At 39.3% G+C, this 125,900-nt stretch overlaps 2 protein-coding genes and 1 long non-coding RNA gene across 8 annotated transcripts; 2 read left to right on the forward strand and 1 right to left on the reverse strand.

Moving 5' to 3' along the window:
* The first annotated feature begins 11,401 nt into the window (after positions 1-11,401).
* Positions 11,402-22,340, forward strand: RBM24 (RNA binding motif protein 24). Of its 3 annotated transcripts, none has more exons than XM_027676149.1 (4): positions 11,402-11,983; positions 12,503-12,626; positions 13,718-13,772; positions 20,223-22,340. In XM_027676149.1, the coding sequence occupies exons 1-4, from the start codon at positions 11,816-11,818 to the stop codon at positions 20,551-20,553; spliced, it is 678 nt and encodes a 225-aa protein (XP_027531950.1). In that variant the 5' UTR covers positions 11,402-11,815; the 3' UTR covers positions 20,554-22,340. The 3 variants fall into 3 exon arrangements, 2 of the variants coding, with proteins under 2 accessions (XP_027531950.1, XP_027531951.1); XM_027676150.1 differs by having other exon boundaries at positions 11,660-11,960; XR_003533107.1 differs by lacking the exons at positions 11,402-11,983; positions 12,503-12,626; positions 20,223-22,340 and adding an exon at positions 14,136-20,216 and having other exon boundaries at positions 12,634-13,772.
* A 1,738-nt stretch (positions 22,341-24,078) lies between these two features.
* On the reverse strand, positions 24,079-44,692 carry LOC113964218. The gene is made up of 3 exons (XR_003533108.1): positions 43,996-44,692; positions 26,104-26,153; positions 24,079-24,308 (listed from the first exon to the last, which is right to left on the reverse strand). It is a non-coding gene; the product is annotated as an uncharacterized LOC113964218 (long non-coding RNA).
* Positions 44,693-50,161: 5,469 nt separating this feature from the next.
* On the forward strand, positions 50,162-120,020 carry CAP2 (cyclase associated actin cytoskeleton regulatory protein 2). 4 transcript variants are annotated; one of them, XM_027676146.1, is made up of 14 exons: positions 50,262-50,279; positions 56,052-56,159; positions 62,048-62,172; positions 65,697-65,797; positions 84,687-84,764; positions 96,895-97,038; positions 97,265-97,350; positions 99,006-99,111; positions 111,620-111,806; positions 112,667-112,842; positions 114,000-114,123; positions 114,348-114,430; positions 116,779-116,919; positions 118,478-120,020. In XM_027676146.1, the coding sequence occupies exons 3-14, from the start codon at positions 62,049-62,051 to the stop codon at positions 118,559-118,561; spliced, it is 1,434 nt and encodes a 477-aa protein (XP_027531947.1). In that variant the 5' UTR covers positions 50,262-50,279; positions 56,052-56,159; position 62,048; the 3' UTR covers positions 118,562-120,020. The 4 variants fall into 4 exon arrangements, with proteins under 4 accessions (XP_027531945.1, XP_027531947.1, XP_027531949.1 ...); XM_027676144.1 differs by lacking the exon at positions 56,052-56,159 and having other exon boundaries at positions 50,162-50,279; XM_027676147.1 differs by lacking the exons at positions 50,262-50,279; positions 56,052-56,159 and adding an exon at positions 60,532-60,538 and having other exon boundaries at positions 62,056-62,172.
* The last annotated feature ends 5,880 nt before the right edge of the window (positions 120,021-125,900 follow it).

Consider the following 125,900-nt stretch of genomic DNA (forward strand, 5'->3'; position numbering starts at 1 on the left):
CAATCAAAGAAATTAGGCCGTACATGTGGTACATGGTGGAAATGTCCAAGTCATGTCTATGTATAAGCACTGGACTTGCCAAACATGACCACATCACCCTCCTTGGAGTTTTGCAAATGCTATGCTTTGTGGATTGAGTCTTTGATGGGTTGTAGATATCTCAGAAGGTATCATGAGCTTGTTTGCGCTTTGTGGAGCTCAAAGATACTAAAGGGTTGTCTAAGCTTGCTTTCTTTTTTAGCTTTGTTTTTTTTTTTCCTTAAGTAGGTAAACCAACATTTTAAAAATAGTTTCAAACACCAGTCTTGTCCATTGCCAAATGAGGGCATTTCCAGGACAGGTCTACTACATTTCCCCTCTGTTTTTACTTCCCTGGGTTTTTTTTAAACAGTGGCCTCAAAGGTATGTGGTCAGTTCAGATATTTCTTTCCCTTCATTAATGACTAACAAATCCATTGGCAGTATCAACCAAATGCAGCAAAGGAAGTCAGTCCTCAGAGATAGTTAAGACTGTACAAGTTTCATGAAAACAGTTATTCGGCACAGAGAAGCAATCCTTTCCATGCCATGACTGTTAGAAAAGTTAGTTCATTGTCTTGTCAGCTGTGCAAGACAGCTGGGGCAAGAGGCAAAAAAGCACACGTTTACGATTGCCCCAGTCAAGAGAGATGCTTCAGTGGGAGCTGCCACCTTTTTTAGACACTGATGTAAAAATCAGTGTATGATTTCTGTATGAAATCAGCCTTTGTAACTCCCAGTGTGCCTGACCTTGCCAGTCTTCCATCAACTATTAAATTGTTAATATTAACAATTAAGTTGTCTCTTCACAGTAACCTGTGCCAATTCAGATGTGCGGTTTTAGATTGAGGTTCCTCTCCAGTGGAGATTTATTTATTTATTTATTATAATTATTATAATTATCATGTGATATTTTGGAGAAGAGAGCTCTGTTTATGCAAGACAGGCACACAACCAAAACTGCAGTGGAGCCATACAGAGATGCTGGAGCAAAGGAAATGCTCAGGCAGCCTCTGATATGCAAGCTTTGGGGTTTTTCTTCTTCTCTTTTTCGATGCAAGAAATTCACGCTAGCAAAGGAGCTATAGCTGAAATAAGGTATTTAGGAAATCAGTAACAAAGTACTTGGAGATGACATGACTACTTTCCCTCTGATCTTTAGCTTTCAAGACCCTCCTGGCACAAGTCACTTTCTGGGGACAGCAAAGAGAGCAAAGGAAACTAACGACCTCTCACCCACATCGGCACCCACAGCAGCAGTAGCAGCCCATTAGCCCAGGCTGCTCTGGGAGCCTACAGATGGATTTTTGGCATAATATTATCTTCTTTATTAATACAGTGTTTTAAAGCAAATATTCCTGGTAAAATTAAATGCTATCAGACTTGTCCTATATTAAAGAATAACTTCACGTCCCCCTCGTGCATGAGTAAGGAGTTAATAAAACCTGAGGTGTTTTATGGTTACATTGGGAGGGTACACCCATTCCCAACATGGCTGTTTGTTAAATGGGGTGACAACTCTGCAATGCAGAGTTATCTGACATTTGTTTTCTAATGCACATGCTGTCTCAAAAAGAATAATGAAAATGTAAATAAATGCAAAGGAGCCCTGGGGATAGAAAAATTTCTATCAAAAAAACACAACGAAAAGCTCATATATTGCTCTGTATTGTGCCATATATATATATATACACACATACATATATGTATATATGTTAATTCTTCTAAGCCTCATTTGCCTAACAGCTTGGAAACTGCCAGCATTTTAAGAACTGTTATCAGATAACTTGAAATGACATTAGACAGACCATACAAACAGCAAACAGGCTCTAGTGACTGTATTCTTGAGTCCGATTTGAGGAATGGTGTTTTTGCTATATGCAGACTTTAAGATGGCTAGACACAAGCTGAGTCTCTAAACTTCTGTGGTAAGAGAAGTTACACAGCATATTGCAAAAATGCGGCTCTGAGAAATTTCATGTGTTGAGGACTGATCTAAAATTTTAATTTATAACCTTGCCTGTCCAGGGGGTTGTTTTTCCCTGCTTCTGTCTTCTCGTACTTTGCTGTCACTTCTCAGTCAGTCAGATGAAAAAAGTCTTGCATAATGACTGAATTTCACTTTTAGGACTGTTTTCCTGACACATCCAGGGTCACAGCAGTACAAAGAAACCCCAAGCCAAAACTCCCTGTACTACACGCTAACTCAAAACAGTCCCAAAGAGAGACAGGTGGTATGTATCTGAACCACAGAGATACTCTGAAATCTTGAAAACATTCATGCATGAACTGAATTCATTAGAAGGAATTTTGTTATTTTCAAGGAGCCTTTTCACATGTTTAAGAAGATGCCTATTAGGACGACAGCACAGACCAAACTACTAAACTTACACAGGACTCTGTTACAGAATAGGTAAGAGAACAGAACAAATCCCCCAGAACAAAATGTACATCCACCACACAACTATGCAGCCCTTTCTCCCCTTAAATAAGACTATGAAAATATCTTTCCATCCCCATTCATATAATATAAACTTTAAATGATTCTTCTTGCTCACTAGTATTTCACATGAACTTCTAACCTGGTTGCATTTAGGGTGTCTATTTTTCTCAAGCTAACTGCCCCCTTACCCCATTTTAATAAAACCCGTTAACACTCTTGAGAGTCAAACATGAACAAAAATCTCCCATTCCCTCCAAAGTATGGCATTCATGAAGATGTCATGAATAAGTAAACATTCTTTAGTGTTCTGTTTCTTTTGTCTAGCTTATTGGTGTTGAGAAACCTTCTTCTTCATTTATTTATGTTGGTATTTTATTTCCTTATTGAGTTTCAAAGATGAAAGGAGAAAAATAAGTACCAAGGAAATAGCTGATAGGCTGAAATAACCAAGGATTTTCCCAGGGAGGTTAAAAAAATACGCTTTAATATGAAGATTTTGGTGTGTCATTGTTTCATTTCATACACCTGCTTTTAATATGGAATGCATGACATTCTGTGTATGACAGTAAACAGCAAGCCAGTATAGCAAAATCCTGTTCATCAATGTCCAGGAACCCAATTTCTTCTCCTAATTCTGATTTAATGATATCACATTTTAGGCCCCTAAATGACTATTGTGCTTTGAAGTGAGGCAATCCTACTTAGTCCAGGTTTATTCAAATGGCAGAATATGTACAAATCAGACAGCAAACCATTTCTGTGTAGACCTCACTAATGTCCCAGACACCCCCCTGCAGCAGATCTAATATTCTTACCTTTTTTCAAATTCCCTAGGGAAACAGTGATGGCAACCTACTTGCAGTTCCTAGTGGAAAGGCAATGTGCAAGATGAGTTCAGCAAGTGGGCTGATTCTTGCTTGCCTCACTTTGCTGTACTCCATAACAGATCTTGGTAAAATGAACAAATCTCATAGAAATTATTGCTTGGACTCCAATTTTAAAAAGAATTAATAAACCTCAGTGAAAATTAACAGACCTTGATAACTGCTAATTGGGTAGGCAGGATGCTTATCTTATGTCTGAAAATATAGTCTACATTTTGTTACTTAGGAAATCCAAACACTGTACCTGATCCTTATATGCAATTAGTATAAAATTTTGGTTGTTTCATGTTGACAGGGTCTGTTTTTCAAAGCCATGAGAATTCTTCAGTAGAGTTAAATCTGATTTGATCCTTGTACGTGGCTAACTAAAGGACAATGTGTTATGTTTTCTACAGCACTGTTAACACACTCACAGCTGTGGTTTCTTAGCAAAGGTCCTTTCCAGAGGTGAAAATGGAGGCATTAGAGCACGACATGTCTTCTGTGTCCTACTTCATAAACTCACACCTTATATGAACCGTGAAACTTAAGACTAAGGGACAAACATGACAAACCAGCCAAACAGTACTATTTTTATTCTCATGACAAAGCCTAAGTTTGGTTGGTTGGGTTTTTTTACTTCTTTTTAAAGGCAAAAGTCACGCCTTTTCCAACTGAGGACAATAAAGGCCATAAGAATGCTTAGAAACCTCACTGGGTTGCAGCAATGAGTATGTAGATGCTAGATTGATGAAACTCCCACTGCTCAAGTGGTAACATGCTCAAACTTCCACTTGTCCTGCAAAACAAAACAACAAAAAAACAACCTGCCGCATAGTTTTGAAGCAGTAGCCTTCAGGGCTAGGATCTGACAGGTTAAACACAATTTTTGACAGAATTTGGCTTTTAAATTTGTAGGACAAATATAGAAAGCAATGGTGATTCAGTGCAGACAGAGCTCCTCCCTTCTGAGTCACTTCTGGTCGGATATCACAGGAAGATGGGAGAAGTGCTGTATACCTGCAGGTGTCACCTTACCAAGCGATCATACTACAGAGATCCTGACCTTTTGGAAGGGTGTGAAGAAAGCCTCCATGATCTTTCTCAAATGGAGGTTTATTCCACTTTATTGTTTGGGCCAAATTCTAATTTATCTCATTCTACCTACCAAAAAAAAAAACACACCAAAAAAACTCAAAAACAACAAAACAAAAACAAACAAACAAAAAACCAAACCAAAACAAAAAACACAAAAACCACAAAAAAACCCCCAAAAACAAAACCCCAAACAAACAAACAACAACCAAAAAAAAAAAGAAGAAAAACTTTCTGAACCAGCAAAGATAATGTCCTCTGACAGTCCTTGAAGAAGAGGAATGCTGTGTCACAGAGGAGCACTTGGTGTACCACAGCAGCAGGTGGTAAGACTGAGTGCAGGTTAGTAAATCACTCCAAGATCCTTCTGGAATGAAAGCACCATACAACAATCACATGCTGCTACTTTTTTTAACAAATCATGTCTAATCCAACAAGTGGAACCACCTGAAAGTTACTGTTGTCTTGGAGCTATTTTTAGTTGAAGAAACCAAGACTGCGAAGTAAACTGGATATTAAGAAGCTCAGACTAAAAATACTTGACAGCAACATATGATATCTTTGGATCAGAAAACAGTTGAACTAGTAAACAAGACATATACTCCTACAACACAACTCACGAGCACATTACGGATAAGACTGGCAATATACTGTCTATCCAGAGAGAGGACAGCACATAAATGGGATGACCTCTGGCTAAAGTCCATCTTCCCTCCTAAATGCTCTCTTCAGCCCTTGCAAAGGAAGTCTGGATTGCTAAGTCACAGCATGAAGAACTCTTCCACATCCCTAGCAAAAGACACTGTGTGAAAAAGATGGAGCATGAATTTAGTTCATCGACTCTTCCTCTGCATACCATTGCTCCCCTGATACCTTCAAGGGAAAGGAGGGGACAGTCCTGTGGAGCAGTTCTCCCTCCGTCTTCTCTTCTCACACTGTGATTAGCAGACATATCCCTGGGTGAGGGCTGAGGAACATGGAAAGTTCCCTTTTTCCCTTAATGAAAAAGTAGTCAAGAGAATGTTTTGGACTCTGCTTTAATTGCTTCAGCAATGAGATGAAAGCAAATTTTCTCTCAAACTCAGTTTCCCCAGAATAATACAAGAAGAACTAAGTCCTTTTTAAAAAAAAAGTATTGTGTTGGATTGAATTTGACAAATGACAATGTGGTGTCTTCTGGCCATAAATTAGAACCGTCCAGCTCTCTGACAGGAAAGCACAAGTCACTCCTCTGGAGGGCTGAGAGTGCACGAGGCCACTGAGAAGGCAATTCCTGAATCCAGAGCTGCAATACTACGGTATTCATCTGAGAGGTAGTCAGTTTCTCACTAGGGACTGAGGGGCTGAAGTGTGTTTGAATGAGCTCTTCTCTGCATTTCTATCCACCTATCTACATTTCTTTTCTTTTCCTTTCTACTAACCTACTTCCACTAACAGATGTGCACTGTTCTATAAGGCTAATGTCTAGCATACAGCTTGTCGACTGTCACTTTAATCTCTTGTAATAATAATTGACTAGGGTTTAGTGGCTCTTTCACCAGCATACCCATATTTCTGTTTCTTTTTTTTTTCCCCTGCTTATTTGACTGCAGGCCAGATGTACCCTCATTCAACTTGGTTTAGTTTCTTTGCTTTTAGCAGTGCTCCACCAGTTTAGACTGGTTGAGAATTTTTTCTCAACAATATTCTTCATACCAGGACTTCTTGTTTTGCATACAAAATACAAGCAAGCAATGAATTACGTGGTTGTATCAGCCCAGGCTGCGTGCATATGCCTCAGCCGACTGCTCTGAGCACTGGTTTTCCCATCAGGTATCACAGTGGGGGTGAGTGTACAACATTTTAAAGATGCTCAGGAGTGTGCTTAGCAGACAGTCATTCAGCTGTTATGCCACACAGAACAACACCAATGGGATTTTGCAAATTTGTTAGAATTCTGTCTCGGTTGCTTGTGACCAGGACAGGTAAGTATGAGAGTCTGGTGTTTCACACTACAACTTCTAAGCTTCAGTCAGTGTGCAAATCCACATATTTTCCTTCCCCTGTACAACTGCCTTGCTTGCTGTCAACATTAAGAATCATTGTTCTGACTCTGAGTGTGTCACGTGGTGGGTGTGGGAGCTTTGTGATTTGGCAGGTTCAGCCTTTGGCATCAGCGTTTCCTCCGCTACAGCATCATAGGACAACTTCAGTTCATGCCAGGCATTAGCCTCATTCTACCTTCTGACCTGTTCTAGCACTGGGCAGCACTATTCAGTATAGCACTCATGACTGGTATTCATAAACCCTTTCCCTCGGCTTTTTTTTCCTACCACACCTTTTTCACGTGTTCCCCTACCAACATCATGTGCTCATTGTAACCTTTATGGACACATTCAACCTTCTGGGTACACTTACCTTTCACCCCTGCTTCACCTGACATGTCTGTTATTTTCCTATATATAGGCAATGTGTTTAAAATCTAAAGTTTCACAAGCTTTGAATTTAGTTTGCTGAATCACTGAAATTCTGCATAACCTCTTCCACTGCCCTTTAGAGGGAAGAATATTCCCATCAGAAACTACTCTTGGTGGTCTACATTTGGTGATTTAATTGGTAATAAGGCGGTTACCATAGCTGAAGATCATGCAGCTTGGAGCTCAGATACTATAAGAAAAGGGACTTTGGAATACAGTAATATTAATAGGTTTCAAGGCAAAAAAGAATCCTATGACGAAATCTGTTATAATGGGGACACTATCAGGAGAGAGGTGGTGGAAGCTTCCCCAGTTAGGAAACTTTTAGCAGAAATTCACAATTAAAGAACTAATCATAGATAAAGATTGTACATCAACAAGAAGAGCGAGAAGATGATGAGGTTTCCAAGTTTCTCACACTATGATCTGTTGGAACGTGAGTGCACTACCTACTACTGTATTTTATGCTTCCCTAGACAAAGTCAAACTATTGCCCATGTAACATACACTGAGCAGAGGAGAGGTTAGACATTCTGCTCCTCTCTGTAATGGGATGTGGTTGCTGGAAGTGCACAGATTAGCAGACAAAGCCGTGCCTAATGTTATTAGCCAAATGCTTTCACAGAGCTATGGCATTATGGAATTTCAGCAGAAATGTCTCACTGGCCAAAATGATGGTCTTACTAAGGTTAACAGAAAAATAATTACTTTTATTTTTATACCTAAAAAATCATGGAGTTTTAGGCCCCGGGCATTCTAGTAACAGTGTTAGCAAATAAAATGTGTGTGTAGGTATATGTATATGTATACATAGAGAGGAATTCCAACCGTGTATAGTTGACGGTGTACTGAATGTTCTGAAGACGACTATTATTTACTGAAATAAAGCATTAGCAAGAATGACTGGTGTGCAATACAATCAGGGATCTTTGTTGTTTTCAGAAACCTAATGAATGAACACATACCATCCATTGGTTTCCGACATGACTGGCATATGGTGCTCATAAATAAATAAAAAGCATGATATTACAGTTACTCTGATACCAGTCAGTGGTAACATTTGGTAAACTGAAGAGCTGTCTATTCTATCTTATCTCAACAGCAAAAACAGCAAAATCTCTGAGTAAAAGACAATTAATTGTAACTGATAGTTTTTGGGATTTCCTCCCATTAAGCCAGGTTACAAGGTTCCAAAAGAAACATTAGACCACTTCTTAATGTATGGCTTCAGATATATATTTTAAAACCATTAAAATTACATAGAAGGTAATTGTCAGCTACAATAGCCTTCAGAAACAATACCTCCATACCTAGGAGAGACTCACAGCAATATAAAAGAGTTTAGCAGGACCTACATTCTACCTTGATTCAAAATTGAGATCCTAAAAATGCCAAAATAGCTGCCTACAGGGCCAATACTGCTCTCAGGTTTTACAGTGGTCTACTCTTTCTGGTACTTACCAGAACATGGGTGACACTGGTTCAATTTCCAAATTTCCATGGGTTTAGGAACCTCAATTTCACATCTCTCCCAGGAATGCCCTACCTCTACACTCCTCTTTCCACATATTCTCACTGCTTTCCTGAACTGTCACGCTCTAGCCAGTGGCATCACTACTGCAAAATTTGCAGCATACAGGAATACATTTCTTTCTTCCACACTCGCATTCCAAAGCCACAACCAGATTCCTAGCAGTAAGTAATCTTGCTGATCCAACTTAAAACACAAAATACATATTATCTCAAGCAATTGGGAAAATGACATTGGTGAAGTTGTCCACTGACGTCCCTTCAGCACAATAAATGTTGTACAGTCTTGAACCCTAGCCCTAGCACAAAGACACAAGCCCTAATGAGGTCAGAACATATCCAAAATGGGTGTCATCTGAAAGAACCACTCCCCTGGGGTATTTGTGGTCACCTCTTTTGGGTTAAGACTAGGCCAAGATCTGGCATTAACATACAGTATACGAGAGAAGTATACAATATATTCCTGAACACTGAAGTGTTCAAATGGTCTTTAATTAATTTCCACATGATAGAAGTCACCTCTTCTTGGGTAAACCTAAAGTGATGATTAAGACTGAGATACAGTTGGAAAATATTTTTATTTCTGCGGGCTGCTGAAGTAATATATAGGCTGGTGCTGGTAGTAACAAATCAGCCCCAATTTGGTCATTAGATATAGATCATCCATCCAAGACTTGGAGACCTGTGTTTGTTTTTCATAGGTTATACCACGCAAAAATAAAGGCTTGTGTTGACAGTGGACTACATGGAATAGCAGAATAGCGAGGTATCACTTCTCTGGGATTTAGATCAAAATTCCTAGGAATCCTAAGGCTGGAAAATTGTACTATCAAAGGACTATCAAAGCAGAAGAACATCTGATGCTAGTACGAATGACAGATACAACTGAGTTTTGGGGGGGTTATCCTTCAATAGTAGGGGTACTCTTCTTGTGATAGTGCTAGTTGGGTTAGAGGAATGAATGAGCTGGAGAACTGTATTTATTCCTGAATTTCACTGGGATTGCCATCTTAAATTGAGGATGCTAATACAGTAGTAGAATGACTGTAGCATAGCTTACAGGATATATTTTGATCTTTTAATGGCCAGGGTCACTTCTGGTTTTACACAGGAGGACATGTTAGCCTGTCAGAGAAGCTTGAAAACTGTACTGTAGATACTTTGAATCATAGCAGTACAAGCAAGGGCTGCATGATGAACCCTACCTGAATGCAAGAAGTTTGTCCTTTGTTGGGATATAGATGTGGAAAGTTAGGTTTTGTTTCTGGATCCTAGAAGACCTGCTGTTGCTGTTAGACCAAAAGACTAGGGTTTAGGTCTGTCAAAGTCATCAGTCTTCCACTTGGGCTGAAAAAGATGAACTCCTAAATAGACCTGCAATTAGTCCTGGGATAGCCAAGTATTGCTTTTCTGGCCTTAATACAGGAGTTTGTGTAATGCCTGCAAAACCAGGCTAATTCACCCTTTCTGCAGATGCCACAGGACACACAGGAGTGCTGGGTACAGCAAGGGAACAGAAACATGATGGGATGGACTATGTTTGGTTTTAGGTGAAGTTCATCTTTCAGGTCCACAAGTGTCTGAGAAGTTAAGTGCACTCCTAAGCAGGTTGTGTGCTGCAGGGCTCTGCTGAGCACTGACACCTTTAGGTGGGCTTGTATTAAGTTCAGGTCACTGGGCCAGAGTTTACGGTTACGATTAGCCCTTGGAACAGAAGTGACTGGAGTGTCAGGTTTAACACAATGTTCCAGACCCACATGAGAGCCATGATGGGAGAAATTTTGGGACAGAGTTAGCTGACCTAACTGGATTCAGGTCAAGGTTAAGGGCTTGTCATAGTTTCAGCTGAAAAGCAACATATGTCTCATCCTGCTAGGATTGCTAGACTTCACCTGAGTTAGTCCTAACATATTAAACCAAATTTAACCTGGAGAGTCTGAAGGATCAAGTAGGGTTTTAGTGACAGCATGGCCCAGTATTGTACAGGCCATTAGGACTAGGACAATGACTGATGAAAAAATCAAATGGAGCTAAGGTTAGATATGGGGCAAGGCAAGGCCCTAAGTTTAGGGCTAACTGTTGACATTATGGTTGATATTTGGCACTGGAGGGGCTGAGGAGCTTTGTAAAAGTCCCTTCTGCAACTGATGCATTTCTCTTTCTCCTGAGGGAGAAAGGGACTTCATAGGGAAAAGCCTAACAGACATAGGAAGAAGGAGAAAGAGGAAAAAGAGATATCAGTACTTATCAAGACTTTGGGACCAAAAGGAAATGGTTTAAAAGTCTATACACATATGCACATCTGTTTTCCCCAATCTTTAACCTTCCTCCCATCGTTCCTGTCTCCTTGTGAGTCTCCCTTCCCCCCAACTCCCACAGTCCTCTGCCTCTTCATGTCACACAGACATTCCTTTCTTTTTGTTCCCCTTTGTCCTTCCCAGTCCCAGCATTGGGCAGAGGCAGCAAGAGAAGAGAAAAACAAGGGAAGCAGCTTTACCATTTCTTTTTTCACCTTGTGACCAAACCAACAGCAAGTCCCACAACCACCAGCACCACCAGCACCACCACGACCACAACAGTCGTGGAAGTGTTGCAGCACCGTAGCTTTGTTAGCGTGCAGAGACAGGTAAGTGAGGGTGGCAGGGGTTTGACCACAAGCCTTAGGAGAGGGATCGAAGTATTAGAGGACCGCCAGCCACCAGTGAGCCGGCTCTGCCCGCGGGCTCCTCAGCCGGCCGGGCAGCGCTGACCCCACCGGACTCTGCTAGCATTAGCTATTTGCAGCAAAGTTGCCTGGGAGGGCACCGAGCCTCCCCGCGGGGCACCCCTGAGGCAGCCCCTTCGCCCGGCGGCCCCGAGGGCCGGCTGCCGCCGCACGGGGGGCATCCAGCTGTTGCCAACAGCTGTGTGTCAGCCCCGGCTACGCCGCGGCCGAGCGCGGGGTCCGCCCCGCCGCCGTCCCCGCCCCTGCGAGGAGGAGGAGGAGGAACCGAGAGTGCCCGACCCGGTGGCTTTTAGGGGGGAAGGCCACTCAGTTGCTAGAGCCCAGGCCCTGCGGTCCTCTTCCAGCTGCTGCTTCTGCTCGTTTCCAGCGCTACGGCCGCCAGGCTGGCTGCTGCCTGGCCTCCCCTCCTCCTTTCGCCGATACCTACCTCAAAACCGCCGGAGGCTGCGGGGCTCCGCTCGTGAAGGAGGAGGAAGAAGCTGGGTCTGCAAAGGCAAAAGGGAATTGCATTGTAGCTGGGTGGCGGGGGAAAAACGGGGGGGCGGGGGAAGAGAGGAGAAAAAAATAATAAAAAGGCAAAAAAAAGAGCGGGGCTGAGTCTGGAAGAGGGTCTCGCCGCCCAGCACCCGCACGCCCCGGCGGCCACGCGTGGGTGCAGATCGCGGCGCGCAGGGCCGGGCGGAAGATGCACACGACGCAGAAGGACACCACTTACACCAAGATCTTCGTCGGGGGCTTGCCCTACCACACCACCGACTCCAGCCTGCGCAAGTACTTCGAGGTCTTCGGGGACATCGAGGAGGCGGTGGTCATCACCGACCGGCAGACGGGCAAGTCCCGGGGATACGGCTTTGTAAGTGCCGGGGCACGGGGCAGGGCGGGGGGCGGCGGGGGCAGGTGGGCGGTGGCGGGGGCATCGCGGAGAATCTTCCGCGGGGGACGCTGTAAGAGCTCGGGGGGCGGAAGGGGGTGCCGGGCGTCCGGCTTTTTGCTTTTCTCTTTTTTTTCCTTTTTTTTTTTTTTTTCCCTCTCCCTGCTGGAGAGTTTGGATAGAGGCGGGAGGGGGGGATTACTGAAAAAGGAGATTGAGGGGGGGAATTGCCCAATTCCTCGCAGCGCCGCCAGCGCGCCTGTTGCTCGCTGATACGGCCGCGCCGGGGTTTATCTGCCGGCGGCGGAGCTCGGCCCGCGCCCTCCGCCCTGCGCCCGCCGCGGCGCCCGGAGCCCCGCTCCGCAAGGCGGGCGGGCCGGGGCCGGGGTCCGGATGGGGGCCCCCCCTGGCCGCCCCGGGGGGCAGCCGAGTCGCTGCTGTGGGCGAGAGGCTTCTCCTTCTCCGCGGAAAGGGATCTAATGCGCAGCATCGCCCGTTAAGGTCACCATGGCTGACAGAGCTGCTGCCGAAAGGGCTTGTAAGGACCCCAACCCCATCATCGATGGCAGGAAAGCCAACGTGAACCTGGCGTACCTGGGTGCCAAGCCGCGGATAATGCAGCCAGGTGAGGAAGCGGCCCCGACTGGCTTTTCTCTCCGTACCTCAGGTTTCTGAAGAGCAAAACTTTACGAAAGGTAGTGCTGCCCTCCACGTTTCTGAAATACGCGCATAGTTGGGCGTGCTTTGGTTTGGACTTTTAAATGCAGCATGTAGTAACTTTTTGGCTATTTTGTACATGTGCCTTATTTAAAAAACAAAAGCAATCAGAGATAAGGTATCTGCAGTTCCCCAGGAAGACTTCCACAGCTCAGACACTTCATTGGTTATTCCTGCTGCTGGGAATGTGGTGGCGCTGACCATTTACAGTATCGTTGCAGGGTAAGATTGGCCTAGGAATGAATCGCTTCCAATGTGTGCGGTCTTATTAATACAAACAGTATCTTAATGCAAACTCTTCAAACAGATGGGAGCTATTATGCAGACTTTAAAATGAAATGGCTCTTCCTAAGACCACATCCGAGCCAATCTGATGTCCTAGCTCTTCCCAAACTGCTGCTTTGCAGTAAGAGCGAGAGGAGCGTGGAGTGTGAGTACATTTGTGCTGTAAAGGAAGCTGCTCTGAGTTCCCCCATGTTTAGCCTGAGGAACACTTGTCTGAGTAATTAAGTGCCCGCCAAGGAAAGACAGGGTTTATGCTTGGGTGTTTGAAGAACTGAAGTCAGGATTTGACACCCCCCCATGCTAAGACCTCATGAGCAGAGATGGCTCAAATTTTAAGTCTGTAGAAAGTACACAAATACACTAATGAATAGGAAATACCATATAATCCTTCAGAGGTTAAAGTTAAGGACCGGAATGGGGCACAAAGTGAAATGTGAATGAAAACCTGTGCTTGTTTAGAAAAAGTTGTTCTCCTAAACATCTCTAGGAAAGTGTGCACTTTACTGGTTTAAGTTCTGTGTGTGTGTGTGTGTATGTGTGGACTGATACATTTTGCTTTCTAATTTTTGGTTCTACAGCCTTTCAGACGTTGTTCCTGGAGGCTCTTAGTGAAGGCTCTTACTCTGCATTTGTGTGCGTGTGTATATGTACATAGCATAAATAAATGGCCAAATGAACACCCATACAGAGAATGTGATGTGTTTTTGTTGGTAGGTTTTGCCTTTGGTGTCCAGCAGCTTCATCCAGCTCTCATACAGAGACCTTTCGGGTAAGTCTGTTCAATGGGACCTCAAATAGGGGAGAAAAAAAATCTCTTTTTTTTTTTTTTTAAAAGGAAAGAAAAAGTATGATCGTTGAAGGCCTCTTGCAGTAGCATCCTTAAAACTGGCCAGCAGTGCTGAAGTTCTCAGATTTATAAATATATACCCATAAATGCGCTCACCTTGTCGGTCATGTTCTAAATGCCGCAGCTGAGTCAAGTTGTGTGGGACGTGGCCCTTCCGACTAAGCAGTCCAGTCCCATATGACTCTATAAAAAACCCAGGAGGTATGACTTGATGCAAGATTGCTGTGCCCCATTTCTCTTTTTTCAGCTTGACTCAATGTTATTTATCTCTTTCTAATCTGACAGGGATCGTTTACAGTTAAGATAACTGATCAGAAGGATATGATGATAAGAGGTGGAATAGTTCTGTTTGGAATTAAACTCTGTAACCAGTAGACTCAAACACAAACAAGCTAAAATGGTGATTAACGATGCATGTATGTTTTTCTTCATATAGTCAATAGACCTCCGTGTGCTTTTTTTTATTTATTACAGTAATGAAGTGGTGTTGATAGCTAAACTGTGTGCTTTTATTTATTTGAAAGAGCTGTAGTGAAAGTTTTTTGGGGGGGGTCTTTTTAATTTTGGTTTTGTTGTTGAGGAGTGACTTTGCCATGGGGAGCAAAGGGCCTTTTTTTTTTCCTTGCTTTCAAGCTGTAGCCTGTGACTTTTTTTAACCATATTTTGTAGTGAGTGCTAAATTGTGTGACTTCTTGATTTTTAAGTAAATCAACGTATTGCTTGCATGTTCATAATTTTTGGGGGGCTTTGTTCTCGGGAGGGGTGTGGAGCTCCCTATTAACGATGTGCGTCCATTTGGGCTTTCTAATTTTGAAGAGTTTTTCCTTCAATCCTTCTTTAATATCTAGCGCATTCCTCCTGTACTTGAATGTACTATTCCTAAGTAGATCTAACTCTTGCTTCTTATAGGCATATAATTAGGAGGTGAAGTCTGCATTAAGTTTTTCCATAGAGTGTCACTTCACTAATGCACACTTACTGAGAAACCCATTGCAAAATAGTGCATTTTGCTAAGCTAACAATAAAGTAGGGAAACTGTGTCACAAATGTTTATTTGATTAGAATAGCTTTAGATTATCTTACCTATCTGTTATTAAGCACGAATAGCTTCTCGATAGTTTGATTTGTCAAAATGGTAGGAACCAGTTCCTATCCTCAAAACCACAGGAAAAAGTTTTCTTAGAAACTTTGTGTAATTTTAAAAGAGAGTGTTGATTCTTCTGAGAGTGGGGAGACTGTAACAAACTTTGTCTTTTTTTTCCTTCTCATAATTATCCTCTACTATATTTTGCTCACTTCTTTGAAGTGTGAGGAGATGACAGTGCATATGCCATGATCAGTTTATGATGCCTGTGCTAAGGTAGGCAGGAGGCAGAACACCTTGTCTCCACAGCAGTTAAAGTACTTGTTGCAAAGAGGAACAAGTGGATTGCACAGGGATCAGCTGTGGAGAGACTGAGTATTTGCTGAGCACAACAGAAAAGGAGGACCTGTGGCAATCCCTTGCTTAAAGGACTGTGCAAATGTAGGGCTCTTTTCTTGCTTTACTTACCCAGAGCCAACAATAGATCATGTAAACCATGTGTAGGCCAGGGAAATCCTACCAGCAGGATAGATAGGGTTTTATTTCTAATGCACTGGACGTAAGTCTGGAGAAATGTTGGTCGTAGGGTCATGTATATATGAAATTGGTCATTTTTGATCCTTGGCTCTTGCCTTTCTTTTATGATGTGCAAACAACGGAGATTACTAATCCTGCTTCCTCCTCAGAATTTCCAGTGACCTGTACCTTTTCTAAAGTATGTAGTTGAGATTAAGAACAGCATTCACTATGATGAATGAACATCTTCATTGACAATATTCCTTGACAGTAAGAGGGGATGTTTCAGTGCTTACTCAAATCTACTTCTGTTAAGAGTTCGCTCTTAGAGCTTTCTACATGGGTTGCACTGAAATACAGCCTGAAAGCCTTTCTTTGCACAGTTTCACTTTTTACGTACACTTTGATAATATGCTGCATAAAATCGGTTGTAGTGGTGATTCGCTATCAATACTCTGCTAATCCATACACAAAAGCTTCAAATGTTTCGTGGTTGTGTTTTGTTTTGTTGGCACTTTCCCTAACAGAGTGCAAATTAGCAAGGTACTGCTGCGTTTTGGTATGATCAGCAGTGTTGTAGAATCCTAGAATGGCCTGGGTTGGAAGGGACCTTAAAGATTGTTTAGTTCCAACCCTGTTGCCGTGGACAGGGACACCTTTCACTAGACCTTGTTGCTCCATCTGGCCAGGCCTTGAACACATCCAGGGATGGGGCATCCACAACATATGCTTTCCCACCTATCAAATAAAAAACTGAAAATAATTGGATTACGTTACGTTGCTTTTACTGAGAAAATGCAGATGTTCAATATTCTGACTTAAGTACAACATTATTGTGGTGGAGGGAGACAGAAACTAGATTAGCTTCAATGCATGACGCACTTTGAAAAGTCAGGGAACTTTTCTTTACTCAGTGCTGCAGAGATCAGTTCATCTTCCAAATAACATTTCTTCCTACTTTTTGCATTTAGCATCTATCTTGCTGTTGGTGTGTTTCATAAAGCTGTTTGATCACAGGACTGGTTATTTATAAAGCTTTGTTTTCAGGATTGTTTATTAAAATATTATCTCTGAATTCAACAGGAATTTATGGAGGGGGAAGATGACTTTGCTTCCTAAGATAGCTTTTCTTGGTTTGCTTATGGAATTTCTATTTTCATATTGGTGGGAAAATTTGGGGTTATACAGAGGTATTGGTGTAGGACATTACTGTTGTAGAGATTTTCTGTTCCTTTCCTTCCTGTCTAAAACTTGTGCTTCGATCAAAATGAAAACATTCCCACTGTTCTCAGTAAGACCAGAGTTAAATCCAAAGTTACTAAGTTAATTATCAAATGGTTAGCTAATACTACCTGCCTGATATTATCTTCCAAGAGTTAGGGAATTCTGCCTTTTTAAAGAGAGAAGGAAAAGCCCCCTCTTGAGTTTGTGATCAAACGACTTGTATAATACTAGACTTGGGATAATCTGAAAAGAGGGAATGAAGCCGCAACAGTCAAAAGTTAGCCTGCTATGTCCTCCTTATGGTTATCAGAGAAAAGGAAGCATAGTAAGGGTCTTGTATGTCTTAATATTTAGGTAACCTATTTTTGTTAAAAGGAAAGCTGTTCTTTGCTGAAAATCTACTCTTTAATTATGCCTTCAAAACCAGACAATGCCATACCAGGGCCAAAGCAAAACATTTTGTTCAAAGTTAGATATATACTTTCACAAGAATGTGATGCTGTGAGTCAAAGATGTGCTACTACTGCTGAATTTCTATATTTCACAGCTCTCTGCATTAGTCTAAAAAGTCCCTTCTTTCCTTTGAAACAACTAGCATTCACTTTATTGTTGCATATAGGATTATTTTGGAGGTCTTAGTTAAACACAAATCTTCTGTTATAACAACAATGAAGGTCTTAAGGCATGTGGCGGGGTATATGTAATTGAATTTTGAATATCGCAAAGCTACAGTTACTGCTAAAGTTAAGCACATCTTCCCCTTTTTTTTTAATTGCAAAAATGTAAAACAGTAAATAGACATTCCAAAATAAAATCTGCTGCTAGGAAAGAGAGCTTAAATCATGTGCATTTCTCACACTAGTACTCTCAAAAGTAAAGCAGCAGCTTTTTATTTAAAATTAAGGATACTAAGGATTTCCAGTGTAACTGGGAATTGCTTTTTCAGCTTTTGACCTGGCAGAGCATGAAAAGCAGTTGGGTTCTGAATGGCTGAGATCTTCATGTCCTGGCCTCTGCAGTAGGTAGAAATTTACTTTGGCCATATAAAGCCATTTTACTCGACTCAAAACAGTTGTAGCATGACAGATGATCAAAAATAGCCCCACTGCAGCTTATGCTGTCAATCATCATGTGTGAAATGGCATGGTGGAGAGGAGCCTGCACAGGGTTTATGTTTATTGTAAAGTAAGATGTTGCAAACAGATAATGTTTCATAACTTCACCACCTGTTAGTTTCTTGGCTTAAATAAAACAAGTCACAAGAGTTTAAGTGGAAGCACATGTATCTTTCTGTCTTGTTCATGGAGGTGGCAGTGTTCTAATGTCTTCAAAAAATCTTAGTAATGTCATTTCAAGTCAACACAAACAGACTGATAAGCTTGCTACTGTCTCTTCTGTTAGAATTATTCTCTTTCATAAGTGCTATATGTAAAGATTCCTTCGATGTGGTGCAGAAGAAGCTCTTGGTGACTTCAAATTTGGTTTTATATCTCTTTCCTTAATACTTAAAAAACATGATGTTATTTTTGTTAGGATTGTACTTGGTTGGTGACCAATACAAAATGCTTGTGTATGCTCATCCATTTTCTGTGGAGAGCTCAGGTAATGATGTATATTTAAATGCACAGAGCCAGCTTAAGTATGCTTCAAATGCACTTCTGGCTAATCACTTCATAAATTAGGTGAGTGTTAAAAACCCAACTTATGGTTTTGTTTTATGTTTTCTTTCCCTTCCCGATCCCTCCCTATTTATCGCTCTCTTTTTTATTATTATTTTTCCTTTTTCCACGCAGTAGAAAAATAATTTCATTGACATGTTGGGTTTTTATGATTGTGGTGTTCGTGTCTTAAACACGACAGCTGAACATTTCTATCTGCTAATATTTCTTATACGATCAACTGAGCTCTTTTTTTCATAAAAAGAAAACTAAGCTGTTCTAAAGCTTATCACTTATTTTAAACTATGTTTTGCAATGATTCCAGTTGACAATGTCCCTTTTGATTGAAACGTTTCCTTGTTGACCATTTAAGTACATCTTAAAGTTATTTTAAAAATGAAATAAAAAAAACCCTCAACAAACCCTTTCAATTAGATCTGGAATTTGGAGAAAAGAGGACAGTTTTTAGCATCGTGATTTGAATCTGTGCTTAAAGTATGCTAAAAGGTTGGTGCAGTGTTTAGAGTTGTCTCTAAAGGTAAAGTTCAGTATGAAATAGTAGCAAATCTGCACAAGTGGTTTTTCATGGATTTATAAAGATTCACTGGCTGGAAAGGAGATACATATATGTAGGACTTCTCTGGAAATCCAGATGCAAGACAGGGTTATGAATGTAAAATGAGAATTATATTGAGTATATATATTTTTAAATCATATTATATGATAAAATACAGCTATGAGATTAACTTGTATGTAGATTCGTGTGCTAAGACAATGATATGACCAATTTTCAAAACTGAAGGGCTAAATAAACAAGGCAAGGAAGCAAGGTTTGTGAAGAAGATGGGAAATTGTGTATTTCTTAAGCTGTAAATTTGTGGGTTTTTTGCTTCTGTTAAGCACCAGATCTGTTTAGACTTAATCTTATGCCCACCTCCCAAAAAACTCTATGCTGTATGTCTTGCATAGAAATAAACAAGCTGGCACAAAACAGGACATCAGTGACCTGATAATCAAACAGGTTTGACCCTTGTGTCCTTACAAACTTTTATAAAAGTGTGATGCACATGTACTTAGGAATCACTGTTATGGATTTTAATAGCATCTATGTAGCTTCCCCTCAATGGTAGCTTCCCTCTTGTGACGGAGTGAGCTGCACTATCGTTCGTTTGGAAAGTGTGATTCTTGCTGTGTTTACCACACTTGTGAACTCTATTTAAACTCCTTTGTCGCCTGTGTTGGTTTTTTTTCTTATTTTTAATAAGGGTGACTGAGGTTGCAGAGAAATTAATGTGTGCTGAGTCTGCATAGCAACTTAAGTAGGGTTGCCACAGTACACTCCCCTGCTCCCTGCAAAGTCTTTACATAAAGTCAGGGTTCAGCCATTTTCTTGCCTTATTGGCTATTGTCAAACTCATTATAGTGATACTGTCAAACTGCTCAGTTACTACTAATAAAAGCATTGCAGGAAATAATTTTACTAAGAGTCAAGAAGTTAAGAGAGAAGCAGGGTAATAAAAATTACTTACAGGTGATTTGAAAAACCAGTACTGCAATTTTCCAGATGAAATAATCAAGCTTAGTTCTTCAGAGTTGTCCTAAAACTGACATCAGTAATGCTGGCCCTTCTGAAGACTTTCATGGCATTAAAGACACTATCCTGAAGCAACACTGAACACTCTGATTCAATTCAGCTATAATGCTGTGCTTTGGAGCGATGCATCTCTTCGGGCCAGTGAGCTGACAATTGGCCCATTGAGTCTAGTTATTGTGGCAACCCTATGCACATAACAACAACTAAATTGAGTTTGTTTTAGTTCGGACTGTGGATATGACGCTTAGGCGCTGACTCGCGTACCAACTTCAACTCCCTCTCCCATCTTTCAACAGGATACCCGCTCACTATGTCTATCCACAGGCTTTTGTGCAGCCCGGAGTGGTAATTCCCCACGTCCAGCCTGCAGCAGCCGCTGCTTCCACTACGCCCTACATCGATTACACCGGAGCTGCATATGCCCAGTACTCGGCCGCCGCAGCCGCCTATGAGCAGTACCCATACGCTGCCTCTCCGGCTGCCGCTGCTGGATACGTGGCAGCGGGGGGCTATGGCTACGCGGTGCAGCAGCCCATCACTGCGGCAGCGCCCGGGACCGCCGCGGCAGCCGCCGCGGCTTTTGGCCAGTACCAGCCCCAACAGCTGCAGACAGACCGCATGCAATAGCAGATGGACTCCTGAATGAAGCTTGCTCTTTCTCTTCCGCTCTTCAGCCTTCCAGTATAAGTAGTTAACAGAGACAATTGATATTAACTAAAGGAGCTTTAAGGAAAGCGATGCTATTGCGAGACTAAAGACTTTTATTCCACAGTTTTCATACAGTATGCATCCAAATCATGTTGTTAGAGGGGACGGGTAGTGCAGCATGTCTAGTTTCAAGTATCAAGGCAGAAGAAAATGGGGAGGAAAAATACTGTACTGTCATGGAAGACTGGCAGGAGTAGCAATGGGACTTCATATTTTCAAACAAACAAACAAGAACCAAAAAAAGCAAAGGTGTACTCTTTACAGTATCAGGGAAGCAAAACTGCCTTTTATAAGTAAGAAAATGGTATTTGAAAAGTTTGAACCAGGGAAAAAAACTGAGTCAGCAATATGTAATCTCTATCCATTTTAAGAGGAAACGAACTTAAAGCATTGATTGTCCTTTCTAGCTTTCAAAAGTTGTCTTCGTGAGATAGTACCTTCTCACTGTCTCACTCACAGGCATCAAACAACCCAAGGAAGATGGCCGGATAGTAAGATGGCGGACAGGCACCAAAGTTATTTTCTTCTCTGTCCTCTGGATGAGTGGAACTATGGAGCAAGTGATGTGGAAGTAAGGGGTGCAACAGCTGTAGAGACAATCAATAACACAGACAGTTCTGGACAGAACACATCACTCGTGCTCATGTGATGAGCTTGTCACATCCTAATCCCTCGCCCCATCCCGTTTCACTTTTGGGAAACTTTAACTGCTGGTGTCAGCTATTCTGATTCTAAAATAGGATCAGCCCTTTTACTACAACAGCCTTCTCTTTCTGTTTATTGCATCTATTCGTAACTTGTGAATAAAGGCAAGAAGAAGCCTAAAGAATTAAAACCTTTAAGAACTGTTGTAAGGGAATTTTCTTTTCTGAAACCATTTGTACAATTTTAATATCTATTTCAGGATTATATTTAAAATATTTATTAGCAAACATACAGTACACAAGGCGACTTTTTGTTACCAAGACTGCAGTTCTTGAAGGGTTACTGGTATGTGATTTATACTGTGCCTTAATTGTTATGCTATTTAAAAAGAAATATTTATTTTGAAAGTTTTACTATGCTGCGCTCTGAAGAAAGCGACTTTAGATGTGACACTGTAAAATTATGTATTCATCTCATGGTATAAATTATTTAGTAGGCTTAGATGTAGCATATTAAATATTAACCTAATTAACTAAGGATGTTGACTTGGATTTATTTAATTTCAGTATGTGCACTGTATGAGGGTACTCTTAAATTAACACTTTTTTAGGTTTTTACATAAAACATTGCTAGTTCATTCTTTTTCCCTCTACTAGTTAATTCATGTAGACCTCTCAAATACATTAGTGCCGTTTTTTCACTCATCTGTATGTAGACTGACTATTTTTCCCTTTGCTAGAAAATGCTGCTTTACATTGTCCTGTGAAACTACAATACTTGCAATTTTTATTCTTGACTGAAATGGAATTTAATATTTTACACTGTATTGGATTTTTTTTATACTTGAACAATTTCATACAAGGGAAGACAGGATAGCATTTTTATGGACTTTATCCATTGTCACTGGATTTATTTGAAGTATTCTGAATACTAGCCAGTGTTATAATGTAGAGATGACTCTCCTGTGCATATTATTTATTCAGTATGTATATTGCTTTACAACATTTCAGATCTCTTAATCTATTCACTCGTACTAAAACAATAAAAAAAATTGTCTCATCTTGTCTAGTGTTGTTCTTGCTCAAATAGTCTTAGATCTTGTTTAGTTAAAACTCGGGGGGGCAACCTTTTATGTAGTTTTCCTGGTCTGTGGGATGAATGGCAGCATATACACGGACTTCAAATACATAGATTGATAGGAACTGTGTTACATGGAGGAAATTCTACAAAGAAGATGGAGAAGATCCATCCTGAGAGTTACCATAAAATAATTCAGAATGGAAGGGACTTTGGGGGGGTCCCAGGTTGCTTATGTCATTATCCAGTCAGGTCTTAAAATCCCCCATGTGGGGACTGCACAACCCCTCCGGGTAATCTGTTCCACTACCTAATTATTCCCAAAGTGTAGGTTTTTTTCCCCTCTTCTATCTAGCCAGCACCTCCCCTGTTCATTTATAGCCTTCGTCTCTCATTCTTTGGCAGAGAGCCCAGCCCTGTCTTCTCAGTAACCTCCTCTTAGGAACTGGAAAATTGCTGTTCTCTTCCATAGGCTGAATAAACCCCAGTGCCTCAGCCTCTCCTCACAATTCTCATGCTTCAACCTCCAGCCATCCTGCTGACCCTCCAATGGAATTGTTCACATTTATCAGCAGCTTTCACGTACTGGGAGACTCAAGACAGAACCCACTATGCCAGCTGTGGTCTAATGAGTGCTGAGTAAAACAGAATAATCAATTCCCTTGATCTGCCATCTGTTCTCCTGTTGATCCAGTCTGATGCACTTTCACTGGTGCTAGAGTTTACCATTGACTCCTGTTCAGCCTGCCCCAAGCCTCCCTTGTCCTTTTTAGCTTGCTAACCAAGCCCTGGGGGTCAGTCCATCTGTGATAAAGAACTTTCTATTTGTCCTGACTGAATTTCATGATGATCCTGTTGACCTAGTCCTCTGGCAGGTGTAAATCCCTCTGAATGGCAGATCTGGCCTCGAGTATATCAAGCCTACCCTCCATTAAGTATAATGACAGTACTGCATCCTATCTCTTCCTCCAAGTCATTGATAAAGGTATCAGACCAGACAGACCCACAGGGAACACTGTAACCAGCCTCTGGACAGAGCATAAGCCCTTTGAACCAATGATTCAGTTAGTTTTTTGCCAAACTGGACTGGACCATCTGAAACTGGATACAAGGATTCTGTGAGAGACTACATGGAAAGCCTTGCTAAACTTAAGGTAGACAACAGTGTCTCCTTTCCCCTCCTTGAGAGATGAAGTCACCTCATCACAATAGGCAATTAAGTTGGTCTGGCATTATTTACCTTTGTAAATCCATGCTGGCTGTTCCCAATCACCACCACCTCCTTCACATGGCCAGAAATTTCTGCCAAGATTGCTCACTCCATCATTGTTTGGTAGGTTGCTAGATTGTCCTTCACACACTTTCTGAAGGTGGGTACATCATCTGCCTTTCTGCAGTCACGGAAGACCTCCCCAATCTCCATGACCTTTCAGAGATGATAGTGAGCAGCCTCAGAATGACAACACCCTTGGGTGCAGCCCATCAGGTCCGTATGTGGAATGAGCTTCTTCAAGAGGTGCCTGAATCAATCCCCTTCCACACCTGACAGGTTGTTTTGTCCTTGAACCCTTCCTACAATCATAAAGTAGTGTTACTAAAAACCTAACGGTCACGATACCTTTCTGCATATAGTACTTGAACTGGGAAGCATTGAAGTAGCTGCTCAGATCCAGCGGATGATGGTTTTGTAACCTTTAGGACTAGTTAACATTTCAGTATCAGTCCAGGCCACTAATGACCAAAAGCAACTGCTACCTGATGTCTGAAAGAAGCCTGTGTGAAATACATGACAGTCTTGGCCAGTTCTTTGAGGAATGGGAGGATGTTTATATAATCTTCATACTGAAATTTATAACTGCAGCTGTCACTCTTGCAGTGACTTCAGCAGAAGCACAGGCTTGACTGCAAAATTCGAGCTGTTCTTTCATCCTCAAAAAGGGTCTTTTTTTCATCTGCAAAAGAGGCAGCAGTGAAATTGAAATGATAGAAAAGATTTTTCCTGGTCTTAGGGTCTCAATTCATTTCACTGTAGACAATTATGAAACTCAGTTGCCCAGAACTGGTACACTCACTAACATCCTGGGCTGATGCTGTCATGTTCTGTTCTGAATGAGTGCTTAAAGCCTGGCTGCTGAGAAGTGTTGCTGAACTGCCTTTTGCAACCTGACCTTAAGATCTGTGACCTTGCAGAGAGCACTGTAGTGCTCTCGCTGCTAAGAAATGTGTAAACAGCCAGCAGGGAGGTGAGTAGAAAACAACAAACGCTGTTTTTTGCTCTGTTCTATTTCCCTACTCTGGTCTTGCTCCAAGGGGTTTGCCTACAAGACATGGTATCAAGTAGGAATTAAAACCAAAAGTCCATTTGAGAGGAAGGCAGAGCACAGTGATGGTACACTAACCTTTTATTTGATATAGGATGAAGAAAGCATCTTCTTCCTACTGATATACACCCCTGACAATGTCCTTGGGGCTTCTCTTACCTCCATCTGGAGGTAACAGACACCCCAGGGGAGGGTATGAAGGGGAATGCTTGCTGCCCTGGAGGGGTCTGTGTTGTGGTAAGCCATAATGGGAACAGAATAAAAGTTTATGACTTAGTTTATAAAGGTCTGTTGCATGCTGGCTCTATAACCTGACAGAATGAGTAACATCAGCAAAAATGTGAATGTGCAAGCTCCACTAGCAAACCTAGCTTTAGGCATACAACACGAACACTAACTCTTCTTTTTGACAAATGAGTAGCTGAACAGACCTTCATACATAAAATACACCTTCGTAACATCTCACATACATGAAATACCAATAATTCATATTATCAGGACCAAAATAAAACAACTGAGAAATATCAGCATCCAATTGTGATATACCTGAATATTCAGAGAAAATGTTATCATTTTACTTGAGAGATGGCATATATGCAAGCAGCAAGAAAATATCCACAATACAATTTCCAGTTCTGTTTCCAAAACCTTCAGAAGAGATTTTATACTGAAAAGTGACCAGTGCTGAGTTCCTTACAGAGGGAGGGAGAAGACAAAACAAGGAACCATTGCTAAGGAATGTGTAGACTGAAAAGGGTGTAATACCTTGAAAGGTTACATTGATGACTTGTATGCCAGAATTGTGATTTTTCATTATATTTGTATTTTCCTACTAACTATAGAACATAACTTGGCAGTACTAGAGTTCATTGATTCTAATTTTTCTTGGATTTTTCAAACATGTAAAAGGACTATATTAGGATTAAAATAATGATGCAAGCACTTAAAGCACCTCTTAGTCTTTTTCAGCAGATGCTGAGCCATTTTAAATGAGCAATTCCCTAGTTATGCTCAAAACCTTGTGAGAAAAAGCATTGCATTCTGAACCAAGAGCCTGCACGTGTTATTGAATTGTCTTCTGTATAATTTCAATTTATTTTCCAAGTTTTTGTTATAAATAAACATGTAAGCAGTGTATTCAGATTGCCATGCAACTTTTGTGTTTGAACTTCAAACTATTAGGTTATACTCCCTCAAACTAGCAATAAAGCAGGCTCTGGGCAAAATCTAACTGTAAAAATCTCAGGCACTTAGGATATTTTTAATGAAAATATTATGAGCAAGTAAAAACTGAGGAGTATAACAGAATTTGACCTTGTAATTATCACCAAAATGTGAATGGGAAGAATGGAAAAATACCAGAAAAGGAACACCACTCAGCCTTACAATACATTTAATATTACAGCTTATTGACTAGTGAGATTACCTTGCAGGAGCTATCCAATAAGTTTACATCCAGCCATTTTTTGTTCATCCCTGAAAACAATGGTGAAATACTCTTTTAAGCTGGTTTATTACATTCATGCCACCATATTACTGGGCATAATGATCCTAAGCAACAGATTCAAGATACTATCATATACTTCATTTAGGAAAACCAGGAAAACCATAAAACCAAGAAAACACCAGACAGTAGCAGTAATTAAAGATTTTTGAGGACTTTGAAAATAGTATGGTTATGTGTGAATTCAAAAAATGTTTGTTATGACTGATAGTTGGGCTTTGGGGGCTTGTTTGCAGATACTTTTTTCCTCCGAAGCTCAATGTAAAATTATGAGAAAAAATAAGCTTCACATAGTGTCAAAGAATAAGGAGAAAATAGATATGACTTGACTGTGTTCAAACCTACAGATGTGGACATAAAACAGCCATCAGCTTTTCTCAACATAAAGGAAATTGTCTTTGGAATATTTGCCAATTTCACGTGCCGACTTTGCTGAGATAAGCCATGAATTCAGACTAGCTTATTCTATCATTATTTTTGACCTAAACAGTCTGGGAATAGGGAGGAACCCACCGAAGTCTGTTTCATCATTAAGTATCTGAGAGTCAAAAGATGCTATCCAAATTCATTGGTGAGAGGTCTCTGAGATTAATATATAATCTTTAGCTCAGTACCCTTGTGTTAATCTTTGGACTAGACTTCACTGTGCCTGCTGCTTCTTTTCCCTTCTCTAGATGTGGCTATTGTGGGTGATGTGCCCCCACTTCTATACAGGGCAGAGGCTCTTGCAGGTGTCAACTCATTTCCTACTTACGACTTAAACTGGGTAAGAGAAGAAAACCCCACAGTCTTTCAGCCTAAAATTTATGAAATCTGCAAAAGTCTTTACAAAAGAGCTCTTTCCATCTGCAGGTCACCTTCTTCTGAGTATGTCGACTCCATTTGAACCAGAAAAAAAGATGTCAAAATATCAAAACTGACAGAGGTAGGTCACAAGCAAAGCTCAGTGAATCCATCACCTGTCATTAGGCTGTTAAAAATGTTTTGTCACTGCACTTGCAAGGACATAAGTTGATCTTTACCACATACTTGAAGAACAAAACACATTTTTATCCAGCAATGCAGGCAAGGGATTTTGCCACCCTGTGAAAAACTTGTACTTTTTGTTGTTGGTGTTGTTGGGATTTGTAGTGATGACAAAAATAAGCTAAAGTTTAAAATCCTGCAGTAAACAAAATTGTCTCCCAGAAAAAAAAAATTGGATAATTTTTAAAACATTTTGTGGTTTAATTATTTAAAAAAAACTATTTTAAAAAATCATAAAATGTTTAAAAGCAAAATATCGTTGCATTTACAAGTACCAGAGCAGATTGTTCTTATTTTTTCCTGACAAGAACCATTACAATTGAATGGCTTTCAACAGAAACATGTTAGTGCATTTTCCAGCTGCTTCAAAGGAAGGACTGATTACTTGCTCAAGGCTGTGGATACCATGATGTTGCCAAAAATTGGGATTCCCTGACTATTTGTTCAAACCGCTGGAATTCATCTGCTAATTTGTTCACTGGTAATATTTCTGAATGAAGACAGAAATAATGAAAGCCTAGAGGAAAATCTTATTTTCACCGAAGGTAGTCAGACAATTTAGGAATCATAGAATTGTTTAGGTTAGGAAAAGATCTTAAAGTCATCAAGTTTAGCTGTACTGTTTTATGTGGATAAGTAAATGGGCAAGAACAACCCAAGCATAACCAAGCTGAACCACTAGCTTTGTTTCAAGGTATGGCCAAAGCTTTTTGAAGTGATGGACAGTCCCAATTATGAGGTAATTTCTTCATCATACTAGCAACGAAGAACCTTAAAAGTGGGCTGCTCTCTTTGTCCAGTATACTCTCTTCCTAGCCTTGGAAGATGGGAAGTAGTACATTAGTGCAATAAGGAATGTTCACAATTTCTTTTTTAATTACAGTTACAGAGTAGTGTGCATTCCTTTATATGAATTTATGTTATGAACATTGTTTAAGGAAAATCTGTTCTTCATAAACTAAGTCTTATGTATCACAGCGTGCAAGTTCATGCATTATTCTTTCTTGATTTTCATCAATATTGGCTTTTTTTTCCATTAGAGAACTACTTTATCAAGGAAACTCTTTTCTCATTTTCTGTAAGATGAATCCTTTCACTAACCTGAGTGCCGTCATCATTTATACTGGTTTTCGTGTAAGAGAGAGTAAAGAGATCTCCAGGCTTTACTCTTCTGCAAATGTCACCAGTTTCATGTACACTACTGTGTCTTGAAACTGGTTTTCCTCTGACCTTATCAAGAATAGCAATTCTCCTGTCTATTCTAACGACACCTGGGATCTTGCCAAAAGAAATCAGAATCTAACTTAAAGCTCTGAGAACTGTGCCTGAGTGTGGAAACAGAAGCGTGCCCACCAGCCTTCAGAGGGCTGGTGTCAGATGGAGCTGCCCCTGACATGGCTGCAGGAGCTCAGGTAAGCGGGCGCCTGAGAAGGGCACACCACAGTTGAAAGGCTTTCTTTGCGCGAATGCATCGATTTGGCTTAATAAAGGCTAGTCAAAGGGCAAACAAAACAGCAATGTAGCATCTTTCTGGGAAAGAAGGCCTTGGTGGCCACTGGAATTTCAATGCATGAAGCTGGCTTCAAAGATCCTGTGTCTTGTCATCAATATAATGCAAACCATATGGAGCGCCTTGGCCTGATCCCGACAGTGGGACTAGTGCTTGCCAGCAGTTCTCTAAGAATACAGGTTGGCAGAGATACAAACAGTGTGTGGAGGAACCTCAAGGAATCTGGCTTTCCTAAAAGCAGGGAATGGTAGTATTAGGGAGAAGTAGGCACTGTCTCTATTGGATTTCAAGATATAGTTTATTTGAAATGCAGCTATGCTGTATTAATGATCTTTGTTTCAGCAAGACAGCTTGGTTGCTAACTGCAGAGAGAACAAAATAGCAAGCTTTGAACACAATCAAGATAAGCTTGATATCCAGCCAGGGCCCAGACTGTAAATAGATCTGCATGAATATTTCCCGAGAGAACTGCTGGAGGCCAGAGAGGTTTGCTCCGAAGAGGTGAGAAATACAGTCTGCTCGGTGGTACTGGAAGTGCCACTACTTGCAAACATCAAAATATTTCCATGGATTCTCAATATTTATTGTGCTATTTAATGTGATTATCAGGATGGTACAATTGTCTGGAGTTTAAATGCTAAGAGGAGATATTCCAGGTCTTAACTGGCTGAGAACGACGGTAGTTATTGCCCATTTGGTGACCCCTAAGGACAAAATATATATATGCCAACATGAAAACAAATTGTTTCTCAGTGGGATGTTTTTCAGTCTAAGCATTGTTACCTGCAAAGTCTCAGGTTCTATCAGTCATAGAGGTAAAAGATTAAGTGATAGTAATTGACTTTTAATTCCTAATTCAGCAATGAGCTCAAGAAAAGAACTATTTTACTGCACTGTTCCGTGATCCTGGTACTCAGGATTACGTGTATTTGCAAGACCATTTGGCTACCCCAGAGTACAACTCATTAAAGCCTTGTTGTACAGCAGAACAAGCTGCATATAAACCCTCTGAGCAGCACTGTGTTCTGCCAGGCATTGACTTGCTCGGACATCTGTGTGGGTTTAGTGGAAGGACAATTCTGCTGTTCAATGTGACATGCTAGAAAGAAGAAAGGGGCAGGAACATGTTCATGTTTATGATGAACTTTGGGTCTTCTTCTGATAATGACTTAGTGTAGAGAAAAGGAGGGGGAAAAGAATTATTCAAGCGATGTTCAGTTGATTTCCCAGAGTTTGAACCAAACTACCAGTGGTGAAATTTCTCATGTTGTTCTCATTCTTGAGGAGGGGTAGAAAGCGCTGCATCTCAGGACTGTTTGAGAAACAGTAAGTTTTGAATAAGGTCACTCAAAGAGCATCACATCAGGGACCCATACCAACTACAAATGGAAGTATCACACTCCATTTAAATGGAGCTGCCTAAGCACATCTCTAGTTTGTAGATTTCGTAGCAGCTCATCTGTATTTATAGGTGCATGTGCTGATGTAGGAGGTCCTACAAATTCAATCTCTCCACCACTGCCTCATTTTAACTAAAAATATAACAGACCAAGGCATTCTTCTTTCTGCAACTGAAATCCTCCTTCTTTCTTAAGGTTTACAGCTACATGAATCTGGGCAGCTTTCTTGGGGGGAAATTCTCCTGAGTCACAAGGTGGTGCAAAGCCACTGACAAAGACCTTCTCAGGCTACAGGCTGAAAAGCAGGATGTGTAGAAGGCAGAGTTATTTCAACTATCAAAGGCAATGCATTGGAAAAAAACAATTGGACAGTGCCTCCCCCATTATTTCTCAAATCCACTATCTCACTTCTTTTCAGATAAGTGCACCTGCACTCATTTCTCATAAAGCTGTGGGTTTTTTTAAAGCATAGGCCATCTGTATTTACACCAGAATGTAGAATAATAAATTGCTTAGTCTACTGCTAATCATGGATAAAATGAAAAAGGGAAGATGAAATTTCTTATTCTAAGAGAAAAATTTACATAAGCATAGAAAGTGCAACACTACATCTTATACTTGCAGAATTTCCTGCAAGTTTATGCTTCTGTTTAATTGTTCCTGTTTGGGGTATATCATATCAGAGGCTTCCAAAACAATAGATCTTATTTTAAAAGACGCAAAGGCTTTCAGGTGACTGAGAATTTCACTTAAATGCTTTCTTCAGAAACAATTCATTTGCACCATGAACATTTCTTCTCATTCAGTCCAAGTATTTTTCCCTACCCCAGATAAGCAAAACTTTCCCTGGTAAAGGGAAGGTGCTACCTGTGCTTTCTGTCTCATTTAGTATTTTATCAGACTAGATTGTAAATCTTTTGACCTGACCCTATTATTTTCCTTATTTAAAATATTTATTATAGGCTACATATGGAATTATATTTTAGCAATCATAAGTGGTAATCATTTCTTTCAAAAAATGATCCATATATTTTATTATGCATTTTTATACTCTCTCTTCCTTTCAATTTTCTCTATTATTTTATTATTCTGTGAATCTATTTTCACATCCTCCAAAACTGCTGCTGTTCTTCCTGAACACTACAGTGTATGTCAGGTAGCATGAAAGGTATCAAGAATTTGATGCCCAATTACAGCTATGTTGTTGTAAAATAATTATTGACTATCTCCACTCTCACCTGCTTTGCATCCTTCTCTCAGTCTGCTATTGTTCCTTCTCTCAGGTTTCAAGCTGAGACTTTGCTCTCTAGCAGTTTCCAGTTCATTGGAGGTCATGAGCAAACAGCTTCAGAGAAGCTAGACAGCATGTTTGCTCTTTTTATGTTGCTGTATTTCTGTCTTTGATGGGACAGAATCTATTAGGATCTTCTTCGGTACTCTTCTTTTCAAATAAGCTCTTTGTTCCTTATGATCTATGGGGGGAAAAAGTACATACATTCTGTCTCTTGCTTTCACAGATGAAAAACAGCAGAGACACAATTTCAAAGGTAGAGAACATGCTCTATCAGATATTGGCATATGTCTTTACATCACTGATGCACACACCTAGTCTAGATTCAAATATGTAATCAGATATGAGTAAATGATGAGCTGCGTGTATAATAAAATACATAAGAAATTACATTTGCAACTGTAATGCATAAAACCTTGAAAATCTGCCCCACTGTGTATTTTTATAGCTTACTTTCCAAAGTCACCACGTTCTTATTACAACTTTGTTTTAGAGCCTGTCAAATTCTAGAGGCAGTTCATCAGACTCTTCAAGCCTGTCAACTCCTCCAGCTAGACCTCTGCAGTACAAAGCCATCTAAATCTTACAGGCCCTAGCCAGAGTGAGACTTGGAGCTATTAAAATCAACTGCTACCTGTGCATTTCCTTCACAGAGAATGGTGTTCCACCGAGAGGTTTTCACATTCGAAATAATAAACAGGGAAATCTTAATAAGGTCAGGAAATAGAAAAATAAACAGTTAAAATATTAGCTTAATATACTATCAACAAGTGAACAGGATTGTTCAGAGACACCTATTTTCTGTGGAGGAAAAACCAAGAACCAAAAGGTCAAGAGGAGGAAGACACAGCAGAAAAGGTCACTTTCAGGTTCTGCAGAAGGAGGTCATTTGAGAAAACAGGAGGAATTTATGAAAGCAGAAAAGAAAAAAAAAGTGATTAATTTACTCATTGAATAGTTAGCAGATTTTGCATATCCATCCCTGTTTCAGATGCTTTGAAATACTGTTATTCTCCAGCTGTTTTTCTTATCATTTTGGCATGTTTTCTCTCAGATGTTCTCACTAACAGCCTGCTGGCATCTTTCAGCTGCTCCCAGGCCTTCCTTTTTAAATCTCCCAGCTGCCTCTCTTACTCCTCATAACACTGGCCTACCCCTCTTATGTATTTTTTTAAATTGTTTCCAGCTGCCACATTTGGTGCTCTAGATACTTTCCATTCTCTCCCCCAGAATACGGTATTTTGGAGTGTTTCTGTGGGCTGATGGGATTACAGCAGATTTCCAAAACCCTAATAGGAATCTCATCCGCGTCCTTTCAAGATTGTCATGCACCAAACTGAATGGGGATTTTTTTGCTATTGGTGAATGCTGGAAAGCTGAGGGGAGGAGGAGGAGGAGGAGGAGGAGGAGGAGAGCATGGTGCTAAGTTTCCAAGGTGGTAAAAGTGATCTACAACCACATAATCAAATCTCACCTCTTACTATTTCACAGATCTTATGTATCTTGTTCTCTGTTCTCTTAAGCACTGCTCAATCTCCTACAGTGTATGTAAAACCTCTGAAATATAGAAGAAATTTCAGCTAGTTTCAGCTTACAATTTGGAATCACTAGCCCAACAGCATCCCCAGTCCTTACACTACTCTTGCAGACTGCAGCCTCTGGAACTGACCTGGAAAATGCTCTATGTATGTTTAAGAAACATACTTTGGTACATATGAATCCTTTGACTTTCATGGTCAAGAAAAAAAAATTTATACACAGATTCCTCTTAACTGCATAACTGACAGTTTAGACACACCTGGTGGTGATTCTCATGCATTCTCTTGCACTTTAAAAAGTAGGTAATGCTTTCATGTAAAATGGTTGATAAAATTTTGTCCCAAACTTGTATGGTTATAGGAAAATATAATTGCCATCTAATTAAATGTACTCAAAATTAAATTTCAAAGCTATTTGCCTTCTTTTTCTCCATATTTGGGCAAAAGTAAAATGAAATCTGGTCATGTGAGGCACTTAAAAGTTATGGAATACTAACAGTGTCATATGAATAAACATGCTTGAATGCTCAGAAAAGAATAATAATTTTGAAAACCCCAAAGATCTTATCTGCATATCATCTTACTTTCTATGGGATTCACCCAGGGCTGTTCCTTTTTATTCAAGACCTTTTCTTACCTGGATAGAAGCTTAAATTTACCCAGTGGAGAAGCCTGGGTGAAGAATCTTCTCTGTAACAGGTGCCCAGTGTACCCAGATAAGACAGGACAAAATGTGTTGGCTTCCAGCACTTCTTTTGAAATAGGTCATGAACCCAGAAAATCCATTTATAAACATTGCGCCAGGCTGTTCAACAAGGCACATGTTTGGAAGTGTCTGAGAAAGGAACCCTCCTCTATCCCTGTGGAGGAAGGATCTTCTGCTTGCCTTCTTCCATTCTCCTCTCTGAAACTCCTAGCAGTGTCGTGGTTTAAACCCAGATGACAACTAACTAGATGAAACCAGGACACATAGGAAGAGGAAAAAGGACTTCTGAATCTGTCTGCTCATGCTGAAGTTGTTAGAGGGAGAAAGGAGCTATATCACAAGGCTTTGAAAAACACTTAGAGGAGTTTGCAGTTTGAATTTAAGAACAGATTAAGTCAACACAGTGATCAGGAGAGAAGCAAGCATAGAATTGGCAGATTAAAAAGTAGAGGAGAGGCTGGAAGAGATATTTTTAACAGAATCACAGACACTTTCATACTGACTGAAAACAGTTTCCCTCTTAAAGGGTCTGGTGGTCTTCTCCACAGCACAGTGAAATTATGGAGAGCTCTCCAGATACCTTCAGAGAACTGTGTTGGGTCTTACAGTCTTGTCTTCAGATGAGATGATTTTAATAAGGTGCATTAACAGACGTTTTCAAATGCTCCTAAAGTCAGAACAGCTGTGGGATCTTTGCAAGATGTGAGATTGTTACCAGACCTGAGAACAAAAATCCCAGGTTCCTTCACAGTTTGGTTTCTAATGTTTGCAAAATGCTTCTCAAGTAAAAAGAGTAAGAATTTGAAAGTCAGCTCAGGAAATAAAGGAGAATCAAATTCCACAGTTAACTAGGCCATCATCTAGCACACGTAATTCTCCGTTGCTGCCAAGTACTATCAATACTCTAAAAAGGACCCTATTAATAAGAAATGTTGTTATTTGGAATAGACTAAGTTGGGGTTGCCTAGTTCCAAAGAAACCAAATATACTGACCATGACACAGCACTCTGAACTTTCCACATGAGATCACTAGATATCTTTGACAGCGAGAAATAAGAATAGGATTATATATTCAGTATACAAAATATAGAATCACTTTCTATATCTAGTGTTGCATCAAGTCAAATGGCAAGAATGGGATTAAGTACTTTCCTTCTTAAAAAAATAATTTAAAAGACAATATGTCCTCCCATTCCTGCAATTAATTAGACAAGCCCTAGCAGATAATGCCAGTGCTGTAATTGTCCATCTTACATTTTACCAGCACTGAATACTGTAGTCTGGTGCAAAGCAGAATTTGTTTCTAACAGAGAAAACTGAGAGTCATTTCCACAGGCTTAACTTTACTCTGGGGAGAAATCTCCCTAGTCCTGCTCTGTGGTCAAGAGACACATAGATCCTCTGAATTACTATCAGGAGGAGCCTCTTTCTGCTGCTTGTAGAGGGATGCAAGGGGGACTAGCTCACCTAAGGTAAAGTTTGTTTCTATAGTGTTATTTGCTTCTATGTAAAAGATTTTCTGCTGGTTTTTTTTGGTTTTCAAATAGAAGTATAAGATAGAAATTGCCTAGCTGTGCCTCTCTGATTAATACTGAACTAAATCCTAAAGAGAGTTCATAGAGACAATCATAAAAGCAATATAGCAACACAAGAAATTATGAATGTCTTGTATCAACAGCAATGATACTCTGCTGCTAACTCACAGGACAATCACTATCAGCTTGAAAGATATACCCTTAACTATGATATTGAATATTGGCAGTAAGGAATAATCATGAGCACAGTCTGTGTTTAGTTAGGCCATTTGAAACCACTGGAATATATTCACAATATATGTCACCTAATTTCCATTTCAGAAAAATCAAGATTATTTTGTGAAAATTTTTATTTGAAATTATGAAAATGCCAGTTGTAAAAGATGGCGTCTCCAATGATTAGTTCTTGAAAGAAGAAAAAGAAATGTCTAAGAAGAAATAAAAAAAGTGAAGGAGCAGATACCACCACACTTTTCATTGTTTGAAACATTTTCTCTGAAAAAAATTGTTATATCAAAATTCTGTAAGTATGTAGTCCAAATAAATGTTCTTTTATGAGGGTGAATGGAGATGCACAATGTAAGTGCTTGGAGAGAACTGTATTTTTGATTTGGGTAATTTTCAAGGCTTTCTGTAAATCTAGTGTCAGCATTTAGTTAACAGAGCTGACAGAGCGAGGATGCTGCACAATGTTTACATTACATGCAATACATTTGCCATGTAGCTTTTGCAAATGAACATTTGTAATTTTCTAAAAGCCACAGACTGTAAGTCAAGAACAGATGTCACAGACTTGAATCCCTACCATCGAGTACTAAGGTATGAAAGAATTAACCAAATATAGTAAAAAATATCACATAATTGCATATTGAATTTATCTCACATATGCTGTGGGATACCAAACATGTATGTAACGCATTCATTTTATGCATACAACATGTATTTCTTAGGTACTGGTTGTCTTCTTTTAATCAACAAATTCAGTGTTGAGACAAAGTTGCCTGTTTTCACTTACACACATAGCTGAACATAGTTATCTAAAACTCTTTTCTACGTAGCCTTTTCTTTGACATTTCTACTGTGTTTTGCTGCTCAGTCTGCCAGTTCTCTGATCATTTTTGCTCACTGTGGAGTCAATATACACACACGCATCTGTGTGTGGATTGAGAGCCAGACAACTCGTGGAACATAAAAGATGTACTCACCAGGTAACTAACACACAGGTGGGGTAACCCAGAGCTGCAAATGCAAACACCTCACATGACTGTGTGCAGGAGGGGAGTTTCAAATTCTGTATCTGTGGGGGTTTTATCCCTCTGTAGGTTCCACTGAGTTTGTGACATTCTGTTGTGGCTGTTATTCAAAAAAACCAAAACCCTGCTAGAAAAATACAGACATTTTTCCCATTCAAAAAAAGAGCAGATTATTACAAGTTATTTCAAACTACTTGAGCTGGAATTATTGTGGTTTTAATGGCCATTTTTACCTAGCCAAGACAGCAGATCAATACAGTATGTCTGTTTGTTAAAAGACCTCAGATAAAAGAAGGTAGTAGGCATTTTTTTTAAAAAAAGATGGGTTATTTAAGAAGTTGTGGAAAAGTGTAAAAACTTGTGGCATATTTACAAAATTGTGCTAGAAATTTTCATTTCTTCACTAAGCTGCACCAGAATTTCAGAGCTAATCTGGGATTATGCTATAAAATCCAACATTCCCTCAATTACTGAAACACAGCGATTGTATAAATTTGAGCATTATGTTGTACATTACCACTAGTATCCCTCTCTTTTTTGGACAGCCCAACAAGTGTACTGTCAGTAGATACAACTCATAGAGCCAACCAAACGTTTGCTGCTACAACACGTGTAGAGCTGGTAATGGCCAATCCCACCTGATCCTGCACACCACCAGCCAAAATAGCCAGTGGTGCTGCCAGACTCAAAATATGTCACTATATCCTTCTGATAATACAAAAGGACAGGAGTCCCACAAATTCAGATCTGTCATCCTTCTGAAACAGATGGAACTTGATGGGGAAATTATCATAAAATTTTATTTGAGTCAGTTGAGCCAACTGAATCATAACAAACCTAAACAGCCAATTGACGTATATTCCCCTGCCTTTTTGTCATAGACAGGAACAATCTATCTTTATTCATTGCATATATAGTTTCTGGTATGAGGGTTTGATGACGAGTTATTCCTTAGAGCACATAGCAAATTCTAGGTGAATATATTTGCACTAAACTGCAACACTGCAGAGCAGTCTGAACCCAGAATGACAAGTATCACTGGGGCTTGCAAGTGCCAATTGTCCTTATAAAGCCCGGTGCAAAGTTCAGCCACAGAGCTTTTGATCCACAGGATCTGGTCTGTGACTCACATAGGAATTTGACATATTCATATTTTACTTTGCTGTAAGTACCTTGATTGAGGTTTCTGAAGTTAAAAAAAAATTAAGAGAGTAACATATTTGACTGGCATTAGTCCATGATTCACTGATCCCTGTCAGCACCTCAGAACTCCCACTTCCCAATGCCATATCTGTGTTCAGTGTCTATTAGGGAGTCTGTGTGGGCATGACTGGACAATGACCTGACGATATTCAATATAGAAGCCACTGTTGATTGGCATATATTTATGCTACGGTAGTCACATAAATAAAGTATTAAATCCTTAGCAGCACACACATTCCTGGTTTCAGATTATATATCAGTGAAGTAACTGCATGAATGCTGGGTCAGATATACAGTGACTATAAATCAGCAGATCTCTGCAGCTTTCTGAACAGGTCTGGAGATCTAGAAGAACTGACAATCTGACCTGAAACATGTAATAGGTAAAAACAGCTGTTACAGGTAAGAATCCACTTCTAAAGCATTAACGGAGAAATTTACATAATTGTCTCCAAAGATATATTGGCTGATTAATACTATCTGAAGACACAGTTCTTGCCCTAAACAGGTATTCTAATCTAAGAAGCAAATGAACAGAGATAAAGGAAAATATGTGAAAATATTGTACTGGATAAATTTAATACAATAAAATCTTCAAGTTTTGCAGTCTTTTCAGTATTAATGGCAACTTCTCACTAAGAGAAGTTTGAATAAATAGGATGGGAAGATCACACATTTGTTCTGGTCAAAATTTAATCTTGAGTCAAAACCAAAAAGCCTCAAGCCACTGTCAAAGCAAAGCTGTCACCCCAAGCCACTTCCAACTGTCAAAACATTTCTGTGACTGTGTTTAAAGTAACTGGTAATGGCCTGCCCAGATTTTGTACCCCAAAAATGTTCCCCTAAAATAAAGCAATTAAACCTCTCTGCTTAAAAACTCTTTGGCATAGGAAATAATGAATTGACAATAATGAGGTGTCAGTAATTAGGTTATTTTTTGATCCCAAGCTAATCCAAACTGTTGGAAGATCAGTCCCTAATGTGCCAAATAAGTCCCACCTCTCTCAACTTTGAGAGAACAAAAGGAGAACAAGCATGAAAATGGAAGCGTGAGATTTGTACAGAACCAAATCCTATGAATGAATCTAGAAAATCATAAAAACCTTAAAAAATTGGAAATTATGTATACAGAACCACAGAATGGATTTTAAGCACTCTCAATCCTAAGTTTACTTCCATTTACTGAAATTACTCTCACTTAGTATGAAACTTCTTTCAACACACATATTGTGCCTGAAACAACAAAAAGCAGTAGCTTGGCCAAGTTTCCTAACAGATCTGGGGATAAGACCACAAAGCTTTAGTCTGCAGGGAAAAGCAGTTGACTTGGCAAGTCTGTCTGTGGCATGCTGACCTTTCTTTCAGAAAAGGTCACCACGGAGTCAGGTTCCTGAACTTCCCAGGGATTCTGTAGCTCTAAAGCTAGGATCTTTTAGTCTATGGCATCATGATAGCCTAAAGCAACATGAATTAATGAGCCTTTTTTTAAATTCCCACAAAACCTTTTCAGAAGTCTAGGAGCAATCAGGAGCGATACCAGTCCAGTTCTTGGTGATCAGCAACTGAGACATTGCTGAAAAGCACTGTAAGAACGCATAAAACCATCTGCACGTAGGTGAAAGGCTGAAGGTTCCTATGTCTGAGTGAGGAGGTCTGATTGTCTGATGTCTGCTCTGAGCACAATTATGGGAATTTAGCCTACAGTGCTACCAAGCTGCCTTCTTTCTGTTACATTCAATGCAGTGAAAAACAAACAAACAAACAAGGCAATGAATTTTTTCCCCAATGATTTTTAGTGTAAAAATAGCTCACTACACACCTCAGACTGCAGGAATTAAGTTCTAAGCCATGGCAGATTCAAATAAATTGATTTGCTAAATGAATAAATAGAAACCCTTGATTTACACAACATTTTAAGTAAGAGAACAGCTGACTGAAACAGGTTTAACACAGATACTAGGTTAAATCTTAAATTAGGTGTGCAAAGCTTTTCATTTTTTCAGGGTGTGGCTCACACATGGAACAAACAAACCAGTTTTTAAAGAGTTAAAACACCCACAATTAGAATGATTATTTTAAAGAATCATAGAATAACTCAGATACAGAGTTGTAGACTCTATAAGAAAATAATCATATTATTATTCATTCCAAAGGAGTGACAGCTGCTTACACTGCTGAACTGCATCATCAGTCTTTTGGTTTAAATTATTTCAAATTTTCTAAAAAGTGCATTTATATTATATACTTTGTATAACTTATCTTCTTATCTTTAGTTTCTTTTTTTTAAAGATACATCTGAATGGTTTAAATAAGGCAGAAGAAACTGCATAAAAGGACTCCCTTTCTGAAATGAAAAAGTTGCTCAGTTTTGGGGAAAGAAAATCATTTAGGGGCAGGTGGACTAGATGAACTCAAGAGGTACCTTCCAACGTGAACAATTCTGTGATTCTCTGAGAGGTATTTTTATACATTACATGTTATATACCTTGTATATAATATACCTTATATATTATAGACACAATATATTTTATTTAAAATATTAAATATATTTATTTATATTAAACATACAGTATTTTATTAAGTATTGTGTAATTATTATACATTGTATTTATATATTCTATATTCTACGTATCATGCAAATCAAAATTAAAGAACAGATAATGTTGTCCTTTCTCTTTAAATAAAGTTACAAACTAAAAAAGTGTTAGCAAAGAAAAAGAGAGAGAAAAATAGATGTTCCTGTGTTCTTGATTATTTTTACAGCACAGTCTGCAATTCAACGTGTATAGTGACAACAGAGAAGTAACTACTATGACTCTTAGTACTGCAATTCCTTATGCAAAATAGATCACTCATATGTGTCTATACCTACATATATATGACAAACCAATCCTAAAATAATACTGGTTCATTTGTATTTATCATTCTGCATGCAACCACACCTTTCTACCTATTCTGAAGGTCATGAACACTGCATAAGGGGGGCTGGACACGGATTCCTAGCATCCAAAGATTTTGGAAAGAGAGACTGCAACTGCTTTCCAATCAAGTATTAACACCAGGCTGCACCTATTGCTGCTGGACAGAAACCGAGTAATCACACGCCCTTCACAGGTGGAGCGTGGGAGGTGAAATCCACAGTCAGTGAATGAGGTTGCTGGGCAAGACACACTCACACACACACACACTCTCCCACACCACAGCTGCTACTGCTGTTCCTGTCAATAGCCCCACCGTCTGAATGAGAAAGGCTTTCTACAAAGGTGAGCTGATTCAGCTGCACAAAGGTTTAAGGACAGTTTTACTAATTATTTGCTGAATTACAGATATCTTCTACTAAATAATGGCAGCAACTGAGTTGCTTTCAGCTGGAACAGGAGTGGACCCCTAAGAACTGCCACCTGCTCTCTTGAATCAATGACTAAACTTGTGCTGACTTCAATCACCCTAGAACAAACAGACCTTTAAACCTGAGGCTTTCCCTCAAACAAAAATGGACTCAAATCAGCAGCTGTTTTGCTTGGAAAGGCTCCTGTATGAACTTCCAATTGCTAAAAACAGCCCCATGACACACAGAGATGCATATTGGCACTGCCCATCATCTATCCACCTCTGAGGAGCTGAGCTTTTGCTCATCATCTTCCTGCTGGAGAGTATCAGGAAACATCAAGATATATGTGTATTTTCCCCTACACATGAAACTAATTGTTCTAAACCTTGTTATTTGTTGGCAACCAGCCAACAGACAGAAATGTGACGTGGTAACTTTTAATCTAGGTTTTGCTTGTATTTTTGTACAACAGGAAGGAGGGAAAATGTAGTAACAAACATCAAAATAACTAATAAAATCAAAACAACCATAGTCCCTTCTGTTATGCTTTTCTTAATTGAACAGTACATTACTACAGAAGACATACAACCTTTTGACTGGGGATCTGTGTCTCACAAAAATCAGGGCAATCAATGAACAAATCAACCTCAACCAACTCCCACATGTGAAGCACATCAGTTCTCTAGTAAATTTGTTAAATAACACTAAAAAAAGGGTATCAGGAAGATCTGATATGAATACCGTGAAGATTCCTGGGAAATATGCACTTCAGAAATATTTAAATTTCTTAAACATTATGACATTAACACTGGTGAACCATTATAAATACTTATGAATGACTAGGGAAGGGGATTATATGTGTTGCTCACCACAACTGATGATGTAGATCAGCCTATGGTTCTGAGAATGTTAATGTGGGGACCGTCTTATCTTTTGTTTCCCTGAAAGACTTTACTCCATTGTTCCTCTAACACAGTTTATTTCCCTTTTATTAAGCACTACGCAAAAGAACTTACAACATTTCATTCCTTGCTACTGCTGAAATGCAATCCCTGAAGGCCCCCAACTTCACTGATCTCTAAAGTACCTCACAGGAGGTGACAGAAGCCATAGACAAAAACCACAGAACCATGCTGAGGCAACCAACCACAGGGAAGCAAAACTGGTTTGGCTGATTATCACAGGCCTAATGAAGCTGGTGGCTGGGAGTGGCTGACATTTCAGGATTGGTCAGCTCAGATACACGGAACAACCTTTTATATCCTGTGGCACAAGTAAGTGCCTTCAATACTGGTCTGACTTTGTAAATACATTCTTCATGGCAATACACAACTATTGGGGTTATCACCATTTGGCATTTTGTAAATACCACAAGACACACAGCTTTGATACTTTATACACACTTGATACAAGCTGCAATGCCTGAGTGTATCTTATATTAGGGAAATGAGTTGGAGCTGCCTACAACAATGATTTGGAGATATCCCAGCTCAGCAGCTGGGCAGTAGAGATAGATGACCTCTACAGATCAGAGGGACAAGATGGAGCTGAACCTCACTGGGATGCTGAAAGGTCTCTCACTAATCTGACATGTACATCAAATAAATAACAGTAATCTAATGAAAGACCTTACAATCATTTGTAGGCTACAGATTGTCTATGAAAGTGCTTTTAGGTTCTTTCCTTTGCATCTAAAATCTTTTTATTTTAACCTAATAGGATATATAGGAACTTGTATTAAAAGCTCTTTTATCAACTATTTGTTTCCCAAATATTATAAATTGCATAGTATTTACAGTTGAATTTATATTGTACTGTAAGCATTTCTTTTTCCCTTCAAATCCTACATAAACTGCTAGCCTTATTAACTCAAGGCTAAATATCAAATCTTCAGCATATTTATCTTTTATACTCCTTTTTTTCATACTCTGAGATACATCAGTTATAATAGTGGAAATCTGTATACAACCAATAGTATTGTTTCAGAGGTACTGATGTAACTGAACTAGAACAAAAACGGAAGTTCTTATTTATACCAAGCCTTTATGTATTTTTAATGTTCATGGTCTAATTCATAAATCCGCCTTAGAGTGTTGTTTTCCTTTCTTTTCCTTTATGAAGATACAAGAATGGCACATTTGATGGGGGATTAAAAGAGAACTCCAAGATAAATTATTCAGGAGAGCAAACAATATTCTTTTCTAAAGAAAATTACAGCTTTTAGAAATACAATGCAGTATGTGCAGAGCCTGTGTAAAAACAGGAAAGCAAGAAAATAAGAATGAAATAAATGACTAGTTTTGAAACAAAAATATTATTTCTGATACCGAAATGATTGGCCTATATTTACTCAAGTGAAACATGAATTCAGACGTGTAGGGTGAAATGCTCATCCTGTTAGTCAGTGACAAAACACTTACTGACTTGAGGGGAACCAGGATTTCACCCCATCAGTGTGAAATATTTATAGTTACTTCTAATCCATTTTAGGCATTAAATTGAATAAATTTTGTTACTTTTCTTTATGTTTTGTTACTTTTCTTTGCTCCTTCTTTTTGGGAAAAAAATAGGAACATAAGGTGGCTGTTTGGACTAGATGATCGTTGTAGGTCCCTTCCAACTGAAATAATTCTACTTTCTATTCTATTCTATTCTATTCCTTGAGTTTATCTATCCTAAAACCTTTTTTGGCTTTATACTTTCAAAGTTCTTATGAAAGAACAAACCCTTCTGTACTCAACAGAGGAATTCCTTTTGCCAGGGATGCATGGGAAAATCATGTGTTAAGAAGGATAGATTTCAGAGAAGGGGTCTGGTCTTCAAAAGCTCTCAGAATATTACAAAATAAAAAGATGCCACTCCATTTGCCATGGAGAATATAAAAGCTAGAGTAAATGACTGCGCTATGCTCTGTGCTGCTCTGCCTGATCAGCTCCTTGCATCTAATCTAGGTAGCCATAAATTGTAAAATAATAATTCGGGCTGACAAAACTGCATATTAATATAAGTAATGTACTGTACCTAAGGATCCTTGCCAGCAGTCTCATTTTGCAGGAGAATATAAAACTGAGATATCCTTGCTCTCAAGTCCTTGGTTGAGGGAGAGGTTGAAGGAGCAGAAGAAAATTCACATCTCTGTCGCCCCTGGCATTCCAGTTCTATATTGGAAAATCATAAATCACCTCAGATTTTTTTCAAGAACTAGGTAAAATATTTCAAACACTCACATTCAAAATTTGTGGTTTTGCCCGCTCCACTCCATATTAGGGTATTAAGTGTATTTACAGAAGATACCTGTCAAGAGCTAAATGGGTCCTTACAGGACCAGACCAAGCACAGTGACTATGCCGAGGTAAAGGTCTTTATTTTCTGCCTGAATGAACTGATCTAACAGGGACTGAGTGCTTTTCTTGCTTTCCCCTCACCCATACAGCACAAAGGAGCTTGGAGGTGGACAAAACCAGCTCCAGCTAGGTACTGCATTGGCAGAAGAGGGTAGCAAATGTCACCCAGTAGCTAATTAACTGTTGTGAAAGAACAGAGTAATTATGTCTCTAAGGCAGTTTTTCTTTTACTTACTCGGCCTGTGATGACCACAATTGGGGTTACACTACTTATGAACCACTGTTTGAATAAGGGCACAGTCTATTTAAAGGCTTGGAACAACACTAAGTGTATAACTGTCAGAATACATATTGTTTATCTGCCCACATTACTATTTTATTATGTCCTAAGAAGTGTTCTCTCTGTAAAAAATTTGTTACCAAGTTATCAATTAATGTGATTTTTACCACAACTTTTGCACAATTTGGTGGTTTCTTTATAGCACCATTTCCTAGAATCAGATGATTCTGTAATTATTTAGGAAAAAAAAAGTTTCTAGCCCAGTGGTTTGCATAGTAAACCTTTAATTTATTATCTAAAAGAATCAAATATCCCCAGTTTTTTAGGGAAAAAAATCTAATTTTCTGTTTGTCTGGATTTTTCCATACTTCTGCTGCACCAGCTGTCTGGGCTTTCCTGTGCAACAAGGATATTGATCTCAGGGAATCATCTGTAAGTCTTCCCAGGAAGAAGTTTAGAACTGGCTCTATGCTTTCTATCTCTAGGAAATGAAAAAAAATTGCAACCTGGATTTACTGGGAAAAAAAGAAGCCGTGGCAGAACGTCCTCGGCAACTAAATAAGGGATTTTAACTGCAAGTAGTACATGGAGAGAACTGATGCATTTTACTGATGATGTAGACACAGCAAGTCTTGACAAGCTCTGATCATGACAGTGATGCCACCATACACATAGTGATGAAAGAAACATAGCAGCAGACAACAAGGAGAAGAATGTCATCTAATAACAGAAAACTGCAGCCACAAGAAAACACAGATTAAAACACCAGACTTCCATGTCTGACCCATTCACACATTCTGAAAGTGACTGGAGCTGGTGCTAAGGATGGCAGAACATTTTGAATGAATCAAAGAAGCTGTGGTATGAAGAAGACCTCAAAACACTTTTAGTTGGTTTTGACTTTTGACAGTATTTGGGTACACTTGCATTTTCCTCAGACACAGATGGGTTACAAGGCACCGACAATAAGGTCGAGAGCATGGACATTTAACCAGCTGCAATTATCCTACTAAGATGCTTCACAGCTCACATCTGGAGCTGGAACAGTGACCTAGCATCATGGTAAAGCTGTCCTGAAACTCTGTCAAAGCAGAACTGTGTACTCAACTACTAAGCTGGAAGCAGTACCTCACATTGTTTAGCTGTACCGGTGCATAATTAGAGAACACTGCCAGTTTCTCTTAAAGGACCCCTGCAGCCTCGATTGAAAGAAAGGTGAAAACGGTGCCAGGAATGCTAAAGATTCTAAAACAGGAAAACTAACATAGACCAATGAGTAAGACTTTGTCATTCCTTTTGACTACTGCTTCCATAGGTTTCATACACAGCAAAAGAGTAGTTTAAGGTGGCACAATAACTCTACACTCACACACTTGGAAAATTTGCTTTCCTTGCTCTCTCAGTCAAATCATCCTCAATGAAAGTTCCTCACAAATTTCTGCCTATAATTAAATGAAAAACACAAAACTCCACTTGAAATCCATATCAAAATGCAGTACTGTACAAAACAGGATATTTAGCTAAAATACAACATAAGCCTGTATTCCATGATAATCAATAGATAGTGCCATGTAAATACATAGCAGAACTTAGGCCCAGTATTCACTGAGTGGCTTTCCCAAAACATCTTCAGAACTGAATTAAACCAGAAAACTAACATTAGTAAAAGTAGTCACAAAGATTAGTATTTGTGAGATCAGAATGATTTCCCCTTGTACCCAGCAAAACCCTTAAACATATCCTGAATTATAAACAAGTGAGTAATTCCATCCCTATGCGACAAGCTCCTTAAATACAACGGGAATGCTTAAGTGTTCTGCTACACAGGGATGCCATTACTCACATGCTTAATGATAAGCACGTGCTTATTACTTAACTTTTTATGTTGCCATGCCTAAAAAGAAGCATACAACTAATTAATATACAATTATGAGAGTCCACACCCCCAGATCTTACTGCATAAAAGAGAAGAGAATACAGAGAAGAGATAAAAAAGCAGTAGAGTGACATCTTTGAAATTAAATGTAAATTGAATCTGCCTGAATATTTTACAGGTGATCAGTTTGAATGATGACAGATTCAGCCTTATTTCACACTAGCTTGAAAGAGGAAAAATAGTCCACTTCTTTGGCATAGTCTTCCCTTTTTTTTTCCCTGTGTGTTTTGACACTTGATCTGTACAAGATACCCACAAAGTGCTCTTCACAGATGCATTTTGTTAATTAGCTATATGCTGTTTTTCAAATTCTGTAGACTAAACAGCAGATTTGGTACGCAAAAAGCATCTTGACATGTCCCGAATGCACTCCAATATTATTTAAGCAGATGTAGCAAGTCACACAACAAGATTTTCACGATATTCCAATTTATTTTCACATTAGTAACTGCTTCTGCAATTTTAATTCATATTAATATTTTCTGCATTGTCCCCAGCAAAGACAGACTTAATGAAATCAAGGAAATGAGCAAAAATATTTGTGGTTTTCTCCAGACTCGTCTATGAAACATTAAGATGCAACTTTCTTCAATAGGGAAATTTTACAGTCATATACATTGGAAGTCCATTTTCAACACAGACTAGGAAACTAAGAATTAAAATTTTCAAGTTTTTACCTGTGAAAAAAAACATGTATGCAAATAAAAGATGCACCAGAGTATTTTCTTCTAAGTAGGTTACAATGTTGTCACTCTATAGAGATTTTGATAGCCTATCTCTACAGCCTCTGATCTCTACTTTGGGATCACTGCACAGCTTTAGAAATACACTCTTCTATAAAAGGGAATAAAACATGCCAGCCTTGGAACAGGTTGTTTGCAGCAGCAAAGTCAGTAAGTAAAATGAAAAAAAAAAATCATAAAGTTATATTAAATGCAACACACTAGGCTTCATTTTAATGTAGCCCCCTGCAAGAGGGCTATTACTGCACCTCTTGCTTAAGAAGAGCTTCTCACAATTTCAGGAGGACTAGAGCATAAATTAGAATTTTAAGGGTTTTTTCAGTGTTTCAATCCTGAAGTTGGTGACCCTGTCCCCACTAGAAAAAGTATACAGATAAAAACCTTTAACTTTTAATGGTGCAATTACTGGCATCAATGCACTTTCTGCATATAAATCTAAGCCAATACATGAATGTGTTGTTAGACTGAGGGCAAAATGCTCAGCCCCAAAGTCTGATCTTCCAGTCATTCCTTGCTCAGTGTTTCACTTGATGCCAATTCCAATGTCACTTCCAAAACTTATTCTTTATTGCTGTTCAAGCCTTTTTCCTTGATGGGATGAAACAATAGCATATCATCTAGTCCATATTTTTGCACATAAAATATTTTACAAAGTCCAAAATTTGTATATCTCTCGTTTGTTTCTTCTTTTTGGGGGATGTTGCTCAGCAATAACTACAAAGTTCTTTCTAGAACTTCTAGAACTGGCCTTTCAGATTACCTTTCTTTATTATAGAAACTGCAAGGCTTTCTTCAGTGCGTTTTCAGGCACTACATCTTATATCTTTGCTTGCCACTGGGTTTCCTCCATATTATAAGATTGCTTTACAATTACTGAATCTCCCCTTTTTTCCTTCTGACTAAATTTATTAGTTCTTTTTGTTTCCTTTACCTTAGTCTTAGCCTTTCAAGTTTGCCAAAATTCTCCTGGGGACAAGAAAAAAGAACTCACTTGTTTTTGTGAAGAAAGGGCTAGAATACAAGAGAGAAGATGGATTACAGACATGTTTTAGACATGTGGGGCATCTGCTGGTTTGGTAGCCTCATAGGACTTTCCATGGAAAGGAAATACCCAGTAGTTTCTCCTTCTTTTCCACAAGCCTATTATGTAAAAGGATGATGTGGAGTGCTTGACTGAGCTCTTACACTAAGAGCTTATAAAACTTTTCCTCACTTAACTACATTACATTTTTTCAAATTAAATTGATATTCTACAGAAAGTCTACTGCATTTATCATCCTAAACTTTCAGCCTATCATGCTGACACTGCACAGGTGTTGGGATTTTTTTTCTTCTGAGTTGTAAGGAATATGGAATTTGGGCTTTAATCTAAGCGTACTAGATTTGCCATTTCTTAAGACTTTAGGGTTTTTTTTTCCAGAATGAAATCTTCTGGGCTTGTTTCTTGCTTCTCTTAAGTAGTGTCTATGCTCTGTGCATTTTTTCAGTCAGGTTTTCAATTCCATACTACCTTTTCCCTGTTGGAAGTTTTGACAAGACCCTCTGGTTTAAAACTTGTGCTGTTCTGTTGATTTCATCTGGCTGTTTATACATGCCAAGGAGAAGCAGTTCATTTCACTGCGTACAGGAAACTGCGCCTGTAATTCTTTTGCAATTTTCAATGCCAATTACATTGTCTACACTAGTAAGTTTGAATGCCAGACAGATCCTTGGAGTCTGCTTGCTTTTGCTTAATGCTGACTTTAGGCATGTGAGGTCTGTGATCTCCTGTTAACTATGGCATTCTTGTTAAAATATGACTTTCCTCAGCCCACATTTAACTGCCGCACAATTAAAACAAATCCTTATGTTCCATATTTTATAGTGGTGTTGTCAAACCACCAGATATGAAACACAAAGTCTTCTAAAACGAACCATATATTTGATAGGGAAATGTGCTACCAATTTTTGTGCAGCCACATGGTTGACTCGAAAAATGTATGTGGGCTTTTTTATTATCACTAACTAATGAATTCTTCTTCCATTCAAGAACAAACTGTTCCTTTAGAGGCTGTGGATTCATGGTCTTCTCCCAAGACTTCCGTGCAGAAAGCCAGCTCATTTGATATGAGGAGGTGAAGCAGATTTCAGGAGGATGATCAGATGTCCCTTGGGACCGTGTGGTGACAAGCACTGCACAAGTGCAAAACATGTGTGCTCCCCATTGGCCAGGGGTACCGACTGGTATGAAGCCCACAGGGTCTGACAAACGAGGCCTAGGCATGAAGGTTTGCCTGCTAGGAGAAGTCCTGATTTCATGGCCATATTGAATGAAGGCAGCAGCCCAGCTACAGCAGTAGTCAGGCTGGCACAGTTAGTCTGGCTCGGAGTAGGCAACATCCTGGTGTACACGAGGCTGTCCTCACCCTCCCCTGCCATGTGAGGTGAGGAGTCTGATGGTTTCCACACGGGCCTAGCTCTCCTTCCCAGCGTCGACTGGGCCAGTGTGGTGTGGGATGCTCACTTCCCACTCTCCCAAGCTGTGCCCGATGGGCAAGCAGGGCCACCATGCCAGCAGCCGTGGGTGCCCCTGCCCTGGGTACCAGCGCTCTCCCCTGCTCCTTGCATGATGCTCCACCACTGCCATTTCCCCAGACTCCCAGCCGCCGCCGTGAGACACCTCTCTCTCTCTCTCTCTCTCCGTTTTCACACTCCACCCACTTTTTGCTTTCTTTCTCCATCTCTGCCACCGTCTCTCTCCCCTTCTGGACTTGTCTTTATTTGGCACTCCCGGAAGTTGCAGGGCATTGCTCTCCCTGCCTGCCCGGGCAGCTGATGTGACTGACTGACACCGGCTCCCGCTGAAGAGGAGGAGGAGGAGGAAAAGAAGGAGAAGGAGGAGGAGGAGGAGGAGGAGGGAGAGCAGCGGCGAGGCGAGGGAGGGGGGGGAGCGAGTGACCGGCCGCGGATTTTCATTGCAGAGAGGAGGGGGGAAAAAAAGGCTACGCGGGTCATCAAAACAGGTAACTCAAGAGCAGGCGGCGGCGGGAGGGGCGGGATGCGGGGAGCGGGCCGACCTCTCCGGCCCCGGGCAGGCGCGGCCGGGGCCGTGGCTGCGCTCCCGCCGGCGGCAGCAGCAGCAGCGGACATCTTGGGGATGGGGGACAGTAATGAGGGGACGGCTCCGGGCTCGGCCGGGGGCTGCAGAGCTGCAGCGTAATTCCTTGGGCGGGCAGTGCCCCGGGCGCTATGTGGGTCAGGGACCCGCGCTGCCCTTCGACTTCCCTCCTGTCACCTGCGCCGGGCTGCGCACGGAAAGCCTCCCCCTCCCTCCCTCCGATCCCCAGGGTGATAAGTGGGGAGGAAGTAATCTGGCCGGGGAGCGGGGACACCCGAGCGAAATACCACGGCAGATGAGGGATCCTCTTTGGGTCTGAAGCCAAGACCTCCTCCGCCGAGCCCCCGGTCAGCGCCGTGAACGACTCCGGGGTGTTTTGGGCCCCCGCCCCGGGTCCCGGCAAGCCGGCTTTCCGACGGGCTATTAAAAATTCCCTCAGCTTGTTTATGCAGACCTGGCTGTCAAGCTGTGCTGGTCTTGAACTCTCTTAATCAGCGTAAGATGATCTAATTCTGAAGGAGGTGGCTGTAGTGCCCGTGGGTAGCTGGGCGCCGAGTCCTTGGATCCCCCCGCCCTTGGGGCTAGAGATGTGCGTGTGGTGGAGGTGGCAGAGGAGCCTACAGGTTTAGCCCAGAGGAGAGGGTTAAATAGCATCTTAGGGTGAGAGATCGGAAGGCATAATATATACCTTTACATAGAAATATATGAAGGATACTTCAAATACAAGGCGGAGTTCAGAGCAAGCAGGAGGAAGGCAGAAATGAAGGACCGTGAAGCCGAGATCCTGCATTTTGCAGGGACTTGACATCTGAAGGAGAGCTACCTCGGAGACGCAGCCAGCACAAAGACGAGGAGAACTTATGACCCCACCTAAAAATGTGCAGTCTGTCCTTTGTTTCGGGGATTGTTGTAGATTTGTATCTTAGCATTACAGGATCAACAGTGAGGATTTTTATCAAGTAGAATTCAGATTTCATAATGTGCAGGAGCAATCTTAAAAACAAAGACCATCCGAGAAAGAAAGCTTTTTTATATGCCTTACCTAAATGTGTTTGTTTTCCAGTGATGGAAAAAATGTTGCCAGAAAAAAATCTGCACAGAGGCCTATCCATTAGGAAATAGTTGGAAGGAATCTGTTTAGCAGGGGGGCAGAGTGGGATAAAGCAGCAGATTTTTATCAAGTTATTTCTAAGCCAGGCAAAAGTGGCAATGGTTTATGGACTACCATGTTTCATTGCTCTGTGAAATTGTAATCAGAAAACTCGTCTTGCTTCAGAAATGTAACTTTAAAAATTATTTAAAATAGCAAAGTGGTAGATAAAATGAGTTAAAACTCAATACAGTGCTCTCAAAGCTGGCCTTTTAAGACATTCCTGCGAGTCAGATATCCTAATTTTTATGCAATTTGTATCCTAACATTTCCGTTTAATTGCTTATTATGCAAATGATAACAAACTTTTTTCTGGTTCTATGCATTTGCAGCACAAGGCTTTCATAACACTGGTTCTATTTTGAGCAAGTTTGCACAAGAACAAAGGCAAGCCACCTTCTATAACAAAGCCAGGCACATACAACAATATGGTCTTTTTGATCTTGGGCATAACAAAAATGCTAGTCTTCAGAATACTCCTGTGATTGACTCGTGTCTTCCCCCTCAAATGAGTGCTGCTCAAATGTAGAAAGTGGACAGGCACAACTGCAAATGTAATGAATAAAGTATGTTTTCTCAATTAAATAAAAATTAAGAGGATGTGCATTATTTACTATTACAGAAGAACTGACTTATGACATGTTTTCATTATTCTTTTTCAGCTGTGGCTTTCACTTTAGTGGAGAAAAGAGTTTCTTGGTATACCATAAGGAGCAAGAGTACTAAGATTACATGTATTAAATCCCTTCCCATCATTAGATTTTCTGAATCCACTGTATAATTTTTATTCACCATGCAAAATACATTGGGCACCCTAAGTTAGAGAAAAAAAAAAAATTAAAAGAATGAAAATTCCCCCAGGTCTAAAATTCATGGGAATTTGAATTAGCAGGTACTGGAAAAGGTAGTAGAGTGCAGCAAGGAGTGCAGCAAGCTCTCAGCCTTGACATTGACTTGCAGCAGTACCTGGAGCAAGTCAGATAATCTTTGCATGTTTCAATCTGTGGCCTGTCAGTAACCATAAATTTGGGATTGGTTTGAACTCTAGAGAGAGAAATGGTGAACTGCCAGATTTGTTAAAGAATATTCTTTGTAGTTCTGCATGAGTTTTAACATCATGTGCAACAGCAGCAAACTCAATAGCTGCAGTTGCTGCCTACTAGAACATCTGACTACATGAAAGAGAACATTCTTTACTTATCATGCTTATTGGGGCAAAATCAAAGAAACACCTACAATAAATCAGGTATACGTTATTGCAGTTATTCACACAGCTATTTTATTGTGAAGTCGTTAAAAGATTTTGCTTGATGAAGCGCACCTAATATATAAAAATAATTTTAATTCCTGTCTCTATAACTTAATGTGCATAATTTGCAAGAGGGGGAACAACTGGGAACTTGTCATTTTCATGTAGTACAGATTCTGTTCCAGTTGCTCTCATATTTTTGAAAACCAAGTAATTTTGGTTAGATAAGGTTTACTGACTTTTCAGGTATTAAATGCTTTGAACTCTAAAGGCTCATCTATTCTTCAGAATGTCACTGCTAGAACTATGGCAGAATGGCAACACCTTTCCTAAGCAGTGTCCATTGAAGTGACAAAAGCATACGTGAGCACGGCAGCATCTATGGCAGAGATTATGATGATTCAGATAGTTCATCAAGACTATGGGATTTGGCGTTTCTTAAATCTCTGTGACCTTTGTCACCATAATAGCAAGGCTTTATGGCATAGACACTACCACAGTTCATACACGTACTGGCTACTGTTATCTTTATTTCACCTGTGCACAAAAAGTATTCTGACTTCAAATTTCAGGGACTTCTTGTTACTGAAAAGGTCCCATTGAGACTACTTTCCTGAGTACATGCTAATGGAATTGCTCTGTCTGACCCACAATTTTTAAGAGAACAGCAGGCTAAAGAAGTTGCTTGTAAAATCCAATATACCAGTAGTAGTATGCTTGGAATCAAAGGCTCAATACTTTTGTAGCATATATTTAAAAAAAAAACACAAAACCCAGGGAAATGCTCAATTACATTATTGAATAGTGTCATATTTTTCCAAAAAGACATGCTTAGATCCTATGCATTAAAGCTATGTTTTGTACTAGTTTAAATATTTAATTAATTTATTTTTGGAAGGAATGCAAATAATTATTTACATTTCTGTGTGTAATCTGTCATTGTTTAGACAGAAGAAACAGCAGAATAATTCACCTAACAGCTCTAGGTCCCATAAAGCAGCCATCATCAAAAAGGGTGACTTTATAAGTATCTAGGATGGGTCCAGTTTGATCTTTCTGGATTTCACAATGGAAAAATAGCCAAATGTCTCAGATCTAGCAAATTGCATGGCTTATCATTAAAACTCAGGACCTCTAGGTGGTAACCAGGTTAGAGCAGGAAATGGAAAGGTCTTTTTTAGTAGCAGGTGGCCCATTTCATCCTGAATCAGAAGGAAAGGCACAACCCATTGCAATGCTAGCCATATCGCAGAGTCAGTTGGATGGATTTTAAAATGGGAGATGGGCAAAGGCCTTGAGTTTTTGTGATCAATAAAGACCCCAACTGAGCTGCAGAGCAGAGGAGTACTCATATGGCAGAAAGTTGGCTTCAGCCCTCCTGTTTGCTGCTGTGCAGGAGGAAGGGCTACACGGGCTGGAGGCTGAGCAGGGCAGCCATGATGAGCCTGAGAACATCAGATAAGAGTGCTGAGATCATAATTGCAGCAGGATGTTCTGGTAAGAACAAGAACACCAGCTAAATTGGCTGAAATCAAGCCCAACTATTCAGGCTTCAGCATAATATGGATATGCATGAGAAGTAGGGTGTGGAAGCATTGTGAAAGGCCACCAGCACAGCAAAAAACCCCGTTACTAACCTTGGTACTGAATAGCTCGTCTCCTCTTTTCTGCAGAAGTAATTACGTAGTTTGCACTTTTAGAGCTTGCAGTACCATTTGCTTAGTTGTGACTTCCTCCTTTGCTTTTTTCTTGCACGTCCTGGAAGCACTGGAACACTCCATAGGGGTTTGTACTGTGTGGACCTTACGCTTTTGGAGAGTTTAAATTCAATTTGTTTGGAACCGTAGCATAAAGGTCTTACTGTTCAGTTATTATGAGCTGAACTGAAGCACTTTAATAAAATCGATGCCTGCATCCAATATTTTCTTGGTTGAGCAAGGCAGTCTGCTTACATACAGTAGTTGGACTTGTGACAGGTAATTAAATGGCTTGATTACATGATGAGCCCCACACTAATACATAGTAAATGAGGTGGCTAAGGACACTGCGTTTCTGTTGATTGGAGAGATACTAAAAGTCTTACACTTCATTGGAGGGAGAGAAGAAAATAAAACCAAGACAAAAGACTATGAGCAGTGGTGACATGAAAAGGGAGCATAAAAAGAATAGGAGAATGTACTTAGAAACTGGGTTGCCTTGGTTATTTTAAGTCAATCATGCTTACACAGACCGTCAAGCCTTGACTGCTTCAGTATATCATTAAATAATGAACTCGTTCTTTGTGATCACAAAATTGATGACAGTCAAAATTATTCAGCAAGGAATAGAAGCTCTTTGCACAACTTATGTATAATTAGAAAGTGAACTGATACTCCAGGAGATACTAAGCACATACATAAACACATGACATATTTTAAAGAATTCATATTAAATTATCAGAGGCCTAACCACAGTCCATGCTATTATTACATTGACTTGTGGACATACAGGTTGATGTGTGCAGTTGCTCACCCATAATTATGGGACTAAACTGGATGTGATAAGAACTAAAATATATCAACAGTCTTAGGGGTACTTGTCAAAATAGAGATTGTTTTACAAGTGGTTTTGTAATTTTTTTAAACAGTGGGATACAAAAATGCTTCTACTCCTTTCCTGCATGTTTTTGTGGACAGCAGCCTGGTCACTAGGAGAGAAGCAGAGGAATATCCAGAATGCAAACAGAAAAGTATGCTTGGTGGTACCAACAACATAAAGCCAGACAAAGGAAAAAACTTGGGTTAAATGGAAGAAGTTCCTCTTCTACACAAAAAGTTTTTTTGCTTATAAAAAATAGCCCTTGAAAAACACAGAGGGTATGCTGAAGAAAGAAGTCCACAGGCAAGATAACTGAGGTAGCACACTGTTATGCACAGCAAAAAGGGATTCATTCATAGCCTATCAATGGTTTAACACAAGTTGAGCTATAGACAGAAATATTTTATGATGAGTATACTAGAGCCAGGCAAGACTTCAAACCAACTTATTAGTCAAAATGGCCCATCCATCGACAAAAAGCAGAAGTCACGCAGACTTCTTTTTGTCTTTTTGCTATCCCAGATATAACCCTTGTCCATTCTAACAAAAAAACCCCTATATATTTTAACTGGGTTTAAAAAAAGATATTTTTTTTCTATATATTTAAAAGTACATTGTTTGCAAGTGAGCTTGTAGCAGATCTAGGGGGTCAACAACAAAAAAGGCTCTGATTTGAAATCCAAATCATTCTCCTCACACAGGGCTTTACAGAGAGGTCTTCTGGTTTAATCCACTTTGACATCAGTTTGAGAAGCCTGTTTACATTCCTCCTATACAGCTAATGAGAGACAAAACACAAACCATACAAGGTAATGTTCCTATTGGTCTACCAACACATACTTTGTTGGTAGAATCTTTTATGGTAGTAACCCAAATAGCTTCAGGTTCTCCTCCTTACCTCTCAGCCAGTACCAAGCTGCTTCTGAGCTCTGCCTGGGAATGAGCAACTCCAGAGGCCCCAAGCCAGTGGGTTTTCATTCTCTGAACCAGGATGGGTTGCAGCAGGAATTTGGATCTCATGCCAAAGGTGGCAAAAAGACTGCCTGCTCAACACAGGCTTGGAGTTGGTACATGTTTGAATGATGGTATAGGAAAGCCAGCAATTACAACCCCAGGCTGCCTGTGTTTTTTCAGAAATGAAGTGCTATAAGGTGCTTTTGTAAGTTGGGGGGGATGCTCAGGAACATGTATGCATTTCCACTCCCTTGGTGTATGTTGACATATATTGTACAGAAGAACTCTCAGAGGGCACTGTGCTTTGGATCTATAAAATGTTCATGACTGTCTCTCTGATAGTACCAGCTGGCAGTATGGGTTTCTGTATATTTTATTTCATATCTCAGTAGCAATTTATTAAAAGACTTAAAAGAGAAGGCACATGTATAGGCTGCTGTGCTTCCAATAACACTGTGATTTTCCAAATGGTGTAGGAATGGTAGATACAATTGAAATGCCACATTGCTGGCTACGCTCTGTTTTAGGCATCTGCCCTTTTTTAACATAGAGAGGAAAACCAAATCTGACTTGTAGCATCTCAGATGATGAGCGTGAGTGAGACCTGGTGTAATTTTTCAGGTGCTAGATGTATTTGAAAGAACTGGTGCCTGGGGGAAAAAAAAACCAAATAAATTAAAAAGTTGTTTCTTTTTCTTTCAAATTAAAAGAATCCTAGGAAGTAAAACAAACTGTGGAACTATCTCTTGCTGATGTATGTCAGAGTAATATCATACTTTACAAGGTGGCACCATTCCTGTGTTCCAAACCACCATTTTTACATGCCTTATAAATCATCATATGTTTGTTTTTCCCCTTATGCTACCATACTGCTTTTCCCTGTGCATTCATTACTGCTTGTTTCTTCTTGAGATAGAACAATATGGTCCTCCGTCGTTAAGTCACATACAGTGGTAACAGGAATAATACCTGTCTGTTTTGACTTACAGTTTGACTGCTGTTTGGGATCAGTATGTCAGAGAATTTCAGTCTACAGCCAAGTTTTTTTCCCTTGATAATAGATAAATGGTGCTTGGAGACAGCTAGGGAGAGAAGCAAGGCCTGTCTGTAAAAAAAAAAATCTGCTTCTTGGACTTCAATATGCCACCTTCTACCTGGTTTTGGCTTTACTTCTTTTGGGGAAGAAATGACAGATGGTAGTATTACCACATGCATTTAGCACTCCCAGAAAAGATATCATTAGCAGTAAACAGGGCAGAGCTGTGGATCCTCTACCTTAATTTTTGTGCACAAGAGACAGTTAACAATGTCAAATATTAAATGATTTGTCTGTAGATGTGTGTTAACACCTTTCCTGGCTCTTAGGTGACCTTATTTTCAGTGAAGGATAGTGTATTTCTCCACCAAGAGAGCAACTCGATACATGGGAGTTGAAGCATTTTTAACTCTTTATCGGTGATCAGCATCAAATCCAAGAAAAGATATATATGATTAACCTGATCATCAACTTCAAGATCAAAACTTTAATTAAAATCCTAGTAGAGATGAGATAGAGAATCTGTCTTGATGTAAAAATGTACTTTATGGAAGTGTATGCATCCCACAGACATATTTACATCCTCTTTATTTTCATTAACATGCCAAGATTTTATTTGACACTGTGAGTAGACCAGTCTTATTATTTATTTATAATATAAACTCTGATGCTACATCACACAGACAGTATCTTCACAGAATCGAGCTGTACCATTTGTGTTCTGACTCCTTCTGAGCTGCAGCTTTGTGGTATCTGTTTGACCACGCAGAGCAGAATAAGTAATTGGATGAACAGCTGAATATAGGCCAAGAAAATGCTGAAGGTTGTTGTAATATTAACCAAATACGCAAATCCCTAAATATAGACAAAGATGTCAATGTTAGATTGAGAATGGATGAAGAGAGCTTTCATGCTATTGCTCAGTGGAGTCTTCATTTCAGAACAGTAACGTTAATTCTAGTGTTGCTTGTAAGATAGATGCCTAGTTAGTTGATGGTAAAGCAGGGTATAAATGTGAGGTTATTGTAGGTACAACTGATTTGCTCTTTTAGTGTTATATACAGTAATCACAGAAGTGTACTTACACTTTATTCATACATGACAGGGATACCCGTGTGTATTCTTACGTTCATGCATATGTGTAAGTATAGATGCAAATACCATGTACTCATGAATATATAAGTACACAGACAAAAAGGTAGGTGCACTGTAAACATGATGATCGAGTCATTAAGCGTAACATTCTGTATAAAAACAATAGAAACCTGGCATTCCTAATTTTAGGGTAAAAATAGTTTCTACTTCTGTTTTAAAAGACTATAACACTATATTATTCTGTGGTTGGCCTCACTGGTGATATCTGTTTTTGGAAGAACATGTGGGTAATTCTGACCCTGAAATAAGCTCTGTTGGTTAGAGCAGGGTGCTATTAATACCAAGGTTGAAGGTTCAATCCCAGTATGGGCCATTTGCTTAAGAGCTGGACTTGATGATCCTTGTGGGTCCCTTCCAACTCGTAATATTCTGTGATTCTCCAGCTAATGGGAATAGAATAAAGCTCTGAAGAATATAGTGAGCAAAAGACTGTGTTGCAGCAGGAAAGCATTGCATAAAGATGTCCATAGGGTTATTGAACTGGGTTATTCCTCTGATCTTCTGACACTGTAATGTATTTTCTTAGCATCTTACAGAGGGAAGTTTGTTGGGTAGAACATTACAAGTCAGCTCATTTGTGAGATTCATCAGATCTCCAGGTGTGTGCAGTCAAACATACTGAGTTTGTAATCAAACAATGGGGTTCTTCCACAGGCAAAATCAGGTTAAATAGGCCAAAAAGTAACAGGTCTGCCATAGAAATTTTTATATTATTTTAGGGAAATTTGGTGACATCATCAAGGACCATTTTAAGGCAGATTAAAAAAAACCCAACCTACCCGACTGTATATTCAAATACAGACAAACAAGAACTGTACTGGAAATGTATTCTAACATGCTGACGAAATGAGTTGACTGTTAGTATGCTATGTTAGACTAGCCTGACTTTAGACTGGTTGAAAACATAACTTTCGAAATAGACACCATTTTAGGCTTTTATGTAGCAGGGTAAAATGTGAAAAGAATATGTTCATAATATTTTTAAGAATTAATAGTGCTTTGTTTTAAGAAAAGGTTTAATATTCTTATGAAAGTTTGAACATCACAGAAGCTCCCCTAATATATTCATCTCATTCATGCCAAGATATTTTTACCCTTACAGTTTTGTGTTTGGTTGTTTTTTTTTTAATGAATTGATTTTTCAAACAGAATAGTATACATTTTCAGTATAAAGGAAGAACATTGCCAGCAGGTCAAGGGAGGTGATCCTGCCCCTCTCCTCAGCCCTAGTGAGGCCGCACCTGGAGTTCTGTATCCAGTTCTGGGCTCCTCTGTACAAGAGATACATTGAGCTACTTAAGTGGGTCTAGCTGAGGGCCACAAAGATGATTAAGGGACTGGAGCATCTCTCTTATGAGGAAAGGCTGAGGGAGTTGGGCCTGTTCAGCCTTGAGAAGAGATGACTGAGAAGGGACCTCATCAATGTCTATGAGTATCTGAAGGGAAGGTGCCAAGAGGACAGACCTAGGCTCTTCTTGTGGTGCCAAGTGATAGGACAAGAAGCAACAGGCAGAAACTGATGCACAGGAAGTTCCACCTGAACATGAGGAAGAACTTTTTTACTGTGTGATTGACCACACACTGGAGCAAATTGCCCAGAGAGGTTATCGAGTCTCCCTCACAGGGGATATTCAAGAACTATCTGGACACAATCCTGTGCCATGTGCTCTAGGATGACCCTGCCTGAGCAGGGAGCTTGGACCAGGTGACCCACTGTGATCCCTTCCAACCTGGCCCATTCTGTGATTCTGTGATAAGCGAAGAGAGCTCCTCTGAATTTTGACAGTGTTTGTCTGCATGCTGTCTAGTGTCATCCTCTTTTGGGGTTTTGGTTTTTCATTTCATTTAAATAGGAAAACCCCATAAATTTCAGACAAATTTCTCATGAAGAGGGTTCTCTCAAGGGTTTCTCACTGTAAAATCTCCTGCTTCGCTTTTAGGTCAAACCTCATTATATTTATAGGGTAAAGTCTGAAAGTCCCACCTTGTTTAACAGGCAGCATGACTCAGCACAAGAGCTCTGCATGTGTTTCTACAGTCCTAGTAACTAATTTCCTCTCACATTTAAATTTTAAAAGTAAAAATACCATTTTTTTTAATAAGAATTATTAATACTAGTTTGTAAGTAAAAGCATTTCTTTCCATGCTACTTTGCTTTTTAATTGTAACATTTAGGTATTCTTCACTGGCTCTGGGCACACTGTAGCAGCAATGTTTGTTTTGGTTGCTAAGTGTTTCATAGTGTTGCAGTTTATTGGAATCTACTATTACGCTTTAATATCTTAAAAGTACTAGCACTTTTAGCAGGCTGTTCTTTAGGAACTGATACATTTACACATATATTCCAGGTATGCCTAAGCTTTCTAGTCTACAAGCCAAACAGGAATCAACCACAGGGTAATGGTTCCAGAGAGCCTCTGACTACCTGCTTGCCCCAGCTGGGGATGCAAGTTCTGCTGCTGCTCCTACTTCTGCACACCCCAGTGCTGGGCAGGGGATGCAGCCTTGCGTGGGAGTTGGCCTGGAAATGTTCTCAAGGATCACATTAATCAAGAGCCATGGATCAACCCCCACCACCACTACCACTGAATGTCACTTAGCAGAATCAAACACTCACAACCTTAAGTAAGGAACATGTACATTAAACTTGCTATATTAAATTATAGGAGATTTAAACATAGCTTTATTTTTGCTTATATAACTCGTTCTCACTCTGGATTGTACGTAGCACTTTTTTGCCTGAGAGATTGGCCAGTATTCAAAAATGTCAATGCCTACATTGCTTCATATGCAAGAGAGCAGATAATCACATTGTAGGGATAGAAATAATGTGTGAGTTGTTAAAAATTTAACCTAATTTCTATTTAATTTTAAATCAACAGCACTGTAGCAGTACTGCACAAGCAGGCCTCTGGATTTTTTTTTTCTTTCCAAAGGTTAATTAATGCTTGATTCAAAAAGCTTGGAAAACACTGATTCATATAGTTACCAGAAGAATAAACACTTCAGTCAAGTGACTGAGGCTTACTGCAAAGCATGAAAGACTGAGACAAATTTCAGAATGTACCTTTTCAAGAATCAGGGAGTATACATTTAAAGTCTTGTTTTCTGTCAAGTATTAATTGGGTCTGTACTTTTCACCTCTGTAAATGGTTGATGCAAATCATTGTAGACATAACTTTTAACCAGTTACTTCTATAACTGTTTCAGTCATCTCAGTATCTGACTGGGAGCATACACATACATTTGTCATAAATTGTCCACAGGCAGACTTTCCAAAGCTACACTAGCAATGGTTTGAATCTGCTATTTACAATAAAAAACCAGAGCTCAGTTTTGGTCATATTCTCTGTTGACAAAGAAGCAAGGTACCCTATGTCAGCTTCATCACTGCAAATGCTTATCTGTCAGAAAGACAGTACTTAAAAAATATGAGTTTTACCATAGAAGTTTATAAAAGAAAAAGCCAGAAGGTGAACAGAACTGTAGCATGAAGCGTGGGCTTTATTTACAGGGGTCTAACACTGTTTCTATCCTTTACAATTTTTTCAGAATGGCAGAGACTCATGGTTTGATGGAGAGATTGGAGAAAGCAGTGATTCGACTTGAATCATTATTTTCAGATTCACATAGGTCTGGTGGAATGGAGTGTGATGGTATCAATGGAGTCAATGGAAGTAAGTCTGGTTTTTTGAAGTACCATCTCTCTGTTATTTAAAAATTGCAAGTAGTGCATGTGTTTGTCTTCTAAGAGGGAGTGCAATCCCACTCGTTACAAATTCTAAATTAATATAGCCTAGAGAATTCAAGATTTGACTGTTTCTGAAATATACCGTCCATATCTCAAGCTTTATTACTCTTTCCATCTTAGCATTTATATTGTTGTAAATAACTCACCAGATGAAAATGTATGCTTGAGCCCAATTGGCAGAAGAAATGAGACATCCCCAAAATTTACAGCAGAAATATTTCTGTAGAGGTTACAAATATAAACACCATGTTTATTTGCCAGCTCTCTCTGAATTTCACAGTGCAGACCCACTTCATTTAATTGTTTAATACCCTTAATCAAACATGAGTTTGTTCATAAGCATTTGCTTGCTAAGGACTGCTACACATCCATGGCCTTACGTTGCTGTCTCTCGAGCTCTCTTTTCTCAAGTGGATCTCCAAAACACTACATTGAAGAGTATACCAAAAAAAAGTCTGTTTATTCGCATCATATCACCAAGTCATACTTTTTCACTCCTTAATTTTTTGTTGTTTCTGAAATTTATGGGGTAAATAAACCTATAAACATGGCAGCTCCAAATTTGAGGTGCCCTTTCCTTTCTCCAGAGCTTTTTTTTTCATCTAGATCCCCGACTTACATCTCTTTATTAGCTTCATGTCCTTTGCTTTCTGTATTCCTTGTCCCTTTCCTGCATTCTCCAGAGAAAAGTGCATCCCAGCACAGACTCAGCTGCTGTACAGAAGCTGCAGAACGCAAAGAAAGTTTCAGGCAGCTTCCTTTACTGACACAGCAGCAAGTCAGTGTGTGAGCTACTTCATTGTCCTCTCTGCCAGCCCTGACCCAACAACATATGTGAGGGACCTTCCCCACACTTATATGTGCCTTGGACCTACACACTGGCAGCTGCTGTGGAGCAGCTGACAGAGCAGCATGTTTCTGTGGCAGGAGGGGAGCATCTTCCAGCAGGCTTCCATAGCAGAGGAATTAGCCAGTCACAGGAAGCTGGAGTAATGAAATGCTTAAAGTCCAGAGAAAACCCAGACAGATAGTAAACCGAAGCAAAGTCATGGAGAAATATGATCCATGTGCAAACTGACAAATAAATCAATCACTACTAGGAGATGTACATTTCTCAAAAATACAGACTTCAATTCTATAGTGAGTCTATTTAGGTGTATCTCTTTTTATCCAGAGCTCAGTATTGCAGACCAGGTCTGCTTCAGAACAGGAGATAACTCGCTATGTGAGGTACTTCCATGAAAACTGTTTATGTTCTTGACCTAATCTAAGAGCTCAGTCAGGTGAAAAGATTTACTCCCCAGGGAATCAGAGGCTTAACATCCCAACAGATCCCTAAAAGACACTAACTGACAAACCTTGTTGGAGTGAGATTATAAAACACACCCACTGGGAGACTGCGGTAAGAAGCTGAGATGAGCAGCACCATGGGGCGCTTGCCAGCCTGCACCACATCTCCAGGCAGAGCTGTCTCACACGAGGACTCAGGAATTAGCTTTTGCTTGTGCAGTTAGGAAAGTCTTCAGCTTGTGTGACTGATACGCCTACAGCGCCATGAACACCGTTCTGTATGCCCGTGTTACTGTGCCTCTGCAGAGGTTCACATGCTCTCCACAGCCACTGCAGAGTAAACAATCTTACAGGTCTCTTTTCTTTTCCTCCATTAAAACTGACACTCAGCCAGAGCGTGACCTTTTTTAAATCTCTAGTGGAAATGGAGATATATTACTTTCTTCTACCATGCCCCCCCCTCCCTTAAAAGAATTAGAATTATTTAGAAAAAAAAAAACAACTTGACTTTTCAGTTAATATGTTTTCAGAAACAACAAAATAACGAGGAGGGCAGGAGACCTGTACGTTTACTGTTTTCCTAAACGGCATTACAACAGCAGGATTGCAAATAAATCATTCAATTGCTCTGCACAGCCCACAGCAAATTCTAGTAAATGCTCCTGAGAGTTAGCTGTATTGAATAGTAAAAAATAGCATAGTTGCTTTCTAGTTTTGCATAGGACAATTGCCATTTGGTGAACTGCGATGTAAAACTCTGCTCTAAAGTAAAAGGTTACAGTGATTCTTTTGAAAACATACACAGATTTTGACAAAGAACATAAATGGGCTTTCAGAAGCATCTTCACCGCTAAAACCTTTTGTATACTGGGTCATTTGAGGGGTTTACACACAAACACTTAACATGGAAGAACGCCCAGAAATTCCTAGAATTATAGGTGAATGACATCAAGAGAACAAAAGGAGCCTCAAAATTCCACCTAGCTAAGTACATTTTCTTTTTCACACAGAGCACTGCAAACTCCAGTTTCCAGAGCCTGTCTTTTTTTCTGTCAAGGAGCCAGATGACTCTTGTGGAATAAAGAGGGCTTTCGAAGATTATGAATTTGGACACAATTGTCATATAGTGCCAGAAGGTTAAAGCAGTTTTTTTGAGTAAAGCCTGGTACCTCTTCAGAGCAATCTACAGGCTTCATTAATGAGGGAGAGAGACTGGGAAGAATTTTAACCTTGGTCCCTCAGATCCTACATATGCCATAAATTCACCTGTGTGTCACTCATGTTGTATCTGACAAAGGTTCTGAGACATAGACAAGACATGAGGATATGTCAAGGAGTAAAGGGAGGGCTGGGAGGCATCCAAGGAAAGATTATTTTTGCTATCTCAACAGGTACGTAGAGCCATGTAGAAGCTAGTTGCATAAGAAATTGAGCCTCGTCTGCATTTTCTGATTGTCCACTTTATCAGGAAACTGCTCTGTATACCATATAGAAAATAGCAGTTTTATTCCTGTAATGTTAGACTGTATAACATATATGTAGTCAATGAGATATGTCATCTAGAAGACTTGTTTGAGCTTTCTTTGTCCAGTGATGGTTTCACAAGGTGAGATGACAAAATAGGAGATTACAAAGCCACATCTCACTGCACAAGTCTTATGTCAACCCATTCTAAAGACTTTCTTACTGGAAATGGAATGGATTGCTATTCAAAAGCCACCAAACAATACAAAGACCTTCAGGAATGGGTGGGTAGTATAAAAATAGTTGTTGATTGCGGTGCAGATTCATTTTAGGGGATAATGCTTGGTTAAAGTACAACAGGAGAATTTTGTTAAGACAATAATACTTCTCAGGTCACTAGGCCTTTGAAGGGCTGAGAAGTGTTTATTTTAGCACTTGTCATTTTAAGACAAACACTACATTGTACACAGTAAATTCTCTTAATGTTTCTATTCAAGTTCTACCAAGAGCAAGATTTTTTTTATTTTCTAGCTAGGACAAAAAAATAGTTATACATCCATTTTCACTGACTTCACAAATAAGAAATGAAGTTACAGCAATGTCCTCTGTTTCTATGGTATATCTCCTCGACACAGGAATGTCCTATGCATTATGTACTTTATGAACCCATTATAATGGAATGCTTTTCTTTTGTAGGCATAGCACCATATGTTGAAGCCTTTGATAGGCTGCTGAATGGAAGTGTTGCGGAGTTCCTCAGGTACAGCAAGATTCTTGAAGGTGACGTGAAGACACATGTGAGTATTTATTCAGATTTTCTCCTGATGATAGAAGTACACAAGTCTTGGAATCTATGTGATCAGCCTTGATTTCCGAGTAGAGTAGAATCTTAATAGCAGAATTATCTCTGAATTATTAATTCTTCTAGTAGTAATAGTCTGGCATAACACACTGAGTACAGTTGGTTCAGGAAGGACAAAAGGTTGTATGGATTGATAAGAATAGATTGCTTGCCCTTCACAGCACCAAAAGTTGAAGACTTCTCAGTCACAAGCAATTTGAATTGTCACATTGGCTGCTAAGCTCTTTGCATGACAGGACCACAATTGAGAACATATGTCAGCAAATGAGTAGCAAACACTAGGTGAGCCCAAGCAATGGTAACTTCCTGTGGTTGTTTTCTAGTCATGTGTATCGTCATTCCAGTTAAAGTAGAGATTTTGTTCTTTTGACTGTTTGTTTTTAATACTTACATCTCTTTCATTTGGAATCATATAGCAAACTAAAAAATTAGTATGTCATCCATTTAAATGACCTATTTTTTACTACATATGTTACAGTAAGGAAGTACTATGCTGTTATTTTCGTGATGAAAATACTTCCTAACTTTATGAACCTCTTGTGATCAGAACTTGTGTTTTTCATTTGATTTTTTAAGCTGGTCTTCTCTAAAACTGGTGGTGATAGAATGACAAGGAATGGACGCGTCTTACAAGCAGCTTGCCAATATAGATTTTGGAAAAAAACCCCACCCCACACACAAAAGAGCCAGCGTCGGTTTGAGCTGAATCTGAAGGAGTGTGAAACTTTTGACTCCTAGTAGGTCCATGCCACCCGGCCTTTCTCTGTACAATTCCCGGTGGATTGCAACTGCTGCTCCACGTAACAAACACTGTAGCGAGAAAAACATGCAGTCCTACAGCCTACCGGGATTCATGTTGCAAGGCCAACATAAATATTCTTCAAGACAGCCAAAGCAACCAACCTACTCACAGAGCAGGATGACTGAATTATTCTGTGAACTGTGTTTTCTTCTATGGTGTTGTATGTTCTTGTTTGTAGGGCAGAGTTGCTGACCTAGTTAGGCCTAGGAAACAGGAGGAAGTAAGGAGATCAGGGAATTCTAGAGGATCTTTGTGTTTCAAAGGAAATGCTGCACTTCCTTTTTATTTTAAAAAGCCTGAACAATTATACTATAAGCTACAATGTATTTACTTTGTTCTTCAGAGAAATTAGGGAAAATTAATAAATGGGGGTGGAAGGGGAAGAGGAGGAATTATCAACCTGACTGAGCAGACGATTGCTCCCTGGAAAGGATCAGTTCTAACTTGGTTATTGCATTCATTAGACATCATTATTTTGAAGCTGATTTTTCAACAGTTTAAATCTGAGTGATCCAGAAATAGCCTTAGTACCAACACTAAGCAGGGAAAAGTATTGCGTTTAACATTCTAAATGACTAAAACCTTTTTAATATACACTATCTGTAAATGTTTAAATCAATAAGTGTATTAATTTATGCATTTGTCACTATTTGATACTCATAATTGAGTCCATATAAAAGATTATTAATAATTTATCTGTCAGGTCTGTGAATAATCCCTAGCATATTGTTGATGATAGTGTAATGCAAGCTGTGATAAAGGAGTATTTGTTAGGACTATGAGCTTAGACATTGCATTAGCTTTCCTTACATAAAGAAACTGGTGATTCTGATTGCAGCCTACTAAATATTCTGAAATCTTAGATTCTGAATTTACAACATAGAGCAGACTGTGGTTGCCTTATGCTCATGCTTATCACTGTAGCAACATCTGTGCTTTACCTTAACAAGTGGAACAAGGAGTATTTTTCTTCTGGGTGTCTTATAGACCATGTGTCCCTCAGCATTATACTTGCAGCTGCTGTCTCTTTCACATAATGAGCTGAAGGGAAGGTTGTATTTTATTTCAAAAAACACCTGTTGCCTTGAAAAACCTCACATACCTGACAGACCAGAATGGTAATATGAGAGAAACAGAGACTTCATATTATGCTAAAGAAATGAGGGATTTAACATTATGTGTTTTGTGCTGATTGCCATAATGATTGTGTGGTTTGTGTTCCTGGCAAAAGGAAGAATACAGACGCAACTAATATCTGTTGGGGAGCCTCATTCCAATTTTTTCAGCATGCTGTAGTCTAAATAGTCTATTGAAAGAGAACAAAATAAAATAATAAAAAAAGAACTAATAGCTAGCTCCTGGCTTTGTTAAACACAGCAGCATAGTGGATTTTACAAAGATCAGTTTATCAGAGTTCTGCTTAGACTCAATCTTGAGAGCAGCATATTTCTCATTCAAATTACAGTACCTGCAGTGGTGAATCTCTGAGGTCAACTGCATTGAAGAAACGAACCACTTTTTAAAAGACAGAGAGAATGGCTAGGGTTTTTACATAGTCTATTTAAAACAAATTACCCTAAACAGCTGAGATACTTTCCCTGTCCTGTCACTGGGGAATAAAGATCCAGTGATTATATGGATATTTCTATGAAATACGAAGTCCCCTACAGGCACAAATTTTATGGAACCACTTTCTGCTGTCCATGTCATAACTAATAGAGCATGTGAAGTCAGTGACTAACAGTTAGTGTGGCAGGACTGCTACCAAGCAGGTGTCTTTGGCCTGACATACCAGTGAGAGGAAGCTGTCACCAACTATTAAGGTTATAACAGCCCTGAATCTGACTCACCATATGTGCCAACACCAAACCGTTCTTCTGTCAGAATGAGGGAAATTCAAAATCAGCATAAAACAGTTCTGTTCTGCCCAGCTGAGAGTACAGTCCCGTTGCTTTGCCCACCTGCATCCAGCACTGCAGAAAATGTGCCAAGGATGACAAACAGCTGCTTGTGGAAGACGTGGTCTACCTTCAGATTGTGTCCCAGTGAGGAAGCTGGTCAAGCAAGTTGGATGGGCTCTTCTCCTTGTCAAAGCAAAACAAGCAATATTTTAGAAGGCCAAGGAGCAGGTTTCTGTGATGTGTTTATTATGAGCTTCTTCGCATTGTTTTTGTTTAAGTGATAACTCAAGTGGTGGAATACTTTGGCTTGAGTTTGAATAATGTACCAGATCAGACATCATGATAAGAAGAGAATGTACTAGTTCTACAAAAGCAAGATAGATAATGTAACATTTCCATATTTTAGTATTTTATGTGGGACAGAGCAGAGCATAATTACAGCCTTCTGTCAAACACACAAGTTAATACTTGCCTTTTTTTTACTTGTTTATTTGTGAAAAACTTTTAACCTACCAACCCCACTAGTTGAAAGAACAGATTGTCTGTGTGATTCAGTTATGTTCCCTCTTCTCTCATCCAAGCTACTTAGCTTGATATGGAAAACTTTAAAAAATATGGATGTCTTTTCCCTCCTCTCTTCCATCAGCTTGCAGCTGCTGAAATTCAGAGCTCAGAGAAGCAACCACCTTGGAACATTCAGAAATGAAATGGCTGTTGGTTCACTTGCTCACTTATTGGAAGAGATTTGAGATGCAATTCATTACATGTATGACTACACGAACAAGGTATCACGGAGAAGCAATTCATAGCACATTATCCAATCTACAGGGGTTCTTTCTGTGCGTGCACTGATTTCTAATCATGATGAGCAGAAAAGCAATATTCACCCCACAAACCTTGGTCTTATGCACATACCCACAGAATTTCTTTTCCTTATCTATTACGTGAAAGCAATGACATTCTTCTCTTCTTCTTCTGGGTATAGTCCATGTAAATATAAACAGATAGCTGAAAGGAGGAGATGTCTTTTATGAGGTTCCGCGCATACTGCATCTCACCTAAAAAATCCACTGCGCAGGCTTGAAGGCTTTACCCACATGCAAAAAGTCCTGCAGCGACGGGCGAGGGTCGAAACGGTAGGTGAAAGGTGCACTGGGAGCCGCAGACTCAACCCTGCATGCAGGCGGTTCAGGATATTGGTCATTTGAGACTGACGGAGCTTTTTAGCCACCAACGCGCTTGCAAGAAACGTGGGTAGAGCCCTTCCCAAATCTTCGTTCGCGAAGCCTAGCCATGATACACTTTGCAAAGTGCTGCTCCAGTTTGGCCTATCAGTGAAGTTAAAAAATCCTAGCTTCCTCCTTTTTTTCCAAAGAGTATTTATGACACGTGAAATAGCTACACGGTGCCTTTTCATATGAGATGTTGAAGAATTAGTCAATGACGTTCATAGCCCCAAACTTTGAACAGGATGTGCTGCTGTCTGTGCTACACCAAAAAAACCCACTTTTGCACTTTATCTTAGCTAATCTAAATGCAGACTATCAAACCCATTATTTGACTGATTCCTCATTAACAAGGCAATTTGCTTACAGGGCAACAGAATGCACAAGTGTACTCTCGTGTTCATCCTTTGTGCTCAGAGGCTGTGTGGTTTTAGGCATTGTGTTGAAAGTTGAATTAGAGCTCAGAGAGGAGGATGATGTCAACATGCCCAGAGAGAAGCTTGTTGTCAGGCTGCCTTTGCATTTCTGTGAGAGGTATTTTCTGCTACATGAAATAAACACCAAACCAAGTAGCTACTGCAGGACTGGAAAAAACATATGACAATACATAAAAAAAGAATAAGAAGACAAACATTTTTTACAGCATACAAAGTGCAGTCAGCTGAAAGAAAGAGACTAAGCGTAGAAAACAGTAGTGCTGTCCAACAAAAGTGAAAATAAAATGACATCATCAACCAGAAAAAGCAACCTTGGAAATCTATCAGTATTAAAGTTGATTTTGTAATGCTAATTCAGCTGTATTTCTTACCCTGTATATGTACTACGAGATACTTCATAACCTAAGCAATAAAGAATGTTCACTTGAATAGGATAAGAAAGGTGGAAATGCAGTATATACAATGAAGCCAGGTGCCTAACCCAGAAAAAGTAACATTTTTAGGAGTTTTACAACCTTTGATTGCTCTCTTTGGAAGGACTACTATTGGTGTGGTCTAGGGGTTGAATCTGGCTTTCAAAACAGGCAGGATTTATTGGGTCAGGTGTAATGGGTGTGCAGACATGGTTGCATCTGTCTGACTGTAAGACACCTGGTTGGGAATAAAGATGGCTCCTTATCATGAGGAATCTGTCCATTGTGAGTCTAGAACAACACCCCCTGAAAGAGTGGGAGTTTTTCCATTCATTTTAATGGGAGCTGGATCAGTTTCTTGACAATGACATTGCAGTAAGTACCACTTGCTTTTCCTATTATTTAAAAAGGCAAGGAGAAGACAAAAGTCAAACAGACAGTATTGAAAAATACAACACCGTGGTGACCAGTACTGGGTGTTTAGTTGTGTATTGCTGGCACGAAAAACATACATCTATAAATTTAGGGAGATGGTGGTGGGAATATATAATGAGAACATTCCATGTGGCATTTTCTCAGTCAGAAACATAAGAAATCAGAAACACAAGCACTCAATGCTGTCAAGAATTCTTCATAACCTGTTTTCATGGGGCTTCTTTGCATATGGAGTAGTCCCTGACTAAACCCATAAGTAGTTGATTTCAAAGTAGTGCAGTTGATCAGAGATCATTTTAGACCAAGATATAAAATGGTTGCCCCCTAAAACCAGGGATTATATCTGTGTGTGTTTACCCAGTACAATGGCATTTTCTGATCTCCCAAGGATGCGAGAAAAGGTATCCGAATGATTTGTGTGGGAAACCTTATATGCATTGAGAAACCAAAGAAAAATCCATCATGTTTGTCCAAGAAAATGTTAGATAACTTGCTCATATGGAAAAAAATTCTGATTGTGAAGGACTCTTTAATTGACCAGATGAATTCAGCATAATAGATTTAGGGTCCATGTTTTACCAATTAATTTAACTAATGATTGCAGCAATTAATCAAGGTATACGTTATATTTTCAGCCATTTGAAGTCAAAATCATAACTGATCATATGCTTAACTCATGCTAGTTTTGCTGTCCTCTAAAATGTTTTCCTTGAAGATCTTTAAGAGCAAATGCAAGTCAAATGGCAGGAAAACCACTTTTTCTTGGTGGTTTTCCAGGAGAAGTAACTGTAGACTAGAGGCATAATTGTCCCACAAGTTGAAAGCCACTGCATCAGCTTAACCAAAAATCATAAAGTGATAAAATTACATGGCTAAATAAGCTAGCTAAATGACAGATAGCTTTAATATGTGGACCAGCTGCACTCACAGCCTCTAGTACAGTGTGAGAGGGTCTCCACGAGCCTGTTGCAAAGCCATTTTGTAGAACACTTGCTAGCGTAAAGTCAGGAGAAACTTGGTAGGGAGGATTGAAGACATGGAGTTGGCAAGGTCCACAAGGAAGCCTTGATAAGGTAAAGGGACCTTTACTTTTCCCTCTCATTCAAAGCAGCCCAGGATTTAGAGGGCATAGGTGGCAGTCATCTCAGGCACTTGGCCTCAGAACAGTGAGGTATGTGGTTCTCACAACAGTAATTTTCAGTGAACCACTGGCAAATTACACTATCTTCATCCACCAGAAAAAACAAGACAGAGGAGTTATAAAACCAAGAAAAGATCCATTAGAAAAACCAAGGCAGTATCCTTACAATTGTCATCAGCATGAATGTCTTGTGACTGAAAATTCTTTTTACTGGTGCTCATGGTTCTTATTTTTCTTGTGAAGAATTATGATTTTTCAAGTTGGAGTAATAACATTGTATAAATCCATTTGTTTCAAGCTGAGAAATATACACCCAGGAATGCTCTTTACCCCCCTCCCCCATTTTTTTTCTGTTTTGGGACACACATCTCACATGCTTGATTGATGTCATTTGTTGCTACAGGCTCTGAGCAAGTCTTTTATTAATTTTCATTCTCATCCTTTCTGAAGAGCACGTGCACACTCTTTTCACTCATCTGCCTCCCCATCCCTGACTTGATTTTATTTTGCTAGTTGGTAGTTGCAACAGTGTATAGAAATGCTGGGCTTGGAAACTGAGAAGGCTGTTCATTGTAGTCAGCAAAAAACCAAACAATGAGCTCAGAATCTGGCTCTTCAGTCAGTTTCTAGTAAAAAGGAGTTCAGTGAATAATGACAATTAAGCCACAAGGGAAACCAATGTGCGGTTTGAATGTTGTTTTAAATAAGCTGGGAGTGCTGTCAGAAGTGATGAGGGTATAATGTGGCCACAAATGTGCATTGCCTCTTTTTATCCCATATGAATTGCATGATCAATTGTCATAGTTTCAGTCTCCCACAGTCTCAACCCTATATGAGATGGGTTTTCCAGACAAAAACACGAGACTCAATATGGGGGAAAGGAATATATTACAAAGACTATACAAATAAATACTTATACTATAATACATTGCATATAATCTTAACTCTATATCTATCTCTACCATGACAGTAATATTTACAATGGGCCAAATCTCTTCTCCCTCCAAATAAAAGTCCAGGAGAGAAGAAGAAGAAAAGACCCCTTCCAGTCTCTGAGCAACAGGTCTCTCTCTAGGCAGCAGGCTTTCTTCTTCTCTTTCAGGCAGCAGTTGCAGCTGGATCCTTGCCAGCACACACGAGGGGGTCTCCAAGCCCCTCTCGGCCCTCCGTCTTCAAAACGGGGGTCTTTCCGTGGACTACGTAACCCCAGACAAGGTCGCATCACCACGGTCATATCACGAAGCACGGGGTCTTCGTGACAGTCTGGTATCCTCAGGGGAAATCAAGCCCCTGTGCAGAGCTCCCATGCTCTGCCTCAAAGATGGCTGCCAGCTTCTCTGAAGCTGCAGCAAGGAGGGGGGGGGGAAGCCCAAGGTCACCCCCTCCACACACATTCCTTTGGCCATCCTGGCTGAGCTCTCAGGAGGCCGGAGCTTCTTAGCTCCTCTCGGTAGTGCATACTGCACTTTAGGACTCCATTCAGTCCACCACCCCCTCCTCTTTCTCGGAGGGGTCTCTAGCGAGTTTGGGGGTTTTGGTTTGTCCAGTTCTTACCCTCCGAAACTCTCTTCCTGCTGCTGGCTCGGGTCTCTTGTCCTGCTTTCTGCTGCTGGCTCTTTTCGTTTCCTCAGACAACTCTGTGTCTGCTTCAGTTGCATACCGGCATCTGCTGCTTCTCTTGGTTCTTATCAGTTGGCTCTTTGCCACTGCTCTTCGGACACTGCTGTTCTGCTGCTGCTCCGTCGCTGCTCCCAGCGTCTCCCACTTCTGCTTACAGGGGAGAAAACTCCCCCAGCTCCTAGCCACAAGCACTCAGTCCAGCTAACACTGTTCCAAGTCCCTGCAGCCCCCCAACTGGGGCTGGGGGGGCAGAGGCCCCCAAGGGGCCGAAGCCCCTTCTCCTCGTGGCCTCTACAACATGGCCACCTCTCCTTCCAACAACAAGTACCACTGCTTCTTTTCCGGTCTTCAGAGATATGTTTATATTTTGCAGGAGCACTGATTGGGTCAAGCCCCAAGGGTCACCACCCCCTGGGGGTTACCACTTTCAGCTTCAGGGGGAAAACCTGGCTCAAACCACTACAACACTATATTCACATTTGTGAATATTGAAGAGTCCATTAGAATAGATTAAACCCTGTCACTGCCACTGCTAACTTCTTTTAGTCTATTGACATCCATAAATTGAACTATATATTTCCACAATTAATCTGAACTACAAAGTGGTTTAAGTATTGCTACATAGTTTTGTAAGTTTAATTATATGTTTTATTCTAAGTCCCAGAGATATAATGAAAAGATTCATTAAGGATTTTTAGATAGATCTTTGAGGCTGACATATTTCTTCCTTGTTGCTTTAATACATGTTCTGTTTAAAAAAACCACCTTAGTTCAGATCTGATTTTCAATCATATCACTGTGTACCATAGGTAAGCACCTTGCCTTTTAAAGGGGCTGAGGCTCCCTCTACAAGTACACACAGGCTTTTGATATTTAACACCTCTGAAAAGAAAAACATGGTCCAGGTGGGAAGAAATATTAAATATTATTATAGATGTCTGAGGTTTAAGTTTTGAACTTCCATGTTAGCAAATTTTGGTTGGGGCCTGGGATTCTTCTAAGGTGAATAAAAGTGGAAGTGAATTTACAAGGAGACAGGTTCTGGTATTGTGAGCCTTTGAGTTACTTTCCGGGAGCTCAGTGGGACTACATGCAGAATGAGGTGCGTGGGCAATGTCCCCAGTTGTCTTGAAGTGCATGAGAGGCAGAACAATCTTTTCAATATAAGAACCTGTTTGTCCAAACTTTCTCTCTGAAGTTAGTACAATTTCTCAAAAATGAATGGGTCTCCAGTCTTTGTATCAGGCAATTTGGTATTTGTCACACAGAGAAAGTCAAGAAATCTGTCCCTCAGTAGGGTGCTCAGTGAGAAGTGCTAGAAGAATGTTTAGGAAGTGATACCTCAACAAGTGCTGTAACCTTTTTAATTTACAGAGCCACGCATCTGAACTGCTTAGAACTTGTATGTATTAAACTGGGGACACATGAATGACATCCTAAAGCCTGTGAAATCGTAAGGTCTTTTCTGAAATTTCCTCAGCATGGATTTGGGTCTTCACTCAGAAGGGCTTCTGACAGAATAGCTGGGGATAGGGAGTGGGGCTGCTTAACAACAGGCCTCAGAGGCAAAACAGCCCATCAAAGAAATAACCAGAATGCCTGCAGCCAGTGCAGCAAAAGGTTGTTTGTACAGAGGACAGTGAGACCTGTAGGTCCCCAAGATCTCTGTGGTTGTCCAATGTGCTGGTTTACAGAATATGTTCCATGGAGGAAATGTAGGTTTACTTTTCCTCAGGGGAATGAGGTCTTTCCACAAATAGTTCCTTAACATAGGCAACCAGGTCCTCCAAACGATTCTGAGCTCAGATGTCCATGAGGAAAAAAAAAGGAACCTGAATTTTAAAACTGGTGATCTTAATAATAACCGAAGCTTGGACTTCATTCTTCAGTACATGGTATGTGGTTCCTGTTTATTTAAAGAAGTAATGCACACTTTCAGAGATACAGACTGTAGCTCCAACTAATAGTAGAAACTAGAAAATTTGAAAGTGTGCGAAAGTTCAATGTACCGCACTTTCTGTTCTTCAGTGAAATCCTGAATTGGGCTGGTTTTCCCTTCTCACCTCTCTTTGAGAAACCTGTTTGCTTTTGTAGGCTAGTCATCATAAAGAGCTAGAAGACTCTCTCAGAAGACTGTGGTAAGCTTCCACAAATGCCTGTGCAGGTTGGGGTGCTGCTACTCTCCCTAATACTGATTACAAAAAAAGTTACATTTTGTTATTGCATAATCTTTGACATGTGATACAAAGAATATTCATGTAATTATGTTAGTTTCATTTGTTTCCACTGGAAAAGACAACAATAGTGGCCTAATATAGATTTCAGTGATGCTTCCTCTGCACTGTAGAAAAGCAATTCCTTCTTATGATGTTTTTACATTTGTTTTTAAAATGTTTGGCTCTTTTTATCAATCATTTGTTTCTATGATCATCACTAATTACATATTATAAGGCAGAAAATGTCATCACAAATCCCCACACAGCTGACAAACAATTCTGGGGTTGTCCAGTCTGTAGATAAGCACCAGGGACTGGGTGCTTAGAACTAGATCAGATGTTGCAATGTGCCAATAGCATCTTTTACTTCTACTGATGTTGAGGCTTTTAAAAATGTGCTGTGCAGTGAGACAGCTTTGAAATCTCTTAGCAGGCGACTGACTCTTCGCAGAAGACAGCAGTCTGCAATGTAAATGGCAAACTTGAATTCTTGAACATTTTCAAAACTGTTCAGAAAGGTATTGAAAAAAAGCCACACTACTTTAGTCTGTAAATAGGCATCTTCATTAATGTGTGGACTATTTATTTTTACATAGAGTTCTCAGTATTTTTCTATGCTGAATTTCTGGAATCCCTAATTATCAGTACATTACATCTGATTTTGGAACTTTCATGTAAAAGTTGAAATGAACAGAGTTCAAGAGAGTTGCAGATATTTGACTGTTGAAAAACATATTCATGAAGAGTTTGTGAATCTGGAAGACAAAAAAGCAGCCTGAGCTTTAGGAGAGCATCAGCTGGTCAGCAGCTTTGGTCTGGACTTGTTCTTCTTCTCTAATGGATGGCAAAGGTTATTTGAGACATTTTTGGTGAATACAATCTCCTATTGCTTCACTTGGCAATAATCAGTAGCCACAATGGCCCTAAAGCCAAATATTTATATCTGTTTGAAACAGTGACAGATTACTTGACTGCTTCTGCTACCAATATTAATAATTAATTATTTAACAAAGCTGACATGTTTAACAGTATTCATTAGGTTTGAAAGTTAACAGTCCCTTGAGATCAATCAGAAAAATTCAAGTCATTTAAAACTGAGAGAGTTTAGAGGCAATTCTGGAACACTGGCAAATTTTATTGGTGCAAAAGACGCAGAACCCATTTACCCAAGGCAATAATATTGTAATTAATGTAAAACCAACTGTTGTGGCTTTAAATATCCCTTTACTCCAGTACATCTGTCCAGTTCATGTTTCATGCGGAGAAGTAAAATGGCAGTAACAATTTACCCCAAACAATTCTATCCACCTGTCTTACGTCATTAGCACTGAAAGATCTTTATGACCAGTATGGTTTGAGCTCCACCAGATAAGAACTCTGAGTGGTTTAAGTCAAAGTCAAACTTACTAAAAGGTAAAGTTAATGAACCTAGATACGGATGCTACTCTTAAATAACAAATAAGTAATATTGACTAGCACTGTGCACAGTCACATGATACAGTGTTTAATACACTGGCAAATATAAACATCTAGAGAGACCAACACTGATACAATTGATAGCACTGACTGGTACTGCAAAGGTAGTAGCAATGCTGAGAAATTTTAACAAAAATTCCCTAATATAGACAGCCATGAAGGCTAAAAAACACTAAAAAAACCCCTGTAATAGAGGACAACTGATTGGCGGTAGTCAAATGTATCTGTCTGAAAATAGAAAATATCAGGGGTGGCTCTTGGCTTTATCAAAATCAATGGCAAATCTCCCTCTGACTTCAATTTTAACTTGAATTTCAACCCTGTTTTCTGCATGGACTGTTAAGAGAAAGGTGACAGGTTTTTTTCTTTCTTTCCTTTTCCAGTATAAAAAGTTCTCTGTTTGGAGAACTGCCACTAACTCTTCGGCTCTTGGTCTAGTTTTTAAAAAAACTGTATCAACCAATTAGCTGTACAAAATAAATACTGTCTCTTCAGTAGGCCTGGATAGTTTCTATGGCAGCCCCATATTTAATCTAAACTCCATTCTATTTCCATTTCTTTCCTCTCCCTTCAAGCCATCAGCCACTTCACCACTTTGCTTTGAAGAGGCTTTTGAAAGCAGAATGTAAAAGATAAACTGTTTCTCTTCCTCTGTCAGTGCTGTCCCTTTTAGAGAAATGCTGGGGTCTTTGCTCAAAACAGGGAAGCTCCATCTGTAGTTGTCACTTGCTGTCAGTCATTGTGTCTTTTGCTAGACACAAAGGACCCAAAATTATTTCTGCAGAAACTACATTTAGAACTCTGGATCACTAAATCCCAGATCTATTCCCTCATGTCCTCTTTACTATTTTGTTTCAGGTTAAAGACATTAAGTATATTTTGGAAATCAAAAATATATATAGAACTGTATTTTGATTTGCAAATTATCACTGTTAAAGTTAGCATGTATATATATATATGTAGATGTGTAGTATTCTCCAACAACAGAAGTCCAGGGGATTCTGATATTTACATTGTGCTTTTCAGTGCTATGACTCTGAGGAAATATGGTATTAAATACAATAGCATTTGACAAATTTAATATTATAAGGTCAATAGGGTAATTTTCATGACTGAATGTCATTAGGAAATCCTATGTTTGTTTCTCTTACTTCTATTTAGTTCTATTATTTTTTTCAAATACTGAATTTACATGTAACTTGAGATCTGAATGCATGAGCTTGTTTGTTCTTGCAGTTTGCCAAGCTGTTGTGACATAAATAATATTTATATTTTTTATTGCTTGGATACCATAGTGATGGTCAACTTAGATTGAATAGAACATTGAAAATGAAAGACAGATCCTAAAATCACATCTGCTCTGGAGAACTGCAGTTTGCCAAAGCAAACTGGTAGTTTAAGCATCAAGTTCAGTGCATCTACATCTACTCAATCTGAAAGTGCAAGTCTGGATGAAATCTGTACTCATGCTTCTTCAAACAGGTCAGAAGCATTGTCTTCATTAAACATCTCTCACAGAGCCTCTGGCAATTTTTCAAGCAGTGGCTTCTGGGAAATACCAGAAGTTGGCATTATATTGTGGCAGAGAAGGTTAAACCAGTTGCTATTAAACAGGTGATTTGTAAGTAAATATGATTCCTCCATTAACTTCTGGAGGCATAACTGGGAAGAGGCCTGTCTGTGCTGCTACTGCAATGGTGACAGAGGGGTCACTGCCACAGGTTTCCACAGGCATGGAATTGGGCTGTCATGGCATACGTGTCAGACTTTGGCTCTTCCAGCCATATCAGTCACCTAAGTCAGCTGTCAAATACACGTGAAGTAAAGGATTAAGATGCCTTATTCCACAATTTACTGGTGGGGAAATTGAGGTGGTGTATGGAATGCCACATGGTCCTGGCATTCAGGTCCAAAGTCACAGCCATCTCCTCTAGCCTCTGGAACAAACTGGTAAAAGCGGAGTAGGAAAAGCTTTAATGAACTTGCTTCCTTCCTCATCTGAGGAATCTGTTTGATGATTGATGTGTCCATGCATAATACCAAGAATGCCAAAAGGATTACCCAGAGTTTTCAGATGTTAGTTATCTGTTCCTCCAAAATATGCCCATTTTTGTCTGCAGACAGATGTGTGCGAGTTTGTGGTCTACTCTACTGTGATAAATTTGCTCATGATTCCTATGCATTTTTGACACTCAGGCTTCATTACTGTAAATCAGTATAACTGAATAAGGTTCAGCTGATTTGTTCTGTGGCAGTCTTTTGGCTGAGCTGCACAAGTTGTTGAGAAAAATCCTCCCTGCTCCATTTTCACTCATTAATGAGTATGGGTATGGGGGTCTAATGAAAGTGTCATCTCCCTCTAAAAGTGTAGTGCTCTCTGCTTAGTTACACAGCCTGCCTGCTAAGCAGAAGGAGGTAGCAATGAAGTGTCATGTTTCAAAGCCTGTAAGAAAGAACTGGAATGGTGATGGACTGAACTGATGCATTCTTAATGAGAAGAAGCTCTTCTAGTACTTTGATGGGATGCATGGAAAGAAGTACTTCATGCTCAGAAACAGTGAAACTCTGAAAGCTATTTTTAAAGCTGTTGCAGAAAGAAGGAAGTAACTGTGGCAGAAGTCTTATAAAATTCTTCTTGTAAAATGCAAATACTGTGTTAGCATGATCCTTTGATTAAGATTTGAATTCAGAGGTGAGAGCTGTGACTGCTCTGATCCCTACACAGTTATAAGCTTTTTGGACTGGATAAATTTTGGGCATACAGCACAAGCCTTGCAATCAATATCTAGTCCACTGACCACTCAATGTTTCCAACATCTTGTAATAAATTTCAGATAATAAAAAAAATGCAAAAAGCCACCCTTTAAATGTACCACATGTAACTCAAAAGAATGTTACCATTGGCTTGGGTGCCTTCAATAGCAGAATATTTCTTAAAGACAGCTGCCAGACATTTTGAGAAAGTGGCCTTGGCCACACTTTGCAGTAGTGGAGAAGGAGTAATACAAGTCTGGAGGAAAAGTGCATCCTGATTCTACATCCAACCATAGTTTTCACATCTGTCAGACAAGCAAGAAACATGTATGAGGCATACTCAAGGAATGCCAGTCTTTTAGGAACATCAATGTGTGTGTCATCCAACAGTCTTGTCTCCAGCTCTGACCAAATTCCAGTACTTCATCAGAAAGAGATGAACAATCAGACAAGAAACCAGTTGTTACTGTATGCTCTGAGTGGAGAAAAAATTCCTGCTTGGCCTCCTTGAGCAACCACTGGGATCCCAAATGCATGTATTTAGTAATAATAATAATAATAATAATGGCCAGTCTTCGCGAACGAAGATTTGGGGAAAGGTCTTTTACCTTTCCAGCCTGCGCAATGGATTTTTTAGGTGAGACACAGCCTGCGCTGAACTGAGCCCACCCTTTAATCCTAAGGTTCATCTGCCGGGGCCAAGCAAGCTTGGACAATGGCAGTGAGGTCCTCAGGACGTAGGTTTGTTTAGAGTGACCTTCTCATAGATGGATGGCCTCACAGGCCTAACGGACTCCATCTGCCCGGGGGACTGGCTGGATTCGAACCTGGGTCGCAGAGGTGAGAGTCCTGCACGCTAGCCACTAGGCCACCAGGGGTCCCCTACATGTATTTAGTGCAGTGCAAACAAAGTACCAGACACATTTTTCAAACCTTATTGATGTTACAGCTCAGTATATGTTCAAAAACTCAATAAACAATCTCAACTTTCGATATCTAAGGACTCTTTGCTCATGTTTATTATCTGTTTGATCAACATCTAAAGCTCTCTCTTAAAATAATTCTACCTCTTTATAGGAATTTAAAAGGTCCCTTCTGAACTTCACTTTTTGGATTGTTGGAAAGCTTCTAAATTTGAGACTATGTTTACTCATGACCCAGTTTTCAGACCTTTTCTTCATTCTCTATTATTTGCATTGTCTTTGAGAAAGAATCCTCATATTCCTTAGCCACTCTTGCTAAGCAAAGCAAGTGAAACTGAAAATTTATCTTTGTATGACAGATACTCATTGCTCTAAACATCCCAGTAGGTTGTCTCTGTGTCAATTCTGATTTAAGCTCATCATTTTTAATGCAGGTGAATAATGCTTTGCACACAATTCCAGAGGAGGTTCTCTCCAACAGTACGAACACTTCTGTAGCTTTACTGAAAATACTTTGCTACATCCACTGTAGAACTGCATAAGCTCTTTTCACAAAGCCACCCTCCTGGCTTTTACACTTGTGTTTTCCAGTCTTCAGTATTTCCAATTAATCAGTTCCATGTTTACACCTAGAAGGGGCAGCAGGGGAGGACTGTTAAATTTAATCCAATTCATATTACCTGTGCCAACAAAATCGTCTTACCCTTCTCAAGTGATGAGTGAGTCCTTCTTGACCATGTTAAAACCTCCTAACTTTGTGTTTCCTATGAATTTTATGAGTGCACACCTAATTCTTCCTGTTAGGACACTAATAACCATATTGATTGCTCCTAAAGCTAATCTCTGAGAAACACAACTAGCAACTTTCCTCCTCTCAAATATACACTATTATTGCCTCTGTTTATCCAGCTTCTTATCCAACTGAATAATTTTAATACTAGTTTGCATCGCTGCCATCAAAGTATGAGTTTCCTATGAGGACAATAAGCATTTTATATGATATCTAAATATACAAGATCTGACATATTATCCTTTTCTAAGAAACAAAGTAATGATTTTAAACACAGATAATGTCATTGTAATTTCTCCCATTTTTAATATTCATATGTGTTTTTAATCACTTGTTTCAAATCTGGTTTAAATGTTCATGGTGCTGAGGTCAAACTAACAATCATGATATAACTTGACATACTTTTCCCCCCCTCTTCTTGGGTGTATTTGCCCAATTCGTCATTGCATACTTCTGTCATCTAATACCATCTCCAAATGATATATATTTAAAATCTTTTCTACTTATTCTTCCATCTTTCAGTGTCTTCAGTACTCTAGAAAAAAATAATATGGACCCAATGGTTTTGTCACACTAAGCTGCATATATTTGACTTCTCTTTCAAATGATCTAATTCCCATTGATTTATCATCATTTTCCTTGGCTATCCTTTCAATATCTTTGTGTACATCAGTTCCTTGAAATTGGAGAAAAGCATTTATTCAACAACAGGTAAGCTGTACATTAAGAATAATGTAGGCATGCCCCAGCTTACCCTTCAGATCAGTGTCATGGCCTTACTTCATTGCTTTATTTCTTTATTGTTCCAGTAGTTAAAAATAATATGCCTTTGTTTTACTTTTCTGTGCAAGGTACAGTTGAATAAGACCTTTATCCATCATTCCTTTGCTTGTATATATTATAATGCATGCAGAAGAATTCTCCTTTATAATCAAGGCTTCTTCTCACTCTTTGGAGGTTTTGTATCTATTCTTAGTATGTTGCTTTAGTTATTTATTCATTCAGAGACTCTAGCTCTTTCCTACAATTTCTCCCTCCTGCCTAGCGCACATAGATTATTTCCATTCTTAATGTAAATCCATCCTTTCCTGCATTCAAATCATTAAGGTCCTCAGAGCAATCATGTTATTTCACTGATTTTTCTATTTTCTAAAATTTTGCCTTGTACCAAGCCTTAGCTATAGATTTATTTTTGTCCATTTTGCAAATTAAGAAGCTCTGAATTCATTCATAATCACTTCCTCCTCAGGAACATCAGTTTTTGCTCAGCTGTTCTACAAGGTTCTCCTCACACACTCACAAACCCCGCCCCCAAGCTTAAAATAACCCACACCTTGTTGTTTTATGAATTTCTGTACCAAAAAGTCAGTCATCTGAAATATCTAAGAATATCTAAACCTTGCTATTATTGATGGTATTTATGTCTCTGTCTGGAAAATTTAAGTCTCCTATGCTCATACAAGTTCCCTTATTATTTATTTCTCTATCTATTTATAGAGATGATTAGACCCTTCCAAATCTTAGCCTGTCAGACCATATTATCCCCTTCTCTCAAATACTGTCCAAGTTGGGTCTCTTTTACCATCTTCCATGAACTGATTTTCATCCTAACAGATCATGTTTTATTCATGCCATCACATTTTAAGATGAATAAACACAATTTGGCTGTTTTACTTTTCTACCACTTCAAATTTCCTGTCTTTTATGTATTTTAAGTTGCATCCATATAGGTCTGTATATAAAATTTCCTTGTTTTCTTTTTAGATTGAAAAAACCTCAAGGAAAAACAGCATGAGCTTTCCCACCCTTTCACAAAGTGATTATAAATGTACCTATTCATATTGGATTAACTTAACAGCATTTGGTTTGGTTTGATCTTTATTTAGCAATATACACTAGTTATGAATCACTCTTTTCTATACCAGTAACGCTTTCTCGTAGTCACTGCTCATCTGCCTGGATGAGGTATAGGGATACTGAAATTCTGATTCTAATCAGAATGTTCAGAAAATGTGCAGGGTTCAAATAAACAAAAAGGACCAGAAATTTGATCAGTAGGGAACACCCAGGAGTATAGAGATTTACCTCCCATCCCCACTGGTAGCATGTAAACATGCTGTACCCAAATTCTAGAGTTCTGTGAGGGAAAATTGCCCAAAAACCTTCAGCCACAATCTCTCATAGCCATCAATCTTAGAGTCTGCCTACAGATGACAGGCAAGGAATTAATTAGAGCATAGTCCCTCAGCAAATGTGCCAAGCTCAACTCTTCTTAAACAGCACTACAGCCTAAGTTCCAGTTCAACAGAAAGTTTGCAGTTTGCTGTTTGTAGTGGTAATAAGTTCTTACCGTGCACTTGGGTATAAGCATCACCATTAAAATGCCTAGACATCCTCTGAAGTGTTAAAATTAAGTCCTCCTGTGACTAATCTTAGAAATTATAACCAAAAGCCTGCATACCAACTCATTGTATTTCCTATCTGAGAAAGATAGGGAACTTAATCTTAGATGTAAAAAAAAATTATAGCTAAGCCAGTACTGTAATACATTACTTCCAGTCAACTCTGCTGTGATTTAGATGAGAAGCAGCAAGAAAGATTTGAGCTGTCATACTTGACTCTGAGCTGCCAAGAAGAAGCATTGGAGGTTACAGGCTAAGGTTTAATTTGTATTCCTCCTTTTGTTACAGGCAGAGATGGTACGTGCTGCTTTCCAAGCGCAGAGATCTTTCCTGGTGTTAGCATCTCAGTGTCAAGAACCTCAAGAGGTAAGGAAAGTGACCTAGAGTTTCAAGAGGCAGCATATTTAAAAGCCTGTATTCCTATATGTCATCAAGTTCTGCATTTGCTTTTATTTGTTACGTTATTTATACAGTGCACTTAGAGGCTTGCTTTCACTTTTATAAGCATGGTAATAATCAGAAAGCCATGGTTCAGGGTTAAGAACCTTTTCTGTACTAATACATATAAGATCATTAAAGAAAGCAAAAGAGGTTTCCACTTTGTGGCTGTAAGTGGGATCAGTGTTTCTCTGGAAACTGTAAATGCCGTGGAATAGAATGGCTTTTTGCTAGTCCCCAGGGATGCTCTACGACAGACATAAAAGTCAGGGTATAAGCTAGTGATAGAAAAATCAATACTGGCCTGTAGACTCAGTATTCTCCAAGCTGAGGTCCAGGTTAGGCCAATTCTGGAAGGAAGGCAAAGCATTTTGTCAAGAAAATGAAAAAAACACTTTTATCATGTTGATTTATATACTTATTTTAGTGGCAACTATTTAAATCCTCCCCTCACAACTAGAAAGCTCAGGGAAGCTGTGGAATTGTTATGAAATCTCATTTGTAGTTTCTAGAGGGCACAGGGCCAATAGCACTGTATCATTCCTGGGAATAGCAATCATGTAGCCCTTCTGTGGGACCACCCTCGAGTGTGGGACCACCTTGGAGTATGCAGAGAATGAAGTCTTCACTTGCAGTCTCTCCATGGCCTTCAGTTCAGCCTTTTTGCATTAGCTCCCCACTACAAAATGCATTAAACTCCCTATTTTCAAATCAGAACTCTCTGCCCATGATATAAATTATTGATTTTTTGATGTCGCTATTGTTCTTAGAGGCACAAATTAAAAGTTTTTCTAATCAGTGTGTCTCAATGGCAAGGGTATTCAAGGCAAAGAAAAAAAGCAGATATTCCAGGCAAGATTTAGAGTTCCAAGCAAGAAGAGATCAGTTGTTTTTCCAGCTGTCCCTGATCTAAGAGAGTAAAAGTGGGTCATGACTCACAGAGAACAGGCAAAATTCCCATTGGTACAGGCCTCAAGCAGTAATTTATATTGTCTGTGAATACAACTGGACCCAGTGGCCCACAAAACTCTCCATGCTCATAGGTAAATTATTCCCCAGTGAACAGTTTCCGATGGCCCATAATGGAATGCAATGTTCTGAAGTGTTGGGATTGTCCCAGCTCTGGTTCGAGTAAAGGCTGTAGGTCATGGTTTGGCCTACTGTGGTGATGTGCTATCTGTGATTTTCTCAGCTTTTCCAGTAAGAATGGCAATTGATTCTCTCTTATCTTTACAACTTTCTGACCTCAAGTCAAGGCTTTGAGATTTTTTCAGCTGTAAAGTTTAGAAATTCCATTTAAAAATGACAACAAAACAAGCTAAAAAAAAATGTGTGTACACATCATTCCAATGTTAAAATACCAGGCATAGTACAGACTAAAGTTTCTTTCTCAGTGAGAACAAACCCAGTCCAGTTACCTAAGTTTTTTTTTTTTTAAACTATTAGGTGCGTGTCTTTTATACGCATTCAAACACATATTGCTATTCATTCTTTTTCTCTTTTTTGCATTTATTTCTTGCACAGAAATAATTCAATTACACTGTGGACAGATCTGAAAATAATTGAAAGCTGCCTATTCTGTATAAATTCAACATTTTTTTCCCACTGCAGAGAGTGATGGTTCCTGGAGTTAGGCTTTTTATATGTCCATGTCAATGAGGAAAAATATCCCATTGTAAAGCCAGATTGGTTAACCATTTTGAAAAAGCTGGTTACCACCAGCTAACCAGGAGAAGGAAGGAAGTAGGGGTCCTCCCCCCTGCTCCCCAGGACCTTTATTGACATGATGTCATCTGGGCTCTGGTTGTATTTATAGCCTAGAGCCACAGAGTCAGTGTGGAATCCAAACAGGAAAGCTAATCATTAGTGTATCAGAATGCACAGAGTAGAGAAAAGCAAATGAAGATGACAGCATATCTATAAATGCAAGAGAAAAAGAGAGTAATTCTGTCATTCAGCTGTCTAGACTGTTTGCTTTATAATGTAAAGCTGTGAATGAGCCAGCGAGTTGCGATTATGGCATAGTAGCTTTGTAGACATTCAGAGACAGCGGTGTGGAGACTGAGGGGATTTACTGAGTTCCTGTCATGTTGGGATGTCATACATGGTGCCTTTAAAAAAAAAAAGAGGGAGGGGAGAATGCACTGGAAAAATAAATTAGCTCAGCTCTTGCAGCTTACAAACTAATGAATAAGGAATTCAAACAAAAAGAAAGCTCCTATATGTATAATAATCCTTGAATTTTTTTTTGTGCTCAGCAAAGAGAGAAATGTATATCGCACAAAAAGCAGTATTTTTTCCTATGAAGCCCTAGAATTCATTTAGCTCTCTGACTCCTGCTATGAGTCACTAGCAAGCATTTTCAAACAGTTAAGCTTGTTAAAAGTTGCTTTTGCAGAGTTTTGCATCTTGTTAATAATGTTGATATTTTTTCATTTGGAATCTGTTGCAGTGCACAGCCTTTATTATCTGTATATGTGAAAATAGTAGGAGCTGGGAAGGTAATTCCAGCTGGCATACCAATCTAGCATCAACTGCAATAAATTACTTCGTAGAGAGCATGTTCTGTTACTTTTTATGGTCATGTTCTATATTTGTATGTGCACTGGAAGAGATCACATGACAAAATCACCAGTTGATATTCCTGTTTGTGTATGTCCCAGCTAATGTCTGCTGGATACAGGCTCATTCAGCAAGATGGGTTTTTTCAGTTCATCCACTTATTAGAAATTATTATCTGGTACCAAACTTCAAACATTAAAACAAAAACATGTCTATTATAAATAGTAAAAGAGAGTATAGAGAATACAAAGAAGATGAAGAAGGAAAAATAAATTAGAATATTGCTATAATCTGTGAGAAGCTGTTTAAAAAGCTATTTTGAGACCATATGCTTACATGTTGCTTGGGCAATTCAGAAGGCAGGTTTTAACATAAACCTTCACAAAACGTTCTGAAATAGTTTGGATCTGAATTTTGAATCTGAATTTTCTGTTCCCCATAGTCTAAGCGAAACACAATTCTAATGAAAACATTTTTTTATTTCATTGTATAATAATTTTAAAAGTTTTTAGTGCTCCTGAGCAAGTTTATCTGTTTAACAATGTTTTTTAGTTCGCGAATACTAACGTATGAGATTGCTGCTTAAAGTCACTGCACTGAATTCTTTGTGAATGGTGACTCAAATACTGTCTTCTCTTCAAGAGTTGTTTCATTCCACTTAAAAAGTTCAAACAATTTTAAGAGTTGCTTTGAGGGAATGAGGGGTCCATTGTTCCTATGCTGGGAACAAGTTAATAAGGTAAATATTTTTGTGATTCAATATAAGTATATGCAGGATGAACATACCCGTGGTAAGAAGTACTACAAACAGATTTAAATGGCAGATGCAGTTCAGACTATAAATGATTACATAATTTCTCATTAAAAAAATGCTGAGTTCATATGACTGCCAAAGCTCATGGATTTAATTACTAACATTGTGCAGACAAACATTCCAATTAAATAACTAGCTTAAATAGCCAGATTCTGAACACAGGTGGGAGGAGAGGGGTGGAAAAAAGTATGAGATAAAGGACAGCTTTCCCTTTTTTTTCCTAGAAAAGGGACACTCCACCCCACAGAAACCCAAGAAACTGTATTTGAAGTTAAACTTGGACCCATCAGAAAAAATCCTTCAGTTTTTACTTTTTATAGCCAACAAAAAAAAAAAATATATTGTAGTATTAGAATAATTGTGGCAAAAATCCTTGAATAAAGGACTCATTTTCAGAATTTTTATGTAGAAATCAAAGATGAAAATTTACAGTTCCCCACTCTGTCTGTGTAGGATTGCTCATTTTCTTCTCTCTTCTGTTTTAAAGTACTTCAATAACAGGACTCCTGGGACTTCTTATGCTGCATCCTAGCAGGATTTATTTTCTAATTACCTTGTCTTTCTTATGTTATTCCATTTCCCTCTACTTTTTATCATACTTACAGGGGATGACCCTTACTGTTTTCCAAAAGTGTGAACAGCAGGGTACTCCTCACCTGTTAATTTATTACTTTCTTATGCAAAAGAGCTTGAGCTCAGTTTTGCTGCCTTTCTGTCAGCTGGTTGACTGCTGCAAACCTGCTCCTCTGTATCTAGAAATAGCTTAAGGAAGAATTTGCTTCAGTCCTTTTAAGGTCCTCAGGTCCCAAACTCACAGAAAGTGCCAAGAGTGACATGGACAGAGCCTGAAAGTCTCGAGCTTGCAAGGAAACCCCTTACCCTGCTCCTGATTCTCTGAAATCTTGCCAAACTGTTGACAAATCTTGCCAAACTGTTATCAGCAAGCCTACAACTGCATGTGGTCACAGACCCAGCGGTGGACCAACAGTTTCCAGTCACCTTACAGTGTTCACAGGCTCATTTTTGGATATTGTTGCAAACTCTTATTCAGTGTCAGGTCCAGATAGCCTCTGGCACCTGTTATCTCATAATTTTGTCTCAAAATCACTCATCTGTGTTTAATCAGCCTCAAGCTCATTGTATATTCAGATCACAGAATCGTTTAGGTTGGAAAAGATCTGTAAGGTCATCAAGTCCAATCATAAACTTAACACTGCCAACTCCACCCCTAAGCCATGTCTCTTAGCACCACAGCTACATGTCTTTTAATCGAGGGTTGGTGGCTCAACCACTTCCCTGGGCAGTGTGTTCCAGTGCTTGACAACCCTTTCAGTGAAGAAATCTTTGCTAGGATCCAATCTAAACCTCCCCTGGTGCAACTTGAGATCATTTTCTTTTCTCCTGTCACTTGTTACCTGGGAGTAGAAACTGACCCCCACCTCACCACAGCCTCCTTTCAGGTAGTTGTAGAGAGCGATAAGGTACCACCCCAAGTCTCCTTCTCTCCAAGCTGAACAACCCCAGCTCCCTCAGCCAGTCCTCATAGGACTTACCCTCTAGACCCTTCACCAGCTTCCTTGCCCTTCTCTGGACCTGCTCCAGAACCTCAGTGCCTTTTTTGTAGTTAACTTCTGTAAGTATCCTTGTAGCATTTCTCTTTCTTCACTCTTGTTTGCCAAAACTCCCAGGTCAATAAAAGGTGAATGCATTTGAAATTCAGTTCTATCCTGGGACAGTACACTCAGCCATAAAAAGGTCCAGAGACGCCCAGGGATCCAGGGAATACAGAAAGGCTCAGTGCAACATCTCCCAGCCTGTACAGAATAGAAACAGAGGCAGAGGTTCACACCAGTGCACACCTCTAGACTGGCTCGTGCCAACACCCCCAGGCACAGACTCGCCAGCAGTTCACATTTTGTGCAAGAGTCAGGCTCCAGTAACCAAAGGTCCCTTGAGCTTGTGTACTTCAGTGTACTTGTGTACTCCAGCTCCTCGTTTGACATACCTGCTAAGCAATTCTGGGGATCTTACAGATCCCTGTTGGAATTCTGCTGTTCCTAAAATAATGTCCTAAAATCACCAGGCTAGTTTTCAGTCCCTGTAGCAATGTTCATATTCAAACTGTGCCGTGTGAGATCCTACTGACCTAAGCTGATAGCACACTTCCTTTCTCATTAAGTATCGTATTCTTTATTTCATATTCTTTATTTCTGCTACACAAATCCAAACTAGTACTCTCCTTTCTCTGTCTACACAGTTGTTTCCACAGATTTATGGATTGCACATAGCCTTCTAAAAGGGAAAGCACTGAGGGTACAGGTGACTGAACAGCAGGGCTTTTCAGTTCACAGGTTTGTTTTGTTTTTTTTTTTTCTAATTTTACTTTGGTCTAAATCAGACTACAACTAATGATTTCTCAATTCTGAAAGTTATGCAGATTCCAGGACTGCCTAATGAACCTGGCAGTCTTACCCTTTTCCCTAGGGAAATCTCAAGTGAACCCTATGCATGTCCAAGGATGGAAACCTGCATCATCTAACATCCCTGTCTCTAGATGTGCCCCACATGAAAGGCAAATCTCAGATGCTGTGAACAAAGCAACTGTGGCTGAACAGAACCTTGCTACCTGGAATGCCTTGGGCCCCACTGACATGGGCCATGATCACAGCAGCAGGATTGAGGAGCAGTCAATCAAAAAGTTGAAAGCAGTTCATGGCTGTAATTGTTCTTGTTCATTAGTTGTGGGATGTTGCCTGTGTGCCTGAAGCAGGAGGACCCTTCCTTGTTGAAAATACTGCCCACAGAGAGCTGTAGTGGACAAGAAAACAATATAGAGAGCGCTCAAGTCCGTTTAAAAACCAGACAAAGTCCTGGCTAAAAGCATTGGGTGTGATTCCACACTGCTGTAAACTGATGCATGCAGTTTGTATGAGGCCCTGGATATCTCCACTGGTTAGAAGCTATTTGTCTTTCGCATTCCTCTCCATTTGCCCTGCCTCAGAGTTTACATTTCAAAATAAACCCACAAATGACTAAAGTAGTAATTTGTCATGTGGGGTTATGGTTTGGTCTTCCCTGTTTTTTTCCCACAAAGGACAAAATTGCTACAGCTGATATTGGCTGTTAGATTGAGAATTTTTGTGCTATCTAAGAGGAATAAAAGCCAAATACCAATTATGTCACTTTGGAAGCACACAAATGTGTCTAAGCTTCTGTGCTGATGAAGCTGACCAGACAGTTCTGCAGATTTGTCTCTCTGTGTCATAGTCCTGCTGTTGCACAGCAGTGAGTTGAAGTGGCAAAATCTGTACTGTTGACCAACAAATCACACACTTGTTATACCACTATGTTGAAGATTTACGGTGAGAGAAAACTAGGCCATAATAAATTAAAGTCTCTCTCTAGTTAGGTAGGAGGAGAGCTTTGAACCTTGAAAATATCAGAATACTAGAGGGACATAAATGTAGTGTTCTCAGAGAAAAATCTCACTGATGGTCTCTACTGTCAATCAGAAGATGCTTGCAGAGGAAACACTGGATTAAGGTGTAGTAGGTTATACTGCATTTGAAGAGCAAAACTGTGGTACCAAGTGTGAAACATTCTATAGAGAGAGATGAAGATAGGCAGTGCTAAAAGAACAGTTTGACTGCCGCCAACAAAAGCTGATGGTATTTTTCTGTGGAAATGATAATTAAAAAAAAAAGTAGTCATTTGAGGAATCCAGATGCAGTATTGAGACATTCAAAGTTGCCAACTAGCTGGATTCACCTCTGAAAAAAAAATACATTTTCTATATACTCTAATAAAGAGGTTGTTCCTCAGCCTAATCTGAACACTGATTCCATCCAGACTGTGAATGCTCAGCTACAAGAAAAAAGACAGGCCTTTCTTAAGTCACATATATACAAAGAAAAGACAGACTTAAATTTTAAAGTCTTCTTTACAGATTTAAAAAATACAAAATATGGGAAATTACAGTTAATCAAAAACTATTTCAGTTCTAGAATCTTAGCCACTTATAGCAGAAATGCATATCACTGTGATCACTGAAGCTACCAGTATCTTATTCCTATAGACACAGGATGGCATTCTGCTCATCAACTTCAACTGTCAAGGTAGGAATGTTGTGTAAGGTGTCTTTCTAGGCTCTCTTTACAGTAATGGGCAGCACCTCTAGAGTCCATTTCTTCACATCTCTTAATGTCTTCTAACATATAGTCTTCTAATATCTATTAATATGTGGAAGGAATTCTTCAGGGAAATCTCTTTCTTCATTTACAGTAGAGGGAATCAAGTCTCAGCTGCCAGCAGATGCTCACCTTTTAAATTGTTAGAACCAATTGCGGCGGAGTCTATCCATGATATCTTTCATCCCTGAAAAGGATGAAATGTGGGATGGGACTGTATGAGGCTGTTTGCAGAGATAATGGCTGTGTCTACATTAGTGTTTTAGCTCACAGTGGGACTGTATTTCTCCTTCAAATCAGCCCCATTTACTATGTCATGATTCACATTATAGAGCAGTTCTAGGGTGTACAAAGTGGGTTTATTTCTGATGAAGTTAAATGGAAGATAGGTTCCCAGACAGCATCTAAGCCACAATTTATAGCTAGTCCAAAATAGCCCCCCCCAAACATGTATAGTGTGAATGTCAAGGCCTCAGCACCAACTGTTTTGCAGAATCATTCTATTAGGGTGCACTGTGTGGCAACACAGAGACACTTCATTCAAATCAACTCTATGTTTCAAACAAGCCCTTGAAAAATACAATGTAAGTATGATGGAGATTTTGAACTGACAGGAGAAGGTAACAGAACTGTACACCATGGAATAAAGGTTGTAGTCATGCTGTTCGGGTTGCAGCTGAGTAAAATAAAGGGGCTGCTGATCCCAAATGCTCTCAGCTTTCTTTTACTGCTTCTATGCCAAAGGTTGCCAACCCCTCTGTTAGCATAACTTAAAAGGGTATTTGTTCTCTTGCCATGTTTTTTTCATAATAAGGTTGATTTAAACACTATAATAGTGAGGTCTGAACTGTGTTGCCACCCCTCAACATAAAAATTCTTCAGTAAACAATCTCATCCCTCAAAACCATTAGCTTAAAAATGCATAAAATCTTTAAAAATTGTATTTTTATTTACCTGCTGGGTTTCATGCCTTTGTGATTCAAGCTGGTAGGTTGCTGGACAATAATGGTCCTGAGAAAATACCCATTTTCTCAAATTAAAGCTGAAATTTTCAAGTAATCACTTGCTCAAGCAGTCAAAGATTAATCAAGATACTCAATTTAGTGTGACTTCACAGGCAGATCTCAAAAATCGCAAAACCTGAAAGTTTGGCCATTTTTCTGAAGAAGCGTCCATGTGCCCCAGCCCTGTAAATGTGGGGGACCTCTCATGTGGTTATTGCAGAAACACGGAAAAGTCTGTGCGGTGCAATCTGTTGGAATACTGGTAATTCCAGGCCATTTTATGAGACTGGGCTGCAAGTGTTAAGTCTCTGAAGGCAGTTTTTGTTGCATGCTGTATGTTTTTTGGAGTGTTTTGGCTAATCACAGCAGTAGTCTTACTGCTCTTGAATTTCTAATAAGAATTATAAGACATGGAGCAAAGCTGGCTGATTGTTCAGGTATTCATATTTAAAAAGGCGATTTGGTTTTAATCATTATTAAAAAAAGGAAAAAAGCATACTGGGAATTACTTCTGATGGTTCTAATTTGTGCCCATGTTGCATTTTTAAACATTTCAGCAAAATGGATATTATAATAGGAATGGTGTTTATATAGAGACTCTTAAATTTCTGCTAAACAACTGTGCTGTGTCTTAAATGACAAGAAATTTTATCTAGCACATGCCAAAGGCATGCTGGAGATTTTTCCAACAGCTCCAATCCATCTCCTTGAATTCATTTTTTCTTAGACATACAGTATAGACAAACATTTTATTAACAGTCAGCTGTTCTAATATTCATTGCAATAAAGAGATTATTCTTCTAGAACCCTCAACACAACTGTTTCTGCATTCTAAAGCCAAACAATACTGATTACTGCCAGAATTAATGAGCCTTTCTATACCCATATGCCATATACACTGTAATTCATCTGCAGCTTAATCACTAACTAAAAATTTAGAACTGAGACAGAACTCAATTAAGTGATTCCTTGCAGGCCTGTCTGTGTTCCTGTGTCCAACCCTTACACAGAAACTTATATGACAAGAAGCTGGCACAAACAGACACACATTTTGGGCAGCCATTGCAGAACAGGAGGAGTGCAGAGTGAAGGGGCGGCAGGCTGTCCTGCTCTACCAGTTCATCTCACATGGGACAGAGCTGAGCAAAGCCTCAGGCCCTTTGTGGCTCTTTCTGGTGTCACTGCAGTGCCAAGGGAATGATTACTTCAAGCTACGTTCCTTAGCAATACATATTTCACCTTTAAAACTTACACAGGGGACTTTTTCTATGAAATTAAATAAATCCACTACATTTTTATAAACAGTTGGTTCACTGGACAGATTAAGTCCTGTGTTCTGAGAGACAGAAATTGTCTATACCACTGATAGAAAATCCTCCGAAAAGTGTCTGGGATTTTTTTCTAGGAGGAATAGGAGGAGGTGTGGGTCATTGTGGGTCATTCAGAAAAATATTTTACCCTGATTTTGCCTTCTTATCTGTAGATTTCAAAGTATTCTACAAAGTAAAACAGCTGTATTAACATTATTTCATATCTGGGAAATTGAAGAAAGCTAACACAGTTTTTCTGCAACCTGATGGAAATTTGATGGGAGAGCTGCAGAAAGAACCCCCATTTATGGATTCCCACTTCTGTGCCCTATCCACAGAAATGTACTGCCTCCCAGTGCTGTCTAGATATACCAGGCATCTGTGGAGCTATATTTTTAGACCTGATATTCTCTTTGGCTGGAACTGGGCCATGAAGATTCACAGTAAGCTATGGACTGTAATATCCCTTAGACTTTATGGAAGGAAAACTGGCATAATATCAAAGCAGAACAAGCATTTTCTTAAATTTCAGTTTTGTTAGCTACTGTCATACTTGAAAGATTTCCCTGGAAAATAAGAAAGAACCAACCAGCTGCAGCATGTTGTAAACAAGCAAAAATTAGAAAGAAGAATTTCTGCAGGCGTTATCATGTTATGGCAACAAAATCAGATTTTAAGAACTACAAATCATGGAGGTTTCAGGGCTTTTTCAGACTTAATGACTTATGCTGGTCATTAAGTCATCAGCAAAAAATCTTTTCATTTCCCAGTAATACTGTAAATATTTGTTTTCTCCCAACCCACTTTGTTGCAGGAGAAGATCAAATATCCCCGTATATTTCAGATTCATAGGCCTTTCTCAGAATTACACTACCACTAAAATATTAAGGCTCCATAGATGGATCAAAATTCTTTTCATAATGCAGAACCCCTTTTTGTCATGTTTTTGAAGTGTCTTTTGACCTGTGGTGGTCCAAAGCAGACATGCTTGTTTTAAGATGACATGAAATTCTATAAGGCTGAGGTCTTGTGGAAGGCTGAAAAGAAAGACCTTACAGATGACAGAGGTCAAGCAGGACATGCACACATCATCTTGTGTGTGTCATAACAGCATTAGTCCTCAAGAACATAAGGATTAGTTGTCTCCAGCAAGCACACTATTCCATTAAAGAAGTAGCCCTAGAAAAAGTGAGAAAAAATGCAGAGTTCTGCTACATCCTGAGTGATGTTCAAGTGAAGTGCCTGGGACAATCAGAATGGTGCACTGTCTTTGGTGGGACATCATATGGGTTCTGTGAGCATACTTTTGCAATGTTATAGGGTTGCAAGGTGTAGCAGTTGTTTTGCTGATGAACTGATGACTCCATGTCCCTCAGTCGTCTGTTTTCTGAGTGGCAGAATTTTTCCCAGTGAGTTAGTGCTCTAAATTAGTTTTTCTGAGACATGGGGCCAGTGTGATTAGCATTCACTTTGCACAGGAAAGAGCTTGGATAGCTTCTACATTCATTCGGTTTTTCTCTTCACTCCAGACACTATTCCTTCCGTTCAGCAGTCATTCCCCTGGATACCATTCGTTTCTGATTAACACAGGAGAATTTCCCCAAACCATGGCTTGCAGGCAGTATGTTTCCCATGAAATCCTCTCACATTACTTGCAGCTAAAGGAAATTAAAACATTAAAACATACCGATAGGGAAAGCTGAAATTGATATTCCCTTCTGTGTATTTCTCAGTCTTGTTGCCAGATGATAAGAGGCTGCTAACAAGTTGTTTGTGTTTCTTCTAGAAAGAACAACTCGATTAATAACATGAAAAACTGAAAAACTCAAGCCAGTGGAAAGAGTCTCAAGAAGTTCAAGGGATATCACATGCAAAACACAAACATTCTGCTATGGGGTCTATATGATTCTTAACCTGGGCAGCATGTGAAAACGCTGCAAGTGCTGAGAACATTTTTTGCTGCAACACACTATAAATACTTAATATCTGTGCATTTTATTGCTGCAACCAAAGGAAGATAATTAATTTGTTAGTGTAATCCAGAAATTTATGATGACCTTTCTTTCCAACTCCTAAATCAGTGGGCAGGGAGGACAATATTAAACCACAGGGTGTTTTTGGACCCCCCCATTGTTAACAGCAGCGTCTTCTTTTATTTCTTTTTTATTTTTTTTCCCCCAGAATGAGGTGGCAATGCTTCTCAAGCCAATATCAGAGAAGATTCAGGAAATCCAGAACTTCAGAGAAAGGAACAGAGGAAGTAAAATGTTCAACCACCTCTCAGCCGTCAGTGAAAGCATACCTGCCCTTGGGTGGATAGCAGTGGTGAGTGACACACAGGAGGGCTGGGATGGGTGTAAATGTGCTTCTGGATGGTACAGCCCAGAGCAGTTCCAAATCTTGCAGAGCTCTGTAGTCTCATCTATATAGTTCCTCAGTCTGCTACATCCAAGAAGGTAATAAACCTAATGTGTCAGGGAAGGTGTCTGACTAATGTTTTACTTCCTTTCTCCTTCTGTTGTTTCCTGCTACCATGGGTTGATGGTCCTAGTCTCCTAAACCAGGCCCTTATGTCAAGGAGATGAATGATGCTGCTACCTTTTATACTAACAGGGTATTAAAGGACTACAAGAACAGGTATGTTGCCAAGCCCCAGTATCCACTAGCCAGAGAACAGAGCATTAACCATACCAGTAGGGTTCATGATGCTATCATAGAAAGTATTTTGTAAACTAAAAAGCATTTGATAAAACCTGCCGGCAGTAGTATAGTTTCCCCTCCTCATCTTTGACCTGCAGCATGTTGCAGTGAGAATGGCAGCAGCACTAACAGTGCTGGTTTTCACTATCTGCACATTTTAAGATTATATTTAATTTTCTGGCATTCCAGCATCATAAGCTTATATGCAAATGCATATTTGCATAGCAACACGTGGCTGGCTAGCTGCTATTTTTCCTTGTCTCATTTGTGCACTCATACTGTTGCTGTTCTTGCTCTTCACTTGAAAATGTGTATTTAGGTGGTAGGTATGTACAGCTGCACATCAAATTCCATAGCTCCTGATTTTTCTCTATACCACTGCACTGTTATTAAAAAGCACAAGGAGTTAACAGAAAAAATTCCATGAACGGTATCTGTAGGCTGATGGACAAAAAGAAAAAATACAGGTCCTTCCTGTGCCCTCTTAAAAAAGCCATGTATAAATCGTGTTGATTTGGTACTTTTGAAGGCCAGATATTAGCTCCTGATTTTTATGTCACAGTGAAGAGCAGTATTTGCTACTGAGTTTTTCCTCTTTAGTGAGGAAAACTTTATTAAAACCTTTTGTATCTATTTATATTTCTTGTCTAAGTATATATTACATGCTATATAGAATATTTCACTTTATATGTATTATACATTATTCCTAAAGCCTTAGTTCACCTACTGAAGGTATTGCCTACTAGAGTAACTGATCGTTTTTACAGTATAGCCTTGGTACTCATACTGGAGAAAAAAATGTCTCATGTAATGGTATAAATAAAGTACATTATTTAGGTATTTAGTGCTTCCTTTAATAAGGAATTATTTTCCTGTTTTCCACTGAATCAGACCACAGTGTCTTCCAAAGTGTGGAAGGCTCTCCCTTGACTTCAGTAGGCTTTGGATTAAGCCTGTTGATCCAGATCCTCTGCATTATTAAGGATCAAACTCCAAAGGAATAAATAGAAGGTAGACACACAAATCCTTGTGAGCATCCAGTCCACGGCCATCACTATTCTGTAATAATTTGTCATAAGTAAGGACTCCAACAGTTTATCTCTCTCTACATATTTCTTGTTTTCATTTACAGTCCCATTGGAAGACTAATGATAATGATTCTAGAGCCAACTTGTGACTTGTACTTTAAAAATTTTTGATCTATAAATACTTTAGTCTGATGACTACACCATGATCCAGTATCACACATTTGAACTTGGAAGCCAGAGTATCTTAAAGAACCCGTGGATATTTAGTTTTCTAAAGTTCAGCACCCTTAAACTGAGGCTGGGTACCTGCTGCACAGCTCAGGTGCTTCTTCAGTTGATTTTGTGCCTGAGCAGAATGATGACACACCCTTCTAGCAGGAAACACTCTGCTACAGACATCCTTTGGCCTTGTTTGTCCTCTGGAAGGAGCTAGAAGCTTTCCAGTGCAGTAGGCCTTAGTATTTGCAGCATTGGGCTGGCTGGCTGCCTGCTAACTGATTTGTTAGCAATGCTTTCTGTTTTTACTTACACTCACAAATATAAATATTATCTCTGTTTTTACAGTGACACACGCCATGTTGATTGGGTGAAGTCATATCTGAACATCTGGTCTGAGCTTCAAGCTTATATCAAAGAGCATCATACCACAGGTCTCACCTGGAGTAAAACTGTAAGTACTCTTTCTTTCTTTCTTCAAGAACAACCATAAAATGCCAGTAACCAGTTTGACTTTTAATGCAGGTCATTAGCTCAGTAAAAATAAATATCTAGGCCAGGAACAGAAGTCATGGTCCATGGACTTCCCAACCAAGCCAGTAAAAGTTTAAAAGATGGGTGAAGATGTGTCAGGCCATTATGGTACAGGTTTGGAGGAAGAGGGAAGAATTATCTGGGGTGATTATAGTCATAACCCTCAGCTGCACATGGTGAGGCGATGCCGACATCATTCTCCGTGCCTTCTACAGTAGAAGGTAGGAACAAAAACAAACCACAAAAAATTGAAGGACATGTCAGACTAAAGGAGAACTGGAGAACTGGGGGAACACGGCAGGGAAAGGAGAAGAATGGTGGGAAGAATCTGTAGAGAAAGATTTAATAACAGGAAAAAGAAACACAAGAAATACATAACAATTTATTACTTCATAGATAGATAGCTTTATACAACTGTTATATTAGACGTACAGAAATAATTCCTGAAATACAAAGACAGAGGTTAAATGTAACAATGTCTAATTACTTATGCTCTTTGCATAAACTTCCTCTGTGTGTTACATCTGAGATGCATAGAGAGATGATAGCAATTAATATTTTTCTGTAAGAGAAGTATAAACATGAAAAATTAATTTTCTGTTGTGTATAAGTGTAAGAGTTTATGTCCACTGTCTACATTGATGCAGTGTTCTATATTGTTCTAATAATGTACTCATGTTTATTATCAGTATAGGAGAATTGCTGAAGTATATTAAAAATGTAATCAGCCAGCTCTTTGCTGATATCATCTCCTAAACTTACCACATACTTGCACATGCAGTCTTTCACACCAGATTTATAATTTCTTCTGTGTATGGAAATAATATTTTTTTTGATTGAATGACTGTTCAGAGGATTGATGTAGGCCACCATTTTAATTCCCACACCAAACAATTTTAAGAACTCAGGAACACAGGGAAGCAAAATAGAGCTTTCAGATTATCTTTAATGTCGCTTCCAACCCCAGATATTCTATGGTTCTATGGAATAAGGCTTCGAACACCTTTTCTATAAAGACAGGCTGAGACAGTTGGGGTTTTTTCATCTGGAGAAGAGAAAACTTCATAGAGACCTTTTTGCAACCTTTCAATATACAAAGTGGGCTTATAAGAAAGGCTGAGAAAGACATTACCAAGGCCTGTAATGACAGGATAAGGGGCAATAGTTTTAAACTGAAAGACTGAATATAAGAAAGAAATTTTTTTTTACAAGGATGATGAGACACTGGAACAGGTTTCCCAGAGAAGCTGTGGATGCTCCATCCCTGGAAGTGTTCAAGGCTAGGTTGGTTGGGTCTTTGAGCAACCTGATCTAATGGAAGGTGTCCCAGCCCCTGGCAGGGGGATTGGAACTAGATAATCTTTGAGGTCTTTTCCAACCCAAACCATTCCGTGATTCTGTGGTACCTGGAAAAGTTGCTTTATCTGTCCCTCTATGGAGGTGATAATCATGTAAGAGAATACTTGTGCTCAGCAACAGAATATACAGCTTCCTCTTCATACCCTTCATTAGACATTGTACAAGTCCTTACAGTACTCAAGTTTTCAAGTGCTTGTTCAAATACAGGAGACACCATGATCTGTGCGCACTTCCTAGTCTGAAGCAATGCAGAGATGTTTAAACATGATAAATTAGAAGACTGGAAATACTTGCTCCTTTGTAGGTTTCTGTAGTAAAAATTTAAAATATTAAATGTTATTCTTTACTTAGTAGTAAATGTCTTGCTACATCTTACTCTATTACAAACAGTGAATGTGAGAAGAGCTAATGATTTTTAAATTATTATTAGATAAGGAAAAGAAATTGTCATGGCCAGTTAGCTGAATTAATCTGAGAAACCTGGGACAAATTTAGTTTTATTAAAACAGAGAAAGAATAATTTTCATCTTTAATAGAACTTTACAAGTATGGAAGTAGTGTTATAAGATAGAGGCTGATTACTGCCTTTTGATCAAACAGGAGAAACTCTCAGTGCTGTTGAGTACTGGTAATCTTATTCAGAAGTGTAGCTGTTACAGATTATATTTGACTGGTCTTAAAACCAGTATCTCAACCATCACGTATTTATATTTTCCTCTCTTTAGTTGTGCAAGAAATTGCTGAATACAAATCTAAGTGTGACTTGTTTATTCATATTAAGTATAGTTTCCTGCCATCAGGAGACTATCACTGCATCTGAAGTACTAATTTCACTTCACTTTGGATATTACTCATATCTGGAAGTTTTCTTGGCAGTATGGCTTATTTAAATTATCATTCATGCGATGTCAGTCTGAAAGATTAAATTACAAGCACATTTTTATGGATGTATATATTTTATAAAGTTTTACTTAATGTGAGTATAAGGAAATTAGAATCCAGTAAGTTAGCATGTTGTTTAAATAGCTTGTTGAAATGTTATTTAAATATTTCTGTGAAGCTTGGTAACAAATACATTCAAGAAAGCAAGTTACTCAAGTGATAATTTCATTTTTATTATACATTTTGAAGTGAGAATGAAAGTCACAGATTCATGCTGTGTGAAGTTAAGCATAAAGGTCTGCAGAATCAGGGTCTAGACAGAAATATGATATACATAAAAGCTGTAGATATACTCCAGACACAGTTGTTAATCATTGCACACAGCAGCTTCCCCTTATATGCATAAAAAGAAAAAAAGGAAAAAGCAGTAGTTTGGCAAGGCGTTAACAAAATGGAACATTTATGAAAGGGAGACATTGATGCAGAAATGGTATTTTATTATAGAGGGAGAGAGAAAGAGAGAAACTTCTGTATAAGTACAGATTTAAAAGTATATTATACTGATAATTTACTCTTCATATCTGCAGAAGTCAACAAAGCAATGCTTGAAGTTTCTATAAAAAGCTCTTAAGTAGCATATCTGGATATTTCTAAAGAGACTGAAGAGTCCAGAAGAATATTAACTACTGCTTCTCTCAGAGCTGTATTCTCATAGTTTGAGCTGCAAGAAAACCCCAGGAACATCGTCCTAAATCAGACTATGCTTGGGTTTCCAAAGAGAAGGGGACAGAATATTTTAGTGGGCAGTTGGCCCCTTAACCTATACGTGCTGTAGACTGTGGTGTGTACATTTCTGGCCATGCTCCATGGCAATATCACAAAGCTGTGCCATTTCCAGCCCCCATGTACCCTTCCATCAAGCTGCACAGGGCAGCTGCAGCCAACCTTGGAATAGATCACTAGTGTATAGAGCAAAGTGTTCCTGGCTCTGGCAGCAAGCACACAGGCAGATACCATAAAGGAAAGGCAAAGAAATGTCTTAACAAATTTCACAACAGACACTAAAACAGGTGCAAAAGGTTGAAATATTGGCCCAAGCAGTCAGCTCTGACAGCAGCAGCTACCTCTATCTGCTCTATAAGAATTTTGTGATAAAAACAGATGTTTACAGATTTTGGGATATAACACAGCTCTCTCTCCTTATTCACTTTGGCTCTGGTTCTGCCCAGATGTGTGACAATATTTTACTTCTTAAGCACATCCTATTGAAATGTGTGGGACTGTGTAAGGAGAAAGCCAAGAAATAGTGTTGTTAAGGACCTTTAGACCTTTTGTATCTGAGCCTGTTTTACTATTCATGTGGAATGGCGGTACAAAACTGGGCCACATGTAAATTGTAGACATTTAAAGGCATGATAGATGTGGTTAGGATATTTGTTGGTACTGTGCTCACAGAAGAAACGTACATATTTAAAGTATGTATGTTTGTGAGCAGGATTGTCCCAGAGAGCAAAATGTTCCATGTAATTTCACCATGAAATAGTCATTTTCGTTAATTGATTGTGCATATGTCAGAGAAAGTATGCTTGTCAGTGGAAATCAGATGGATCTACAGTATTTCCTTAAAAGTGTAATTCTGTAGTTCATTATTTTGAATGTGAGACCCCTGGTGGCCTAGTGGTTAGTGTGCAGGACTTTCACTGCTGCGACCACGGGTTCAAATCCCGGTCTCCTGGCCTGATGGAGGTCGTTAGCCCTGTGTGGCCATCCATCTATGAGAAGGACACTCTAAACAAACCTACGTCCTGAGGACCTCACTGCCATTGTCCAAGCTTGCTTGGCCCCGGCAGATGAACCTTAGGATTAAAGGGTGGGCTCAGTTCAGCGCAGGCTGTGTCTCACCTAAAAAATCCATTGCGCAGGCTGGAAAGGTAAAAGACCTTTCCCCAAATCTTCGTTCGCGAAGATGGGCCATTATTTTGAATGTAAAGTGGTCTTCTGCCTTATACACCCTGTAGTGAGTGGCTGCTCACTGTACTCACCGCATCTCAATTTAGCCATCTTGACAATGGGAACAATAGCAACTACCAACCTAATGGAGATTTGTTTTAATTTGCTACCAGATGTGACATTCTCAGATGTCAGTGAGTCTTATGAAAAAGTTGTTGTTACAATGAAACGTTTTAAGTGCCCAGGGTAGCATTTTACCTATGCAGTAATTGTCATTTTTGCTTTACCAACTTACACCACAGCTGTAACAGTGACCTGTCTTTTTTCAGTTCTTACTGATAAGCAGCAAGTCCCTTTTTTTCCTCTTATTTTGCCTAAGGAAGGGATGCTGTTGAAGCATGCCTCTTTCGACCCTCCACTTTTTTTTGGTGGTGCAAAGAAATGAACAGTTCTTATATAAGCTCACAAGAATAATAAAAAGTTTGTTTGTGACAAGGACTGCATAAATAATCTGGGGGAAGTGAAACTTCTGCTCCTATTTCTGCAGGTGAACTTTGCAGCAAGAAAACAACCAGCAATAATGAGAGATTGCTGCAGTTTTCCATACGTCAAATGTGCGTTAAGAAACAAATCTTGCTCAAGGATAATTGTCTTGGATCTTTCAGTTGCAGGTGGATCCGTAGTTAACTTTTCCTTCTTTGTATGCAACAGTCATTTAGGGCAAATTTTACCAGCAGTTTATTTACAAACAAGAAATTTTTACAAACTAGCAGTGAATTTTGTTACAGTGTTTAGTTTCTAATATAGAATTTCACTCAAGTGATGAGTGAAATCCTCCCCCCTCTCTTTACAAATCAAAACAACTTATGAGGAAGTCTGCACATCTTTACAAGCAATTGACATTTATTTAAATCCCGTTTCCATTGAAGCCAATAGAGTAGTTTCAAGTCTTTTTTCCCTGAAATATCATTTTAAAAAATATTTATTAATCATTACATAATAGTCTAAGGACATTCTTTAAAAGCTGGAATTCTCCACTCCAAGAAGTACTGTCATAATTCCTACATTAGCCTGATTGAGTGCAATTACAGTAGTTTCAGTGCAGACCATTTCGTTTTTGTGTAAAATAATCACCTCCATACATTTTCTTATAAAACGGCTCTGTCTCTCTCCTGTTCTACCAAAACTGAGGTGAACAAGCTGCACAAGACCAACTTCTGCAGGCGAAAGCCTCCTAATGTCTGTCCAGTATCTCTTCTATGCTGTGTTTAGTTTGACCTACTTATCAAGCAGCCATCGTCTGAGCCACTTCACTAAAGCTAAAGGTCAAAACTGTTGTGCCAAATTCCAGCCACAGCCACAACTGCAATCCCAGGGGCCTCATTCAGATAGAAGTAAGGGCAGCACAGATGTCCTGATTTATATGTCTGTATCTTGGATGAGATGGAGATATTTTCGGAGTGCTCAATTTTTCTCAGTCATAGCCTTTTCTCTCCTTTTCTATATTCCTTCCATTTCTTTTTCTACCCTTCCCTTTTTGTATTTTCTTATACTTTTTTGTTGAAAAAAAATCATCCTTTAATTGCAAGTGTTGCTTTCGCAGAGAATAGGCAGTGTTCTGGTTTTTGGTACACTGTCAGTTAAAAAAACAGCTATCCTGGCAACTCTATAATAGTTGCCTCTTTGGTGGAGACTTGCTCAATCATATCCCTGCCCCTTTGAAAGAAAGTAGTTTTACTCTCTTATTCCAATAATGGCTGAAATATTTGTCTTTACTGTATGTCAGTGGTGTTCTCTTAACATTAGTGACCAAACACCATTGAGACATGTTAAGGGAGAACCTGGGAGGGGCTTGTTTGACAACAGTTGTCAAATGCCACCTGACCTGTAACATAATGCAACCTAGTTCCAGTGGAAAAGGGAAAGGAAAAAGAAAACTGAAAGTATGCAAGCTGGACAAAAAAGGGAAAGGTACATCTACTAAAACTTTTACTATCTTGCTAAAGGGATCGGTCTTCTTTTTAACTGTATTTTTCTGTAAGTAAAAGATGGTTGAATCTGCCCATTGGAGCACATTACTTGTTGGCAATTACAGTATTATACAGTTCTCAAATGATTTAGAAGACTATGGCTGTGTAAAGCATTTCTGGTTGGGTACCTCTGAAGATGTAAACATCATTGTAAAATCCTGAACAGGTGATAAATGGCACAAGTGTATTACAGGGGTCTTCAAAGTTTCAAACCCCTACAGATAAATAACTCTGTTGAGACCTGGTAACAAGAAAAGGACCTGGCCTTGTTTTTGTTGTTTTGTGTTTTAACTCACAAAGATTACAGGCCCTGTAAATTCATCCAGTGAATTGCAGATCTCAGGGCAGCATAACCCCTTGCAGACAGGTGGCTTAAATACAGTAGGTAATAGAACTGTTGTGCTAAGCTACTTTTACACAAAAAAACACCTTAACAAGAGCTCTGTGCCCCTGAGTCACAGTCCACCTGTTCCCAGAGGTTGATATGTGATATTTTGAGCTTCACGATTCTTGTCTTTGGCTGTGCGTATGTATGGAAAGAACAATACAGAATGCTGTAATCATTTTAGGTGTCATTACTATAAAGGGGGAGAAAACAGGGATATTCTTTTTTTTTTTTAGAAGAATGTATTCCCCATTAGGACTCCCGTTTATCTGCTGCCATGAAAAGAAGGCTTTGCAATAAATTAAGGAAGGGATTTCATGACCTCTATATAAGCCACCTGTTGCCTCAGCTGCAAATAGATACTTACCTCTTAATAGGAATGGCTAATCAAATAGGTACTATGTACTATACACATATATATATGCATATATAATTTATTTATATGCATTATGTAGATGTTTATAATCTTCTTGTTCTGAGTAAAATCAACCACTGCAGCTGCAAGAAATACATGTTCATTCAAATGCTCCACAGCAGGTTTCCACCACAAGAACTTTATTCCCTCCGGTTTCCGCACCACACTGTGTCAGCCGAAAGCTGGATAAACACAGAGGAACATCGCGGGTGTTTGTACAGGGTCTGGCACATAAGCCCCTCACATCCCCAGAGATACCAGCCTCTTACTAGGGCTCCTTGCTGCTACAACACTACAAATATAGTAACAGTGACATGGAAGGCTAACCCAGGGAGCTGTTCAGCAAGAATAGCTCAGGAAATAGTAACATCTGCGATAAGACATAAAAAGAAATTCTTAGTCTCTCGGTAGCTGGGTTTAGACCTAAAGACACGTCAAGCTGCCACCAAAAATTAGTGACAGTATGGCATCCAGAGCACTTGTGTTATGTATGAACAGCATTTCATTTCTCTAACAAGACTGGCTGTTGCCCTGTGCTCTGGGGGAAGGAAGCCTTTAGGAAAAACGTGTTTGACAAGGTCTAGCTTCTCAGAAGCAAAGGGCTTTGCTCAGCTCTACTGTAGTTTCAAGGGAATTAAATGAGATTCGAGATAGATGAATTTCAACCAGCCAGCTGCCTCAACATAAACAGTCTGTCTTTCTTCCAGTGAGCAAGATAGGTAGCCAGCATGGAGATAAAAGGAGAGTACATCACCCATCTGCCAGTAGTACAAGATAAAGGTAGAAATACAACCTACTTTGAGGCTGTACTGGAATTCTGCAAACCCTTGCACAGTGATAACAATGCATTTATCAGGCCCAGCTCCATGAGCAGCATCAGACACTGTCCCTAGACGAAGCTATTGTGCCATAGTCAGTGGGAGGCCCTTGGGTCTCTCTGCAGATGGCTCAAAACTATCCAGCAAGGAGCAACCCCTGACCAATTCCTGCCACCTGATTCAGAGCATGGCTTAGTTGAAGCTGAAGACACTTTTTTTCCCCTGGGAGGAAATTTCTGGAATGTTTCATGCCCTACAGAGCTCTTACTGTATGGTCACAGGGCCCACATCTCCTTTTCTTGATAGGACCTTACTCTGAGAATTAGGTATTTCCCCATTTCAGAAAGCTCCGAGAGTAAGTTTTAAAGCACACCAAGTTCACTGTGATGCAAAGCTAGCAGGTTAAAAGTTATGGTTTATTTTTGTGTTACATTTTCAGAAAGTAAGGCCGACACTCTCTGTTCCTGATAGGTCTTACAAGGGGCGTATTTTTAAATTATGGAAAAATTACCACACCAACATGTTAATGGGAACAGTGGGCTATCAGTATAACTCCAAGTGGTGTCTACAGACACCGTGGCACTGAGAACAGCAGCTGTTCCTGAGGCAAACAGCTGAAATAAAAGAGGAAGAAAGGCGGCTTGCAAATAACCGCCTTTGTGGTCCAAATGGCTCTTAATACTCTTTGTGTAAAGACACACTGTTGTTAACATCTGCTTGAAGTTAATCTGAAGAGTTGTTTGCAAATAGCAAAGCTGGTAAGCACCTGCTGCTTTAGGCTAGATGAACTTTTGTGGGCACGTAACATGCTATTTTATTCCAGGCAGCTCTCTCTCACAAACACTGCCTTGTACAGAACAGAAATGAATGGACTTTGCGAAGGGCACTTTAGTTGAAATTGGATACGAGTATACACATGTATTACCAGATACCAGAACAGTTTAAGAGCCTGGTTCAGAAATATTCTAGAATCTGAGGGTCTAAGCGGTCTTAGAAAGGTGACTAAGGAAAGCAAAGTAGTTGCCAATGACTTAGGTTGGTAACTTGGAGGTTTATGTATTAACAGAGGTCAAAACTAATCCAAGAAGACAGTTCCTGGAACCACTTCACTAGAATGATTTTAAATCTGCTCTTCACATCACTGTGTTTAAGTGCAGCAAAGGTCCCATCTTCCTGGCATGCAGGGAATGCAAGAACTGAAACGTGTTTTCTGCCTTTCCAGTTCACTTTTGTGCTTTCTGCCCCCTTTTCTCACAAAGAATTTCACCTCACTTGAATGTTTGTTTGATTTCAGTTACGTAAATCAAAATGGCAAAGAAAAGAAGGCAAAAGCCAGAGTAAGACTGAACCCCTCTTTAGAGCAAGTCTCTGTATGGCTCCTCATTAGTGAGACTTGTCTGTCTTTTTCATGCTGTTCTATTTCAATGGGGGATGGTCCTACTGGATGTGTCCGTGCTGTAAGATGGTGGATCTACAGTGGAGCAGTTAGTTCCACCCTGTATTTTAGTGGCCTTTTTTCCTTTGATTTGTCCTTCAATTTTGCCTGGCCTAATTTATGATTTAAATTGTTTGCAGTTTCCAGAATGGCCATAGATGTTCAGACATAATTAAAAATACCATGATACAATATCTGTTAGCTTCTGCAGCTGTAACTGAGGTCATACAGGAATTTATCATGCAGGAGAAAAGTTAACAAGCAAGTTTTGGTCCATCTCTTTATTTCTGTGGCTGCACAAAATTAAGAGGAAAAGTGGGAAGAGTGTCTGAAACTCAGGTGTCTTCTAAGACCTTGTGACAGCTTCTGTGTTCTTAATTAGATCTAACTTAAAATCTTTTGAGCTCCATGGAGATAACCACTGATGTTGGTGGAGGGACCAGGATTGTAAAGAAAAGAGGAGGCAGATGGGCAGCATGAGTTCAATGAGTAAATTTTTTTTCTTACTCTTGAAACCCACTTAAAGGACTAAAAGGTCTTCGCTCTTCAGGTCAAGCATTGAGATTTTTGACTAGACTTGTTTTTTCATCAGTACTGCTCTATATGGGAAAGATGCTTTCCCAGATCCTTTCCTACCTCTTCTCTTTCCAAAAGTAAATAAGACATTCTTCAGTCATACAAAACCACATCCAAACTTAATTGTTGTATTTAAAATCCTTCCATTTGTTTGTACTTTCACAAGATAGTTCTTTCAGAGTTCAGGGAGAGAGATTATCCACTTCCACAGATAAATCTCTCTGAGTTTTCCTTCCATCTCAGTTACATAGATATTCCCTTACTTTAGTTGCCATTTGGGAAACTGCCTTGGATGCACTACTCAGCAGCATCATTTGAGCCTGGAGTCTTCTGCATGATCTGTGATGGACTTTAGTTTGACACTTTAAGCAGAGAGACTGGCAGTGACCCACCACTCTGTGTTGAGTGCAGAATACCCAGACAACTTCCAGGTTTTTTTTTTCTCTAATGCATCTTTGCAGCCTTTGCACAATTTAGTTGGTGTTAATTCCAAATCAACATGTGAGTCTTACGGACACAAGTTTCTGGAAAACCACAGCACTGTATTTGTGCAGGTGGAAGCAATAAGGTATGTTTGAGAAATGAGATGTCAGTCTGGAGTTTAGGAAAGCAGATTTTTATCTCAGACTTAAAGTTATTAACCACTGCTATTAATCTCCTTCCATAAAGCATACATAATTCATAACTACATGTTCACACTGTGCACGGTGAGTGCCGTTTCTGGGTATCTAAGTATTTTAAAAAGCCCCACAAATGCAATGTTCATAATTCTGGATAACCAGGACATAGTCGATTCAGTTGCTATGGTTGCAGGCAACAGAAAGGGAAGATCTGTATTGCACCTCAGGCAGCAACAACTGATTGTGCCACTAAATCCACTTACATTCTTTTTTTTTAAATTATAATAATTCGCTATTCTGCTGACTCTGCTGCAGATAACATTACTGGTATTAGCAGAGGCAGGGAGACAGACACTATAAATTGGGGCCCCAGTGAAGAAGTTGTCCCCAGCCTAAAACAATAACTTGTAATTAGGAATTTTGTAAGCAGAAACACTGAGTTAAACGCTTCCATGCAAAAATGGAATGTCTCTAAAAGCAGTCCACATCAATTCCAGTATATCTTGACAATAAATTATAATCAATGCCAAAAGGAGATTCTTCTCATTTGTTTACATTTGATCAAAAAGATTCAATAGCGAAGAAGAGAGCTTATTCCCTTGGGAGATCTTGGATCCTTTTTTTTGTAAGTATATCTGAAGAGTAAATAAAAAAGGAGCATGTGGACCTCAGCCCTTTTTCCATTATCAGTTTGGGATTACAGGCCAGAACAAGTTTACAGTTTTCACTCTTGTGAGATGCATAAACCAGACAGATACTTTACTGTTTCAGTGGAAAGCAGGAGTAGTAGTATCATAAATTGTTAAAAATATCCTCTGAGGCCAGCTAAGCAATATCTATTTCTAGTATGGATTACCAGGGATGCACTTTTAATAACCTGTATCTCCTAACAAAGGTAGCCAGTTACAGAAGCTGTGACTTTGTAAGTCACTGTACTTTTCTCATTGTATCTTCCCACCTTATAAATATCTGCTGGTGTGATGTACAATGTCTGTTTAGCCAGCTAAATTCATCAAAACCAAGCTAATTTTCTCAATGGTTCTTTTAAAAGTCCCTTCTGTGCTGCAGAGAGCTGGGATCAGAGTGACACTCAGTGGCAAGACAGAAAAAGTGGTTCTTAGATTCTGTCTAACACCTATAATTAGGATGTTGGGATATTATCACAAAATTTTAGTCAGATCATTACTAGTATTTTCTGTCTTTTTAATCATATTCTATGTAGGTATTATACTTTTGATTATGCAAGCTGAAAGATTGCATTAGTTACTTTGCCAAGGCCCCCTTCACTCATAACTTGTGTGCTGTGATCTCCTGCAACTGAAAAAAATAGAAAAAAGAACTTGATAAATTGAACTAAAAGCTCAAATATTGAATTTCACAATCAAGAGACTTGAGTCACCATTATTTTACATTCTGTGGTATTCGTCTTTGCAGATGACTTGAACAGTCCAAAGAATAACATTTTACCTCTTGCATACAAGTCAGCGTGTTCCATATGTATAACTGACAGGTCATGACCCTCCCAGTTGCTTGTGTTAGATCAAAACATTTTCTGTACATTTCTGAATGCACAATGCACACCAAGATACGTGTAACTGAACTTGGTATCTGAAAAAAAAGAGACATTTTCTCTTTCATGTAAGTCAACACTGGAATAAATTATGGAATCTTTACTATTAAAGATTTTTAACATCAGTCTTGAGACAAATATTTCAGATGGAGTAGTTCTGTATTAAGGTAGCAGTGTGGACCATCAGTCTTTCCAGCGTTGCCAGCTCTGTTACAGGGAAGGATTCATAGGATTACATTCGATTATGGGGCTAGAAATACTTCTGAGCCTGTGGCTGCCTAGAGCCACCCGAACTCACAGCATCCAAGGATGCCAATAAAAAAAACTTATCATGATACAGTGTTCCTTGAACCTCAGTATGTAAATAATTTCCATCTATCTCACACAGGGCCCTGTCGCATCATCCATATCTATGCGATCTGTTCTAACAAGCGGGTCGTGCCTTTCCCCGCCGCCGCCGCCACCGCCCCCGGGACCGCCCCCCATCTTTGATACAGAAACCGCAAAGGATGAAAGAACTGCGGCTCGCTCAGCCCTGTTTGCACAGCTTAACCAGGGAGAGGCAATCACCAAAGGTCAGGAGAAAAGAAACTGAATTGTGACCCATGAGTCAAACTACATCAAGAGCTATTATATGTATTAACCTAACTCTCACTGCATTTTTAAGTCACACTCAAGCAACTCAGATCTTTCTGAGGCTTGCAGTGGTCTGATGGAGAAGACTGCACACTAAAACCTCTTTTAGAAGCAACAGCATCCAAATAAGTTCGGCACACCTGAAATTCACACAATTTATTTAGAGGTATCCTTTTTTATTTTAAGGCAGCCAAGCTGTATATCTTCAATCCCCAGTAGCTGTTAACGTCTAAGATGCAATTGGAATAAAGATTTATCCCTTTTTCTGATTCACATTGAGTGTACCAACCTGTGTCAAAATGCGTTATGTGTAAGGTAGAAAGGTACGGCTCACAGATCAGTGTGGAGTGCAACAGTAAAGCTTCTTATATTAATACTGGACAGCTGTAATTAAAGTGAATGCCTATTAGTTTAAATACATACGATACATATACAGGGATAGGTCAAATACTGTCATAAATTAGAAAAAGATACTTCATTTTGTGGATGGAAAAACATGACAGAACAAGCTCTTAGGGCTTGCTACAGACAGAGCGGGACTAGAAGATGTTGTGGGATTCCCTGTTGTAAGATACTAAGATAGTCCATCCACAGTAGGTTTTATATGAACCGCTAAAAGTGTGTTGGCAGTTACACTTTAGGTCATTACCCAGGTACACCTTGAGAAAATAAAGCATGTAAATTCACAGAATCATTTAACACAATTACAAATAAACCTTTCATGCTTAAATATGAATGCTCTTAGGACTGGAAAATAGACTCTCTTTCACAAGCACCCTTTTTTTTTGTTTTTCTTTAGGGCTTCGACATGTCTCTGATGACCAGAAGACTCACAAGAACCCCAGCCTACGTGCCCAAGGTCCATCTGTTCGTTCTCCAACAAAAAGCCATACTCCAAGTCCCACCTCTCCCAAAAATTCCCCACAGCAGAGCCACGCCCCTGTCTTGGAGCTAGAGGGAAAGAAGTGGAGAGTGGTGAGTTCAGTCACACCTCTGAATTGCACCCTGGCACACTGCAAACCATGTTGAGCTTCTCTGCTTTGCTACAGATTAACTTCTACTATTCTGTAGCATCTTTAATTAATTCATTTTTCTCTGAGAATCACTTATTATTTCATCGCACTGGAGAATGTAAGAAACAGTATATAAATTCCTTGCAAAATCAGGGAATGCCCCAGAAACAAGTCCAGTAGAGAACTCCAATTAAAATCCCTTCTTGCAGGCCATTTTTGCAAGCAGGGGAGTGTTACTACAGACCACTTTTTCCAGATACCTTATCTGATGGAATTACATATTTATTTTTCATTGCCCTTTCCATGCAAGCATGTTTCCCGTGCTTAAAAGTAGAGAGGTGTTTTCCTTTTGCTCAATCTATAGATGGAAAACAGAGATTTGCTTAAAGTTTGGGTGTTAATTTATGTAGGCATATACCAAATAATCTATGAATGAAAATTGATGTGGCTGTGTTGTTTAACAGAGGGAGGAAAGAATATGCAGTTTAGTCATACAGAAGGTTACATAGACAGTCATTACTGTGGAGTTGAGTTTGCATAAGGTGAAGTCACCATTTGCCTGTGTCATGTTGCCTTACTCTTCTAATGCCTGGAACTTTCCTTGTGGATCCCTAGTCTTTCCTGGACATCCATGGAGTGAAATTGTCCTTTCATATTCCATAATGAAAGGAAATTTCTTTACCTATTACTCCTTTATTGTATTTGGTAATGCCTGTACTTGTTCATAATATGCTGTATTGAACACTATATAACATTTGGGGAAGAAAAACTTGCTCTGTTCTTCAAGGTGACAGTCTAAATCAGATGGGAACCAAACAACAGTTTTGTGAGTGCCTTTTAAATTGTTGTGAGCACAATGTCTTCACTACAAAATTAATGGTTTTTGTCATGATCTGTGCTAAGTTCTCCATTTCTGCAGCTCTAAAATATACATGTGTCATCTAAGGGTGAATTAGGTGAATTATCTGATCACCAAACAGATTAGGATTTTAAGCCACAGGAAGGATATTGCTCTGTTGTATCTGAAGATGCAATGACTCGAGGATAAGTTGTACTCAACTCTGTCTGACTGTTAGCTAGTTAAAAACAACCAATTAAATAAACTTTCTTTTGAAATAGGAATATCAAGAGGATAAGAATGACCTGGTCATTAACAACACTGAACTCAAGCAAGTGGCCTACATTTTCAAGTGTAACAAATCTACACTTCAGATAAAAGGAAAAATCAACTCAATTACTATTGGTGAGTGGATAGCTCAGCTGGGCTTTAAATGCCAATCTTGAAAATAATGACTTATGTGATTAATAATGCATCTGAATCATTCAATTCATTTTAATGGATTGATTACATGAGTAAAGTCACTGAGCTATGCAGTGCCAGACTGGGAATTTTCATACTTAATGTAGCAGGTGTGCATGTATTTGCTTTTGTCTTGCCTTTCTTATTTATGATTGCTTTTATTTTAGACAACTGTAAAAAGTTTGGCCTTGTGTTTGACAATGTTGTGGGAATCGTGGAAGTGATCAACTCCAGGGATATTCAGATTCAGGTAAATATCTATTTGCAAGACAAAGATAGGCAGAGAACAAGAGGGAAAAAAACCATGTAGCTACAAGAGATTTTAAAAACTCACAGAGCACAACAAAAATAAGAAATAGATGCATCCAAATGTATCTTTAAATGCACTAAATTCTGCTGACGTATTTAGAAAATGCCTATGAAAACTATCAACTGTCACTGAACAAACACCCCATAGCCCGGTGCCTTCTGGTTGCGGTGAAGCTGAGAGATCTATACACTGTAAGAATTGTTACTTTTGTCCCTAATCTGCTTGCTTTCATGCTAAATAGCTCCTAGCACTTGAAAGTTCAGTGGTGCTTAGAGATCAAATTCTGGCTGTTAGCTAATTGATTTCTAAGCACAGAAGATTTTTTTCTTTTCTTATCCTCTCAATGGAAGTGTTCAAATAGATTGTCAAGAGACAACTAAATGATACAAAGTGAAAGTAGGTGACGGGATTTTGAAAAATCTCCGCAGCCAGCAACGTGACACATTATATGCACTTACTTGCCTGCAGAAAGATTCATCAGAGATCATCTTCCTTGTGGCTCTCATGAAAAGAAAATAGATGTACTTTGAATCTATACATTGCCCTCTCTACGGGGGACACTTGTCCGGTTTAAAATACAGTCAGTCTGCCTGACATTTACAGCACTTCATTCATCCCATTCCAAAGAGGTCCAACTACCAGCTCTAATACTGGGTTGTGTCGGACACGCATGACCTAGTCTCAGGAAGGGACCTCAGGATGTATTACTTTAAGTGAAAAAGAAATTAAATGTTAATTAATTATTTGTCTTTTGAGTAAAAGGCTGTGCCTGCTGTATAACATTAAATATAGGCAGTCCCACCCCATGCTTCAGAATTCGACTATTTTTATCATTACCTCTAAAACTATTTATGAAAGCTGAAAAATTCATATGTCATGAATAGCAAAACCACAGCTTGTTAATACTCAAATAAAGAGGAAATATCTTTCCTAAGAATCAAAATTCTTAGAATCAAAATTGATCATGCTCTATGAATATTGCATAAGGTTTCTATGCATGCAGTGGAGCAGAAGTGGGGATCCACTTAAGAAGGCACAGTCTGGTTATATGCTGTATGCTGCTTGAATCAGGCAGCTTCCGCAGGGTTTGTGTATGGCAAGTGCTAAGCACCTCCATTTTCTCAGTACTTTGAAGACCTGATCTTATAATTTCCAAACACATGATACGTTAATGCAACAAATTTCGGTATATTCATCCTACAGATTTGGCTATAAATAGTTGCTTCAGTGCCGTACTGCTTGGCACTCTTTTATCTCAGTGGTATTTTCTTTCTTGCCAGATGTTTGCAAAATTTATTAAACACACCTTCCTTTTGTCTTCCATTGCATAAGAACCCATTTAAGAAAAGAAAGTTTAAGATGCATTGATCCATTACATAGATCAGACTTCAGTATCAGGGTGGGATGCAAGAAGACAGACCACTTGTTCTTTGTTTACTGTCACAGTTAAGGAACTGAAGCTGAAAAGATATTCTTAACCTGAATGATGGGATACACTGTGATTAACAAGTACATATCTGTCACATGCTGTTACTGTTTTATGGCTCAGAATAATCTTTGCTGTTTTCATGCATTGTCCAGAGTACATTGCTGTCCTTGCTAGAGAGGGCAGGAGAAGGAGGAATTTTTATTGACAACCAGTGAGTCAGCCTGTTAGCCATGAAGAAATCTTTTAATCTGTAGAATTGTAAACAAGAGATTTCCCTTTCTCCCATCAAGTAAATCTTGTGCTTGCTTTTAAAGTGACATAAGAAATATCTTTGGAGATTGAATTAAATTGATCTTAGTGCTTTTTTAGAACTGTAGCTTGCTTGAAGGGGATAAAAACCCTTTCCTATCGTATGCTGGAAAAGCTTTCAAGTCTTCAGAACATATTACAAATCCCTTGTTAAGTACTACTGTATGCTGGGGTCTTTCATTTGCCCTTACTGGGTTGGAGTTTACATGTTTGATTTCTTAGCCAGTTCTCACTGATGGACAAGGGGAACACTGCCTAAATATCAGTACAAAAGTGTCACTGAAATTAGAGAGAATCAGGGAAACACTTTCATCAAACTGTATATTAAAAGCTTGCTGTATATTACAAGTTCGCTGTCGTGTATAGTTCTTCCTTACCACCACCAAGAATTTTCAGTGTCTAACAAGTCAAATATAAGCATCACACAGGCAACTGACACATAGATCAGATATTGGTGGCCAAAATTACACCTGGCAGGCAATGAGGATTTTATTAACAGTATCTCTGTGTGCACTTTAAGATTTGATGCTAAGTAGATTTTATTTTGCAGGTGATGGGGAAAGTGCCAACCATTTCTATTAACAAAACAGAAGGCTGCCACATCTACCTCAGTGAGGAATCATTAGATTGTGAGATTGTGAGTGCCAAGTCATCTGAGATGAACATTCTCATCCCCCAAGATGGTGATTATGTGAGTGAGATATTTTTAAAGCTTTCCTCCCCATTCCATAATAGTCTTGGTAGCTAATAGCACTTAAGCTGCTAGGAAAGAAACTGACATACCACACATATTATGTCACCAAAAAATGATCCAAAATAATTGAGTTTTTTATGTACCTGTATCTCAGGAGGAAGAACTCTTTATTTTCTGGGGCACAAAGTAATTTCGAAGATCAGACATGATGTTCTGTTTTTCCATTCTGATAGATAGTGGCTTCATCTCCTGTCCATTTGATCTTCTTTTTTGATATCTAAACATAATCTCTCAAAAGAAATTCACTTCACTGAAGAGCACTTAAGTCTGAAGACGATGACACTAAAACTAAGATAAATAAAATACTACTACAGATGAAATAATACAGTATATTATATATGGCTTTTCTAAAGCTATTGTTGCATGGGTTGGAGCTGTAATACTTTCTACTGTTTTCAACATATGTCCTTAAAAGCCATTCAAACAGGTGCATTTTCCCAGTTCCTTTCCTGTTCTAGTAAGATTTCCATACTATCCCCAGTGGCATTTCCAGTAGTCACTTTACACACAAGCTCTGTCACTTCACACACAAGCAAGGGATCATGCAGACAAAGCATGCTTATAATAATTTCATAGTTTCCTCAACAGACCAGTGTTGAAATTGCAGTGCATAGAACTTAAACTTCTTGTTAGTCTTTTGGGCTGGAATTCTGTTTGATAGAGCAGGTTAAGCTTTATAAAATAAAATGTGTAATGAGAATTCTCGTGCTCCACATTTCCAAAAGTGACTGCTGGATGCCCAGCTTCAGATAACTAAAAAGGGAACAATTTTCAGTGGGCACATATTCACCTATTTCTTTTTTTTAAAAAAGTCGTTTTGGTCAGTCTCGCCTCAAAATCACCGTAGCATCTGAAATTACTGGCTAGCAAAACATTTCTTTGAGATTTGAACAAAAAACCCCTTCTCTTCACATAATTTTTTGTTTACTGGGTACAAAGAAATAGCCAATGACATCTCCCATCATTTCACTGAATTCATAGAATGGAAGGAGACTTTATTTGATGTTCTGCTTCATTTTATGTGCCCCACAAAGGGTGCTGAGTCTTTTGAAGTGCATCATTCTTAAAATGAGAGGGTTTTTTTTTATTTTATTCTTCCATGTTATAGCATTGCTTTTGTCCTTAGAATTAGACTTCTGGCTAAATCTCCACATATAAATCCTTTCTACTGTCTTCCAACCCAGACACTGATGGAATCTAAAGTCATTTCTGACATGAGGCTTATTTACTTAGTTGATGCAGATAATGGTGTGAGAGGGATTATTGCAAAGTAAGTACCATACCAAGGCTATTTGAAACTGGGTAGCAATCGGGCTTTTTCCTGTGTGGCATTGTAAAATAGCTTCCTAGGGTAATGAAGAAGGCTTTTCTGTAATCCTGGCATGTCTGAGCTATCAATGCTTTCTCAGTCATGTAGCACTAATAGTATTCCACCAGTTTTCATGAGGTATCCACTGTTTATTTAATCATCATTGTTGCTTTTGTTTCCTACCAGAAAGAATTTCCGGTTCCTGAACAGTTCAAGACAGCATGGGATGGATCTAAGTTGGTCACTGAACCTGCAGAGATTGTGGGTTAATTTCCTAGCACCATACAGCACTTGCTGACCGCAACCAGACTGCAGCCAGCACGTACAAAGCAGTAACGTAAAGAACTAGAAGTAGCAGGAGTTCACACTGCTGTGATAGGCCTTCAAGCATTATCTCTGCATGCTAGAAACAATAACACATCTGGCACCCTTCTGTTAAGCATCCCGGTGCTTTTCACATTTCCACACAATTTGCCTTCACGTACAGTTTTAATTCTAAATGTGAATGTAATACATTAAAACCCCCCACCCCTCAGTCACATCATTGGTTTGAGATACTGTATACACAAAACCAAAATACTGCATGATACACTTTTTTTTATCATCTTGCTTCAGTGCATTCCTTTTTGTGTTTCTGCTAATCAAAAAACAGCATTAAGACTTTAAGATGTTTATTTTTACCTATTAAGCAATTCCTGTATGATGAAGTAAAAATTACCCCGAGAAAGTATGCAGTTCCTCATAGTTCTGTGGCAATCATAATGGGTTTTGTCTTAAATGAGCAAAAAAGGACAACTTTCAGCACAGCCATACATCTTGCTAACTGAAAATTAAAAAACCCCTGATATTTTAATCAAACACTTTTCTAATATGTGTATTTAGAAGATCTCACAGTTTTCTGTGAGGAAAGATTTTATTATGATTCACAGACTTGCATCATCTAAGCTAAGACCTTGCAGCAAATTATTTGAAGGTATTTTGTTCCTTGGCTTGAAGGTATTTTTCTCCTTGGATTTCTTTTTTCCTTTTTTTTTTTTTTTGGTGACACAGTCTCTCACTTTTTAAAATTTCATTGTATCTTGCATCCTATACAGAAAACTGAGGGAGGCATATACATCTGATATCAGCTAGTTTTCCTTACTAATAAATTTCCTTTCTATTGTAGCTCGAATTCATTGAAAATATCTTCCTTTTTTTCCCCCCGTATTTTTAGGACTTACTCAATTTCAAATACGTCCACAAAGCAAAGCCATAGATTATGCCATATTAATTCTGAGCCCAAATAAAAGGGCAATTTCCTGTTTAGACCTTTGACTGTACTTTATAGTCCCTACTGTACATGCTTTTTTAACGAAGGTGGAATGTTGTATACATTTGTACTATTTCAGGACATAGTACAAATAAAATTTTAAAAATTTAAAATGTTGGCTTATGTTTTTGATCACTTGTAATACTTTGTATCAGTGAAATCACAGTGAGATGTTGGCAGAGCTACTTACAAGCTAAATTTTGTGCCTAATTTACTTTGAAAGTACATTAACTCTTGAGGGTTTTTAAGTATATCTTTGATTGTAAACCCTATACAATACAACCAGTAGTGCTCATTCCATACAGTTTTGCTATCTGATGTTTAATCTATGTGTATAATGTGTTTGCTTTAATATATACCATTTTTCAACAGTAAACTTCTTATGAAATAAAAAGGAAAATGTACTTGTTTAAAAACAAAGTTGTTCAGAGCTTGCTCCATTGCAGTGTTTTTCCTATATGCTTTCTCTTCCCTAAACACTGTTTTTTTAAAAAGCTTGAGTGAAAAAAGTAACTTCTACTCCCATTTTAATAAACATTGTCACTTTTGCTGACATAATCCACCTGTATGCCAGCAGATAAACCTCAAGTGTCATGCACATAACTTTGATTTCAGCCAGAAAATTGAGCTTTTCATGATTCTCACTTCTAGGTACACCTGTATCTTCCAGCAATTATGTCTAGGGAGATGATCATGATCTGGTGCAAGTTGATAAGGTTTGCCTTCTATTTTTAGCTTTCCCCATTGTTTCTCTATATGCCTTTGGATGTGTCCCTCCTGTGTTACCAAAGCACAAGCTGTCCACTCCATGTGTCTCTTGAATGCACCTCATCTCTGAAAAATGGTCGTCGCATACTTGTCATGATAAAAGGATTGCTGAAGGATTGTTTAATCCTTAAATCATAATTTTTTTCACAAAGCAACCTTATTCTGGAACATTCTGCCCTGAAATACTGACTCCTTCTTTCAGACAGCATCAAGTAGGGAACAAGTCATTATGCAGCAACAGGACACCACTTAATGCTCTGGAGGTAAGAACAAACCAAGGATTGAATGCTTGATGATAAAAAGAAAGCGGCGAAACAGCCCTGAATCATTACACAGGAAAATTCCTATATTTCCTCCAAGGGATCTAACTCCATCAAAAACAAATTCTGTGAAGGCTGATCTGATTCTTCTTTAAAACATTTGAAGGCAAACTCCCCCATGTCTGGACCTTCTCCCTAACACTCATGTTCCTACAACTTGCAAGACCCAAGTACATTGCTTTGACTGGTTTCTTAACAGGAAGAGAATCTGTGCAGTAGCAGCGTGTGCCTGACAGTCTGAGCACACCTGAGAACCTTGTCAGAGGGCAGAAGTTTAAAAGAAAAGGAAGAAGGCCTTGCTCGGACAGACCCAAGGTAATTGCTTCAGCTGGAGAAAAGGCTAATAAGTCAATGTGTTATTGGACACCAGAAAAATAGGAGAGAAACTTTTAAAATACGTAAATAGCTTTTATCCAGCATCCTTAGTCAACCACATAACAACAGAAAATATCTATAACCACTTTTTGTCACTTCTGGTCATCATAAAAAATACCTGTAATACATTTCCAATAGGTTGGACTTTTCTTCCCCTGCAAACTGTCATTAAATTCAAAATTTAATGACACAGTCTTAAGCTGCACCAGGGGAGGTTTAGGATAGATATTAGGAAGAAGTTCTTCACAGAAAGAGTGATTGGGCATTGGAATGGGCTGCCCAAGGAGGTGGTGGAGTCACCAACCCTGGAGGTGTTTAAGGAAAGACTGGACATGGCACTTAGTGCCACAGTTTAGTTTACAAGGTGGTGTTAGGTCATAGGTTGGACTCGTTGATTTCGGAGCTCTTTTCCAACCTAAATTGATTCTGTGATTACAAAGGAGTGCTAAATGGACAAAATTCTGATTCTACCTTACATGAATTTGTGTACAGTTAAAGGTTAAAAACTCATTTTGTGAAAGATCAAGTTTATTTTGAGATAGAAATACTCAACAAGCTGCAGAATTATGAGTTGATGGATCATCCCAACCATGACCAGTTGCATCCACCAAGTCTTCAGCAATAAGTTTGATCTGTGTTTGATGGTTGACTCCAGCAAGGAATGAACTTCTAAATGCTGAACATCCCTAAGTTCCCACTGATCGTTTCTTTTTATTGCATGTTATCACACCAAATATGCCCCTTGATTTCAGCTCCACACTGCACTAAAATTGTGGTCATGCCCTAAATCAGTGCAACTGTCAAAACAGAAAACAGTGCATTTGGTTCATATATTGACATGGAACAAATGTGTATGGTGTAATTAGCCAGTTCATTTCTATAAATCTGCAAGGGTCAAATACTCACCACTACAGATGCCATCAATCAGCCAGTAAAATATGTATAAAAGGGAAAGAGATTTTTTTATCAAAGTGCCTAAATGTAAAAAGTTCCTTTCCTATGAAAAGCTTCAATGGATGTTATACTTTCTCAAATAGAACTTCTGTAAGAGTACCCATGAAGTTCAACAAGGGCAACTGCAAAGTCCTGCACCTGGGTAACAACCGCCCCATGCGCTAGTATATGCTGGGGGCTGCCCAACTGGAGAGCAGCTTGGCAGAAAAGGACCTGGGAGTCCTGATGGACACCAACTTAGACATGAGCCAGTTAGGTGCCTCTGCACGCTGATGCCATCCTGGGCTGCATAAGGAAGAGAGCTGACAGCAGGTCGAGGGAGGTGATCCTTCCCCCCTGCTCAACACTGGTGAGGCTGCAGCTGGAGTGCTGTGTCCAGTTCTGGGCTGGATAAAGAGAGTATAGGAACATACTGGAGAGAGTCCATCGAAGGGCCATGAAGATGATGATGGGACTGGTGCATCTCTCCCAGGAGGAAGAGCTGAGAGAGCAGGGACTAGAGAAGAGAAGGCTCAGGGGAGATCTGTTAATGTGTATAAATACCTGCAGAGAGGATGCAAAGGGGATGCAGGCAGACTCTTTTCAGTGGTGCCTAGTGATAGGACCAGAGGCAATGGGCACAAACTGAAGCACAGAAGGTTCCCTCTGAACATCAGGAAGCATTGTTTTTCTGTGGTAGTGACTGAGCACTGGCACACATTGCCCAGAGAGGTTGTGGAGTCTCCAACCTTGGAGATGTTCAAAAGACACATGAACACAGTCCTCCACAAATGGCTTTGGGGGCTCTGTGTGGGTAGGGGGGTTGGGCCAGATGGACTCCAGAGGTCCCTGCCAGCCTCAGCCCTTCTGTGATTCTGTGACACTTGCTTAGTTGTTCAGAATATTGGTTACTAAGAATTAGTGGAAATTAGAAGTATCGAGGTAGTGACTCCAAGTACCCACCAGATGGCAGGAACCAGCCGAGGCCCTCGCAAGCTTTGAATGAAAAACCGCTGGTCTGCACCACTTACAGAGGACGTTTGCTGTTTGGACGGATGCTGTTTGCCAAAGAATTGGGAAATTCTGCCCTCTAAAAGTCACTGTAAAAACGTTTAATATTTCTTTGATCTTGAAATTATCATCTTGGTAAAACGAGGAGATTTGAGTGGGATGAACAAGGAAGAATAAAAAGCAACTACTTGTTACCAAATTGATCTTTTGTGTTTTCTTTTTTTTTTTTTTAACACTGCTAAGCATATCTCCATTAAAAGCACATTAAAAAAAATACCTGATTAACCTTAAAAGTAATATTTAACAGAGCTATCGAAAATATAGAAGTAAGTAATTTCAAGTCTGCATTTGAAAAATAGAAATCTTTTCGATGGTCTAGGGAATTCAATGTTACTGTACTATATGTTCATCAATCCGTGCATCACGTCTTTCCTTTATCCATTTGGAATCCTTCAGGGATTCCGATTCAGTACACACCCTTAGCGCATTCTCCTGATGTGCTGTTCAACTGGGCTCCTTCTAAAATGCGGAAGCAGCTGCTTCCAGACAAACGCAAGTCATGTTCACTCAATTACATGATATGCCAGCAAGCACAGAAGTTATCATGACCATAGAAAGCAGATTCAGTTCCCCTGCTGGAGGTGATCAGGGCCCACCTGATGTGAAAATATTGCCCAAAAGTAGCTCCTGCCCTCAGAAGATGCCTATGAAAAGGCCCCCATAATTAGATAAAATAAATAAAGCTCCCCAAGGAATGTTCTGACTACTAGAAAACAAGAATCTTCTCCTTTTTTATGGTTGAAAAAATCCTGAAAAATCTTTTTGTGTGCCAAAATTTTTGTAGAAGAACAGAGAACATTTCCTACTCCATCACCCAAAACTCAGTGGTGATTTCCTAGGCTTAACCCTGCTTCCCTAAGTCTTGCTGCACGCTGAGGTCCCACCTGATCACCACTGACCACCAAAGATTCTTATTCTCCAAAGCCCTAATTCCACTGCTGCTTCAACAGAGGCACAATCATATGTCCTCGCTGGGAACAGAAAAGAATGCGACAGGGAATCAGGTAACTGGTAAAGTGTCTGAGTGCCACACTCCTGAGTAAAACTGTTTTCTCTGGTTACTCTTCATTCAAACAAGGTCAAGGTAAAAGGCAAATATAGGTGTTTACACACTCCTAAAACAGACTGTACTAGTAAAGAGGCATCCAAAATAAAAACTTGTGTAACCTAATATAAAAGTGGAAAACTTTCTTTTTTTTCTCCAGCTGATTTGCTATGGCCTTTCTATCAACTGTGACCACTAGGATTCTGTTTTCTCCGTATTACACTTGAAGTTGCATCTATTAGAAAGAAAATGCCTCTCAGTGGACCATAAGCTTTTAGAGCCAATCTCTCCTTCAAATTCCTTAGATGAATGAGACAGATCAGTTTTAAGTGACAGGCTAAATAGATTTAATTTAGGAGATGGTTGTGACATTTTCCACACTTAATGTATAATGTTTTACCCTTGAGTTCTGTAAATGCATACATTTGGGTTTTTTGGTTCAAGTGTCCTGTTCTGTATCTGGCTGCTTGCTCCAACAAGGAGTAAAGTTCTTACTCTTTGGTGACTCACTCTATATGTTTCAGTAATGAAGAAACTCTTTAACCAACGTTTACATATAATTTCACTCTGTATGGGAACATATATATATATACTTGATACAAATGTCTAAATAGCATGAATATACGTAGGCTGCTGGGCACAACAATAATTAACCACTTTGGAATGACAAGAGCTTATTGTTGACTAATGTCCAACAACTCTCATCCAAGGACTTTTCAGAAGAACTCCTATTATTAGAACATTTCAGCATGATGCAGAAGGTGTGATCTGTATGCCCCAAGCAAAGGAAGGAACTGAACTTTAACGCTTCAGCAATTCCTTGGTTTTAAAAATGGTTTAAAATCCTTGAAAATAAGATGCTAAAATGCATATCAAAAATGAGCAAAGATGCATGTCTGTAGCTCTGAACAACAGCTAGATTTACAGCAGACCAGTGTTCTATTACTTCCCATTGACTATAAAAGATTGCCTGCTCAAGTGTGACTGATGAGGCTTTTCAGCATTACCTATACTTAAAGAGCTTAAGATGGGATTCCAGATTCCCCTTAAACCTTAACTATTGCAATAATAGCTTTTAGGTGCTTACCTCCCTCTTTTGATCTAGTTCAAAACATTTCCTCTTGCCTAAATCTCATTTCTAGACAAGAGGATATTTAACTGCTGAGGCATTGAACCACTTATTCTCATCAACTGGTACAATGAACTGCCTAAGCTTATCTGCCTTTCTGACTCTGCCTACGAGAGGAAGCAAAGGTAAGTTGCGAGAAATCAGTGCTGCAGAAGGCTAGAAATACTATCATGTGTGGCAATCTGACACAGCAATGGAACAAGACCCTTTGTCATCAAAAGCCTAAGCTGTTTCTCACTACTGGCAAGCCTGTTGTTACAGCATCTCTGTCAGATGCATCCCAGAATAGAATAATCTGAATGCTAGCAGAATTTGTGGGCCATTTGTGGGTTTTGGTTTTTTTAAGGCAGAAGAATGAAAAACTGATAAATGAAAATTTTAGGTCTGAGGAAATACTGCATTGTTACCTGTTAGTCCCCTGATCTCTGCTGTCAGTGATTTAGTTTCACCTTGAGTATCCAGTATAATCACATGGTGAGTTCTAACTGGTTATGCCTGTGTAATGCTGCTGCTGGTGACCTTAAAATTTACATGTGCCTGGCAGCATTATATGAAGTCTGTGAGATCTTATAATTGTACCTTAAGATCTGATCTGGCTTTCAAAACCTGTAGCAACACACACACACACACACACACACACACACACACACACACACACA

This window comes from Neopelma chrysocephalum, unplaced genomic scaffold (assembly GCF_003984885.1).
Source record: "Neopelma chrysocephalum unplaced genomic scaffold, ASM398488v2 Primary Assembly neopelma1_26b, whole genome shotgun sequence".
Taxonomy (NCBI): domain Eukaryota; kingdom Metazoa; phylum Chordata; class Aves; order Passeriformes; family Pipridae; genus Neopelma; species Neopelma chrysocephalum.

Coding starts and splice junctions, on each gene's coding strand:
- RBM24 (XM_027676149.1), top strand. CDS start 11,816: ATGCACACGACGCAGAAGGACACCACTTACACCAAGATCTTCGTCGGG. Junction 12,627..13,717: donor GCCGCGGATAATGCAGCCAG/GTGAGGAAGCGG, acceptor TTTTGTTGGTAG/GTTTTGCCTTTGGTGTCCAG. Junction 13,773..20,222: donor CTCATACAGAGACCTTTCGG/GTAAGTCTGTTC, acceptor ATCTTTCAACAG/GATACCCGCTCACTATGTCT.
- CAP2 (XM_027676144.1), top strand. CDS start 62,049: ATGGCAGAGACTCATGGTTTGATGGAGAGATTGGAGAAAGCAGTGATT. Junction 114,431..116,778: donor CCAGGGATATTCAGATTCAG/GTAAATATCTAT, acceptor TTTATTTTGCAG/GTGATGGGGAAAGTGCCAAC. Junction 116,920..118,477: donor TCCCCCAAGATGGTGATTAT/GTGAGTGAGATA, acceptor GTTTCCTACCAG/AAAGAATTTCCGGTTCCTGA.